Source organism: Mobula hypostoma, chromosome 14 (assembly GCF_963921235.1).
Source record: "Mobula hypostoma chromosome 14, sMobHyp1.1, whole genome shotgun sequence".
Taxonomy (NCBI): Eukaryota; Metazoa; Chordata; class Chondrichthyes; order Myliobatiformes; family Myliobatidae; genus Mobula; species Mobula hypostoma.
The window spans coordinates 77,443,375-77,587,553 of record NC_086110.1 but is presented as its reverse complement, the minus strand read 5'-3'; the positions used below and the strand labels follow the sequence as shown (position 1 = coordinate 77,587,553).

The window sequence follows — 144,179 nt, the reverse complement described above, 5'->3', positions numbered from 1 at the left end:
GTGGGGGATTTACATTCACACAACATAGTAATGGTCCCATTCGATGTGGGTGATTTATAGTCACACAACACAGTAATGGGCCCGTTCGATGTGGGGGATTTACAGTTACACAACACAGCAATGGACCCATTCTATGTGGGGGATTTACAGTTACAAAACACAGTAATGGGCCCATTCGATGTGAGGGATTTACAGATATACAACACAGCAATGGACCCATTCGATGTGGGGGATTTACAGTTACACAACACAGCAATGGACCCATTCGTTGTGGGGGATTTACAGTTACACAATTCAGTAATGGGCCCATTTGAAGTGAGGGATTTACAGTTACACAAAACAGATATGCACCCATTCGATGTGGGGGATTTAAAGTTACACAACATAATAATGGGCCCATTCGATGTGGGGCATTTACAGTTACACAACACAGAAATGGTCCCATTCAATGTGGGGGATTTACAGTTACAAAGCACAGCAATGAGCCCATTTGATGTGGGGGATTTACAGTTACACAACACAGCAATGGACCTATTCGATGTGGGGGATTTACAGTTACACAACACAGCAATGGGCCCATTCAATGTGGGGCATTTACAGTTACACAACACAGCAATGCACCCATTCGATGTGGGGGATTTACAGTTACACAACACAGCAATGGTCCCATTCGATGTGGGGGATTTACAGTCACACAACACAGAAATGGGCCCGTTCGATGTGGGTGATTTACAGTCACACAACACCGTAATGGACCCATTCGATGTGGGGTTTTACAGTCACACAAAACAGCAATGAGCGCATTCGACGTGGGGGATTTACAGTTACACAACACAGCAATGGACCTATTCGATGTGGGGGATTTACAGTTACACAACACAGCAATGGGCCCATTCGATGTGGGGGACTTATAGTTACACAACACAGTAATGGACCTATTCGATGTGGGTAATTTACAGTCACACAACACAGAAATGGGCCCATTCGATGTCGGGGACCTACAGTCACACAACACAGCAATGGGCCCGTTTGATGTGGGGGATTTACAGTCACAGAACACAGTAATGGACCCACTCGATGTGGGGTTTTACAGTCACACAACACAGCAATGGACCCATTCGATGTGGGGGATTTAAAGTTACACAACATAATAATGGGCCCATTCGATGTGGGGCATTTACAGTTACACAACACAGAAATGGTCCCATTCAATGTGAGGGATTTACAGTTACAAAACACAGCAATGAGCCCATTCGATGTGGGGGATTTACAGTTACATAACACAGCAATGGGCCCATTCGAAGTGGGGGATTTACAGTTACACAACACAGCAATGGGCCCATTCGATGTGGGGGATTTACAGTCACACAACACAGAAATGGGCCCGTTCGATGTGGGTGATTTACAGTCACACAACACAGTAATGGACCCATTCGATGTGGGGTTTTACAGTCACACAACACAGCAATGAGCCCATTCGACGTGGGGGATTTACAGTTACACAACACAGCAATGGACCTATTCGATGTGGGGGATTTACAGTTACACAACACAGCAATGGGCCCATTCGATGTGGGGGACTTATAGTTACACAACACAGTAATGGACCTATTCGATGTGGGTAATTTACAGTCACACAACACAGAAATGGGCCCATTCGATGTGGGGGATTTACAGTTATACAACACAGCAATGGACCTATTCGATGTGGGGGATTTACAGTTACACAACACAGCAATGGACCTATTCGATGTCGGGGATTTACAGTTACACAACACAGCAATGAGCCCATTCGATGTGGGGGATTTACAGTCACACAACACAGTAATGGGCCCATTCGATGTGGCGGATTTACAGTCACACAACACATCAAGGGGCGCATTCGATGTCGCGGATTTACAGTCCCACAACAGAGCAATGGGCCCATTTGATGTGGGGGATTTACAGTCACACAACACAGCAATTGGCCAGTTCGATGTCGGGGACTTACAGTCACACAACACAGTAATGGGCCCGTTCGATGTGGGGGATTTACAGTCACACAACACAGAAATGGGCACATTCGTGTGTGGGATTTATACTCACACAACACAGCAATGGACCCATTCGATTGGGGGGATTTACAGTCACACAATACAGCAATGGACCCATTCAATTGGGGGGATTTACAGTCACACAATACAGCAATGGGCCCAGTTGATGTGGGGGATTTACAGTTTCACACCACAGCAATGGACCCATTCGATGTGGGGGATTTACATTCACAAAACACGGTAAAGACTTATTCAATGTGGGGGATTTACAGTTACACAACACAGTAATGGGCCCATTGGATGTGGGAGATTTACAGTCACACAACATGGTAAAGACCGATTCAATCTGGGGGATTTACAGTTACAGAACACAGAATTGGGCCCATTCGATGTGGGGGATTTACAGTCACACAATACAGAAATGCACCCATTCGATGTGGGAGATTTACAGTTACACCATACAGCAATGGACCCATTCGATGTGGGGGATTTACAGTCACTCAACACAGTAATGGACCCATTCGATGTGGGGTTTTACAGTTACACAACACAGAAATGCACCCATTCGATGTGGGGGATTTACAGTTACACCATACAGCAATGGGCACATTCAATGTGGGGGATTTACAGTTACACAACACAGCAATGGACCCATTTGATGTGGGGGATTTACAGTTACACCATACAGCAATGGACCCATTCGATGTGGGGGATTTACAGTCACTCAACACAGTAATGGACCCATTCGATGTGGGGTTTAACAGTTACACAACACAGAAATGCACCCATTTGATGTGTGGGATTTACAGTTACACCATACAGCAATGGGCACATTCAATGTGGGGGATTTACAGTTGCAGAACACAGCAAGGGGCACATTCAATGTGGGGGATTTACAGTTACACAACACAGTAATGGGCCCATTCGATGTGAGGGATTTACAGTTACACAACACAGAAATGCACCCATTCGATGTGGGGGATTTACAGTTGCACCATACAGCAATGGACGCATTCGATGTGGGGGATTTACAGTTACACAACTCCTCTCTCATGCCTCTGTGATTCCCTTTACTCCACTGTAATACTGATACATCTGACTTTAGCTTCTTCTTCTCAAATTTCAGGGTGGGTTCGATCATATTGTGATCACTTGTCCCAAGGGTTCTTAAGCTCTCTAATCAATTCTGGTTCATTACTCAACGCCCAATCCAGAATAGCTAATCATCTAGTGGGCTCCAGCACGAGCAGCTCTGAAAAACCATCTCGGAGGTACTCTAGAAATTCTCCCTCCCAGAACCCAGCACCAAAGTGATATTCCCCATCTACCTGCACAGTGAAACCCCCCATGACTTTGTAACATTGCCCTTTTGGCATGGAATTTCTATCGCCCATTGTCATGTATAGGCCACAAGGTTACTAGTTTGGGGGACTGTATACAACTCCCATCAGGGTCTTTTTACCCTTGCAGTTACTTGGTCCTATCCACAATCATTCAACACCTTCCAACCCTATGTCACCCCTTTCTAATGATTTAATTTCATTTTTTTACCAACAGAGCAACTCCGTCCCCTCTGCCTTTCTATATATCTTTTTGATACAATATGCACCCTTGGACATTAAGCTCCCAGCTGTAATCTTCTTTCAGCCATGGTTCATGATGCCAACAATATCATACCTGCCAATCTGCAACTGTGCTACAAGTTCATCTACCTTATTCCGTATACTGTGCTCATTCAAACATAACACTTTCAGTCCCGTATTCGCCCTTGTCAATATTGTCCACCTTTTACATTGCAACTCACCCTGTTGTCTGCAAGTTTTCCTTATCATCAGCCTCACTACACATTGCCTCCGTTTGTCAACCAGCTACCTCATCTTCAGTAGTATTACCCACCTTTCCTACGATACTTTTTGCATTGAAGTATAGGCAGGTTAGGCCTCTGCTCGCACTATGCTCAACCTTTTGATTCCTAATTTTGTCTGAGGTCTTACCAACATTTGCCTCCACAATCTCTCTACTAACTGTTCCAGCACTCTGCTTTCCACTCCCCTGCAACTCTAGTTTAAACTCCACTGTGCAGCATTAACAAACCTTCCCACTAGGATATCAGTCCCCTCCAGTTCAGGTACAAACCATTGCTTCTGTACAGGTCCCTCCTTCCCTGGAAGAGAGTCCAATGATCCCAGAAATCTTATGCTCACTCTCCTACACCTGCTCCTTATCCATGTATTAAACTGTATAATCTTCCTAGTTCTGGCCTCACTAGTATGTGGTATGGGTAGCAATCCTGAGATTATGACCTTGCAGGTCCTGCTCTTTAATTTAGCATCTAACTCCCCGAATACCCCGTGCAGAACCTCGTCACTCATCCTACCAATGTCATTAGAATCTACATGGACCACAACTTCTGGCTGTTGACCCTCCCACTTAGCGCTGAGAACTTGATCTGAGATATCCTGGACCCTAGCTCCTGCGAGGCAACATACCATCCGGGAATGTCTTTCTCATTCACTACACCTCCTGTCTGTTCCCGTAACTAACACTAGTGTGCCTCTTCTCCCTGTTCCCTTCTTTTGCTCATTTGCAGTCAATCGAAGGACATGGCAATGCACACTGGATGAATTCCTACATCGATAGTTATGAGGAAATAATTCACAGTTTTATAGTACTGTAGTAGTCCTCTAATTTGTTCTGTATTTCATTTAAATATGTGATTTGTTACTCAGTTAAATAGTGGTTTGTCTTTTTTATACCTTTGTAACCATTTACATGCAATTTCAGCAAACTGGGGAAGCCTCTTAATATGGCCAAAATGTACCGGTCCTGAAGTTCCAATGAACTGGAATCAGCTGTATTTAGTTTAATTGCTGTCTGCTGCTGCACTTTCTAATATCCCTCTCCTTCCTGCCTCGTATCTCTCTGCTCCTATTTCTCCTACTCTCTGTATCCCATTTCTCTCTTTATCGCCCATCCTCTCTCTTTCTCTCTCTTTACACTCTTACTCTCTCCTTGCTTTCTATCTGTTACCTGTTTTTCCTCTGGGTTCCTATCTCTTTCTTTCTCTTCCTCCTAGTTCTCAATGCAATGTTTTTTCCTCTCTCGCTCACAGACGTTCCTTTAATAACTGAATGCACTCAGTAAATAGAAACACCTTTATTCATTTCCTTCCAGTGATCGGCATCCATTTGACAATCAGCAAAGACAAAAAAAAATCACTGAGGTGAAGATGCTGTAAGTACAAACATTAAAATGAACGTAAGATAAATCCACAGAGAAGTCCAGGTATAAAAGAAGTGATTAGTAGGGGATCTTGCATGGTGAACTGGAAGCAACCAGATGTAGTTACCCAGCAACAGACTGATGCTCTGATGCTTACAGTGATAACCGCTTAATCAGCTCCGCTCTTCGGTTGGCTTGTGGATATAATTTTCTTTATAACTTGATCCTGTTTGATATCTTACTCTGACCGTGGAAACTGCAAAGATATAATTCCTGTCCAGTAATCTCGAATTAGAATGTGCAACACAGAACAAGGCCATTCATACCCTTAGGTCTGAGCTGACTTTTTAAAAAAAGGACTTCCCATTAGTACTATCCTCCTCTTATCCAATATCCCTGCAAAATGCCCATCTAAAATGCTGACCTCACTCCAAACTGAAGCTTCACGTTGATTGTACATTCACTGTGTTTGCAGGCAGGGTGTTCCAAATCACTGAATTCACACGATCAGAATCAGGTTCATTATCACCGGCACATGTTGTGACATTTGCTGATTTGCAGCAGCAGTACAATGCCATACAGAATAATAAAAACTATCAATTACAATATATTAAATAAGTAGTGCAAAAGAGAGGGAGAAAATACTGAGGTAGTGTTTATGGATTCATTGTCCATTCAGAAATCTGATGGCAGAGGGGAAGAAGCTGTTCCTGAAATGTTAAGTATGTGTCTTTAGGCTCCCGTACCTCCTTGATGGTAGCAATGAGAAGATGGCATGTCCTGGGCGATGGGGGTTCTTAATGATGGATGCCATCTTCTTGAGGGTGTCATTGATGCTGAGGAGGTTAGTGCCTACAATGGAGTTAGCTGAGTTTACAACTTCCTGCAGCTTTTTCTGATCCTGTGCTGTGGCCTCTCCACACCAGACGGCGGTACAACCAGTTAGAATGCTCTCCACTGTAAATCTGTAGAAATTTGTGAGTATCTTCGGAGACATACCAAACCTCTTCAAACTCCTAATGAAATATAGCCACTGATGTGCCTTGTAATCGCATCAATATATTGGGCCAGGATAGATCTTCAGAGATGTTGACACCAGGAACTTGAAGCTGCTCACCCCTTCCACTACTGATCTCTCGATGAGGACTGGTGTGTGGTCCTTTGACTTCCCCTTCCTGAAGTCCACAATCAATTCCTGACAGCTGATTGACTTCCTACCGATGCTGAGTGCAAGGTTGCCATTGTGGCCCATTCAGCCAGTCTATCTCACTTCTATACTCCTCCTCGTCACCATCTGAAATTCTGGTAAAATCACTTGATCATCAGCCCATTCAGCCAGTCTATCTCACTTCTATACTCCTCCTCGTCACCGTTTGAAATTCTGGTAAAATCACTTGATCATCAGCAAATTTATAGGTAGGATTTGTTATCTCAGCACCCCCCTCAACCTCACCCCCCACCCTAGTTTCTTTTGCCATTATGATCATTCCATGTTGTTGGTCACTGATCCTCCTGGAAAATAGGAAAACTCTCCCTATATATATATATCTCAATTACATTTCTTAAAACCAATAGCATTGCTGTTTGTCATTCACGTAGCCTCCTGGGTTGGTACACTGCTATAATAATTGAGGGGCTTCCTTACCCAACCTGGTTCCTCTGTAATAGAGGTATGCAAACCACGGTGCCACAGTAATTATGAGTTAAACAACGGAAGGAGATTCCAAAGACAACTCCATCCTGATGCTGGCGGCTTCTTGGATATGAGTCAGGCCATGTTCAGCCAGAACTTCCAAGTGATTGAGTAATTTCAGCTTCCTCCTGGGATCCTCACTGCCACAGAAGCTGTTTCTCAGCCAATTCAATTCACCTGGTGTGAGTTAGAGAAACAGCTGAAGATACTGGATTGAGTAAAGTTTGGGACCAAACTCCATCCTATCTGAAGATCTGCTCTGCATTCTGAGCTCTACCTCTAGCCAAGCTATAATTACATCACAGATATCTCCCCAACAATGTGGAAATGGCCTATTCAAAGTTAATTTCTGCTCATAACTCTCCAATAATCTATTCTCAACTATCAGCAAAGGATGGAAAACATTAACAGTGCTATTGAGCAGCGACCAGCAATAACCTGCTCCACATATGCACCAAAAACACTGAATTCCAGACGTGAAGAGAAAGTGACTGCCCATGACATAAGCATTTAAGAGGCTTTAAGAAAAGCACATGAAAAAGCAGGGAATGGAAAGACATAGATAGTTTGGATTAGCAGCATGGTTGTCATAGACATTATGGGCTGAAGGGCCTGTTTTACTGTCCTAGTTTACTTGGATTCACCCCCCCCCCCCCTTAATATGACACACCAAATCATCACTGGTGCAGCCAATTGGTTTTAGAGGTCATATAATTAGTGAAACGGAGATCTGTTTTTGAAGACCTGTGTCCAGTCAAGGTGTTTCAATTGATTGTAGTGAACAAACATCTGTATCTGGAAGGCCCAACTGCTGATGAATCAGAATAATGGCAACAGCTACACCATGAAGTCAAAAGAACACTCCAAGCAACTCCGTGAAAGTGTTATCAAAAAGCACAAATGAGGAGATGGATACAAGAAAATTCCCAAGTCACTGAATATCCCTTGGAGTACAGTTAGGTCAATCATCAAGAAATGGAAAGAATATGGCTCAGCTGTAATTCTGCCTAGAGCAGGCCGTCTTCGAAAACTAAGTGACTGTGCAAGAAGGGGGCCTATGACAACTCTAGAGGAGTTACAAGCTTCAGTGGCTGAGATGGGAGAGATGGTGCATACAACAACTGTTGCCCGGGTGCTTCACCACTCACAGCTTTATGGGAGAGTCGCAAAGAGAAAGCCACTGTTGAAAAAAATTGAAATGAATTCTCAGCTAGAGTCTGCCAGAAGGCATTGGGAGACTCTGAAGTCAGCTGGAAGAAGGTTCTATGGCCTGATGAAACAAAATTGAGCTTTTTGGCCATCAGACAAAACACTATATTTGGAGTAAGCCAAACACCACACACCATCCCTACCATGAAGCATGGTGGTGGCTGCATCATGCTGTGAGGATGCTTCACTGCAGGAGACCCTGGAAGGCTTGTGAAGGTAGAGGGTAAAATGAATGCAGCAAAATACAGGGAAATCCCGGAAGAAAACCTGATGCAGTCTGCAAGAGAACTGTGACTTGGGAGAAGATTTGTTTTCCAGCAAGAGATGACCTCAAGCATAAAGCCAAAGCTACACAGGAATGGCTTAAAAACAACAAACTTAATGTCCTGGAGTGGTCAAGTCAAAGTCCAGACCTCAATCCAATTGTGAATTTGTTGATGGACTTGTAAAGGGCTGTTCACTCATGATCCCTGTACAATCTGACAGAGCTTGAGCAGTCTTGTAAAGAAGAATGGGGAAAGATTTCAGAGTCCAGATGTGCAAAGCTGATCGAGACCTATCCACACAGACTCAAGGCTGTAATTGCTACCAAAGGTACATCTGCTAAATACTGACCTGAAGGAGGTAAATACTTATGCAATCAATTCTTTTATGTTTTGTATTTGTAATTAATTTAGATTACTGAGTAAAGATTTGTTTTCACTTTAAACACAAAAATGTCTTTTTCTGTTGATCTGTGTCAAAAAAAGCCAAATTAAAGCTACTGTGATTCAATGTTCCAAAACCTCCAAGGGGAGTGAATACTTTTTATAGGCTCTGTACATGGAATACAGAACTTGCAGCACAGTTGCAGATCGGCAGGTATGCTATTGTAGGCATCACTGAATCATGGCTGAAAGATTATAGCTGGAAGCTCAATGTCCAATGTACACATTGTATCAAAAGGACAGGCAGGAAGGCAGAGGGGTCGGTGTGGTTCTGTTGGTAAAAAATGAAACCAAATCATGAGTAACAGATGACATAGGAAGGTGGATAGAGCTAAGAAACTGCAAGGGCAAAAAGACCCTGATGGGAGTTATATACAGACTCCCAAACTGTGGTGAAGATGTGGCCTACAAATTACAATAAGAGATAGAAAATGCATGCTAAAAAATCAATGTTGCAATAGTCATGGGGGATTTCAATACGCAGGCAAATTGGGAAAATCAGGTTGGTGCTGGATTACAGGAGGGGGAATTTCTAGAGTGCCTATGAAATGGCTTTTCAGAGCAGCTCATGGTTGAGCGCGCTAGAAGGTCAGCTATTCTGGATTGGGTGTTGTGCAATGAACCAGAATCGATTAGAGAGCTAAGATAAAAGAACTTTAAGGGACAAGTGATCACAATATGATCGAATCCACCCTGAAATTTGAGAAGGAGAAGCTAAAGTTAGATGTTTCAGTATTACAGTGGAGTAAAGGGAATTACAGAGTCATGAGAGAGGAGATGGCTGGAGCTGGTTGGAGAAGAGCACTAGCAGGGTTGACAGCAGAGAGCAAAGTCTGAAATTTCTGGAAGCAAATCAGAAGGCACAGAATATATACATCCCCAAGTGGAAGAAGTATTCTAAAGGAGCGAAGACACAAGCAAGGCTAACAAAAGTCAAAGCCAACATAAAAACCAAAGAGATGACATATAATAGAGCAAAAAATAGTGGGCAGTTAGAAGATAGGGAAGAATCAGAATCCTTTACTATCGCCAAGTTGTTGTTCGTCCATCGTACGTCGATGAGGACCTTGACACCATAATGATGGTGTCGAGACTAGCACATGATTTGGAATTAAGGGAGGGAGAGTTGCGCAGTGTCAGCCTCACTCTCTCTTCCCAATTCCCATCTGGATCCAGTGGCAAGACAGAGTCTAGTCGGCTGGAGATGGGACTAGGCGCAGTGGATGACCAGGTCATCTTCTGTGTCTTGTCCTGCTCTACACGTTCCACGACGCTTGCAGAGACCGCCTTCTTGACCGTTGGACCTTCCATTGGTCTCATCCGCTCAATCCGCCTTAGTCTGTCTTCACATGCTGGGATAAACAACTCCCTATCTCACCAAGGGTTTGAGACCCGTCGGCTATCCTCACCTGGTTTAGCCAGCTTGTCGAAGCCGTTGCCTGGGGTGTGGCTGCTGTCGCATGCAAACAGCTACGGGGAGCCATAGGTGAGAGCTGAGTGCCAGGTGGGGACCAAAGGTGGACTAACCACCCTGAAAAGGACGCGACATTTTCCCCCACCAGAGGTGCTACCCCTCCCTGACACCCCATATACCCCAAGTATGTGGACACATACAGGGAATTTGATGTCGGTTTCCCTGAGCTCTTGCTGTACAGAATCAAAAAGCAAACAAAACAATAGTGCAAATAATCGTGAACTATATACAACAAGGTATACCTGTGTATGTACAGGTGGACTTGGTTTATAATAGACGAAAATTGAAGTGTTCATAAGACTGATGGCATACAAAGCAACAGAGGGCAACTAAAAGAGACATTAAGATGGTAAGGATGGAATATGAAAGTAAGCTAGCCAATAATATTAAAGAGGATACCAAAAGTTTCTTCTGAAACATAAAGTGTAAGAGAAAGGCGAGAGTGGATATCGGACTGCTGGAAAACAATGCAAGAGAGATAGTAATGGAGGACAACAAAATGGCAGATGAACTGAATAAGTATTTTGCATCAGTCATGGAAGACACTAGCAGTATGGTGGAAGTTCCAGGTGTCGGGGTCATGAAGTGTGTGAAGTTACCATAACTAAAGATAATGTTATTGGGAAACTGAAAGGCCTGAAGGTAGATAAGTCACCTGGACCAGATCATGTACACCCCAGGGTTCTGAAAGAGGTGGCTGAAGAGATCATGGAGGCATTAGTAATGATCTTTCAAGAATCACAAGATTTGAATGGTTCACAAAAACTGGAAAATTGTAAATGTCACTCCACTCCAGCTAGAGAGGCAGGAGTAAGGAAACTATAGGCCAGTTAGTCTGACCTCAGTGGTTGGGAAGATTTTGAAGTCGATTATTAAGGATGTGGTTTCAGGGTACTTGGAGGCACATGATAAAATAGGCCGTATTCAGCATGGCTTCCTCAAGCGAAAAATCTTGCCTGCCAAATCTGTTGAAATTAGAAAACCTACAGCACAATACAGGCCCTTCGGCCCACAATGCCGTGCCAAACATGTACTTATTTTAGAAATTACCTAGGGTTACCCATAGCCCTCTATTTTTCTAAACTCCATGTACCTATCCAGAAGTTTCTCAAAAGACCCTATCATATCTGCCTCCACCACCGTCATTGGCACTTACCACTCTTTGTGTAAAAATCTTACCCCTGACATCTCCTATGTATCTACTTCTAACCACCTTAAAACTGTCTCCTCTCATGTTAGCCATTTCAGCCCTGGGAAGAAGCCTCTGACTATCCACACCTCTCATCATTTTATACACCTCTATCAGGTCACCTCTCATCCTCCGTCACTCAACCAATTCTCATAGGGCATGATCCCTAATCCAGGCAACATCTGCACACTTTCTATTGTTTCCACATCCTTCCTGTAGTGAGGTGACCTGAACTGAGCAAGTACTCCAAGTGGGGTCTGACCAGGGTCCTGTGAAGCTGTAACATTACCTCTCGGCTCTTAATCTCAATCCCATGATTAATGAAGGCCAATACACCGTAGGCCTTCTTAACCACAGAGTCAACCTGCGCAGCTGCTTTGAGCATCCTATGGACTCAGACCCCAAGATCCCTTTGATCCTCCACACTGCCAAGAGTCTTACCATTAATACTATATTCTGCCATCATATTTGAACTACCAAAATTAACCACCTCACACTTATCTGGGTTGAACTCCATCTGCCACTTCTCAGCCCAGTTTTGTATCCTTTCAATGTCCCGTTGTAACCTCTGACAGCCCTCCACACTATCCACAACACCCCAAACCTTTGTGTCATCAGCAAATTTACTAACCCATCCCTCCACTTCCTCATCCAGGTCATTTATAAGAAGAGAAGGAGTCGCAGAACAGATCCCTGAGGCACACCACTGGACACCGACCTCCATGAAGAATATGACCCATCGACAAATTCTTTGAAGAAATAACGAAAGATACAAAGGAGAATCGGTTGATGTTGTGTACTTCGATTTTCAGAAGGCCTTTGCAAAGTGCCACACACGAGGCTGCTTAACAAGCTACAAGTCCATGGCATTACAGGAAAGATCCTAACATGGATAAAGCAGTGGCTGGTTGGCAGGAGGCAAAGAATGGGAGTAAACGGAGCCTTTTCTGATAGGCTGCCAGTGACTAGTGGTGTTCCACATGGGTCTGTGTTGGGACCGATTCTTTTTATGTTATATGCCAATGATTTGGATGATGGAATTGACGGTTTCATTGAAAAGTTTGCAGATGGTGTGAAGATAGCTGGGGCAGCAGATAGTTTTGAGGAAGTAGAGAGGCTACAGAAGGACTTGGACCAATTAGGAGAATGAGCAAATAAATGGCAGATGGAATACAGTCTGGGGAAGTGTATGGTTCATGCACTTTGGTAGAGGAAATGAAAGGGTTGACTACTTGGGAACCTTGTGCAGGATTCCCTAAAGGTTAATTTGCAGGTTCAGTCTGTGGTGAGGAAGGGAAATGCAATGTTGGTATTCATTTCAAGAGGTCCAGAATAGAAAAGTAAGGATTTAATGCTGACACTTCATAAAGCACTGGTGAGGCCTCACTGGGAGTACTGTGAGCAGTTTTGGGCCCCTTATCTTAGAAAGGATGTGCTGAAACTGGAGAGGGTTCAAAGGTGGTTCACGAACACGATTTCAGGATTGAATGGCTTGTCATATGAAGAATGTTCAATTGGGCCTGTATTCATTGGAATTCAGAAGAATGAGGGGCGACCTCATTGAAACCTATTGAATGGTGAAAGGCCTTGATAGTGGATGTCTCCCTAGGAGGGAGAGTCTAGACCAGAGAATACAGCCTCAGAATAGAGGGGTGTCCTTTTAGAAAGGAGATGAGGAGGAATTTCTTTAACTAGAGAATGGTGAATCCGTGAAAATCTTTGCTGTAGGCAGCTATGGAGACCGTCTTTATGTATATTTAAGGCAGAGGTCGATAGATTCCTGAATAGTCAGGGTATGAAGGCATATAAGGAGATTGGGGCTGAGGGGAAAATTGGATCAGCCATGATGAAATGGTGGAGCAGACTCAATGGGCCAAATGGCCTAATTCTGCTCCTGTATCTTATGTTCTTATGGCATGTTGAAAGGCCTAGATAGAGTGGATGTGGAGAGGATGCTTCCTATAGTAAGAGTCTAGGTCCAGAAGACACAATCTCAGAATAGAGGGACATCCATTTAGAATGGAGATGTGAAGGAATTTCTTTAGCAAGAGGGACTTTGAACTTTGAAATTTGGTGAATGTATGGAATTTGTTGCCATAGGTAGCTGTGGAGACCAGGTCATCGGGTGTATTTAAAACCGAGAGTGATAGATCCTTAATAAGTCAACAAACAAAACAATATTCCTCTGTACCATGGTGCACCCACTTAACATGCATATAAAAACAAAATGGTACTATAAATAATTAAAAAAAATATATAACCCAAGATGCATAAAGTGAGCAGCTCAGGTAAACAGCAAACAGCTCACTGTCCTAGTGTCGAGACCTCTGTGGTGGCAGGATATTCATTAGGCTCACAGGCTGAGGGAAGAAGCTGTTATCCAGTCTGGCAGTCCTAGCCCTGATGTTTCTGAACCTCCTTCCTGACGGTATTGGGTCAAAGAGATTGTGGGATGGGTGATACAAAAAACAAGGCAGGAGCATGATGGAATATTCTTCACTTGTTTAGATCAGCTCAATGTCATTCAGAATAAAGTAGTCCATTTGTTCCCTTTACTCTGTCACAGAAGGCACAGTGAGTACTGTTGTGGTAGTTAGTAGTGTAGTCCTCTGCCACTCAGTCAGACACTCCCACACGGGAGGAGTTCACACATTGTACAAGCTGTTGAATATCCTGTCTGATGCCATTCTGGTGTGTGCTCTGCACTCTCCCTCAATATCGAACGCAACATGGTGTCAGAGTGGATGATTGTCGATGAATCCAGACTACTAACCGAAAGAGATCCCCAACAAGAAAGAATTTACAGTAAGACAGTTCTTGTTCCTATATATCTATGAAAAATATCAAGAGTCTTATCAACTTACACTGCCTATGCTATTTGCAAACCGTATGTGCATGAGCTGAGAATTGGCGAGGGTTGCTAGGCAACACCTTAAAGCTGCACCCAAGAGTGGATACATTTAATAATCTGCAGGCCACTAGCCCAGGGAAATGCACAGAGACAGACACAGCAGAGAAGTCGGTCAAACTCTCAGGGAAAGAGAAAAAAAATCATGTTTGTAATCCAAATAAATAAAATACTAAAAAAACAAATAGGAAATGGTGCAAATACCTACAGTACCTACATATACTTAGACCATAAGACATAGGAGCAGAATTAGGCCATTTGGCCCATTAAGTCTGCTCCACCATTCAATCATGGCTGATCCTTTTTTTTCTGCTCCTCAACCTCATTCTCCCCGTAATCTTTGATGCCGTGTCCAATCAATCTCTGCCTTAAGTACACACATCGACCTGGCCTCCACAGCTGCATGTGGCAACAAATTCCACAAATTCACCACTCTTGGGCTAAAGAAATTTCTCCACATCTCTGTTTTGAATGGACGCCCCTCTATCCTGAAGCTGTCCTAGACTCCCCCACCATGGGAAACATCCTTTCCACATCTACTCTGTCTAGGCCTTTCAACACTCAAAAGGTTTCAATGAGATCCCCCCTCATTCTTCTAAGTTCCAGTGAATACAGACCCAGAGCCATCAAACGTTCCTCGTATGACAACCCTCTTATTCCTGGAATCATCCTTGTGAGCCTCCTTTGAACCCTCTCCAATGCCAGCACATCACTTCTAAGATGAGGAGCCCAAAACTATGCGCAATACTCAAGAGGAGGCCTCACCAGTGCCTTATAAAGCCTCAGCATCACATCCTTGCTCTTGAATTCTAGACCTCTTGAAAAGAATGCTAACATTTCATTTGCCTTCCTCACCACCAACTCAACCTGCAAGTTAACCTTTAGGGTGTTCTGCACAAGGACATTTATCTCTACTACCAAAGTGCACGATCATGCATTTTCCAACACTGTATTTCATTTGCCACTTTCTTGCCCATTCTCCTAATCTGTCTAAGTCCTACTGCATCCTATCTGTTTCTTCTATACTACCTGCCCCTCCACCAATATTTGTATCATCTGCAAACTTGGCAACAAAGCCATCTATTCCATCTTCTAAATCATTTATATACAGCATAAAAAGAGGTGGTCCCAACAGCAACCCCTGAGGAACAATACTAGTCACTGGCAGCCAACCACAAAAAGATGTTTTTATTCCCACTTGCTGCCTTCCTCCAATCAGCCAATGCTCTAACCACCTTCGTAACTTTTCGGTAATACCATGGGCTCTAAATTTGGTAACCCGCCTCATGTGTGGCCTTCTGAAAGTCCAAATATACAACATCCACTGCATCCCATTTATCTATCCTACTTGTAATCTCCTCAAATAATTCCAACAGTTTCATCAGGCAAGACTTTCCCTTAAGGAAACCATGCTGACTTTGTCCTATCTTGTCCTGTGTCACCAAGTACTCTATCACCTTGTCCTTAACAATGGACTCCAACATCTTCCCAACCATTGAGGTCAGGCTAATTGGTCTATAATTCCCTTTCTGCTACCTTCCTCCTTTCATAAAGAGTGGAGTGACATTTGCAATTTGCCAGAGTCCAATGATTCTTGAAAGATCATTGCTAAGCCACCACAATCTCTACCCTACCTCTTTCAGAACCCTAGGGTGCAGTTCCAGGTGACTTACGTACTTTTAGGTTTCAGCTTTTTGAACACCTTCTACCTTTTAATAGTAACTGCACCCACTTCTCCTCCTTCACACACTTTAACATCTGGCACACCGTTAGTGTCTTCCACAGTGAAGACTGATGCAAAATACTCATTTAGTTCATCTGCCATCTCTTGTCCCCTGTTATTGTTTCTCCTGCCTCATTTTCTAGTGGTCCTATATCCACTTTCATCTCTCTTTTATTTTTACATACTTGGAAAAGCTTTTACTATCCACTTTGATATTATTTGCTAGCTTGCTTTCATATTTCACCTTTTCTCTTTTAATGATTCTTTTAGTTGCTCTTTGTAAGTTCTTAAAAACTTCCCAATCCTCTATCCTCCCATTAATTTTCGCTTTGTTGTATGCCCTCTCTTTTGTTTTTATATTAGCTTTGACTTCCCTTGTCAGCCACAGTTGTACTATTTTGCCATTTGAGTATTTCTTCATTTTTGGAATACACATGTCCTGCACCTTCCTCATTTCCCCCAGAAATCATCCCTGTCATCCCTGCTGGCAGCTCCTTCCAATTTACTTTGGTTAACTCCTCTCTCATACCACTGTAATTTCCCTTAGTCCACTGAAATACTGCTAAATCAGACTTTACTTTCTCCCTATCAAATTTCAATTTGAACTCAATCATATTGTGATCACTGGTTCCTAAGGGTTCTTTTACCTTAAGCTCCCTAATTGCCTCTGGTTCACTTCATAACACCCAATCTAGTATAGCTGATCCCCCAGTAGGCTCAATGACAACCTGCTCTAAAAAGCTATCTCACAGGCATTCTACAAGCTTACTCTCTTGAGATCCATTACCAATCTGATTTTCTCTATAGACCTGCATGTTAAAATCTCCCATGACTATCATAACATTGCCCTTCTGACACACCTTTTCTATTTCCTGTTGTAATCTGTGGTCCACCTCCCAGCTGTTGTTGGAGGCCTGTATATAACTGCCATCAGGGTCCTTTTACCCTTGTAGTTTCTTAACTCAACCTACAAGGATTCAACATCTTCCGATCCTATGTCACATCTTTCTACTGATTTGATGCCATTCTTTACCAGTAAAGCCATGCCTCCTCCTCTGCCTACCTTCCTATCCCTCCGATACAATGTGTAACCTTGGACATTCAGCTCCCAACTACAACCATCCTTCAGCCATGATTCAGTGATGGCCACAACATCATGCCTGGCAATCTGTAACTTACCTAATAAAGCCCTCCAAGACAATTGATTTCTCTAAACCAGGGGACTTTGAGAGATAGCTCAGACTCTTTGAGAGATTGAGGGGTGCGAGTAATCTCACTCAGACTTCAGAAGGGCATCATGTAAGCCCACTGATACACTGCATGGTGACGAAGCCGATGACACCATAGGTGAATTAGAACTGACAGATGCTCAGAGAAAGGACAAAACAATGCAAGACAAATTCAAAGAATGTTTCACAGGAAAGTGAAATGTGACATGAGACGGCAAAATTCAACTCCAGAAAACAGGAATGTTTGCAACTTCCATCCATAAAAATGAGAAACAGTTAAAGCGGGCTGTCTATGTTGCTAAGAATCTCTTCTCACCACTACCATGCCATCGAGAAGTTGAACTTCATACAAGGCTGGATTTCCTAAGCAATGTGCAATGGCAGAAGAACCCAGAGTTGTTCACAGGCTGGGCGTGATCGAAAGAAGATTAAACTGAGGCCAGGAGTTAGGCTGAGCTCTCTGACTACAGAGAGGCATATACCACTCCCACTGATGAACAAAGCTGAACCTGAGAGAATGGAGGCACTTTACATCATTACTAGAGTGAATGGGCCTACTGACTGGTATGTGGGCATTGGTCCTGTTCCCAAGCCAGCTGGCACACTGAGGATCTGTGTTGATCTAACAAAATTGAATAATGCAGTGAGGTGGGAGAAGTTTATTCTGTCTTCTGTTGAGCATACATTGAGTATTCCGGATGGAGCAAAGTTCTCCACCAAACTCAGGGTTCTGGCAGATCCATTTAGTTCCTGAGTCACGGAAGCTCACAACCTTTATCACACCATATGGGTGCTAGGTCTTCAAGAGACTCCCTTTTGACATCTCATCAGCCCCTGAACTCTTTCAAATGAGGCTGAACCAAATTTTGGAGGGACCGGAAGGATAGTCTGCCACATGGAAAACATACTCATCTTCAGAGGCTCAAGTGAGGAATATGAAGCTGCCTTGGAGAAACTGAAACAGACTGGAATTGCCCTGAACAAAAAAAAAAGTATATTTGCAAAGTTACACAGAACATAGAAATCTACACGACATTACAGGCCTTTCAGCCCACAATGTTGTGCCAACCATGTAACCTACTCTAGAAACTGCCTAGAATTTCCTTAGCACATAGCCCTCTATTTTTCTAAGCTTCATGTACCTATCTAAGAGCCTCTTAAAAGACTCTATTGTATCCACCTCTTCCACCATTGCTGGCAGTGCATTCCACAACTCCCTGTGTGAAAAACTTACCTCAGACATCCCTCCATACCTACTTCCAAGCTGGAGGTGAAATTCTTAGGTTACCAACTATCGTCAGAGGGAGTGCAACCAGTCAGACAAACTGGCAGGAGTTTGTAACATGGAACAACCTATGAATGTATTAGAGATTTGTAGTTTCCTTGGCATGGTAACCCAGCTAGGAAAGTTCATTCAAGATTTGGCAGAGAAAAAAAAAGCCACATCGTGACCTCGTCTCTCAGGGAGAGTTCTGGACCTGGGACACACCACAGGAGAAGTCATTCTCATCACTTAAAGCAGAGCTTATCTCTCTGCCAACATTGGCATTCTTTGATCCAAACAAACCAACCAAGGTCTCAGCTGACACCTCTTCCTTTGGCCTAGGGGGAGTGTTCATGCAAAACTGCAGTAGTGTATGGAAACCAGTGGCATATGCATCAAGAGCACTGACTCCTACTGAATAATGTTATGCCCAAATTGTAAAGGGGATGCTGGCTGTCGTGTGGGCTTGTGAATGAAATATAGAACCATAGAAAACCTACAGCACAATACAGGCCATGTCCCTACCTTAGAAATTACTAGGCTTACCCATAGCCCTCTATTTTTCTAAGCTCCATGTACCTATCCAAAAGTCTCTTAAAAGACCCCATCGTATCCGCCTCCACCACCGTTGCCGGCAGCCCATTCTACGCACTCACCACTCTTTGCATAAAAAACTTACCCCTGACATCTCCTCTGCACCTGCTTCCAAGCACCTTAAACCTGTGCCCTATCGTGCTAGCCATTTCAGCCCTGGGAAAAGCCTCTGACTGTCCACACGATCAATGCCTCTCATCATCTTATACTGCTTCTTGAGAGGCACTGAGTTCCTACCTGAAACAGACCACGAGCCACTTGACAGCCTCCTCAGCTTGAAAAACATGGATGACTTACCTCATCTGCGGAGTGAGGCTTATGCGATACTGTTATGATATGGAACATGTCCCTGGCAAATCTTTCGCAATACCAGACACTCTGTCAAGGATGCCATGCAAAGGTGAGTGGATGGCAGCTGACTTCACCCACATGGAAGATACCAACATCTACTTAGCTCAGGTACATGAAAGCTTTCCTGCATCACAGAGTAAACTGTGTGCATGTGTCCAGGATGAAATTCATGCTGAGTTGAAAAAGGACCAAATCTGCGGCAAGGTTTAGCAATACCGTATGCACGGAAGACCAGCTATTCCAAAAGGAACTCACAGACTCAGACCTTACCGTCTTGAAAGAGACACACTCACTGTTCTTGATGGTTTGCTGCTAAAGGGCTCCAGGCTTATTATTCCTGCTTCTAAGCACACTAAAATCATCAGCAAATCCACCAAGGACATCAAGGCATCGAAAAATGTCACCTAACAGCAAGGCAATCCATGTGGTGGCCTGGTCTGAGCACACAGCTCGGAGATTATGTGGATCAATGTGAAACATGCAGAAAACTGCACAAAAATCACACTGAACCTCTCTGTCCCGCAGAATTCCCGAACTTTCCAAGGCAAAGTACAGGCACAGACATTTCTGAGCTGAAAAGAGACAAGTATCTTCTCACTGTGGATTACTACTTATGGAATGCTGAGGTGCCCAGGCTGTCCTCCATCCTCAGCAGCTGAAAGCTGGATTCACTGGCCATGGAACACCAGAGACATTTGTGTCAGACAACAGTCCATAATTCAGCTGCTTGGAATTCAAAGCCTTTGCTAGGAACTATGAGGTCAAACACCATGGTGCCCACGGGCAGACTGAGAAGCAGGACGAGCAGTGCAAACTGTTAAGAGTCTCCTACTGAAGGCAAAGGACCCGTACAAAGCACTGCTGGCCTATTGCTCCACACCTCTTGTGACTGGCTACGGTCTAGCAGAGCTGTCAATGGGGATACGTCTTCCTTCCCTTCTCCAACCCCACTTACAGGACGAAGTGAGAAATTTTGAGACAATGCAATGTGAGAAAATGAAGAGCACGCTGGATCTCAGGCACAGAGCAAAATCTTTGTCACTGCTCAGAAGTGGTGAAGCTGTTTGGGTTCCAGGCCAATCCACCAAAAGGCAAAGGCAACATGTACCGTGATTGTGATCAGGACATCACGGGGTGAAATCAGGTGGAACAGGCGTGCACTTGTGTGCCTTCAAAGTCCACAAAAGGTAGAAGAAGAAATACAGTGGCCTGATCCTTACAACGAGGACCACTTACTTGAGGTGGACGCACCTGTTCAAGCATCTCCATCCACTCCAACACTTCCAGGAGCCTCCATATCTCACCACAGAGATATACTCCATAACCGAATAGATCTGGGCAAGTGACTAAAGAGGCAGAATAATCCTCTCACTTTGCTGGAGTGTTCAGGTAGTCTACCCTCCTTTTAAAAAGAGTTCTAAAGTTGAAAACATTTCACAAAATGAGACTGTTCTTAAATAAAAGAATTGGTGGAAAAAAGAGTAAAATCAAAGAGAGAAGACTGTTAAAAACAAAAAGAAAGACAGTTATAATGTTGGCAATTATTTTTATGTTTATGTAAGGAGCATAACTTACGTGCTATGGGTAAAGTGAACCAAATCACTCAATTTCAGTGATTAGAATTTTAATGCAGTTCTATAGACAAGTAGTTTATACCTAGTTTTTCTTTTTTTTTGAGAAGGGGAAATGTTGTGGCAGTTAATAATGTCATTTCTCTGCCTCTCAGTTAGCCACTCCCAAATGGGAGGAGTTCACATGTTGTACAAGCAGTGTTGTCAATAAAGTTGGATGGAATATGCTGCCTGCTGCCACACTGGTGTATGCTCTGCACTCTCCCTCAATATCGAACACAACAGGCACCATCTGCAAAAGGCAGTTGTTTTGCAGATGCATAGCATATCTGTCTAATGTATATCTATATCATACGCACACAAATGAAGCCCCCCTGGTTAGCCTCAGGCTCGTTCAACTCGCTTTGGTCTAGGGAAAGCAGCCTTTGGCCCTGCCAAACTGGGTAATTAAGTTTGTGTGGATGTTGTGTGATGTACCTCACCCCGCCAAATAACAGACAATACATCATATACGATTAAATGATTACAATGTATAGATATTACTGGAGCTATGTAATTAATAGAGATAAAATATAAAAGGAAAGTAAAAGGCGCCAATCTTATCAAAGGTTCAATCTCTTCATGCACAAAAAGTTGGGGCTCCAGTAACGATCCTCTTTTCACCATTCGATCCCCTCTGACCACCTCGACCCGCCGCCTGGGACTAACCACAGTGGTCGACCAGACGCTCCACACGAGTCTGTCTTCGTCTCCTCTCCTCTCCTGGACCTTGGACTCCAGCTCAGGGTCCGACCCATCGGCCAACTCACAGCATCGCGTCCACTCTCCCTCTCCCCATTGTGCCTTCTCCTCAAAAACCCGTGCATCACAATAGCTTACGGACACACAAGAAAGAATAACACCTATCCCAATTGGTTAACAAATGGATACAATCCTCCTTATCAGTAATATAACCAAAACAAGCTGCTAGAAAGAGAACCACTGTCTCAGCAGTTAACATCACAGAGAAGCCATTTTAATTATAACATAACAAAGAAGCCATTTTAATTAGCCTATACAGTAAAATAAAAGAAGAAACCACTTACACATATATGCACATACAGTTCAAAGTTCAAAGTAAGCTTATTGTCAAAGTACATCATACACAGCCTTGAGATTTTTTCTTGTGGACATACTCATTAAATCCAAGAAACATAATAGAATCAATGTGCATAGAACAACAAACTGAGCAAATGCAAAAAAAATATTATTCTGAATATTATTAAAACAATTTTAACCTGTTTCACTCACTGCAGTTTCAAGCATTCAGGTTTGCAGATGCCAGAAATGGCCAGGAATGAAAATGAAATGATTTCACTACTTCAACAAGTTAGGAACGACATGAATTTGAAGGAAGTGATAAATCATCTTGAATGTTGCAATGACAATGAAGATTTGGAGGATGCAATCACTGATAGCATTGTAAGAATACAGTCCACTATGTGCACGAGGTGTCTGCACTGATTTTGTTCATCATGAACTCTGGATGAATTCCTCTATTGATAACTATTAGGAACTAATACATGGTTTTACAGTACTGTAGTATAAATATGACATAGATAGAGACATGCATATATCTTGATTTAGAAATATACAGCTGTTTGTACATCGTTGTTGGATTTTAATGCTGGCCCTCCCTGCCCAACAGCATCATCAGGCGCACCTTCACGAGATGGACTGAAGCCGGCTCCAAAACACCTCCGCAAGGGCAACTAGGAACAAGTGATAAATACCTGCTTTGTCAGTGACGCCCACATCCTGAGAAATTAATCAACAGAAAAACTGCTCACTTATTGCCCCGCCTGTCCTCATTGAGACTAGCCTATGTCGGCTCATCCAGTGACAGGGAAAACAAACTTCACAATGACAGACTTTCAAAATAAAATTAAAAAGGAAGGAAAAAGAAACACTTCAGACAGAACACACAAAGAAGCAAATTAAACTGAAGCGGAGCAACAAATCAACCAGTTCACAATTCTATTTAATGACATTTATAGATTAATGTGATTTATATTTAAATATAATTATACAGAAATTTCTAAACCTCAAATAATTATGTATAATTACAATGACATGTAATAATTACATATAATTGTCATCAGACCCACCCCAATTAATGCAGGAAAGTCAGGAATGATGTATTAATTGTGGGACACAGCCATCACACCCTAGCCGTCTAGGCCAGATTGTCACATATACTCAGTGGAGTTCAGAAGAATGAGTGTGTGTGTGGGGGTGGGGGTGGAATCTCATTAAAACCTGTCATATATTGTAAGGCCAAGATAGAGTGGATGTGGAGAGAATGTTTCTGATAGTGGGTAAGTCCAGGACCAGAGGGCACAGCCTCAGAATAGAGGGATGTCCATTCAGAACAGAGATGAAGAGGAATTTCTTTAGCCAGGGGGTGGTGAATCTTTGGAATTCATTGCCACAGATGGCTGTGGAGGTCAAGTCATTGGGTGTATTTTAAGTGAAGATTGATAGGTTCTTCATTAGTCAGGGTGTCAAAGTTTACAGAAAAAAGGCAGGAGAGTAGGTTTGCGAGGGATAGTAAATCAGCCATGATGGAATGGTGGAGAAGACTCAATGGGCTGAATGGTCTAACTCTGCTCCTGTGTCTTATGGTCTTATAAAGCCCTAGTGCAGGTGCTTTTGACCTCTGTCTGAAGCTGGTGAGCAATTTCCAGCTGACCAATGAACAACTGAACTCTGATTCACCTCACACAGTGTTTACTGAACAAGTAGACTTTGTGTCGTTAAATACAGAGTAAAAGATAATCTGATCACATCAGAGCCTAATGTTGACTTTCAGTGGGCGGAACCCTTCACGTTCATAAACTGTGCCCTTAGCTTGGAAAATTATTATTGCAACTGCATCATTTAAAGTTGAAACCAGGAAACTACAAACCTGGGTGTCAACATCTCTGAAGATCTATCCTGGGCCCAACACGATATAATTCTACAGAAGGCAAGACAGCAGCAATATTTCATTAGGAGCTTGAGGAGATTTTGTATGCCATCAAAGTCTCTCACAAATTCCTAGAGATGTACTGTGGAGAGTATTCTAACTGGTTGTATAACCATCTAGTATGGAGGCACAGGATCAGAAAAAGCTGCAGAAAGGTATAAACGCAGCCAGCTCCATCATGGGCACTAGCCTCCCCAGCATCAAAGACATCTGCAAAAGGCGATACCTCAAAAAGGCAGCATCCATCAGCACCCCTATCACCTCTCTTCTCATCAAGGAGGAGGTACAGGAGTCTGAAGACACATACTCAACCTTTTTAGGAACAGCTCCTTATCCTCCACCATCAGATTTCTGAATGAACAATGAATCCATGAACTCGCTCTCTTTTTTGAACTTAATTATTTTAAAGTATATATTTCTTATTGTAATTTATAGCTTTTATTATAGTGTATTACAATGTACTGCTGCTGCAAAACAACAATTTTCACGGAATATGCCAGTGCTAACCTCACTTCTCGTCGGAGGGACATGGTGGCACAGCAGGTAGTGCAGCTGCAGGGACCCAGCTACGGCTTCTGACCTCAGGTGCTGGCCGTATGAGTCTCCACATTCTCTCTGTGTGGGTTTCCCCAGGGTGATCCAGTTTTCTCCCTCCGTCCAAAGCAGTGCTGGAAGATTATCTGCCACTGTAAGTTAACCCTTAACTTAATAAATGCAGTACTGTGTAAAACTCTTATAAATCCTGTAAAGTGAAAATGCTTTCAAAAATAATGAAATTAAAAGTTTCTAAATGTCAAAAAAAAATTATGAAGAGCAGTAAGCAGTAAAAACGTAAATCAAACCAATATTTGGTGTCGCCACCCTTTGTCTTTTAAACTGCATCTGTTGTGCAGTTCTAGAAGAAAATTAGCTGGTAGGTTGTCCCAAGCATCTTGGAGAACTTGCCACAATTCTTCTGCAGACTTTGGCTGTCTGGCCTGCTTCTATTTCTCCAGGTATCCCCACAGCCCCAATAATGCTGAGATTAGGGGCTCTGTGGAGGCCGTACCATCCCAAACCATATTAAACATCTTGGGTGCCTAAGACTTTTGCACAGTACTGCGCAAGACTCATCTTCACAAGGCGATGCCTCAAAAAGGTGGCATCCGTTATCCATCATCCAGAACGTGCCCACCTCTCATTGCTACCATCGAAGAGGAGGTACAGGAGATGCAAGACACACTCAGGAACAACTTCCTCCCCAACGCCATCAGATTTCTGAATAGACAATGAACCCACGTACACTACCTCACTATTTTTTTCTTTTCTGCTTTCTTCCTGCACTATTTATTTACTTTATTTCTAAATAAACTATATATTTGCTGAATGTCCAAGGCTACACATTGTATCGGAGGGATAGGAAGGTAGGCAGAGGGATTGGTGAGGCTCTGCAGGTAGAGAACGGCATAAAATCATTAGAAAGATGTGACATAAGATCGGAGGATGTTGAATGCTTGTGAATTGAGTGAAGAAACTGCAAAGGTGAAAGCACCCTGATGGCAGTTATATTCAGGCCTCCAAACAGTCGCTGGGATGTGGACTACAGAAATTGAAAAGGCAAGTCAAAAGGGCAATGTTATGATCGTCATGGGAGATTTTAACATGCAGGTAGATTAGGAAAATCAGGTTCGTAAAGGATCCCAAAAGAGTGAATTCTTTGAATGCCTATGAGATGGCTTTACAGAGCAGTTTGTCTTTGAGCCCACCGAGGGATCAGCTATACAGATACAGGACTGGGTGTTATGGAACCAACCAGACGTGATAAGGGAGATTAAGGAAGAGGAACTCTGAGGAGGCAGTGATCACAAAATGATTAAGTTCAACCTGAAATTTGATAGGCAGAAAGTAAAGTCTGACATAGCAGTATTTCAGTGGTATCAGAGAGGAGTTAGCCAATATGAATTGGAATGAGATGCTGGCAGGGAAGACAGCAGAACAGCAATAGCATAAGTTTCTGGGGAAAATGAGGAAGGTGCAGGATAGATGTATTCCAAAATCAAAGAAATACTCAAATGGTAAATAGTACAACTGTGGCTGACAAGGGAAGTCAAAGCTATTATAAAAGCAAAGGAAAGAGCATACAACAAAGCAAAAATTAGTGGGAAGATAGAGGATTGGGAAGTTTTTGAAAACCTACAAAGAGCAACTAAAAGAATCATTAAAAGGGAAAAGATAAAATATGAAAGTAAGGTGGATAGAAAAGGCTTTTCCAAGTATATAAAAAATAAAATCGAGAGAGAGTAGATACAGGTCTGCTAGAAAATTAGGCCGGAGAAATAATGGGGGTCAAGGAGATTACAGGTGAACTAAATGAGTATTTTGCATCAGGCTTCACTATGGAAGACACTAGCACTGTGTCAGATGTCAAAGGGTGTGAGGAAAGACAAGTGAGTGCAGTTACTATTACAAGGAAGAACGTGCTCAAAAAGTTGAAAGACCTGAAGGTCCATATGTCACCCGGACCATGATGAACTGCACCCTAGGGTTCTGAAAGAGGTGGGGCTAGAGATTGTGGGCTTAGCAATGATCTTTCAAGAATCATTGGACTCTGGCATGGTTCCAGAGGACTGGAAAGTGGTAAATGTCACTCAACTTTTTAAGAAAGCAGGAAGGCAGCAGAAAGGAAATTATAGACCAGTCAGTCTGACCTCAGTGGTTGGGAAGATGTTGGAATCAATTGTTAAGGATGAGGTTAGGAAGTACTTGGTGACACAGGACAAGATAGGACAAAGTCACCATGGTTTCCTTAAAGGAAAATCTTGTCTGGAAACTCGTTGGAATTCTTTGAGGAGATTACAAGTAGGATAGATAAAGGGGGAGGTAGTAGATGTTGTAGATTTGGACTTTCAGAAGCTCTTTGACAGGGTGCTACAATGAGGCAGCTTACCCGTTTAGAGCCCATGGTATTACAGGAGAGTTACTAACAGGGTTAGAACATTGGCTGATTGGTAAGAGGCAGTGAGTGGGAATAAAAGGATCCTTTTCTGGCTGGCTGCCAGTGACTAGTGGGGTTTTACAGGGGTCGGTGTTGGGACCGCTTCTTTTTATGCTGTACATCAATGATTTAGATGATGGAATAGATGGCTTTGTTGCCAAGTTTGCATAAGATACAAAGATTGGTGGAGAAGCAGGCAGTGTTGAGGAAGCAGGAAGACTGCCATCCGGGAAAATTGTACCATAAACACAGTGCATACCAAAAATCCAAAAATATGCAACCCATTTGGAAGTTTTCAGTTTCATTGTTTTACAACATCAAATCACAGTGGATTTAATTTGGCTTTTTTTTAGTACCGATCAACAGAAGTGGACTCTTTCGTGTCAAAGTGAAAACAGATCTCTACAAAGTGATCTAAATTAATTACAAATATAAAACACAAGATAATTGATTGCATAAATATTCATGACCACTAAAATCTGACCACTAGTCAGATTAGTAGATGCACTTTTTGTAGCAATTACAGCCAATGTCTGTGTGGGTAGATTTCTATAAGCTTTGCACATCTTTTGCAACTTTTCCCTGTTCTTCTTTACAAAACTGCTGAAGCGCTGTCAGATTGCATGGGGATTGTGAGTGAACAGCCCTTTTCACATCCAGCCACAAATTCTCAATTGGATTGAGGTCTGGGCTCTGACTTGGCCATCCAGGACATTAACTTTGTTGTTTTAAGCCATTCCTGTGTAGCTTTGGCTTTATGCTTGGGATCATTGTCTTGTGAGAAAACAAATCTTCTCCCATATTACAGTTCTCTTGCAGACTGCATCAGGTTTTCCTCTGAGGATTTCCCTGTATTTTGCTGCATTCATTTTACCCTCTACCTTCACAAGCCTTCCAGGGCCTGCTGCAGTGAAGCATCCCCACAGCATGATGCAGCCACCACCATGCTTCACGGTAGGGATGGTGTGTTTTTCATGATGTGCCCTGTTTGGCTTGTGCCAAACAGAGCATTTAATCTGATGGCCAAAAAGCTCAGTTTTGGTTTCATCAGACCTTCTTCGAGCTGACTTCAGAGTCTTCCACATGCTTTCTGGCAAACTCTAGCTGAGATTTCATGTGAATTTTTTTAAATAGTGGCTTTCTCTTTGCCACTCTCCCATAAAGCTGAGACTGGTGAATCACCCAGGCAACAGTTGCTGTATGTGCAGTCTTTCCCATCTCAGCTATTGAAGCTTGTAACTACTCCAGAGTTGTCATGGGTGGCATCCCTTAGTTTTTGAGGACGGCCTGCTCCAGGCAGATTTATGGCTGAGCCATATTCCTTCCATTTCTTGTTGATTGACTTAACTGTACTCCAAGGGATAGTCAGTGACTTGGAAATTTTCTTGTATCCATCTCCTAACTTGTGCTTTTCAATAACTTATTTTGCCGAGTTGCTTGGAGTGTTGTTATGTCTTCATGGTGTAGTTTTTGCCAGGATACTGACTCACCAGCAGTTGAACCTTACAGATACAAGTGTATACAAGTGAAACACCTTGACTGCAGACAGTGATCTCCATTTAACTAATTATGTAACTTCTAAAACCAATTGGCTGCACTAGTGATGATTTGGTGTGTCATATTAAAGATATTAAAGTTGGTGAGTACTTATGCAATCAAATATTTTGTGTCTTATATATGCATTTAATTTAGATCACTTTGTAGAGATCTGTTTTCACTGTGACACAAAAGAGTTTTTTTCTGATGATCAATGTCAAAAAAAGCCAAATTAAATATACTCTGATTCAATGCTCTAAAACAATAAAACACAAAAACTTTCGGCGGGCGGGGGGAGTGAATACTTTTTATAGGCACCATAAACCTGCCTTCTCGCCATATCCTTTGATGCCGTGACCGATCAGGAAATGATCAACTTTCACCTTAAATTTATGCATGGGCTTGACCTCCACCACAGTCTGTGGCAAAACATAGAAACATAGAAAACCTGCAGCACAATACAGGCCCTTAGGCTCACAAAGCTGTGCTGAACATGTCCTTACCTTAGAATTACCTAGGCTTACCCATAGCCCTCTATTTTTCTAAGCTCCATGTAGCCATCCAGGAGTCTCTTAAAAGACCCTATTGTTTCCGCCTCCACTGCCACCATTGGCAGCCCATTCCACGCACTCACCACTCTCTGTGTAAAAAAACTTACCCCTGACATCTTCTCTGTACCTCCTTCCAAGTACCTTAAAACTATGCCCTCTCGTGCTAGCCATTTCAGCTCTGGGAAAAGGCCTCTGACTAGCCACACGATCAATGCCTCTCATTATCTTGTACACCTCTATCAGGTCACCTCTCATCCTCCATCACTCCAAGGAGAAAAGGCCGAGTTCACTCAACCTATTCTCATAAGGCATGCTCCCCAATCCAGGCACCATCCTTGTAAATCTCCTCTGCACCCTTTCTATGGTTTCCACGTCCTTCCTGTAGTGAGGCCACCAGAACTGAGCACAGTACTCCAAATGGGGTCTGACCAGGGTCCTATATAGCTACAACATTACCTCTTGGCTCTAAAATTCAATCCCACAGTTGATGAAGGCCAACACACCATACGCCTTCTTAACCATGGAGTCAACTTGCGCAGCAGCTTTGAGTGTCCTATGGACTCGGACCCCAAGATCCCTCTGATCCTCCACACTGCCAGGAGTCTTAACATTTATGATATCTTCTGCCATCATATTTGACCTACCATAATGAACCACCTCACACTTATCTGGGTTGAACTCCATCTGCCACTTCTCAGCCCAGTTTTGCATCCTATCAATGACCTGCTATAACCTCTAACAGCCCTTCACACCATCCACAACACCCCCAAACTTTGTGTCATCAGCAAATTTACTAACCCATCCCTCCATTTTCTCATCCAGGTCATTTATAAAAATCACGAAGAGAAGGGGTCCCAGAACAGATCCCTGAGGCACACCACTTGTCACTGGCCTCCATGCAGAATATGACCTGTCTACAACCACTCTTTGCCTTCTGTGGGCAAGCCAGTTCTGGATCCACAAAGCAATGTTCCCTTGGATCCCATGCCTCCTTACTTTCTCAATAAGCCTTGCATGAGTATCTTATCAAATGCCTTGCTAAAATCCATATACACTACATCTATGGCTCTACCTTCATCAATGTGTTTAGTCACATCCTCAAAAAATTCAATCAGGCTCGTAAGGCACGACCTGCCTTTGACAAAGTCATGCTGATTATTCCTAATCATACTATGCCTCTCCAACGTTCATAAATCCTCTCTCTCAGGATCTTCTCCATCAACTTACCAACAACTGAAGTAAGACTCACTCGTCTATAATTCCTGGGCGATCTCTACTCCCTTTCTTGAATAATCAAGTGATTCTTGACCAATGCATCCGTTATCTCTTCAGCAACCTCTCTCAGGACTCTGGAATGCAGTCTGTCTGGCCCAGGAGACTTATCCACCTTAAGGCCTTTGAGTTTACCTAGCAATTTTCCCTTTTTAATAACAATGATACTCCCTCCTGCTCTCTGACACTCACGGATCTCTGGCACACTGTTAGTGTCTTCCATAGTGAAGGCAAATGCAAAGTACCCATTAAGCTCATCTGGCATTTCTTTACCCCCATTACTACCTCATCAGCATCATTTTCCAGTGGTCCAACATCAACTCTCACCTCCCTGTTACTCTTTATATTGCTGAAAAAAACTTTTGGTATCCTGCTTTATATTGTTGGCTAGTCTGCCCTCATATTTCATCTTTTCCCTTCTTATAGTTTTTTTTAGTTGCCTTTTATTGGATTTTAAAGCTTCCTAACCATCCAACTTCCCACTCATTTTTAATACCTTACATGCCCTTTCCTTGGCTTTTATGCAGTCCTTAATTCCTTTGTCAGCCGCGGTTGCCTACCCCTGCTATTTGAGAACAACTTCTTCAGTAGGACATATCTCTCCTGTGCCTATGCTTAAAAATTTTAGCCAACTCTGCTCTGTCATCATTCCCACCAGTATCCTCCTCCAATCCACCTGTGCAAGCTCCTCTCTCATGCCTCTGTAATTCCCTTTATTCCACCATGATACTGATACATGTGACTTATGCTTGTCCCTCTTAAATTGCAGTATGAATTCAATCAGATTGTGATCACTATCTCTTAAGGGTTCCTTTACACTCAGCTCCCTGATAGGATCTGGGTTATTACACAATATGTATAGCAATGTACTGCTGTTGCATATTTCACAACATAAGCCAGTGATATTAAACCTGATTCTGACTTTGTTCGTGATTCTGCTGGAGGTACTCTGCAGGTCAGGCAGCATCTATGGAGGGGAGGTTTCAGACCGAGGCCTAACTCTGACCCTAATCCTGATGAAGGATCTTGGCCTGAAAGATCTACATTTTATGCTCCTCCATAAATGCTGCCTGAGCTGCTGATTATCTCCTGCATTTTCTGTGCATTGCTGAAGATATCCAGCATCTGCTGTCTATCCTTTAGTGTCGTTAAGTCACAAAGGAAGCAAAGGAGAGCCGATAGGTACGTGAGAGACTAAGTTGCAGGGATAAAGGGAAATAAGAGGCCAGCATGAATCAAATGGGCTGAATAGCCTCCTGAATCAGAATAATTAAGAGATGATGGATGATCCAGTTTTGCATCTAGTAACAGAACATTTGGTTATTATCTCATCATTTTGTTGAAAATAAACCAGCTGTTGTTTCAACATTTCACTTTACAAAACTCATCCTTGGCTCATGGAAAGCCTGAGGAGTCTGAAAGTTTTATTTCTATCAGCCTGATCATCATCCAAACAATCTAACATCTGCAGCTGTCTTTGTTCCAATAAACCATAACTGACTTCTTTTTACAGCTACCATTGGGGAGAAGGTACAGAAGCCCAAAGTCCCACTCCACCATGTGTAACAGTGCAGCTGTTACACTTTATTCTGCATTCTGTTATTGAAAGTTCAAAGTTAATTCATTACCAAAGTATATATACTGTACTTTACCATATACTACCTGGAGATTCATTTTCTTGTAGGCATTTACAGGGAAATATGATAGAATGTATTTAAAAAACTATACATAAAGACTGACAAGCAACCAATGTGCAAAATAAGGCAAATTGTGCAAATAAATAAATAATACTGAGAACATGAGTCTACGAGTCCTTGAAAGTGAGTCTGTAGGTTGTAGAATCAGTTCAGAGTTGTGGTGAGTGAGGTTATCCATGCTGATGGTTGTAGTAATAACTGCTCCTGAACCTGGTGGGCTAAGGCTTCTGTACCTCATGCCCAATGGCAGTTGTGGGAATTATTATTGTTTTACCTTGGTCTACCTCAGTACACTATGATTTGATCTGTATGAACAGTATGAAGGACAGATTTTTCACTGCATCACACTCAGTACGTGTCACAATAACAATAAATAAATTCCACCAGGTTCAGGAACAGCAACTTCCCTTCAATCTTGGTTCTTGAACCATCTGGCAAACCCCTAATGACTACAGTTTAGCAACACCTTGCACTAAAATGGGCTCGGTTTTTCTTTGTTCTGATTGTTTTTGTGGGAACACTGCTTATATGATGTAATGTGTCTGAGATGCTGCTGCAAGTAAACTTTTCTTTGCACTTGTGGGGTGGCAAAGTAATGCAGCAGCTAGTGTAATGCCTTTCTGCATCATGTGTTCAGTTCTGCACTGTCTTTGAGGATTTTTTTTATGTTTTCCTTGTGACTGTGTGGTTTTTCTGTGTCTTCCAGTTTCCTTCCACATTCCAAAGATGTCTGGGTTAGTGTTAGCAAGTTATGAACACACTATGTTGGCACTGGAAGCATGGTGACACTTGTGGGCTGCCCCAGCACATCCTCGGACTACGCCGGTCAAAGGTACAAACAACGCATTTCACTGTATGTTTCGATGTATATCTGACAATAAAGCTAATCTTTCATCTTCAATGCACTTGCAAAAATGACATAAATTGGGCTTGGACTTTGCCAGGCTCAGGGTGGAGCTTGTGTCTCACACACACAGACCGACCAATCCCAAAGCAACTTCTCTATTTGAATGATGTAGCCAAGCAATCAAATCAACTCAAAATTTGTACAGTATCGCATTTTTAAATTCAGTTGCTTTTATCACCAACTTCCTCGGTAAGATGCATGGTTAATAATCAGCCATTTGAGACTCAACAATATGTCCTTCACTCTGACACAGGTAAACTAATTGTGAACACATTTTATTACCTTTCCTTTGGGCTGAGTATGCTTTCAAAGGTCAGGTAAAGCTACAGCTGGCTGGCAGACAAAATTCACAAACACACCCCTACCTTTCACACTTCTTGCCAGAAACTAAGAGGGCATACTGTATGTGAGAGTTCAGCCACGAGTAATCGTTATCGGTGCAGCCCCATGGTTCAAAGTTACTGAAGAGACCTGCGAAGAAAATGAAAGCGTCTGTTCTCATGAAACCGCAATTGTTAAAAGAAATCTAAGTCTGATTTCTGCTTTTTTACTTCCAAATGAGTTGTATTCGTAGTTCCAGTCACACTTCGGTTCAGTTTGGATACACTGTGGACGTGTGTACCATTTCTCACGAGTACAGCTTTCCACCGTTTCAGACAAAGCACCATACTTGGCTCAGCCAGCTCCATCACGGACATTAGCCTCCCCAGCATTAATGGCAGCTTCAAAAGGCGGCATCCATCATGAATGACCCTCACATGCCCTCTTCAAAGTTCGAAGGAAATTTATTATCGAAGACCATATGTGTTGCCATGTACAGACCTGACATTCATCTCCTTGGAGGCATTCACAGTAAACACCCAATAGGACGCACAAATAATCAATGTGTAATGTGCAAATGTAGTGGATACGCCCCAGTCCATCACGGATAAAGCCCTCCCCACCATTGAGCACATCTTCATGGAGCACTGTCACAGGAAAGCAGCGCCTATCATCATAGTCATAGTCATACTTTATTGATCCCGGGGGAAATTGGTTTTGTTACAGTTGCTCCATAAATAATAAATAGTAATAGAACCATAAGTAGTTAAATAGTAATATGTAAATTATGCCAGTAAATTATGAAATAAGTCCAGGACCAGCCTATTGGCTCAGGGTGTCTGACCCTCCAAGGGAGGAGTTGTAAAGTTTGATGGCCACCGGCAGGAATGACTTCCTATGACACTCTGTGCTGCATCTCGGTGGAATGAATTTCTGGCTGAATGTACTCCTGTGCCCACCCAGTACATTATGTAGTGGATGGGAGACATTGACCAAGATGACATGCAACTTAGACAGCATCCTCTTTTCAGACACCACTGTCAGAGAGTCCAGTTCCATCCCCACAACATCACTGGCCTTACGGATGAGTTTGTTGATTCTGCTGGCGTCTGCTACCTTCAGCCTGCTGCCCCAGCACACAACAGCAAACATGATAGCACTGGCCACCACGGACTCATAGAACATCCTCAGCATCGTCCGGCAGATGTTAACGGACCTCAGTCTCCTCAGGAAACAGACGGCTCTGACCCTTCTTGTAGACAGCCTCAGTGTTCTTTGACCAGTCCAGTTTATTCTCAATTCGTATCCCCAGGTATTCGTAATCCTCCACCATGTCCACACTGACCCCCTGGATGGAAACAGGGGTCACCGGTACCTTAGCTCTCCTCAGGTCTACCACCAGCTCCTTCGTCTTTTTCACATTAAGCTGCAGATAATTCTGCTCACACCATGTGACAAAGTTTCCTACCGTAGCCCTGTACTCAGTCTCATCTCCCTTGCTGATGCATCCATTTATGGCAGAGTCATCCGAAAACTTCTGAAGATGACAAGACTCCGTGCAGTAGTTGAAGTCCGAGGTGTAAATGGTGAAGAGAAAGGGAGACAAGACAGTCCCCTGTGGAGCCCCAGTGCTGCTGATCACTTTGTCGGACACAGTGTTGCAAGCACGCGTGCTGTGGTCTGCCAGTCAGGTAGTCAAGAATCCATGATACCAGGGAAGCATCCACCTGCATCGCTGTCAGCTTCTCCCCCAGCAGAGCAGGGCAGATGGTGTTGAACGCACTGGAGAAGTCAAAAAACATGACCCTCACAGTGCTCGCTGGCTTGTCCAGGTGGGCGTAGATCAGGGACCCCCTCAACCAAGGCCACACTTCTCTTCTCAGTGCTGCTTTAGGAAGGGGGTACAGGAGCCTCAGGACCCATACCACCAGCTTCAGGAACAGTTACTACCTCTCAGCCATTAGGCTGTTGAACTGGAGGGATAACTTCACATGCCCCGTCCCTGAACCATCCCCACAACCTATGGACTCACTTTAAGAACTCTTCATCTCACGTTCACAGTATTTATTTCTTATTTATTTACTTGTTTGTATTTGCACTGATGTTGTCTTTTGCACATGGGTAACTTTGCCATCCTGTTGGGTGCTGTTTTTCATTGATTCTATTGTTTCTTGGATCTACTGTAAATGCCCACAAGAAAACGAATCTTGGGGTTGTATAGGGTAGCATATACTGTATGTACTTTGGTAATAAATTTACTTTGAACTTGGAAAGGCAACAATCCGTGCAAAGTCAAAAAGAAGTAATAATAATAAATAAGCAAGGAATATTGAGAAGATGAGATGAAGAGTCCTTGAAAGTGAGTCCATAGTTCGTGGGAACAGTTCAGTGATGGAGTGAGTGAGGTTGAGTGATATTTGAGGGACAATAATGTCTAATTACTACCATCAAGGAGGAGGAACAGGAGCCTGAAGTTGTTGTTTTAGGAATAACTTCTTCCCATGTACCAGATTTCTGAAAGATCCATGAACACTACCTCATTCTCACGTCCCCTTTTGCACTATTTTTTGTAACTGGAAGTAATTTGTATGTCTGACGCTGCATTGCTGCCCGGTACAGTGTGAGTCATCCACAGATCTGGTAGTAGTTTGTATGTCTGACGCCGCATTGCTGCCCGGTACAGTGTGAGCCATCCACAGATCTGGTAGTAGTTTGTATGTCTGACGCCGCATTGCTGCCCGGTACAGTGTGAGCCATCCACAGATCTGGTAGTAGTTTGTATGTCTGACGCCGCATTGCTGCCCGGTACAGTGTGAGCCATCCACAGATCTGGTAGTAGTTTGTATGTCTGACGCCGCATTGCTGCCCGGTACAGTGTGAGCCATCCACAGATCTGGTAGTAATTTGTATGTCTGACGCCGCATTGCTGCCCGGTACAGTGTGAGCCATCCACAGATCTGGTAGTAATTTGTATGTCTGACGCCGCATTGCTGCCCGGTACAGTGTGAGCCATCCACAGATCTGGTAGTAGTTTGTATGTCTGACGCCGCATTGCTGCCCGGTACAGTGTGAGCCATCCACAGATCTGGTAGTAGTTTGTATGTCTGACGCCGCATTGCTGCCCGGTACAGTGTGAGCCATCCACAGATCTGGTAGTAGTTTGTATGTCTGACGCCGCATTGCTGCCCGGTACAGTGTGAGCCATCCACAGATCTGGTAGTAATTTGTATGTCTGACGCTGCATTGCTGCCCGGTACAGTGTGAGCCATCCACAGATCTGGTAGTAATTTGTATGTCTGACGCTGCATTACTGCCCGGTGTTGTAGCGAGGCTGAAGTCACCGGAGAGACAGCGTCACTGGTAGATACAAAGCAGCTTCTTTACTCGACACAACAAGGTACAGCAGGCATCATATGGACGGAAACAACAGGAATTCTGCAGATGCTGGAAATTCAAGCAACACACATCAAACTTGCTGGTGAACGCAGCAGGCCAGGCAGCGTCTGTAGGAAGAGGTGCACCTCTTCCTACAGATGCTGCCTGATCATATGGATGGAGATGCTTTCGGTAGAAAGGTCTGCTAGCCTAATGTGGGCTCGATATTTATATGCTAAACACAAAAGACAATCACTACTTACAAAGATATAGACAATGCTTCCTTTTGAAGCCATGTACAAAACATCATACCTTCTGACTTCATCCTTTCCTCCTGACGCCAACATGTCTCGGCTGGTACTCACAGCCTTTAGGAATGCAAGTCAAAGCCACAATACATTTATTTGGTATTTTACATGCTAACATAGAGGACAATTAATTCTTATTAAGTATGGATAAGGCTGTCTTCGAAACTACCTGTAAACTTCACATTTCCATCCGCAGCGTCTGGCTAGTATTCCGATATTCACAGCTTTTAGGAAATGCATTGTTGTGAACTCAATCCACAGTACTTTGTCAAACAGAAGGCTGGTGGCAAGCCATTTAAGTGTAAATGAATCATCTACCCAAAAACTCACTCTAACACCCGGTACAGTGTGAACCATCTACAAATCTGGTAGTGGTTTGTATGTCTGACGCACCATTGCTGTCCAGTACAGTGTGAGCCATCCACAGATCTGACTTGTCTGTTGAAAGTGTGTAATGCTCCATGTCCGCCTCTAACACAGTTACCTCCAAAGTTATTTAGGAGTTTGTGGCTTCTCTGCCACAGAGTGGATACTTACATGCAATTGTTGCTGTTGTTCTCCGTGCCCTGTGGCACATCAGGTGACAACCTTGCCTTTTCTTTACACTTGACTGTTTACTACGAGGCTGAGTTGCCATCTCGATGCACAACCCAGCACGGATGGAAAGCGTGCAAAGAGCTGACCGGCTTCGAACCCAGGACCACTTGTCTCAGGTTCTAGTGCAGAAGTCACTACCTCACCGGCCAGCAATGCTGTGCTACATACAGTACATAAACAGGCCATTTGATCCAATCAGTCCAGGAAGGCACTTTAACTAACTTTTTATAATGCTGCTTACATTGTAAATGCATGCTGGTATTTCATACATATTTAATTCTATTTTTGCCTTTAATCTCTAAGTTTATTTTTATGTAATTCTTTATTCCTATAATAGTTGAATGTAGTTTTTTGTTGCTTTTCATTCCCCGACCAACACACCACAGCATATTCCTAATACATTAAGATGTGTATGGCAAATAAAGTTGATCCTTGATCCCTGAGAGGATGTCTGCTTCATAGGGGCTGCTTGCTGTCTTCTTCTGTTCGCAAAGACTTTCAGCCCTTTCCCCTCCCCTTCAGTCCTCTGTGATTTTAACTAACTTCCTCCAGAACCTATTCTTGTTTCGGACCTCAAGCCATCTCTGTGGGAGCTTGCCCATTGCTCTTCAGATATATTCAAGTTTGCTTCATGTCATTTCCAGTACACCAGTGTAAAGGAGAATGAAATAACTGTTACTCTGGGTCTGATGCAGCATTAAAAAAACAGAATAGGAGAAAAGCACAATAATAATAAAAACACAAAAATATAAATACATAAATACAGAGATTGATTGTATGTCAAAAAGGTGACACTAGGCCCAGGAGTGTCTGTACATAAGGTGACTGACAGGAAATGATAAAGTAGTGGTGTTTGTGGGGATGGAGGGGTGGGTTAGTAGGTGGAGGTGTTGATCAGTCTTACTGTTTGGGGAAAGTAACTGTTTTGAGTCTGGTGGTCCTAGGATGGATGCAATGTAGCATTGCATGGGAGTGATGGGAGTGGAACAAAAAGAACAAAAAGGGTGACTTCTTCTTGGATTTCTTCAAAGTTTAAAGTTCAAAATAAATTTCTTAACACAGTACATACAGTTCTGTTCAGAAGTCTCAGGCATATATATGTAGCTAGAGTGCCTAAGCCTTCTGCACAGTACTGTAGTAATTTTAAGTATTGCACACTGTGCTGCAGCAAAAAAAGTACAAGTTTCATGACAGATGTGAGTGATGATTTGCTGATCCAGTTAACCACGTTATCATCCAGATCATTGATATAGATATAACGGCCCCAGCACCGATCCCTGCGGCACTCCACTAGTCACAGGCCTCCAGTCAGAGAGGCAACCCTCTACTACCACTCTCTGGCTTCTCCCACAAAGCCAATGTCTAATCCAATCTACTATCTCATCCTGAACGCCAAGTGACTGAACTTTCCTGACCAGCCTCCAACGCGGGACCTTGTCAAATACTTCACTAAAGTCCATGTAGACAACATCCACTGCTTTGCCTTCATCAACATTCCTGGTAACTTCCTCAAAAAATTCTATGAGATTAGTTAGACTTGACCTACCACACACAAAGCCAGGCTGACTATCCTGAATCAGTCCATGTCTTTTCAAATACTGTACTTACATATCCGGTCCCTTAGAATACCTTCCAATAACTTTCCCACAACTGATGTCAGACTCACAGGCCTATGATTTCCTGGTTTATGTTTAGAGACTTTTTTAAACAGCAGAACAACATTGTCTCTATCCTCCAGTGCCTCTGGTACCTCTCCTGTCACTAAGGATGTTTTAAATATCTCTCCGAGCGCCCTGGGAATTTCTCCACTTGCCTCCTGTAGAGGGAACACCCTGTCAGGTCCGAGGGATTTATCCACCCTGATTTGCCTCAGGATAGCAAAAACCTTCTTCTCTGTAAAAAGGAACTCAACAGGCCAGGCAGCATCTATGGAAAAGAGTACAGTTGACATCTCGGTCCGAAACATTGATTGTACTCTTTTCCATAGATGCTGCCTGGCCTGCTGAGTTCCTCCAGCATTTTATGCGTGTTGCTCGGATTTCGAACAAACATTTGCAGATTTTTTCTGATTTGTGATTGGACCTCCTTCTCTGTTATCTGTATAGGATCCATGAAGTTGATGTCATTTTGCCTCATTTCTATAGACTCTATGTCTGTCTCCTGAGTAAATACAGATGCAAAGAATTCATTTACGATCTCCCACATTTGTTTTGGCTCCACAATTTTGTCCCTTGCAATTCTTTTACCCTTAACATATCTGTAGAATCCCTTGAGATTCTCTTTGCTTTATCTGCTAGAACAACTTCATACTTTCTTTTTGCCTTCCTGATTTATTTCTTAAGTGTTCTCTTGCATTTCTTGTATCCTATAAGCACCTCATTTGTTCCTATTTACCTATACCTGCTATACACCTCCTATTTTCTCTTAACCAGGGCATCAATATCTCTTGAAAACCAAGATTCCCTACACCTTTGATGTACTTACAGTATGTATGGTACAATTTGCGTGGATGGCACACAATTTTCTTACATCTCAGTGGTGGCTTGTCTGTCATGTCCAATAATGACAGAAAACCTGTGTGGGAAAGTTTTTAAAATGGAAAAGCCAGGATACTGCGGCAGTTCCACTCTCTGGACTGCAGGCGTCTTGGTACAGTGGTAACAAGTGTCACAAATGGGCTCTTCCTTGGTTGCAGTGAATGACCATGACGTCTTCCGTACCTGCCTTGTCATGACCTTTGCTCTCTACGGACAGTTACAGAGCTCCTTCCTGGCTCACTGTAGATCTCATCTGCCCAGTCTGCCGGAGCTGACTTTTTGCATGCTAGGACAGAATGTCCCTGTATCTCAGTACATGAGACTATAATCAAGTAAACAATATGATTTATCAACTTTAAAGCTTTTTCTAATACTTATAAAAATCTCCGAACAGTCCCCCGTTCTTATTAGAGTATTAGTTCTCTGATATTTCTAGCAGTTTTCTGTGAATTCTTCTGTTAATGCAAGATACAACATATTTCTTTAATTCCTCTGCTGATTTCTTATTCCCCGCTATGAATTGTCTGTATCTGTAAGGAGCCCAACAAGCAATCTGCTGGTTCACAAGAATGATTCTGGGAATCAAAAGTTTAACATATGAAGTAGATATAAGGGGCATGTCAGAGCTAAGTTTTTCACACAGAGAGTGGTGGTGTGTGGAATGCACTGCCAGCGAAGGTAATAGAGGCGGAATCAATAGGGTCTTTTAAGAGACTCTTAAGATAGATACATGGAACTTAGAAAAACGGAGGGCTATGCAGTAGGGAAATTTTAGACAGCTTCTAGAGCAGGTTACATGGTTGGCACAACAGTGTGGGCCGAAAGGCCTGTACTGTGCTGTAGATTTTCTACGTTCTATGTTTCTGTGAGGTGCATTTGATGACTCTGGGCCTGTAGTCACTGGAGTTTAGAAGGATGAGTGGGGAATCTTATTGAAACCTATTGAATATCGAAAGGCTTCTATGGAGTGGATGTTCCCTAAAGTTGGGGAATCTAGGATGAGAGCGTGCCGTCTCAGCCGAGAATGAGAATGAGCCGAACAATTAGAATCAGGTTTATTATCACCAGCATGTGACGTGAAAATTGTTAACTCAGTAGCAGCAGTTCAATGCAATACATAATATAGAAGAAAATAAAATAAAATAATAATAATAATGAATAAATAAGTAAATCAATTACGATATATATATATATATATATTGAATAGATTAAAAATTGTGCAAAAAACAGAGAAACTATATATTAAAAAAGTGAGGTAGTGTCCAAAGGTTCATTCAATGTCTATTTATGAATCGGATGGCAGAGGGGAAGAAGCTGTTCCTGAATCGCTGAGTGTGTGCCTTCAGGCTTCTGTATCTCCTACCTGATGGTAACAGTGAGAAAAGGGCATGCCCTGGGTGCTGGAGGTCCTTAATAATGGACGCTGCCTTTCTGAGACACCGCTCCTTGAAGATGTCCTGGGTACTTTGTAGCTAGTACCCAAGGTGGAGCTGACTAGATTTATGACCCTCTGCAGCATCTTTTGGTCCTGTGCAGTAGCCCCTCCCACCCCATACCAGACAGTGATGCAGCCTGTCAGAGTGCTCTCCACAGTACATCTATATAAGTTTTTGAGTGTATTTGTTGACATACCAAATCTCTTCAAACTCCTAATGAAGTATAGCCGCTGTCTTGCCTTCTTTATAACTACATCAATATGTTGGGACCAAGTTAGATCCTCAGAGATCTTGACAGCCAGGAGCATGAAACTGCTCACTCTCTCCACTTCTGATCCCTCTATGAGGATTGGTATGTGTTCCTTCATCTTACCCTTCCAGAAGTCCACAATCAGCTCTTTCGTCTTACTGACATTGGGTGCCAGGTTGTTGCTGTGGCACCACTCCACTAGTTGGCATATCTCTCTCCTGTATGCCCTCTTGCCACCATCTGAGATTCTACCAACAATGGTTGTACTGTCAGCAAATTTGTAGATGGTATTTTAGCTCTGCCTAGCCCCACAGTCATGGGTATATAGAGGGTAGAGCAGTGGGTTAAGCACACACCCCTGAGGTGTGCCAGTGTTGATCATCAGCGAGGAGGAGATGTTATCACCAATCCCCAGAGATTCTGGTCTTCTGGTTAGGAAGTCGAGGATCCATTTGCAGAGGGAGGTACAGAGGCCCAGGTTTTGTAGCTTATCGATCAGGATTGTGGGAAGGATGGTATTAAATGCTGAGCTATAGTCAATGAACAGCATCCTGACATAGGTGTTTGTGTTGTCCAGGTGGTCTAAAGCCATGTGAAGAGCCACTGAGATTGCATCTGCCGTTGACCTGGTGTGGCAATAGGCAAATTGCAATGGGTCCAGGTCCTTGCTGAGGCAGGAGTTCAGTCTAGTCATGACCAACCTCTCAAAGCATTTCATCACTGTAGATATGTGTGCTACCGGGCGATAATCATTAAGGCAGCTCAGAGTATTCTTCTCAGGCACTGGTATAATTGTTGCCTTTTTGAAGCAAGTGGGAACTTCCACCCACAGCAGTGAGAGGTTGAAAATGTCCTTGAATACTCTTGCTAGTTGGTTGGCACAGGTCTTCAGAGCCTTATCAGGTACTCCATCGGGACCTTCTACCTCTTTAAAGGCAGCCTAACATCGGCCTCTGAGACGGAGATCACAGGGTCATCAGGTGCAGCAAGGATCTTCACAGCTGTAGCTGTATTCTCCCTTTCAAAGCTGGTATAGAAGGCGTTGAGTTCATCTGGTAGTGAAGCATTGCTGACATTCATGCTATTGGGTTTTGCTTTGTAGGAATCCCTGCCAGAGTTGCCGTGTATCTGATGTCGCCTCCAACCTTGTTTGAAATTGTCTCTTCACCCTTGAAAAAGCCCTCTGCAAATTATACCTGGTTTTCTGGTACAGGCCTGGGTCGCCAGACTTGAATGCCACAGATCTTGTCTTCAGCACACAACGTACTTCCTAGTCCATCCACAGCTTTTGATTTGGGAATGTACAGCAAGTCTTTGTAGGCACATACTCGTCCACACAGGTTTTAATGAAGTCAGTAACAACTACAGCATACTCATCCAGATTCGAATTTGGATCCCTGAATACTGTCCAGTCCACCAATTCAAAGCAGTCCCGTAGGCGCTCCTGTGCTTCCCTTGTCCAAACCTTCTTAGTCTTCACTACTGGTGCTGCAGTCTTCAGTCTCTGCCTATACTCAGGGAGTAGAAGTACAGCCAGGTGATTAGACTTCCCGAAGTGAGGGCGTGGAATAGCTCGGTAGGCATTCTTAATGGTGGTGGTCCAGCGTGTTGTTTCTTCTAGTATTGCAAGTGATCTGTTAATGATAATTGCTTGAATAGAGGGACGTCCAGTTATAACAGATACGAGGAGAATTTCTTCAGCCAGAGTGAATCTGTGGAACTCATTGCCACAGATGGCTGTGGAGGCCATTTGTGATATCGCTGGGTATATTTAAAGTAGAGGTTGATAGGTTTTTGATTGGTAATGGTGTCAAAGATTGTGGGGAGAAGGCAAGAGATTTGTGGAACGGAGTCAGTGGGCTGAATGGCCTAATTCTGCTCCTATGCCTTAAGGTCACCAATGATGTGTGAGAGGAGAGGAATTGTCAATGTTTCAGGTCAAAGCCTGTACTGAGACCCTGTAAGGAGCCCTCATTTCTCCCCCGGCCACTCTCCTTTAAGGTTTCTTTCCATTTACTCTTATGTTCTGTCTTGCCTTTTTCCTCAACCTCTTAGTTCACCTTTGTCGAGTTTGTAGTTGTCAGCTCTTACCTACTGTCTCCAACCTGAAACGTTAAATATGTGACATTTTCCGTATTCATTTCAATCGTCAGGCCTCCTGCTACTTGGCACATTTGCAAAGTCCCTATTTTAGATGGAATCAAAGCTGTCCGATATTTCCCGCTTCATGTTGTTCGTGGGATCTTGCCGTGCGATGAGGATTGCTGGGAAGTGGACCTGGTTTGAGTCACCAAGGCAAGTCTCTTCGCGGGAAGGTACTTACCTCCTGATTAACTGCAGCATCCACCAATCCAGAGTTTCTCTCTGAGCAAAGCCAAATGCTGATTGGATATCTACAGTGTCAATTAGAAATAAGTCCGGCCTGTCGGGAGACATGTCGTCAATTGGTGAATAACCTTCCCTAATTACGTTAGTGATTCGTCTATTTACTCGTCAATCATTGGGAATGGGTGGGCGATTCTGCAATCGCGAAAATTCATTAGCTAACCTGGTTGGCAATCATGTTGAAGATTACGTCATACAACAAATAGCTAGATGTGATTGGTCACTTTTGCTAGAGAGGCGGTGCTTGTGGTCTTTCAATCCGTCGAGGTAAGGGCTGAGGTTTAAAAAACAAAAATAAAACCCGAGGGAAGCCGAGGCCTAGTGGCAGGTAGGTGGGAGACAGCCTGGTAGGGGCCTGGGGGAGAAGGGAGCGATTTGGGCGAGAGAGTGACGCTGGGCTTGATGTGTTGGAGAGAGCGCGGTGACTGGGCCCGGCGTAGGCCTATTCTCAGTGGCCCGTTTTAACGAGAGCCGCTGCGAAAGTGGTTTCAAATCCGGGAGAAGGATTATGTGCCTGGAGTTAAGGGAAGAAAGGCAACACACACATAACGCTGGAGACTCAGTTTCTGTGGAAATGAATAAACAGTCTCGGGCCGAGATTCCGGCATCTACAGGTTTTCCCGTGCTGTTTGGGACAGGCAGCCGTGGACTGACGCCAGACGCCAGCGGCCCGCTCACCTGTCCGGAGAGTGGAGTCTAACGCTGGATCGGGGGGTGTGGGCTGTAGGGAGAGGGGTTTAGGTGCTGGCGGGACTACTCTGCACACCCACAGTTTCACCTCCCCTGCGTAGTCCGACCCCTTCTCCCACCCCACCTGTCCACCCGCTTCTCTATCCACCTACCCACCCAGGAGTTACCTTTGTCTGGATACCCCGAAGTTAGCCGCCGGATTGTTAGTACCTCTGAACAAATAACAATGCGGTCACATTGTGATATAAACACAGAAACCGATCCTTCAGCCCTCCACGTTCACAACGCCCGTGTACTTACCTGCACCTATTCTCATTTTCCACTATTTTCTTCTACATCAGTGTATCTTAATGTCTCTTAAATCCAATGATAGTACTGTATCTGATTCTACTATTTCCTCTGACAGCAATTCCAGACTCCAACCGCTATGGGAAAAACATATTTAAATCCCTTCCCTCTCAACAGAAAACTGCCCTCTTTGACACCTCCATTGTGGGCAAAAGATTTACCATCCATCCCAATAGAGTTTTATGCTCCATCAGAGGTAAAGCCCTCCCCAGCACTGAGCACGCTTAAGCAGATCCTATCTTACCTTTGTTGCCCACCCAAAATGCCATGTCTCATATTTCTCAGGATTAAGTTCCATTTGGGCAAGGGTCTGGCCAATAGGGTACAATGTTGGTAAATGCAAGGTCATCCACTTTGGAAGAAACATAGAAACAGAGAAAACATACAGCACAATACAGGCCATTCGGCCCACAAAGCTGTGCTGAACATGTTCCTACCTTAGAACTAGCTAGGCTTTACCCGTAGCCCTCTATTTTTCTAAGCTCCGTGTAGCCATCCAGGAGTCTCTTAAAAGACCCTATCGTTTCCACCTCCACTGCCGCCTCTGGCAGCCCATTCCACGCACTCACCACTCTCTGCGTAAAAAAACTTACCGCTGACATCTCCTCTGTACCTACTTCCAAGCATCTTAAAACTATGCCCTCTCGTGCTAGCCATTTCAGCCCTGGGAAAAAGCCTCTGACTAGCCACATGATCAATGCCTCTCATTATCTTGTACACCTCTATCAGGTCACCTCTCATCCTCTGTTGCTCCAAGGAGAAACGGCCGGGTTCACTCAACCTAAAAAATGAAAGAGATTATTATTTAAATGATAAAAAATTGCAGCATGCTGCTGTACAGAGGGACTTGGGAGTGCTTGTGCGTGAATCACAAAAGGTTGGTTTACAGGTGCAGCAGACTATCAAGAAGGCAAATGGGATGTGGGCCTTTGTTGCTAGAGCGATTGGATTTAAGAGCAAGGAGGTTATGCTGTAATTGTACAGGGTACTGTTGACCGCATCCGGAGTAGTGCATGCAGTTCTGATCTCCTTACTTGAAGGATATACTATAACCATATAACAATTACAGCACGGAAACAGGCCATCTTGACCCTTCTAGTCCATGCTGAACTCTTTACTCTCACCTAGTCCCACCAACCAGCACTCAGCCCATAACCCTCCATTCCTTTCCTGTCCATTTGCTGTCCAATTTAACTTCAAACGACAACATCGAACCTGCCTCAACCACTTCTGCTGGAAGCTCGTTCCACACAGCTACCACTCTCTGAGTAAAGAAGTTCCCCCTCATGTTACCCCTAAACTTTTGCCCTTTAACTCTCAACTTATGTCCTCTTGTTTGAATCTCCCCCACTCCCAATGGAAAAAGCCTATCCATGTCAACTCTATCTATCCCCCTCATAATTTTAAATACCTCTATCAAATACCCCCTCAACCTTCTACGTTCCAAAGAATAAAGACCCAACTTGTTCAGCCTTTCTCTGTAACTCAGGTGATGAAACCCAGGTAACATTCTAGTAAATCTTCTCTGTACTCTGTTTTGTTGACATCTTTCCTATAACTTGGTGACCAAAACTGTACACAATACTCCAAATTTGGCCTCACCAATGCCTTATATAATTTCAAAATTACATCCCAACTCCTATACTCAATGCTCTGATTAATAAAGGCCAGCATACCAAAAGCTTTCTTCACCACCCTATCCACATGAGATTCCACCTTCAGGGAACTATGCACCATTATTCCTAGATCCCTCTGTTCTACTGCATTCTTCAATGCCCTACCATTTACCATGTATGTCCTATTTTGATTAGTCCTACCAAAATGTAGCACCCCACATTTATCAGCATTAAACTCCATCTGCCATCATTCAGCCCACTCTTCTAACTGGCCTAAATCTCTCTGCAAGCTTTGAAAACCTATTTCATTATCCACAACTCCACCTATCTTAGTATCATCTGCATACTTATTAATCCAATTTACCACTCCGTCATCCAGATCATTAGTATACATGACAAACAACATTGGACCCAGTACAGATCCCTGAGGCACACCACTAGTCGCCGGCCTCCAATCTGACAAACAGTTATCCACCACTACTCTCTGGCATCTCCCATCCAGCCACTGCTGAATCCATTTTACAACTTCAACATTAATACCTAACTATTGAACCTTCCTAACTAACCTTCCGTGTGGAACCTTGTCAAAGGCCTTACTGAAGTCCATATAGACAACATCCACCGCTTTACCCTTGTCAACTTTCCTAGTAACCTCTTCAAAAAATTCAATGAGATTTGTCAAACATGATCTTCCACGCACAAATCCATGTTGACTGTTCCTAATCAGACACTGTCTATCCAGATAATTATATATACCATCTCTAAGAATACTTTCCATCAATTTACCCACCATTGATGTCAAACTCACAGGCCGATAGTCGCTAGGTTTACTCTTGGAACCCTTTTTAAACAATGGAACAACATGAGCAATACGCCAGCCCTCCGGCACCATCCCCGTTTCTAATGACATTTGAAATATTTCTGTCATTTCCACACTAACTTCCCTCAAGGTCTTAGGAAATATCCTGTCAGGACCAGGAGACTTATCCACTTTTATATTCCTTAAAAGCTCCAGTACTTCCTCTTCTTTAATCATCATAGTTTCCATAACTTCCCTACCTGTTTCCCTTATCTTACACAATTCAATATCCTTCTCCTTAGTGAATACCAAAGAAAAGAAATTGTTCAGAATCTCCCCCATCTCTTTTGGCTCCACACATAGCTGTCCACTCTGATTCTCTAAGGGACCAATTTTATCTCTCACTATCTTTTTGTTATTAATATAACTGTAGAAACCCTTGGGATTTATTTTCACCTTTCTTGCCAAAGCAACCTCATATCTTCTTTTAGCTTTTCTAATTTCTTCCTTAATATTCTTTTTACATTCTTTATATTCCTCAAACACCTCATTTACTTCATGCTGCCTATATTTATTGCAGATATCTCTCTTTTTCCGAACCAAGTTTCCAATATCCCTTGAAAACCATGGCTCTCTCAGACTTTTAACCTTTCTTTTCACCCAACAGGAACGTAAAAATTCTGTACCCTCAAAATTTCACCTTTAAATGACCTCCATTTCTGTATTACATTCTTTCCCATAAAACAAATTGTCCCAATCCACTCCTTCTCAATCCTTTCGCATCTCCTCAAAGTTAGCCTTTCTCCAATCAAAAATCTCAGCCCTGGGTCCAGTCCTATCCTCCATAATTATATTGAAACTAATGGCATTGTGATCACTGGACCCGAAGTGCTCCCCAACACAAACCTCCGTCACCTGACCTATCTCATTTCCTTACAGGAGATCCAACACTGCCCCTTCTCTCGTTGGTACCTCTATGTATTGCTGCAAAAACTTATCCTGCACACATTTTACAAACTCCAAACCATCCAGCCCTTTTACAGTATGGACTTCCCAGTCTATGCGTGGAAAATTATCTCCCACAATCACAACCTTGTGCTTACTACAAATATCTGCTCTCTCTTTACAAATTTGCTCCTCCAATTCTTGCTCCCCATCTGGAGGTCTATAATACACCTCCATAAGTGTTACTGCACCTTTCCCATTCCTCAGTTCCACCCAAATAGCCTCCCTAGACAAGCCCTCTAACCTATCCTGCCAGAGCACCGCTGTAGTATTTTCTCTGACAAGCAATGCAACACCTCTCCCTCTTGTCCCTCCAATTCTATCACACCTGAAGCAATTAAATCCAGGAATATTTAGTTGCCAATCACACCCCTCCTGCAACCATGTTTCACTAATAGCTACCACATCATATTTCCAGGTATCAATCCATGCTTTAAGCTCATCCACCTTTCTTATAATGCTCCTAGCATTAAAATAAATGCATTTAAGAAATTTTCCACCTCTTACTCTACGTTTATCACTAACGGTGCAAACAACTTTACTATTTTCTTTTTCTTCCTTCTCCCCTACATCTGTTCCTACACTCTGGTTCCCCTCCCCCCTTGTATCTAGTTTAAATTCATTGGAGCCTCTCTGTGTACTGTATACTGTACTGCCTTTGGAGATGGTGCAGAGGAGGTTCACCAGGTTAATTCTAGAGTTTAGGGGGTTAGATTATGAGGAGAGATTGAGTTGCCAGGGACTGTACTTGCTGGAGTTCAGAAGAATGAGAGGAGATCTTATAAAAACATTTAAAATTATGAAAGGGATAGATAAGATAGAGGCAGGAAAGTTGTTTCCACTGGTAGGTGAGACTAGAATTAGAGGACATAGCTTCAAGATTCTGGAAGTAGATTTTAGAATAGAGATGAGGAGGAACTGCTTTTCCTAGAGAGTGGTGAATCTGTGGAATTCTTTGCCCAATGAAGCAGAGGAGGCTACCTCAGTAAATATATTTAAGACAAGATTTTTGCATAGTAGGGGAATTAAGGGTTATGGGGGGAAAGGCAGATAGATGGAGATGAATCCATGGCCAAATCAGCCATGATCTTATTGAATAGTGGAGCAGGCTCAACAGGCCAGATGTCCTCCTGCTTCTATTTCTTGTGTCATTGTTCTGCCCAGCTTTTCAGCTGATCTATATCATATTGTTGCCTTAAACAACCTTCCTCACACCTACACCACCTGATGTGAATTTACTTACCATGCTTTATGCATTTGTATCAAGTTATTAATCTTATTACTGATATCAATTATTATCAGCACCAATCTTGCTGTACACGATTGGTCACAGAATTAAAATCTAAAAAGCAACACTCTCCACCATCCTCTTCCTGCTATTACTAAGTTAGGTTTGGAACATTTTACAGGCCGTTCGGCTCACAATGTTGTGCAAATCTCTTAATCTACTCCAAGGTCAATTTAATCCTTCCTTCCTGCATAGCCCCTCCCCCCCACCCCCATTTTACTTTCCTCCATGTACTTTTCTAAGAGTTAAATGTCCCTAATCTCAACTACTGACTCTGGAAGCATGTCTCAGCAGCCAGCATTCTGTGTTTTTTAAAAAACAAATGATCTCTGGCAACCCCGTGTAATTTCCTCCAATCACCTTAAAATTAGAGCCTCTCACATCAGCCATTTCTGCCCTGGTAATAAAGGTGCTGGTTCTATATGAATGCTTCTTATCATCTTGTATACCTCTGTCAAGTCAGTTCTCATCATCCTTTGCTCACAAGCTTGCTCAACCTTTCCTTCTAAGATGTGCTTTAGATCAATGGCTTTGGGCTCTAACCTTCTGGATCAGTCCACCATGTGTGACCTAATCAAAGACCTTACTAAAATCCATGCAGACCTCATGTAATACACTCCCCCTTGTTAATATGTTTAATTACCTCCTTAAAAAGTTCTATCAAATTTATTGGGAAGGATTTCTGTGAAAAACATCCTGTTCTCTATCCCTGATCAAGCTCTACTTTTACGAGTGAAGATAAATCATTTCCCCTGTTGTTTCCCTGCCACTAATGTTAGACTCGCTGGTCTATAGTTTATGCCTGCTGCCCTTACTGAATAAAGGATCAACATTCACTGTCCTCCGGTCATCCAGTACTTTATTGTAGCAGTTGTCATGCCCCCCCATAGCATGTTAACATGCATCTCATTTAGCTCTAGGGAATACATCTAGTTATTGAACACCTCCTCTTTCCTGATGCTATCATGCTCTAGCTAGAACATCATGTCCCTTGCTCTAAATTCTTCCCATATCTCGTCCTCTGCAGTGAATATAGGTGAGAAGTATTCATTCAGGATATTATCCACGTCCTCTGGCCCCATGCACTGATTCCCCCTTGGAGTTGCTAAGCCTGCTACTGTTTTCCTGGTTACTCTCTTCCTCTTCATATAGGATATCTTGGGATTCACCTGCATTTCATCTACCAATGATATTTTATGTCCTGATTTGCTTTACAAGTGCGTTTCTTCATTCCCTATTTTTCTCACAGGATTCTACTATTATCGGTGATCAAAACCTGTCAAATGCTTCGTCTTTTTTTCTTCATCACTTGACGTCCATTGTGCCTTCTCAGAATCAGAATGCTCAGACATATAATCACAGGCATATATTGTAAAATTTGTTGTTTTGCAGCAGCAGTACTTGCAATACACAGTAATAAAAGCTATAAATTACAATTAGTCCGTGAGCCACTAGTGTTGGTTGGTACCATCCGAGGGGAATAATGGTCATAGTGATTTTTGGCAAGGTATACATCTCTAGAGTTAGAAAATACGTGATAGCATTGCACCAGTGGTAGCTTTATTACTTCAAATAAGTAATCACTTTTTGTATGTTTTCCATATATTCCATATATACATCAGTACAGCAGAAAATGTTACCCCACCCCCAAAAGGTAAAAAACCTCATTTGGAGAGATTTCTGGAGTTTTATCAATGTCATGATATTTTTCATATTGTTGTATCAAATCAAAACAATCTTAAGCTTTTGTCATAGCATATAAAATTACAGTACAATAATTCAAATGTGGGGTTCCACATGGCCATAACTTAGGCCCCATTTGGTTGTCAAATGAATATATTGAATCAAAGACTGCTTTCCATACTTTCAAAACCTATTAATAATCATAATAATTTTCCAAGTCTTCCACGTCTTCCACATCTTCATCTGAACTTTCCATGCTCTCTGAGGTGGATGCCTGGTTCTCAGTCTGCCAGTCTCCACATGTCAGTACACCTGAGGCCATTTGCAATACACATACATCTTGGGAGTGAACATTTTTTTGGACATTTACAGCCAGGAGATCTAGGGCGGTATCGGGTGCTGGCTGACCTTCCATCCAGTGCACACCAACTGTTCAGCTTCCTCTTCTCTCTCCATCTTCCATCCTCTGCCAACGGGGCTTGGCACTTGTGGGTCCTTCTCCAAATAACATCTCCATATACCAGCCTGGTAGTTGGCTCACTGTGCATGTTCTGTTAAGCAGTCCTTCCATGGTGGGAGTTGATGACTTTTGATTTCACACTTTTTGGCACAGAAAAGGTGATACCTGAGCTCATTGACCTTGGTGACTGATGCTTTTGGGGCATACAGGAGACACGTAAACACCACCAGTTTGTCCATCAGTTCTGGGGAGAGGTCCCATTCCTGACCCAACTCTTAAGAATGTGTCCTGAGTTTCCCTGTTGCTGGTGAGAAGTTTTAGGGCACTTGTCTTCCTTTGGCTGCAAAATCGCTTACCGTGTCACATCCTGTATATGCATGCAACCTAATGAGAGCAGTGGCAGCAATCTTCCTGATGTCTACAAGCCTTGTACGGGTTCTGGTGCCACACTTCTGGAACAATGGGGCCTCAAACTTGTCACAAAATGCTAAAGACATGATAAAGACATCTGTATCTTCTGAGCAGATCACTACAGATTGGTATCCCTCTCTTGTGGCATGGGCAGCATGGAGAAGTAGGTGGCCATCTGCTTCTTCTTGTTGACACTGAAGAGCTGACACCTCCTCACTGTCTTGAGATGTGATTCTGTAACATTTGTCATTCGCAGTTGCGTACAGAATCTTCTCCTGTAGCCTTGCTCTGTACTCCGCCTTCCTCCATTCATGGACTATGAAGCTAATGAGACTATTTTTGTTACTGACTTTGGTCAGGAAGCTCTTCCACTGCCTCACCATCTGTGTGCCTGTGATACCTTGCAACTCATGACCAGTGTCTTCACCCAGTAGAGATCTTTCACTGTTCTTGATAGAGTTCTCCTTGTAAGTGTCGAACACAACATCTCTTCTGCTACTCTGACTGCCTTCCCTCAGAGCCATACCCAGAATATTTGTGGCAACATCTCTGAAAGTAACTTGATCACCTTTCACTCTTTGGACCAAGTTCATTCCATCAACCACTGTAGCAGAGTTTCCTGGGAGTTGCTCTTCTACTGCTACACTTTTCTGCAAGGTTGTGGTTAAAGTAGCTTTATTTGTCTTTCTCAGCAATCCTTCTGGTGTGGACAGAGCCCAGGGCAATGGTCCAAGGGGATGAGAAAGGATATCCTCCATACGTAGACTGTGCCCTTGTGCCATCACTGTGATGCGTCCAAACAAAGACCTGTCTGCTTTCAAGATGATTGCCCTTCCACTTGATATCACTTCTCTCTTCTTACACATATCACTGAATGTTTTCAGCTTGTTGGTTTTCATTGGGTCATGGAATTTCTTTGCTGGTGGGTCTTCCTCTAGTCTCTCATCCTTGAAGGTTGCATAGCATTGCTCACCAATCTCATATGCCTTCATCAGGTCGGAGGCAATGTCCTTGGGGGCTGCCTTTGCTGTAGAGATGCTAATGAGATCCCGCTTCTCTGCAAATGGGTTGACCCATTCATGCATGAGGCTAACCACTGCTGAAACCGCTTCCTCATCTTTCTAGGTTCTTGGCCGCTGTAGCTCCGCATGACAAAGCTCTGACTTGTTGCCTTGCACCAGCTCCCTTAACTGTCCCAGGAATGCACTGCGGTGCTCAGCTGTTATGCAGTAATGCTTGATAGCTCTAGCGTTCAGGCTGAACCACGATGTGCCTCCAGGAGTCTGTGCGTCTTTGTGCACTGTGGCTTCAATAGCCTGGTCCAGAGGGATCTGCCCAAAGGAGTTGTTACTTGACAGCTGCACTGAGAATTGGCCTCATACACAGAAGGATTCTCCTCTGGGAGGTTCATCATCTGAGCAAAGTAAGGGGACAAGTACCTGCCATAATTCATCTTACAGGCAAAGCAGCATGGAGGTGCAACTCCCAGTCCCCCTCACAGAAAGCTACCACCACTGCAATGCTATCACGTATTTTCTAGCACTAGGGGTGTATACCTTGCCAAAAATCACTTGTAAGAATTATTCCCCCAGATGGTACCAGTGGCCCAAATGTGGAGTCCTGGCTCATTATATATATTAAAGAAATAAGTAGTGCAAAAAGTACCGGGTTCTTTGTCCATTTAGAAATCTGATCGAACAGAAGCAGCTGTTTCTGAAATGTTAAGAGTGTGTCTTCCAGCTCCTGTACCTCCTGCTGATGGTAGCAGTCAGCAGAGGGCAGGTCCTGGGTGATGGGGGTCCTAAATGGTGGATGCTGCCTTTTTGAGGTTTCATCTTTTGAAGGGGTCCTAGATACTGGGAGACTAGATCCTATTGTGGAGCTGGCTGAGTCTACAACTTTCTGCAACTTTTTCCAATTCTGTGCAGTGACCCTTCCATACCAGACAGTTAGAATGCTCTCTGTGGTATGTATGTCTGAAGAAATTTTGTGTGAACCTTGGGTGACATGCCAAATCTAGAACTCCTGATGAAATAGCCACTGTCGTGCCTTTTATTGCAATTGCAGCAATAAGTCTGGTCCAGGATAGGTCTTCAGTGATGTTGACACACAGGAACTTGAGACTGCTAACCCTCGATGAGGATTGGTTTATGTTCTCTTGACTCCTCATTCCTAAAGTTCACAATTGGTCTTGTTGAGATTGAGTGGAAAGTCATTGCTGAAACACCACATAAGTAGATGATCTATCTCACTCCTGTACGCAGCTCTTCCTGCTGGTGTTTGTTTATTCATATTCCAGAGTGTGAGTATTTCTGACAAAGACACCATTTCTTGCCCTCAGAGCTGGATGAGCTGCCATTGTAAACTGTGGCCATTCATGTAGTTAAGGTATTGCCACGGTGCTGTTGGGAAGGCAGAAATGATGATGGCTTCTTACCTGTGAGAAGTATGCTGGCTGCCTGTGTGTGCCATTCCCTTTGTTTCTGTCATTGGTGACTCTGCCTTTACCCGCCAAGACCCCAAGTTGGAGAATTCTATGCCTCTCAACCCTGTCCGTGGAAAAACTTGTTAAAGTGTATCTGATCAAGCTTCTAATTCCTCTTAATTCCTCCATTGACATCTGCTCAGAATTTTGATCATTCAGCCATCTTGTGACATTTTCCATGTTAAATGGAGTAGAGAAATGCATTTGTTTAATATGACAGTTTAGCATGGTTCAGGAGGCCAGGACTTGCTGTTGGAAGTCCAAGATATAAACACCATACACTACAGTGTATTGTTAATATTAATATTATTAGTAACTTAAATTACGATTTAAAAAAAAACGGCCAGTGGTGTAGTGGCATCAGCACTGGATTTCACGACGAATGGGCCAGAGTTTGAATCTGGCTGCCTCCTTGCACCCTTTTCATCCATGCTAGGTTGAGCGTTGTGCTAGCAACTTGGCCTCATTTAAAAAAAACAGTCAAATGCTATGGAAATGGCAAAAAATGCCGCCTGATGAGCCACAAGGTGCGAAAAGGAACAACACAAATTATAAGTTGTATTATTCCCCACCTGTGGCTCTTTATATGTCTCTTTACGTCTTGCTTATAAAATTAGTTTGAGATAAGATGTAGAATTCAGAATAAAAAATATACTTTTGCATTAGTGTTGTGCTCTAGAGTTTTAAAAGTTAGATTCTCATCATTGTGTCAAACATCACTCAGACAGCAAGTGAGTGAGTGATTGACAGTAGAGGTAATACACAATATGAGCAGAGGGATAGAATTTCAATGATTCTGTTAATGAGGGCAAATAGGATTAGTGCAGAGGAGCATCATAGTTAGCATGGACATGGGGGCCGAGAGGGTCCATTTCTCTACTGTGTGACCTTGTGATTCTAGGTGGTAGTCAGTACATGGCGTATCCTCCAACCATAATATCAGCTGTAGGCGTAGGCTGTGTAGACCTTCATGGGGGATCTGTAATTCAGACAGATCACAGCAGGTTTGCACCCTCATCCTCTGATGTAGCATCCACAGCCCTGGTGGGAAGAGAATTCCAAAGATTTTGAGTGCCCAGAATCAGAATTGGGTGTATTATCACTGACATGTCATGAAATTTGTTGTTTTGTGGCAGCAATACAGTGTAAAACATCAAAAATGACTATAAGTTACAATTGAAAAAATACAGTGCACAAGAGGTCGTGTACATGGGTTCATGGACTGTTAAAAAATCTGACATTGAGTATGGATTTTTAGGGTTCAGAACCACCTTCCTGGTGGTAGTAATGAGAAGGGGTCATGTCTTGGATCGAGAGGGTCCTTAATGTTGGATGAGGCATTGCCTTTTGAAGATGCCCTTGATGGTGCCTGTGATGGAGCTGGCTGGGTCTACAGCTTCTCGTGATCCTGTGCATTGGAGCCTCCGCACCAGCCAGGGATGTGACCATTACACATCTACAGAAGTTGCTAGAGTCTCAAACTGCTAATGAAATAGAGCTGTTGGTGTGCTTTCTTTCTGATTGCATGAATTGTGTAGAGCCCAGGATAAATCCTCTTGATGTTGACACCCAGCAATTTAAAGCTGTTTGTCCTGTCCAGTGCTGAGGACGATTTCTCCTTCCTGAATTTCACAAATTCCTTGGTCTTGCTGACGTCGTTGTTGCAGCAACACTCGATCAGCTGATCATCTCGCTTCTGTATGGCTCCTCATTGCCATCTGAGAGTCTGCCAACAACAGTGGTGTCATCGGCAAATTTATAGATGGCGTTTGAGTTGTGCCTGGCCGAACAGTCATGAGACAGGAGAACAGTGGGTGCACCTGTGTTGAATGTTAGCAAGGAGATGTTGTTAATGATATGCGCTGATTGTGGCCTCCCAGTGAAGAAGTCAAGGATCTAGTTGTAGAGCCCAGGTCTTGAAGCTTGTTGATTAGTACTGAGGGCATGATGGTGTTGACATAGATACCAAGTTCTCCGGGAAGTAGAACAGTATAGCACATTACAAGCGCTTCTGCCAATGATGTTGTGCCAACCTCTTAATTACTCCTAAGATTAATATAACTCTTCCCTCCTACATAGCTCTCCATTTTTCTTTCGTCTAAGTGCCTATCTAAGAGTCTCTTAATTTCCCCTAATGTATGTGCCACCTATGGCAGTGCATTCCACGTGCCCAACACTCTGTTTAAAAAAAACTGCCTCTGACATTGGTTGCCACTGTAGTGTAGTAGTTAGCACAATGCTATTACAGCATGGGGTGTGGAAGTTCGGAGTTCTGGTGTCCTCTGTAAGGAGTTCGTATATCCTCCCCCTAGAAGCGTAGGTTTCCTCCAGGTGCTCTGGTTTCCTCCCAGTCCAAGGACATACTGGTTAGTAGATTAATTGGTCATTGTAAATCGTCCCTTGATTAGGCTAAGATTAAATTGGGGGTTGCTGGGTGGTGAGGCTTGTCGGGTCAGATGGGCCTATTTCACACTGTATCTCTAAAATAAAAAAGACTTCTCCTCCCCACCCACTATACTTTCCTCCAATCACCTTAATGTTATGCCCCATCAAATCAGCCACTTCCGCCCTGGGAAGGTCTCTGGATGTCCAAGTCACCTCTCATTCTCCTTTGCTTGAAAGAGAAAAGCCCTAGCTCTCTCAACCTATCTTTATAAGACACACTCTCTAATCTAGGCAGCATCTTGATTAATCTCTACACCCTCTCTAAAGCCTCCTATAATGAGGTGACCAGAATGATGCAATGTGAACATTTCTCTACTTAATCTTTGTGCTGCTCTCTCCATATAAAGAATCAGCCCCCTCACAACCTTTTATGAATCATTCTACTGCCTTGAGGGTAGTCTTTTTTTAATCCCAGCAATCATGTCCAAGCAAGGAAGTACATTCCTAGATAAAGAGCCTTGGATAAACAGAACTTGCATTGTATTTGAATAGAGCCATGGACCCAACTATACCATGAGCTTTCAGAATTACTCGATGCTCCTGTATGGTTTCTCTGTGCATCTTGAGCAAAAGTGCCACAATTCCTGTGCTCAAACATTTACTTGTTTTCAGCATTTAGTGCTAACCTTGTTTGAAGTGTTCTTGCTCTTGAGCCAATTCTGGTTTCCAGTTCTGCTCTAGAGACTTGAATAACTTAAAATTAAATAATAAAAACTGCTGGAAACGTTCAGTAGGCCAGGCCGCTGTAGAAAGAGAAAGAAAAAGTAATATTTTCTACAGTCACCCAGTGCAGAGACTTTCTTTTCAGCCCAGCCTGCTGTTTCCAATCAATAAGTATTATCTGCAAAAATACCTTTTGATCAATACTTAGTCCATAGCCTGTTATACCCTGGCCTGTCTTAAATGTGAGTGTACTGTCCCTCCACATTCTCTCAGCCAGTGCATTCCAAGTTCCACCAGTTCTGGGGAAAATATTCTTTTTCCGATTCCTTCTAAACGCCTTGATCCTTAGCTTAAACCTATCTCCCTTATTTTAGACACTGCAGGTGTTGCACTTTGGTAGGACAAACCAGGGTAAGACTTGAGTAGACTTGCAGCATGATCTGAACCAGTGGGGACATGGGATGAAAAATGGCTGATAGAATTTAATGTGGGCAAGTGTGAGGTGTTGCATTTTGGTGGGACATACCAGCACAAGGCACGGAGTGAATAGTCAGGCACTGAGGCACTGAGGCGTGCAGTAGAACAAAGGATTCTGGGAACACATCCCAAATTCTTTGAAACTGGCATCACAGGTAGATAGGGTTGTAAAGTGAGCTTTTAGCATATTGGCCTTCATAAGTCAGGAAATTAAATTTGTGTGTTATGTTCAAGTTGTATAAAATGGTGAGGCCAAATTTCAAATCAATTAAATTTTAATTGTCATTTAACCATACATGAATACAGCTAAACGAAACAGTGTTACTACGGGGTCAAGAGGCAAATACACATTACCAGCCATCACACACAGTAAGCACGCACAAGATCATAATCACGTGGTAAGAGTCCCAAGGCTGATTTCTCCCCCCCCCCGTGATGCTGTGGCACGATGCCCAATCCTCGCACGTACAAGTCAACAAACCTGTATAGAATATTAGTAAAAATACAGTGACACAGAATGTACATGTATACAAGTTTACACCCCCTCCTCCAGCCCACCAGTATCATCTGTCAATTGGCCCCTGATGCCTGCTAGGTGAACCTGTGGCTTTGAGTCGCAGTCCCTACCCCTGCCTGACTCCCACTGGGTGAACCTGTGGCTTTGAGTCGCAGTTCCCACCCGTGCCCGACACCCACTGGGTGAACCTGTGGCTTTGAGTCGCAGTCCCTACCCGTGCCTGACTCCCACTGGGTGAACCTGTGGCTTTGAGTCGCAGTCCCTACCCGTGCCTGACTCCCACTGGGTGAACCTGTGGCTTTGAGTGGCAGACCTCCCCCGTGCCTGACTCCCACTGGGTGAACCTGTGGCTTTGAGTCGCAGTTCCCACCCGTGCCTGACTCCCACTGGGTGAACCTGTGGCTTTGAGTCGCAGTCCCTACCCGTGCCTGACTCCCACTGGGTGAACCTGTGGCTTTGAGTGGCAGACCTCTCCCGTGCCTGACTCCCACTGGGTGAACCTGTGGCTTTGAGTGGCAGACCTCCCCCGTGCCTGACTCCCACTGGGTGAACCTGTGGCTTTGAGTCGCAGTCCCTACCCCTGCCTGACTCCCACTGGGTGAACCTGTGGCTTTGAGTCGCAGTTCCCACCCGTGCCCGACTCTCACTGGATGAACCTGTGGCTTTGAGTCGCAGTTCCCACCCGTGCCCGACACCCACTGGGTGAACCTGTGGCTTTGAGTCGCAGACCTCATCCATGCTCGACTCCCAGTGGGTGAACCTGTGGCTCTGAGGCCCAGTCCTCGCATATACATTCACATATAGAATATTAATAAAAGTACAATCACATCAATATATATGTTTATAGTCCAATCCCCTCAATCATTTGAAATATTCAATCACCACAATTGGGCTATGCTGCTCCTGGTAAATTTGGAGTATTGTGTGCAGTTCTGGTCACTGACCTACTGGAAAGATATTAATAAGATCGAAAGAGTTCAGTGAAAATTTACAAGGATTTTGTCGAGTTTAAGGACCTGAGTTACAGAGAACAGTTGAATAAGCTAGGAGGTTATTCCCTGGAACATAGGAGAATGGGGGATCGTCCTGTAGTGGTATACAAAATAATGATGGGGGTATAGATAAAGTAAATGCAAGCAGCTTTCCCCCTCAGATTGTGTAAGACTAGAACTAGAGGCCATAAGTTAAGGGTGAAAGGTGAAATATTCATGGGAAATCTGAGGGAGAACCTCTTCATTTGGAGGTTGGTACAAGTGTTGAACAAGTTACTACCAGGTGGGGTAGATGCTGCTAGGTTAGACCTGTATGTGGTAGACCTACTGGGTGGAGCAATAGTGACCAGGTCTCTGGAACTGAGCCTGGTGCTGTGGCACAAGAGTAGAGAGGTGAAGAGGACTGCATTGTTGGTTGGAGATTCCTTCATCAGAGGAACAGAGGTGAGGTTTTATGCACACAATAGAGACATTTGGATAGTATGTTGGCTCCCTGGTGCGAGGATCAGGGTTGTCTCAGATCAGGTTCCTAGCATTCTCAAGGGTGAGGGTGAGCAGCCATAGGTCTTGGTACAAATTGGCACCAATGACATAGGTAGACAAGGTCAGGAAGTCTTAAAGAGAGATTTTAGAGAGCTAGTTAGAAAGCTGAGAAACAGGACCTTCATGGTAGTAATCTCTGTGTGTGCCATGTGTCAGTTAGGATGATGTGCGAGGTGAACTGGCACAGGGCAGGGATTCAGATTTGTGGATCACTGGGATCTCTTCTGGGGAAGGTATGAACTGTACAAAAGGACCAGGTTACATCTGAGGGGGACCAATATCCTTGTGGGAATGTTGCCTAGAGTTGTTTGGCTGAGTTTAAACAGATTTGGCAGAGGGATAGGAACTGGAGTGATAGTGCTGAAGATGAGGTAGTTGGTTTTCAAACAGAGGCAATGTGCAGTGAGACTCCTACCAAGGAGAGGCTAATGATAGGACAAAATTGCAGACAACGGGATGAGTGGCAACATATAAGGTGGACAAAATTGTAAAGGGTGAATGCAGGACTGAAGGTGTTATGTTTGAATGTGCAGAGTATATGGAATAAGAAAGATGAACTTGCAGCGTTGATGCAGATTAGCAAGTATGATGTAGGCATCACTGAATCATGGCTGAAAGAAGGCTATAGCTGGGAGCTTAATGTCCAAGGATACACGATTCGAAAAGACAGGCAGAGTGGCGGGGTGGCTCTGTTGGTAAAAAATGAAATTAAATCATTAGGAAGAGCTGACGTTGGGTCGGGATGTATTGAATCATTGTAGGTGGAGCTAAGGAACTGCAAGGGGAAAAAGACTCTGTTGGGAGTTGTATACAGATCCCCAGATGGTGGTAGAGGATGTGGAGATCATATGCATACCAAAAAGGCAATGTTACAATACTCATGAAGGATTTCAGTATGGGGGTAGATGAGGAAAATCTATCTTGGTGCTGGATTCCAAGAGGGAGACTTTGTAGAATGCCTGCAAGATTGCTTTTTAGAGTAGCTCGTGGTTGAGCTCATCAGGGGATCAGATATTCTGGATTGGGTGTTGTGCAATGAACTGGAGTCAGTGATCATAATATGATAGAATTCACCCTGAAGTTTGCGAAGATGTAGCTGAAGTGAGATGCATCAGTATTACAGTGGAATAAAGGGAATTGCAGAGGCATGAGAGAGGAATTGGCCAGAATTCATTGGAAGAGAATACGAACAGGGATGATGGCAGAGCAGCAATAGTTGGAATTTCTGGGCACATTTCAGCAGGCACAGGAGATATATATATATATATATATATATATCCCAAAGAGGAAGAAGTATTCTAAAGGCAAGATGACACAACCATGGCTAACAAGGGAAGTCAAAGCCAAATAAAAGGCATATAATAGAGCAGAAATAGTGGGAAATTAGAGGATTCGGAAGCTTGTAGATACCAACAGAAGGCAACTAAAAAAGTCATTAAGATGGTAAAGGTGATAAACAAAAGTAAGCTAGCTGGTAGTATTAAAGAGGATACCAAAAGTTTCTTCAGATACATAAATAAGACCATAAGACATAGGTGCAGAATTAGGCCATTTATTGAGTCTGTTCTTCCATTCCATCGTGGCTGATCCTGGATCCCACTCAACCCCATACACCTGCCTTTTCGCCAATCCTTTGATGCCCTGACCGATCAGGAAATTATCATCTTCCGTCTTAAATATACCCATGGTCTGTGGCAGAACATTTCACAGATTCACTACTCTAGCTAAAAAAACCTTTTTCCTTACCTCTGTTCTCAAGGGTCTCCCCTCAATTTTGAGGCTGTGCCCTTCAGTTCTGGATACTCCAACTGTAAGAAGCATCCTCTTCACATCCACCCGATCTAGTTCTTTCAACATTTGGTAGGTTTCAATAAGATCCCCCTCACATTCTTCTAAACTCCAGTGAATATGTCCAAAGCTGCCAGATGTTCCTCATATGTTAAAGCCTTCATTCCCAGAATCATCCTTGTGAACCTCCTCTGGACTCTCTCCAATTCCTTTCTGAGACAAGGGGCCCAGAATCCAAGTACGGTCTGACTAGTGTCTTATAAAGGCTCAGCATTATCTCATTGCTTTTATATGCTATTTCCCTTGAAATAAATGCCAACATTGCATTTGCCTCCTTTACCACAGACTCAACCTGTAAATTAACCTTCTGAGAGTCTTACACAAGGACTCCTAAGTCCCTCTGCACCTCTGATGTTTGAATCTTCTCCCCATTTAGATAATAAGTTTCTTTTACCAAATACATTATCGTACACTTTCCAGCACTATATTCCATCGGCCATTTTTTTGCCCATTCTTCCAATTTGTCCAAGTTCTGTTGCAATCGCATTACTTCCTCAGCACTACCTACCCCTCCGCCTATCTTCATATAATCTGCAAATTTTGCCACATACCCATCAATTCTACTATCCAAATCATTGACAAACAATGTGAAAAGCAGCAGTCCCAATACTGACCCATGATGAACACTAGAGAGGTAATAATGGAGTTCAATGAAATGGCAGTCGAACTGAATAAGTATTTTGATTCAGTCTTCACTATGGAAGACACGGGCAGTATGGTGGAAGTTCTAGGTGTCTGAATTAACTCCGATATAGCTTTCAAAGTCACCGGTGATTCAGTCGGAGGAAAATCCATGCCTTTCGGTTTAACCGGAGGTTTGCCATCCTTGCCGTTTTTCCCGTTCTTAGACATAGCAGATCTAAGAAGCATCCAGTTATTGGAGAGTTCAATTTAATTCAAAGTATTGTAAGAGTTGATACCTTAATGGTTGATTAAAGTATAGCTGATCATAGAAAAAAAACTCAGAGGTAATGGAGCGAGTCAAGAACGCGACTTCACTCCATGAGCGCTACCGGAAGTCCCCCGGAAGTTCTAGGTCTCAAGAAATGTGAGAAGTTATCACAACTGGTGAGAAAGTTCTTGGGAAACTGAAAAGTGTGAAGGTAGATAAGTCACCCTGACCATTTGGTATACACCCAGAGTTGTGAAGGTGGTGGCTGAAGAGATTGTGGAGGTATTATTAATGATCTTTCTGGAAAACTGGAAAATTGCAAATGTCAGTCCACTCTTCAAGAAGCAAGGAAACTCTCGGCCATTTAGTCTGACCTCGGTGCTTGAGAAGATGTTGGAGTTGATTATTAAGGGTGAGGTGTCAGGGTAATTGGAGGCACATGACAAAATAGGCTGCAGTCAGAATGGTTTCCTCAAGGGAAAATCTTGCCTGACAAATCTGTTGGAATTCTTCGAAGAAATAGCAAGCAGGATAGATAAAATAGAATTAGTTGATGTGATGTACTTCGATTTTTCAGAAGGCCCTTGACAAGGTACCACACAAGCTACAAGCCCATAGTAATATAGGAAATATTCTAGCATGGATAAAGCAATGGTTGATTAGCAGGAGGTAAAGACTGGGAATGAAGGGAGCTTTTTGGGGTTGGTTGCCGGTGACTAGTAGTGTTCCATAGGGGTCTGTGTTGGGACAGATTCTTTTTACATTGTATGTCAGTAATTTGGATGATGAAATTAATGACTTTGTTCCAAAGTTTGCAGATAATATGAAGATAGGTTGAGGGGCAGGTAATTTTGAGGAAGTAGAGAGGCTACAGAAGGACTTAGATGGACTATGAGAATGAGCAAAGTAATGACAGATGGAATACAGTGTCAGGAAGTGTATGGTCTTGCACTTTGGTAGAAGAAATGAAAAGGTTGACTATTTTCTAAAAGGACAGAAAATACAAAAAACTGAGATGCAAGTGGACTTGGGAGTCTTTGCGCATGATTCCCTAAAGGATAATTTGCAGGTTGAATCTGTGGTGAGGAAGGTAAATGCAATGTTAGCTTTTATTTCAAGAGGACAATAATATAAAAGCAAGGATGTAATATTGAAACTTTTTAAAGCAGTGGTGAGGCCTCACTTGTAGTATTGGGAGGAGCTTTGGGCCCCTTTTCTTAGAAAGGATGTACTGAAGCTGGAGAGGGTGCAAAGGAGGTTCACAAAAATGATTCCAGCATTGAATAGCTTGTCATAGGAAGAGCATTTGATGGCTCTGGGCCTGTATTCACTGGAATTCAGGAGAATGAGGGGTGACCTCATTGAAACTTATTGAGTGGTGAAAGGCTTTGATAGTGGATGTGGCAAGGATGTTTCCAGTGATGGGAGAGTCTTAAGAGTAGAGTTCACAGCTTCAGAGTAGAGGAGCGTCCTTTTGGAACAGAGATGACGAGGAATTTCTTTAGCCAGAGATTGGTGATTGTTTAGAATTCTTTGCCACAGGCAGCCATGGTGGCCACGTCTTTATGTATATTTAAGGCAGAAATTGATTAGATTCTTGATTGGTCAGGCATGAAGGGATACAAGGAGAAGGCAGGAGATTGGGCTGAGGAAAATTGGATCAGCCATGATGAAATGGTGGAGCAGACCTGATGGGCCAAATGGCCTAATTCTGCTCCTATATCTTGTGGTCTTATGCCAGATTTCTTCAGCCTCTTAAAGAAGTTGAAATGCTAGTGAGGGTTATTTTGACCATGGCATCAATGTAGTTGGATCAGAACAGGCTATTGGTAATGTTCACTCCTGGGAACTTGAAGCCCTCCAACATCTTGATCTCTGCACTGGTGATGTAAACAGGAGCATGTGCATCACCTCTTGCTATCTTCCTGAGGTCAATGACCATTTCTTTTGTTTAGCTGACATTAAGGGAAAGGTTATTGGACATAGAAGAGTGCCGCACAGGAGCAGCCCATTGAGTCCACAGTGTTGTGCTGAAAAAGCAAATCAACACTCCTCTGTTTTTGTAGATGGTTGCGAAGAAAAGGCATTTCATCATGTGTATTGTATACATTTCTCTGACATTAAATTGCATCTTTGAACCTTTGAACCAATAGTCAACTATTAATCCCTCCTACTTACACCATGTCCATATCCCTCTGGCGTCTCTTAAAAGCCTCTAATGTATTTGCCTCCACCACCATACCAGACATTGTAGTCCAGGCATCCACAAAAAAAAAACTTGCCCCTCACATCCCCCTTGAACCTACCTCTTTTCACCTTCAATGCATACCTTCTGGTATTAGACATTTCAACCCTGGGAAACAGATATTCTCTGACCACTCTATCTGCGCCTCTCATATAATCTTGTAAACTTCTATCAGATTGCCCCTCAGCCTCCAACACTCCAGAGAAAACAACCCAAGTTTATCCAGCTTCTTTTGACAGCACATGCCCTCTAAACCAGGCAGTATCCTGGTAAACCTCTTCTGCACCCTCTCCAAAGCCTCAACATCCTCCTTATAGTGTGGCAACCAGAATTGTATGCAGTTCATCAGATGTGACCTTACCAGTGTTTTATAAAGTTGCATCATAACCTCCTGACTTTTGAACTCAATGGCTTTACCAAAAAAAGCAAGCCTTCCATAAGCCTTCTTAACCACCTTATTGACCTGTGTAGCCACTTTCAAGAAAGTATGAACTTGGATCCCAAGATCTCCCTTCCCAGTACTCTCTGTACTGTCTCCTTGCATTTGCCATATTGTTCTTGTCATGACATAATTTCAATAGGTTTGCTATCTCCTATCTGTACTCTGACTTATCATCCCTCTACACTGGTATCACCAGCAAGCCTGCTGATGGAGTTAGAGTAGAATCTGGCTACACAGTTGTGGGTGTACGGGAAGTAAGGAAGGGACTGAGGACACAACCTTGTTGGGCACCGGTATTTTGTGGCAGAGGGGTTGCTGCCTATCCTTGCTGATTGCAGTCTGTTGGTCAGGAAGTCGAGGATCCAGTTACCGAGGGAGGTGTTGAATCTCAGGTCTACGAGTTTGGAGATGAGTTTGCTTGGAATTATAGTATTGAAGGCAGAGCTGTAATCAATAAACAATAGTCTAACATGGGTGTCTTTACTGTCCAGATACCCTAGAGATGAGTGTAGAACCAAGGAGATGGCATCTGTTATAGGACTGTTTCCGCAATAGGTGAATTGCAGTGGGTTGATACTGTCTGGGAGGCTGGACTTAATGCATGCTGTGACCAACCTCTTAAAGCACTTCATGACGATGGATATCAGAGCCACCAAGCAGTGGTCATTTAGGCACAGTACCTTGTTTTTCTTATGTACAGGGATGATAGTGATCTCCTTAAAGCAGGTGGGAACCTCAGATTGAAGCAAGGAGAGCTTAAGAATGTTTACAATGTCTAAAAGAAATATCTAAATGACCCTTCTTTTGGAATGAAGGCTGGGAACTGAGAAATTCTGGAGTGGGATCTTGCAGCACTTTTTTAAAACTTGTCTGGAGGTTAGATTGCAAGGGTGTGTGGGTGCTACATAGTTCTGTTTGGATTTATCTGGGAACTGAGTGCTTTCACTATCCTTGATGCATGCCGATGAAAGCATTTGCTGAAGATTGCATCATTCCTGGGTACTGGATGAGGAAGTGATTGGTGTTCTGGTAGTGGCTTTTGCACAGCTATATCTTCTGTCGAAACTAGGCTTCATTTGTCAGTCCACCAGCAGGTAGGTCATATTTTTGTAATCCCCATTTTTGATTAGTTCCCATGATGATGACACAGGTAGAGCCGGCAGCACTCCTCTTGAGGTGTGGAATTGTTTGTGTTATGCTGGAGAATGATGTGGGTTCAGACCCCACCTCAGAAATTATGCTCATAATTCTTGAGAACAGCCTGGAGGAAGTGCTGTTTTTGTCAGTGATGTTTTAAAGGTGAGGCTGTGAATTCCATAGCCAGAAAGGTAATCAGACTGGTCAGTCTCCTGAACAACTGTGTTTATGTTCTGAAAGGAAGCACTGTTACTGAATAAAGTGTGTCAGGGTTTGTTATTTGTATGTTTGACATTTAAAGAACATAAAAGCAGCATAATTGATTTGTAGTTTGCTTGAAATATTTGGAGCTCGGGTCTATTAGTGTTGAATCTGGAGTAACTCAGTGTGTTAAGCTCTGTCTGTGCAGGTAAAGGGATGATCAGTAGTGGGGGCTGAGACTTTTAAGACTGAGCATATAAAGAGAAAATTGCTGGTATTGAGAGAAGGATATTGAAGGCACTCAGTTCTCAGATTAATCCAAACAGAACTACATAGCACCCACACACACTTGCAATCTAACCTCTGGACAAGTTTTTTAAAAAAGAGTGCTGCAAGATCCCACTCCAGAATTTCTCAGTTCCCAGCCTGCATTCCAAAAGAAGGGTCTTTTAGGTATTGAGAGACAGTGGTTGGTAGGTGAGATGGGTAATGGGCAGAATGGATCCAGGTTGGGGGGGGGGGAGGTTGGTGGAATTTTGAGACAGGCTGATTGGTGATAGTTGAAAATAAATTTGAGGCTCCTGTATCTCCTTCCTGATGGCATTAGTGAGAGCATGGCCTGGACGGTGAGCGTTCTTGATGGTGGATGCCCTTTCTTGCGATAGCGCTCCATGTATATGTGCTGATATACAAGGAGAGCTTTCCCATGACGGACTAAGCTTGTGCGTGCGTGCGTGCGTGTGTGTGTGTGTGTGTGTGTGTGTATATACGCCCCTAACTCCTGGTGGAGTCGTCGGGGCGCCATCATGACAAGCTTTGCATCGATCTTTTTTGGTATGCTCATCGTACGGCGAGTCTTGGGCATCTGAAACCTGGCGGAGGCCCATCCCTCTCCAGCTTTGTTTGTTTGTTTTTTTATGAGGTCAAGTTGTTAGCTCGACACTCAACCCAGGCACGGATGGAGAGCGTGCAAGGGATCCGGCTGGATTCGAACTCGGGACCTCTCACCCCTATGCTACCAGCCAGCACTATTTGTAGGCTTTTCCGTTTAAAGGCATTGGTGTTTCCATACCAGGCCATGATTCAGTCAGTCAGTATGCTCTCCAGTACACACCTGTAGAAGTTTGTCACAGTTCTAGATGACATGCCAAATCTTCTCAAACTTCCAAGGTGGAAATAGATGCAGGGAAAGATATTGAGCAGATGGAGCTAGTTTGGAGGGGAATGGGAGATAGCATGTAGAAGTTGATATGGAACCAGATGATGGATGAAAGATGGGCAGATATAATCAGATGGGGGAAGAGAGGGAAAAGGCAGTTAAGGGGGAAGAAATCCATATAGATGGACCTGTTGGTGAATGGCAGGTGGGAGGGTAACAAATCTAGGTAATGGTATGGGTGGGGAGGAATGGGGAAAGGGAGCAAGAATCTGGGATTGAGAAAGGGACACTGAAATATGGATTACCTGGTGGTATAAGGTGTTTTTCTAGTTGTTTTTGACTTCACCCCGAGAGTGGAGCAGACTGAGGACAGGCAGGTTGGTATGGGAGTGGAAAAGGAAATTGAAGTGACATGCAGCCGGAAGCTCAAGATGTTCATTGTTGACAGAGTGCAGGTTGCCTGTGAAGTTGTTATCCAGGCTCTCCATAGTCTTGCCAAAGGATGCCCAACAGAGGGTAGGTTGGAGGAGGTACATGTGAATCTCTACTTGTAGTTGCAAGAAAAAGTTTTTGAACCATTTGCAATTACCTGGCTTTCTGCATTAAATACTTTAAAATGTGGTCTGATCTTCATCTAGGTCACAATAATAGACAAATACAATCTGCATAAATTATAACACAAAATGTACTTTTCATAAGACCATAAGGTATAGGAGCACAATTAGGCCAATCAGCCCATCGCATGTGCCCCGCCATTTCATCATGGCTGATCCATTTCTCCTCTTAGCCCCAATCTCCTGCTTTTTCCCTGTATCCCTTCATGCTGACCAATCAAGGATTTACCAACCTCTTGCTTAAATATACATAAAGTCTTGACCTTCACAGCTTCCTGTGGCAAGAAATTCCCCAGATTCACCACTCTGTAGCTAAAGAAATTCCTCATCATCTCCGTTCTAAAAGGATGCCCCTCTATTCTTCAGCGGTTTGAACGGGGCACGACTGCGCAAGTGCGTGGAGGTTGGCCAGTGAGAACAGTGGGAAGAGTTTAAAAAGAAGCTTTACAGAGTGGGCATCAGAGGCGCGGGCGTCGGAGTAGAGGGAGACAGAGCTGGAAGGCTTTGGCTCAATGGGGCTTCGGTGATAAAGGGTCGAAGCGAGGTAGGTTATCTGTGTAGAATACAGACAGAAAGTATGTGTGTGAGGCCGGTGTTCTGTGCTCGGTGTCAGATGTGGAAGGTCCTGGAGACTCCTAGCCTCCCGGACGGCCACATCTGCACCAGGTGCATTGAGCTGCAGCTCCTTAGGGACCGCGTTAGGGAACTGGAGATGCAGCTTGGCGACCTTCATCTGGTCAGGGAGGTGAGGAGGTGAAGGAGAGGAGCTATAGGCAGGTAGTCACTCCTGGGGAGATAGATAAGTGGGTAACAGGAGAGAGAAGGGCAAGAGGCAGAATCTAGAGAGCACCCCTGTGGCTGTCCCCCTTAACAATAAGTACTCCAGTTTGAGTACTGCTGGGGGAGATGGCCTACCTGGGGGAAGCAACAGTGGTCGCGCCTCTGACACAGAGTCTGGCCCTGTGGCTCAGAAGGGGAGGGAAAGGAAGAGGATGGCAGCAGTGATAGGGGACTCTATAGTTAGGGGGTCAGACAGGCGATTCTGTGGACGCAGGAAAGAAATGCGATGGTAGTTTGCCTCCCAGGTGCCAGGGTCGGGGATGTTTCTGATTGCGTCCACGATATTTTGAAGTGGGAAGGAGAACAGCCTGAAATCGTGGTTCATATTGGTAGCAATGATATAGGTAGGAAAAGGGAGGAGGTCCTGAAAACAGACGCCAGGGAGTTAGGAAGGAAGTTGAGAAGCAGGACCTCAAAGGTAGTAATCTCGGGATTACTGCCTGTGCACGTGTCTCTGTCTCTGTCCATCCCATAGGATGATGATCTTTCCTTTCAGTCAGTTAGTGGGGTGGTACCCCACTCCTCAGAAAGGAACAGCGTGTGCGTGAATAGACTTTCGGTGAATGGGGGTTGCACAGTTCCAGACCCACCCTCTCGACATCCCTTCCCGGATTCAGTGGCATGGTGGGGTCCAAGACGGCTGGGGGAAGTTCTGTTGCAGTGAATGGACAGACCAAGCTTCGATGCAAGGGATGCCCTTTCTGCGCTTCATGGCACGTGTTTGCTAGATGGCCGTTGACCCTACGAGAGGGTTCATCCGCCCTTTGACAGGTCTTGTTTTTCATCCTGCAGGGTGTCTAGCCACCCTCCTCACCAGGTGGTGGAGCCAGTTTAGTCGCCGACCACCTGACCATGTGACAGGTAGTACTAGGTTACATGGCACCAGTAGCACTCAGACGAGTGATCTGACCAGACACGTAACAGTGAGTATAGGAATAGAATGAGGTGGAGGATAAATGCATGGCTGAGGGATTGGAGCAGGGGGCAGGGAGTCAGATTTCTGGATCATTGGGACCTCTTCAGGGGCAGGTGTGACCTGTACAAAAAGGGTGGGTTGCACTTGAATCCCAGGGGGACCAATATTCCAAGTGAGGCCTCACCAGTGCTTTATGAAGTCTCAAAATTCCATCCTTGTTTTTCTATTCCAGTCCTATTGAAATGAATGCTAACATTGCCTTTGCCTTCCTCATCACAGACTGAACCTGCAAATTAACCTTTAGGGAATCCTGCACAAGGACTCCCTAGTCCCTTTGCACTTTAGATTTTTGTATTTTCTGTCCATTTAGAAAATAGTCAATCCTTTTATTTCTTCTACCAAAGTACATGATTATACACTTCCCAACTCTATATTCCATCTGCCACTTCTTTGCCCATTCTCCTATTCTAAGTCCGTCTGCAGCCTCTCTGCTTCCTTAACACTACCTGCACCTCCACCTATTCATATCATCTGCAGACTTTGCAACAAAGCCATTAATTCCATTATCCAAATCATTGACAGATAACATAAAAACAATCGGTCCCAACACAGACCCCTTTGGAACACCACTCGTCACTGGAAGCCAACCAAAAAAGGCTCCCTTTATTCAAACTCTTTGCCTCCTGGCAAGTTGCCACTGCTTTATCCACGCTAGAATCTTTCCTGTAATACCACGGGCTTGTAGCTTGTTAAGCAGCCTCATGTGTGGCACCTTGTCAAAGGCCTTCTGAAAATACAAGTACACAACATCAACCAATTCTCCTTTATCTATCCTGTTTGTTATTCTTCAAAAAATTCCAACTGATTTGTCAGGCAAGATTTTCACTTGAGGAAACCATGCTGGCTACAGCCTATTTTATCATTGCTTCCAAGTACCTGGAGACCTCATGCTTAATAATCAACTTCAACATCTTCCCAACTACTGAGGTCATACTAACTGGTCTTTTATTTCCTTTCATCTGCCTCTCTCCCTCTTGAAGAGTTGAGTGACATTTGCAATTTTCCAGTCTCCCAGAATCATTCCAAAATCTAGTGATTCTTGAAAGATCATTACTAATGCCTCCACAAGTTCTTCAGCCACCTCTTTCAGGACTCTAGGGTCTGCACCATCTGGTCAGGGTGATTTGACTACTACAGACTTTACAATTTCCCAAGAATCTTCTCTTAAGTTATGGTAACTTCACACCCCTGATGCCTGGAACTTCCACCATACTGCTAGTGTCTTCCACAGTGAAAACTGATGCAAAGTACTTATTCAGTTTATCTTCTTTAATATTATTGACTAGCTTACTTTGATATACCATCTTTACCTTAATGGCATTTTTAGTTGCCTTCTATTGGTATGTAAAAGCTTCCCAATCCTCTAACTTTCCACTAATTTTTGCCCTATTATATGCCTTCTCTTTGGCTTGATGTTGGCTTTGACTTCCCTTGTTGGCTGTGAACATAAGAACAAAAATTGGAGCAGGAGTAGGCCATCTGACCTGTCAAGCATGCGGCACCATTTGGTAAGATCATGGCTGATCCGTCCATGGACTCATCTCCACCTACCTGCCTTTTCCCCACAGCCTTTAGTTCCTCTATCATTCCCATGGTTGTGTTATCTTGCTTTAAGAATACTTCTTCCTCTTTGGGAGGACTATATCCTGTGCCTTTCAAGTTGCTTCCAGAAATTCCAGCCGTTGCTGCTCTGCCTTCATCCCTGCTAGTATTCTTTTCCAATCAATTCTGGCCAACTCCTCTCTCATGCCTCTAATAGTCTAATTCCTTTTACTGTACTGTAATAATGATACTTCTGACTTTAGCTTCTTCTCAAATTTCAGCGTGAAGTCGATCATATCATATAATGATCACTGACTCCTAAGGGTTCCTTTATCTTAAGTGCTCTAATCAATTCTGGTTTATTGCACAACACTCAATCCAGAAAAGCTGAAGCCCTAGTGGGTCAACCACGAGCTGTCTAAGAAGCCAACTCTTAGGCATTCTAAAAGTTCACCCTCTTGTTATCCCACACCAACCTGATTTTCCCAATCTCAATGCATGTTGAAATCCCCATGACTATTGTAACATTGCCCTTTTGGCATCCATTTTCTATCTCCTGTTGTAAATTGTAGACCACATCCTTGCTACTGTACGGGGGTCTGTATACAACCCCCATCTGGGTCTTTTTACCATTATAGTTCCTTCGCTCTATCCACAATGATTCAACTCCTTCCGACCTGATGTTAGCTCTTTCTAATGGTTTAATTTCATTTTTCACCGACGGAGCCATGCCATCCCTTCTGCCTTCCTGCCTATCTTTTTGATGCAATGTTTATTTTTGGACATTATACTCCCAGCTATAATCTTCTTTCAGCCATGATTCAGTGATGCCTCAACATCATGCTTGCCAGCACTGCTGTACCACAAGTTCATTGACCTTATTCTGTATACTTCATGTATTCAAATGTAACAACTTTAGTCCTGTATTCACCCTTCTCAATTTTGGCCACATTTTACATTGCAACTCATCCTGTTGACTGCAATGTTGCCCTATCATCAGCCTTTCCTTGCCAGGAGTCTTACTTCACATTGCCTCTCTTTGTAAACCAACTACCTCATCTTCAGCACCACCGTTCCAGTTGCCATCCCCCTGCCATATTAGATTAAACCCACCCACCCAACTCTAGCCATCCTGCCTGCAAGGATATTGGACCCCCTCGGTTCAGGTGTAACCTGTCCCTTTTGCATAGGTCATACCTTCCCAAGAAGTGATCCCAATAATCCATAAATCTGAACCCCTGCCCTCTGCACCAGTTCCTCAGCCATGCATTCACCTGTCAAATCATCCCATTCTTGCCCTCACTGGGGCACAGGCAACAATTAAGAGATTACTATCTGGAGGTCCTGTTCCTCAGCTTTCTACCTAGCTCCCTAAAAGCTCTCTTCAGGACCTCCTACCCTTTTCAACCTATGTCATTGGTGCAATATGTCCCTTCTTCTCTCTCTTTCCCTTCCGCACCATGGACCATGCTCAGTGTCTGTAGCCCAGTCGCCGTCGCATTCTCCCGGGAGATCATCCTCCACAAAAGTATCCAAAGCGGTATACTTGTTTTTGAGGGGAATGGCCACAGGGGTGCTCTGTTCTCACTGCCTATTTCCATTTCTCCTCACAGTCACCCTGCTACTCGCCTCCCGCAACTTCAAGGTGACTACTTCCCTGTAGCTTTGATCAATAATCTCCTCACTCTCCCATACAAGCTGAAGATCATCCAGTTGCTGCTCCAGATCCCTAACACGGTCTTCAAGGAGCTGCAGCTGGATGCACTTCACGCAGATGTAGTTCCGCGGAAGACGCTGGGTTTCCCAGTTCTCTAATATCTGGCACGAAGAACACACTACAGCCATTTAAATGACACAGTAACATAGGAAAAAAGATAAAAAGGAAACCTTAACAGATACTTTACACAGAGCTGAAGCCTCTTTGAGCCAAAGCCTGTTGCTCCTACTCTCACTACTGGCCTACTCCCGACAATGGCTGCTCCACTTATCCCTTCTGTGCTTTTATTTAGTTCGTAGAGCTATGTTGACACCACTGATAGGCCCTGTACAATGGACAAATGCCCATGGATCTCTCTTTTTAAATAATCACTGCCGACCTGCGAGAAATGCCTCTTCAAAGAGCTCTGTTATCACTGCTTATTAGTTTAGGCAGATAGTGTTTGTCAATTATTTTGACTCCGATGAAGATCAGATCACATTTTATGAGTAATTAATATAGAGAACCAGGTAGTTGTAAAGGGTTACCAAACTTTTTCTTACAACTGTACCTGGAAGGGCTATTTAATCTCTGGGTGGTGCATCTCCTGTAGTTGCACGCAATGTGCCAGGAGACAGGGAGAGAGTGGAGCACCCCAGGGAGTCATAGAGAGTGCTGTCCTTGCAGAAATTGGGGAAGAAGGGAGAGGAAAAGATCTGGCATGGTGGGGTCTCATTGCTGCTGGTGAAAGTGGCGCAGGGTGACACATATACTGCATGCCTAGCTAGTAGGGTGAGAGGTGAGGATCAGGGGAATTCCGTCTCCATTCTGTCTAGGTGAGGGCTGGGGTTAGAGTAGATAGGCAGCAAATGGAGGAAATGTGTCTGAGGGCTCTAACTATGACAGAGGGGAAGCCACATTTCTGAAGGAGAACCGTTTGGAAGCCTTGGAACAGAAAGCACTCATGTTAAGAGCAGATGTGTCTGAGAAGAGAGATTGCGAGAAGGGGATGAGGTCTTTAGAGAAGACAATGTAGAACGAGGTGTAGTTATTGGGAGTTGTTGGGTTTGTAGCAGATGTTAGTGGCTAATTTGCCTCCTGAGTTGAAACCGGTCCAGAAAAGGAAGAGAAATGTCAGAAATGATCCATGAGCCCAAGGTGGCAGTTTGTTGTAAAGGTGATAAAATTGATGAGTACTGTTCGGATTGATTTAAAATTGCACTACATTGAAATGCATTGGATTTAGTTTGTAACACACAAAATGCTGGAGGTACTCAGTAGTCCAGGCAGCATCTATGGAAAAGAATTTCGGGCCAAGACCCTTCAGCAGGACTAGAGAAAAAAAGATGAGGAGTAAAGATAAAAAGTGGGAGGAGGGGAGGGAAAAACACAAGATGATGGGTAAAACCAGGTGGGGAAGTGTGAAGTAAAGAGCTAAGAAGTTGTTTGGTGAAAGAGATGGACATAATCGGAATGGGAAATGGAAATGTGGGTCTCCCAGTGAGCCTCTTCCTTCGGTTAGTCCTGATGAAGGGTCTCGGCCTGAAACGTTGACTGTACCTCTTCCTAGAGATGCTGTTGGCCTGCTGCGTTCACCAGCAACTTTGATGTGTGTTGCTCCACCCATTTTAACTTCACTTCCCAATCCCATTCCGATATGTCTATCCACTAATAGTAGGAACATTCATTTATTGCAGGAGCTCCCAACCTGGGGTCCATGGACCCCTTGTTTAATGGTATTGGTCTATGCTATAAAATAGGTAGCGAACCCCTGGTGTTATTTTTCCCTGTTATTTGAACAGGACAGAATCAGAAGGATGCCCTGGAAATATTGCTTATTTATTTAAGGAGTGTGGTAGCAATGTGATGTTTCTAGTCTGGTAATCCAGAGGCCTAGGTAAGTTTGATTTCAAGTTTTTTGTTATCTGACTGTAGATATATGCAACCAAACTGACCAAGGTACACCCACAACACGTATATTACACAGCACATAAACCAAATATTACCACAAATATGTTAATAAAATATAATTCAAAATGCATATCAAGTGAACAGCACAGGTAAGCAGGACAGTAAACAGCTTACTCTCCTAGTATTCATAAGTCTCAGAGTCTGAGGGAAGAAGCTGTTACTCAGTCTGGCAGTCCTGGTCCTAATGCTCCTGTATCTCCTTCCTGACAGTAGTGGGTCAGAGAAATTGTTGAGGATCCCTACTACCACATATCCCGGAGACTCAGGCCCTTCATCTACAACGCTCCAGGTAAGTGTCACAAATAGGGGCAGGAGACCCTGTACCACACAATGATGCAGCCAGATAGAACATTCAGTGGTGCTCCTGTAGGAAACTGTTAGAATGGGGATGAGGACTTTACACACCTCAATCTCCTCAGTGTAGCTGCTTCTTTGCCTTCATGACTAATGAGGAGTGTTGTGGGTCTTGGGTTAGATCATCCGTTATGTGCACACCAGGGAATTTTGTGCTTTTTCACTCTTTGCAAGGCAGAGCGATGTGCAATGTTGAGTGGTTGGCCTGCATTTTTCTGAAGTCCACAATCAATTATTTGCCTTGTCCATGTTGAGACTCAGGTTGTTGTTTTCACATCACTTCATAAGCTTCTGTACCTCCTCTCTGATACTGACTCATCCTTGCTGCTAATGAGGCCAACCACCGTTGTATCATCAGTGAACTGGATGATGTGGTATGAGCTGGATCAGGCAGTGCAGTCATGAATCTGCAGTGTGCTGAGCACACAACCCTGGGGGCACCTGTGTTCAGCGCTGCGGAGCTTGAGATGTTGTTGCAACCTCGGACTGACTGGGGGCTTTCAGTCAAAAAGTCCAAGATCCAGTTACAGAGAGGGTTGTTGAGTCTGAACAGGGACAATGACGTATAGATAGTTAAAATGCCATCAAAGCAGTTGTGAATTTAAATTTGGATTAAGTAATTTTAGAATAACATCAATGGGGTTAGTTGTTGTTATTAGTAACCATGGAACCAGTATTTATGGTGAAAACAATCTGTGAGTCATACAGATGTACAGAATAAAAACAGGCCCTTTGGCTATTCAGTGTCCATGCTAGCCATTGCTTATCCACATCAAAATAAACTGCTGTTTTCCAGCTCTCTGGAGTCTTCTATGCCTTATTGGTAGGCTATATATTTGTTGTTAGATACTTAAAGAATGGGTTTGAGATTCCAACCACCTTGATTGGAAGATCCTTTCAGAATTCTGATTTTAGACACCTCTGTTACAGGGTATAATTTCTTTCTAGCAACCTCATCTTTGGCCCTTGTAATCATCTCAGGAAGGTTTCCCTCTAAGGAAAACAAATTCCATCTATCCAGTCTGGTGTTATGTGTGTTCTTTATATAAAAAAAGACATCTGCAACTTTGGTCAAGCTTTGGTTAACTAGCTTCTGAAATAATTACTTCATGCTGGAGCGGTGATGAGTAGTAAATACAAAACTTGCTTGCAACTCTGAAATAAATTGAGCAAATTATTTTAAAAGTTTGCAGTTACTTGGACAAAACCACAATGTCCTTATGGATTACCAAAAATGTGACAATAAAAGACAGTTTTGCAAAACAGGTCATGGAGTAAAGGGTTGAAGAACAGTGTGGATAAAATATTAACTCAATACAAAGCAAAGGTCACGGCAAGTATATGTCCTTCAAATTGGGATCACTGCTTTAAAAAAAAATACATTAATGAATTGGAGATGAGTGTGCAGGATAAAATTTCAAAGTGACATCAATTTTTGAGGTGTGGTAACAGGGAAAAGGATAGCGATAATAGGAGCGTATAGACAGGCAGATTTGGCAGACCAGTGACAGATGGAACTTCAATCTCCTTGTGTGAAGTGATGCATTTTGGCACAAGCAATGAGGTGAAGCTAGATAACACAGTTCTAAAGGGTGTGCAGGAACAGAAGGATCTGGATGTTTAAATGTGCATAAATCTGCAAAAGTGGCAGGACGTGTTGATAGAGTGGTTAGTAAAGCATATGGGATCCTTGGATCTGTGTAGGAACAGAAAGATAGGATGATTTTGTTGAACTTTTATAAATGATAGGCCAGAACTGGAGATTATTGTCCAATTCTGGAGACCACATACTTGAAAAAGTTCGTGAAGGTCCTAGAAAAAATGTAGAAGACATTCATTTAATTAGCTCCAGGAGTGTGATGTATCGGTAATAATTTTATGCTGAAGGAGTTGGAATTGTTTTCCTTAGGAGGAAGGAGAGTCTTCCTAGAACTAATTAAATGAAAGTCTTCTACATTGTTCCTAGGACCTTCACAAATAATGATGGATTCATTAGGGAAAGGAGAGGAATATTAAAGGATGATTTGAAAACCAAGGGACACTGATTAAAGTGCAGGACAAACCATGTGGGGGTGGTAGAAGAAGGGATAATCAGGAGTTTCAGAAGGAAGTTGGATAAGCATTTGAGAGAAATAATTTACAGGGCAATGCAGCCTTCTGTGCTAAACCGGTTCTATGTCTTGTGTGTAAATCAGATTTGCTAATTCAGAATTCAGCTATCTGAGCTGGGTGTTCCCTGGTGCTCTGCTACCTTGCGCTAATATACATTGGCACTGTTAATTGCTACTTCCCTTTTCAAACTTGTATCTTTCATGAATTATGCACATTTCGTATTGGAAATGTATCCGGATACAATTCAACTTGCTGCTTTCAAACTAGTTTCGAATTTTATTGTAGAACTGGCTTGATATTAGCATATTTATTTTCATGGTATTGAATTATGCTGATAGATTCCAATTACAAACAAAACAACCAGCTATCAACTGCTATGCTTCAGCACAGCCTGCACCTGTGTATGCCTGCATCTGATGCCCAAGTCCAAGAGGTGGTGAATGTCAGATGCTGGCACATGTCTGCTCCATTACTGGAACAGCAATGTACATCTTCCTCTCTCCTGCCCTTACAGCATTCTGAAGAGGCCATTTCCTCTGGTCTAACTATGCATCTTCTCACAGCACCTCTCTTTATAATTGCAGGAGGTGTAATAAATGCCATTTTACCGTCCCCCTTCCCACCCTACAGGTACTGAAGCAGTCCTTCCAGGTGAAGTAGCAGTTCATTGGTGCTTCACTGGAGTGAAGGGACTCAGGATAGGACAGATGGTAAAAAAGCATGCAGTCAGACTGTCAGGAAGGGCAGGCAGATGATAGGACAAAATGCAGCCAGCAGGATGAGTATCAGTTCATTAGGGATGCAGAATCAAAAAGGATAGCAAATATAGTACTCAAAGTGTTATATCTCAGTGTAGTGAGTATACAAAATAAGGGGGATGACCTTGTTCAGTATCACACATTGTCAGGTATGGTGTTGTGGCCATCACTGAATCATGGCTGAAGGATGGTTGTAGTTGAGAGCTGAATGTCCAAGGTTACATGTTGTATCGGAGGGATAGGAAGGTAGGCAGAGTGGGTGGTGAGGCTCTGCTGGAAAAGAATGACATCAAATCAGTAGAAAGATGTGACATAGGATGGGAAGATGTTGAATCCTTGTGGGTTGAGCTAGGAAATTGCAAGAGTAAAAGGATCCTGATGGCAGTTATATACAGGTCTCCCAACAGTAGCTGGGCTGTGGACCACAGATTACAACAGGAAATAGAAAAAGTGTGTCAAAAGGACAATGTTAATCATGGAAGATTTCAACATGCAGGTTGATTGTGAAAATCAGGTTGGTAATGGATCTCAAGAGAGTGAGTTTGTTGAATGCCTGAGTAGATTGCCATTGAGTCTACTAAGGGATCAGCTGTACTGGAATGGGTGTTATGCAATGAACCAGAGACGATTAGGGAGCTGACGATAAAAGAATCCTTAGGAGGCAGTGATCACAATATGATTGAGTTCAACTTGAAATTTGATAGGGAGAAAGTAAAGTCTGACATAGCCATAATTCAGTGGAGTAAAAAAAAATTACAGTGGTGTGAGAGAGGAGTTGACCTATGTAAATTGGATGGAGATACTGGCAGGGATGACAGCAGAGCTGCAATGGCGTGAGTTTCTGGGAAGAAAGAGGAAAGTGCAGGATAGGTATATTCCAAAAACAAAGAAATACTCAAATGGCAAAATAGTAAACCATGGCTAACAAGCGAAGTCAAAGCTAATGTAAAAGCAAAAGACAGGGCATACAACCAAGCAAAAATTAGTGGGAGGATAGAGCAGGAGTCCCCAACCTTTTTTGCACCGCGGACCAGTTTAATATTGACAATATTCTTGCGGACCGGGGGGGGGGGGGGCGGTGTTCAAGTAGGGTTAAACTCACCTCAGCATGTCTTTCACAGTTAGGGTTGCCAACTTTCTCACTCCCAAATAAGGGACAAAAGTAGCAGTCAAATCCCGGGACACTTTACCCAAGGAAAGACTACCATGACCTTGAAACCTTGCGTGGGCACCTGTGTGCGCATGCACGTACGTGCCGATTTTTCTCCCACAAATTGGCTTTGCCTTCATCTTCCCGACTAGGCTGTACATACATTATTTCTACTTTATATAGGCTGTGTATTTATCGTATCATTCCTGCTTTTACTATATATTGGTGTTATTTTTGGTTTTATGTATTATTTGGTATGATTTGGTAGGTTATTTTTTGGGTCTGGGTACACTCAAAAATTTTTCCCATATAAATTAATGGTAATTGCTTCTTTGCTTTACGCCATTTCGGCACGAAAGGATTCATAGGAACGCTCTACCTTAGCGGGGGAAATATGGGACAAACCAATTTAGCCGAATATAGGGGATGTCCCGACAAATACAAGACAGTTGGCAACCCTATGTTCAAGTTCAACAGTGCGTGACAGGGAATGAGGAAAGGTGCAGCTGACTCATATCGTTTCCTCACGGTAGCACATGCTTTGTGGCCTGATGGTTGGGGACCGCTGGGATAGAGGATTGGAAAGCTTTAAAAAAACTTACGGAGAGCAACTGAAACAATCATTAGGAGAGAAAGATGAAATATGAAAGCAAGCTAGCAGACAATATCAAAGTGGATAGTAAAAGCATTTTCAAGTATGTAAAAAAAAAGATGAGCGTGAATAGAGGACCACTAGAAAATGCGACTGGAGAAATAATAATGTGGGACAAGGAGTTGGCAGATGAACTATATGAGTATTTTGCATCAGTCTTCACTGTGGAAGACACTAGCAGTGTTCCAGATGTTGAAGAATGTGAGGGAAGAGAAATGAGTGCAGTTACTATTACAAGGGAGAAGGTGCTGAAAAAGCTGAAAGACTTAAGTGTACATAAGTCTCCTGGACCAGATGAACTGCACCCGAGGGTTCTGAAAGAGGTAGCAGTAGAGATTGTGGAGGCATTAGTAACAATCTTTCAAAACTCATTGGACTCTGGCTTGGTGCCAGAGGACTGGAAAATTCTAAATGTCACTGCACTCTTTAAGAAAGGATGAAGGCAGCAGAAGGGAAATTGTAGACCAGTTAGCCTGACCTCAGTGGTTGGGAAGATGTTGGCGTCAATTGTTACGGTGAGGGTATGCAGTACTTGGCGACACAGGAGATGATAGGACAAAGTCACCATGGTTTCCTTCATGGAAAATCTTGCTTGACGGACCTGCTGGAAATCTTTGAGGAGATTACAAGTAGGATAGATACATGGGGATGCAGTGGATGTTGTATATTTGGATTTTCAGTCAGCTTTTGACAAGTTGCCACACATGAGGCTGCTTACCAAGTTAAGAGCCCTTACTGGCATGTTTAGAGCATTGGCTGATTGGTAGGAGACAGCGAGTAGGAATAAAAGGATCCTTTACTGGTTGGCCGCCAGTGAGTAATAGTGTTCCACAGGGTTTGGTGTTGGGATCACTTCTTTTTATGTTGTATATCAATGATTCAGATGATGGAATAGATAGCTTTGTTGTCAAGTCTGCAGATGATTTGAAGATTGGTGGAGGAGCTGGTAAATGTTGAGTAAACAGGCTGCAGAAGGACTTGGACAGATTAGCAGAATGGGCAAGAAAGTGGCAAATGAAATAGTGTTGGAAAATGTCTGGTCATGCAGTTTGGTAGTAGAAACAAATGTGCTGACTATTTTCTAAATGGGGAGAAAATCCAAAAATCTGAGATGCAAAGGGACTTGGGAATCCTCGTGCAGAACACCCTAGAGGTTAACTTGCAGGTAGAGTCAATGGTGAGGAAGGCAAATGCAATGTTAATATTGATTTCAAAAGTGTAGAATACAAGAGCAAGGATGTGATGCTGAGGCTTTCACCTTGAGTATTGGGCTCCCCATCTAAGAAAAGATGCCCTGGCATTAGAGAAGGTTCAGAGGACATTCACAAGGATGATTTTGGGAATGAAAGGGTTATCATACGAGGAACTTTTGATGGCTCTGGGCTTATACTTGATGGAATTTAGAACAATGTGGGGGGCAGGATCTCATTGAAACCTTTTGAATGTTGAAAGGCCTAGACAGAGTAGAGGTGGCAAGGATGTTTCCCATAGTTGAGGAGTATAGGACAAGAGGGCTCAACCTCAGGACAGGGATGAAAATTTAAAACAGATGCAGAGAAGTTTCTTTAGTAGAGAATAGTGAATTTGTGGAGACCAGGTGTATATTTAAGGCAGAGATTCAAAGTTTCTTGATTGGATACAGTATCAGGGGTTATGGGGAGAAGGCTGAGGAGTGGAAAAAGGATCAGCCATGATTGAATGGTGGAGCAGATTCGATGGGCCAATGGCCTAGTTCTGCTCCTGTGTCTTACGGTCTTATTTGTAATGTAGTGCATGACGGTTGGTGTTGATGGTGTGGGCTCCTGTACCTTGGATAAACCAAACAGACTATTAATTAGACAGCTTTGCAGAACACCTCCATTCTACCTGCAAAGGTGACTCCCAAGTTTCTAATTATCTATCACTTTCATTCATCATCCAACTTTCACTGTGATCTCCTTGTCCTGTCAAAGCCCAGTGTGTTTAAGGAACAGCATCTTTTTGGTGCATTGCAGCTCTTAAAACTCAGTACTAAATTCAAAATGTCCAATAACTGTCCTTTCCAGTTTGTGTAAGAACTGTCCACTTCTGATGTAAATCTAGGTTAACCCACATTTTCTCTCTCTAAACATGTTATTGATTGGATGAGTACTTCCAACATCCTTTAGATTTCCATCAGCACTGTGTTCAGCATTTTGTTCTCACAGTTGTCTTCATGACAAATTTGCCATGATGAACAATTCTTTGTAAATCTTTGTCAGGAAACACTAATGGCATTTGTGTCTTCTGTATTCTCTTGGTCTCCATCCTACCTCAGATATTCCGTTTGTTCTTTCCACCCTCGCCTCTTTCTGTAACCTAAAGCAAAGTTACTTCTTTTATTGTTTTATCCCCCCCCCCCCATTTCAGGTGATAGATCAGGGACTTGAAATATTAAATCTGTTTCCTTTCTCACTGTATAAACAATGTGGTTTGTCGTGTTCATGCTGAGACTGCAGAATGGTGAATTGTTTATTGTGCAAGATACTGTCATGAGTGATTTTTTTTGGTCATTCCCATGAGTACTGTGATATTCATTCTGCTTCTTAGTTCCCGAGGAATCTCAATAACTTCCGTGATATAATTCCTCTTCAAGTCAAATTCTGAAACTCTTGAGCATTGTTGAGGCCAGATGACTCGTGTAAGATCAAAACTTTTAATCTTCATTTTGGCAGAACATTTCTGAGGCCATGTGTAGTTATTCATTTTGAATGTTACTGGGGCATGTACAGTAAATTTAAGTGAAGAGCTTTTCACTCTACAATGTATTATGTGAGACAAACTGGAGGGAAAGAAGAGTTTTGAAAGGTCTTGAAAGTTTCTGAAGACTTATATCATCTGGTAAGTTTCTTTGCCTTTTTACCAGGGTAATTGCAGCAGTGGTGGATTTCTTCTGAAGGCACTTGTCTGATTTTTTCATTTGGCTTGCCCCAAACCAGTGACCCGAGTCTAATACCAGTTGCCTTCAGTGCAAAAGAAGTACAGTAGTATTAAATTTAGAAATTGTTGTAATCTGGAATGAACTGACTGAGAAGATGGGGTGGAGAGTGGGGGGGGGGAGGAACCAGATCAGATTTCACAGGAACTTTCAAAGCACATTTGGATAATTACTTGAAGAGATGTTTCTTTTCTACTTATTTTCAGAATGTGACTATCATAGCACAAGTTCATAAACAGAAGGAACTAGGCGATTCAAGCTAGCCTGATGCTCTCCCAGTCTGCAAGTTCAGAGTTCACACCAGTGCCTCGCACTAATACCCAATGCTCTTTGACCAGTATTTATTGCCTTTGTGCTGTGGGTTACCAAGCCATTTTAATGAGAGATACGGCACAGAACAGGCCCTACTGCACTGCCCAGCAACCCGCCAATTTAACCCTTGCATAATCACAGGAAAATTAACCTACTAACAGGTATATCTTCGGACTGTGGAAGGAAACTGGAGCACCTGGAGGAAGCCCACACGGTTCACAGGGAGAACATACAGACTCCTTACAGACAGTGGCAGGAACTGAACACAAGTCACCAGTGCAGTAAAGCAATGCTCTAATTTCTACACTACTGTGTTGCCCTATTTCAGAGGGTAGTTAGGAATTGAATGTATTTTTGTAGGTCTGGAGACACAATGGGCCAGTCTAGGTAATAAAAACAGATTTCCTACCCTGTGGAAAATTAATATATTTTTATAATAACAATCATGAAGTTTCACTGTCACTGCTATTAAAATCTACTTAAGATTCAGTTTATTAAATGAACCGGAAATTAAAAATCCCAGCCTGCTCGGTGGGATTTGTTCTCAATGTCCGGTGGAAGGAGGCTAATTAAATAGGATTGGGGTGTGCTGGAACAGGTTAGACCAAATGTTTTCCTTCTGTGCTATACTGTATCCAGTATGTGGGTAATTTAACTTCCTTATGACATTAAAGAATGGTTGATGCGCATTGATCCGTCAGGGACTGATGATATCCACATCTCTTGTGTTCAAGGTCTATGAACCAGAGTTAGAGCTCCCTAAACAAACTTCAAATTTGGCTGGTGCTTCGACATCTAGCCCACACTAGGAAGACCTCCCAAGTATGTCCTAATCACAGATGTCAGTGCAAGTTGAGCTTGGCCATTCTCACCCATTCATCAGTGACGTACTGAAAGGAGTTCTCAGTAATGAAATAGGACATGAACACCTTGCTACTTATCTGCTAGAACTAGCATGCATCTAGATGATGTCATGCCCACTTTAAGGCACCATGGTAGCGTAGTGGTTAGTGCATCACTATTGCAGCTCAGGGCATCGAAGTTCAGAGTTCAGTTCTGTTGGGATCTGTAAGCAAATCTGTACATTCCTCCCCATGTACTTGTGGGTTTCCGCCGGGAGCTCAGGTTTCATTTCCACAGTTCAACTATGTACTGGTTAGCAGGTTAATTTGTCATTGTAAATTGTTTCATGATTAGGCTTGGCTTAAATTGGTGGTTGCTGGGTGACACAGCTCAGTGGGTCAGAGGGCCTATTCCACATTGTATCTCTAAATAAATAAATAACTTTGACTAAGTATGGGATCAGGAGCCCAAAGTGAAGCAGGTCTCTAGGGGTTAAATGGAAATTGTGAAGCAAATTAGGATAATTAAATCGTTGGTTATTCTTTGTATCCTTGAAATATAGGTACAGGCACATCTGTGGTTTGCTGGATAATATCCAGATTTAGACTGAAGATTTAGCAAAAGAGGAAAAACACATGGATGTATGTGTTGTCCCTTCCAAGTTTTACCCATTCATAATTCCTTGAAACTGATAGCATTGCTTTATAGCATTACAGACATTTTTGTGAGGGTGCTCCTACAATGCGCTTGAGTAGGGTGTTCTAGGATTTAATGAACGATGAAGTATTTCCAAGTATTGGACTGGGAGTGCAGCCAACAGGGAATGGTATTCCTACACTTTTCCTGCCCTTGACTTCCTTTGTCAATCCCAAAAAAAATGTAGGCATTGTAAATAGAACATAAAATAGGACCCCCACAGAAACAGCCCCTTTGGCCCATCTAGTCTGTGCTGAACCTTTATCCTGCTTAGTCCCATCGACCTGCTCCTGGACCATAGCCCTCTATAACCCTCCCATCTATATACTTATCCAAACTTCTTTTAAATGTTGCAATGAACCCACAGCTAGCCCTTTTGCTAGCAGCCGATTCAATACTCATGTCGAAGCTTGGACTACAGAAGGAAAGGAGACAGGCTAACCCCTATTGACATCAATGGATCTGTGGTTGAGAGGGTGAACAGCTTTAAGTTCCTTGGCATAGACATCACCGAGGATCTCACATGGTCTGTACATACCAGCTGTCTGGTGATTAAAAAGCACAACAGCCCCTCTTTCACCTCAGTTTGGTATGGGGCCCCCAAATCCTAAGGACTTTCTACAGGGGCACAATTGAGAGCATCCTGACTGGCTGCATCACTGCCTGGTATGGGAACTGTACCTCCTTTAATCGCAGGACTCTGCAGAGAGTGGTGTGGACAGCCCAGCGCATCTGTAGTTGTGAACTTCCCACTATTCAGGACATTTACAAAGACAGGCGTGTAAAAAGGATCACTGGGGACCCGAGTTACCCCAACCACAAACTGTTCCCAGCTACTACAATCTGGGAAAATGGTATCACAGCATAAAAGCCAGGACCAAAAGGCTCCTGGACAGCTTCTTCCACCAGGCCATCTGACTGATCAATTCATACTGACACAACTGTATTTCTATGTTATATTGACTATCCTGTTGTACATAATATTTATTAGAAATTACTATAAATTGCACATTTAGACAGATGTAACATAAAGATATTTTACTCCTCTGTATATGAAGGATGTAAGTAATAAAGTCAATTCAATTCAATTCAAGTCTGAGTGAAGATGCACCCCTTAAACGTTTCACATTTCACCCTTAACCCTAGCTCACCCAACCGCAGTTGAAAAAAACCTGTTTGCATTTACCCTATCTCCACCCCTCATAATTTTGTATACCTCTATCAAATAGCCCCTTATTCTCCAATGCTCCAGGAAATAAGGTCCTATCCTTTTCAACCTTTCCCTATAACTCAGGTCCTCCAGTCCCATCAATATACTTGTAAATTTTACCTGCACACTGATAATCTTATTGATAGGTGACCAGAACTACACACACTACTCCAAATTTGGCCTCACCAGCATCTTGCATAACTCCAACATAACGTCCCAACTCCTGTACTCATACTTTGATTGATGAAGGCACATTATGGGGACATGGATTGTATCCCTGAGCTGTCATTACTTCACTTCTGAATGAGTCCCTCTTGTTGTAAGATGTATCTGTAAGTAGCTGCTCCCAGTCTGCATTTGCCAAGTCCTGTCTGAAATTGGTCTCCCCCAGTTCAGGATCTTAATTTCTAGACCACCCTTTGCCCTTTCTATAAGTACTTTTTGTTTGAAATTTACAGAATTAAGATCACATTAAACCTTCAACCATTTTCCTGGTTCTATTCACTAAAATTAGGTCCACTTTTGCCCTTCCTTCGTGCCGCCATCTGCACTTACCTTATTTAAGCTCATCACCCCTACTGGGGCATAAGCCACTGATAGCAGCTGGCCATAGTCCTCTATCCTGGGCCAGTCTTTCAAGTTGTACCCAGGTGCAGCCCATCTTTGAGGATCCTTCATCTCCCAGGGAGCTTCTGTTGGCATTTCTGTTGTACTGTTTTTTTAAAAGATGGGTTTGCTATGTCCATGCCCACCGTTCCTCCTTTTGCAGCTGGGCTTGGGACTGTCCATGGCAGAGTTAATCATCCACACACACAATGGCTTAAAAAGCTCCTCCTGATCTGAAATGAAAACAATGAATGCTGGATTAACTCAGCATATGTGGAAAGAAAAACAGAGTGAATGTTTCAGGTTCAAGACCCTTTATCAGAACTGAGAAAATTCCCTTTCAATGGATACTGCGTGACCTGCTGAATTTTTCCAGTAGTTTATGTTTCTATCAGGTAAACTTCAATAAAGCTCGCCACTAATGAACTTGTATAAGAAGGGTACAAATAAAGTAATTGAACATAGAGCAATACAGAAGAGTACATTCTCTTTGGCCCTCAATTTTGTGTCGACCTTTTAGTCTACTCTTAAGATCAATCTAATCTTTCCCTCCCACATAGCCCTCCATTTTTCTTTCATCATGTGCCTCTATAAGAGTCTCTTAAATGTCCTTAATGTATTTGTTTCTATTCCCACCACTGGCAGTGCATTCTCTCCTCTGCATCCCCTCTAAAGCTTCCACATCCTTCCTATAATGAGGAACCCAGAACTGAACACAATATTCCGAGTGTGGTCTGACCAGAGTTGTATAGAGCTGCAGCATAACCTTGCAGCTCTTGAACTCAGTTCCCTGAACTAATAAAGGCCAACAACATATGTCTTCTTAACCACCCGATCAACTTGTGGCAGCTTTAAAGGATCTATAGACTTGAATGCTAAGATCCCTCTGTTTCTCCACACTTTTAAGAAACCTGCCATTAACCCTGTATTATGCCTTCAAGTTTGACCTTTCAAAGTGAGTCACCTCACACTTTTCTAGATTGAACTCCATCTGCCACTTAGCCCAGCTCTGCATCCTGTCAACGTCACATTGTGTTTCTACCACAACACCACCAACCAAGAACATAAAATGCAGTAAACACTACGCATATTAGGTAGGGTCTATGCTAATGAAGCGCCTTCAGCCTGAAATGTTAACCCTGTTCCTTGCCTCAGATGCTGCCTGACCTGCTGAGTGTTTCCAGTATTTCCTGTTCGTGTTTTAGATTTCCATATCTGCAGTTCTTCAATTTTTATTTCCTGCAGTGATTCCTAGAAAAGGGATGACTAACTGCTAATAACTGTGAATCGTGAGTAGTCTTTGATTTCCCTTGATGTTCATTGGTGTCTATTTTGCTGTACTTGGTAGTCTCATCACTGGAATTCAGGCATTGGTTCTATGCTTAGACCAAGTCTTTGAGTTCTGGGGCAAATTGATGCTAGTGAAGGCCAAACTTAATGCTAGTTAAGCAGGTTACCAATGAATTAGTATTGTATGAAAGTTTAATTGAGAACACCTTGTGTCAACCTCCTCACAATTGAAACTTGCATATGCTTTTCTGGTTTGGATTTGTTCTTTTTCTTTGGAAAGGGTGTATGTGGGTGTATGTGGGATAATATTCGCTTTATTTGTAATATGTACAGTGAAATGTGTTGTTTGTGTCAATGGTCAACACAGTCCGAGGATTAGGTGAGGGCAGCCCACAGTGTTGACATGCTTCCGGCACCAAAGTAGCAGGCCCACAACTTACTAACCCTAACCAGTACGTGTTTGGAATGTGGGAGGAACCTGGAGCATCCAGAGGAAACCCACGCGGTCACAGTAGATAGTAAAAACTCTCATGGACAGCGACGGGAATTGAGCTGCTGCACTATAGTGCCACGTATACATTATCACTTAGATGCCAGAGTTGTAGTGTATGGGACAGCAAACCTTCAGTACAACAGCCAGGATTTTGTCTGGTTCTGTATAACACTTGCTGTATCCAACCCATTCAGCTGTCTTTTGATAACATGAATGAATTACATTAGCTGAAGACTGATGATAAAGATCTCAGCAGGGAACCAAGGCAAATCATCCACTTCTGGCTGAATATGGCTATAAATGCTTCAGCCTTCAGCACTCTCCTCTGCCTCTTGTTATCACTGAGTGTGGATGCCCTTGGAATTGCCTCTAGCCATTAGCCACTGAATTGTCCACTGCCTAAAAGGTCGCTCCTCAATTTTAAGGCTGTGCCCTCAAGTTCTGGATACCCCCGCCATAGGAAATATCCACTCCACTAGACCCTGTCTAGTCCTTTCAACATTCAGTAGGTTTCAATGAGATCTCCCCGCATTCTTCTAAATTCCATTGAGTACAGGCCCAAAGCTGCCAAATGCTTATAGGTTAACCCCTTCATTCCTGGAATCATTTTCATGTACCTCCTCTGGACTCTCTCCAATGACAACACATACTTTCTGAGATATGGGGCCCAAAACTGTTGACAATACTCCCAAGTGCAGCCTGACTAGTGTCTTATAAAGCCTCAGCATTATCTCTTCGTTTTTATATTTTATTCGCCTTGAAATAAATGGCAACATTGCAATTGCCTTCTTAATTTTCTGGGAGTCTTGCACGAGGTCTCCTAAGTCCCTTTGCACCTCTAATGTTTAAATTTTCTCATCATTTAGATAATAGTCTGCACTATTATTCCTTTTGCCAGAATGCATTGTCATACATTTCCCAACACTGTGTTCCATCTGCCATTTTTTTGCTCATTCTTCCAATTTGTCTAAGTCCAGCTGCAATCGCATTGCTTCCTCGGCATTACCTATCACTCCATCTAACTTTATATCATTCGCAAACTTTGCCACAAAGCCATCAATTTCATTATCTAAATCATTGACAAACAATGTGAAAAGTAACAATCTCAATACTGACCCCTGAGGAATACCATCAGTCACTGGCAGCCAATCAGAGGAGGCCCCATTTATTCCCACTGGTTGCCTCCTTGCCTGTCAGCTATTCCTCTATCCATGCCAGTATCTTTCCTGTAATACCACAGGATTTTATCTTGTCAAGCAGCCTCGTGTGTGGTGCTTTATCAAATGCCTTCTGAAAATCCAAGTAAATGACATCCATTGCCTCTCGTTTGACAACCCTGCTTGTTATTTCCTCAAAGAATTCTAACAGATTTGTCAGGCAAGATTTCCCTTTACAGAAGCCATGCTGACTTTGACTTATTTTATCATTAGTATCCAAGTACCTCGAAGCCACATCCTTAATAATAGACTCCAACACTTTCCCAACCGCTGAGGTTAGGCTAACTGGCCTATAACTTCCTCTCTTTTGTCTTCTTCCCTTCAAGAGTGGAGTGACATTTGCGATCTTCCAGTCCTCTGGTACCATGCCAGAATCAAGTGATTCTTGAAAGATCATCCGATCCAATGCATCCGTTATCTCTTGAGCAACTTCTCTCAGGACTCTGGGATGTAGTCCATCTGGTCAAAAGGACTTATCCACCTTAAGACCTTTGAGTTTGCCTAGCACTTTTTCTTTTGTAATAACAATGGCACTCACTCCTGCTTCCTGACACTCGCGGACCTCTAGCATACAGCTAGAGTCTTCCACAGTAAAGACTGAAGCAGAGTACTTATTAAGTTCATCTGCCATTTCTTTGTTCCCCATTACTACCTCACCGGCATCATTTTCCAGTGGTCCAATATCAACTCTCACCTGCCTTTCAGGTTGGAGAAACAACACCTTATATTCCGTCTGGGTAACCTCCAACCTGATGGCAAGAACATTGACTTCGCTAACTTCCGTTAATGCCCAACATCCCCCTTGTACCCCATCCATTATTTATTACATTTTTTTCTCTCTCTCCTTTTTCTCCCTCTGTCCCCCTCACTATACTCCTTGCCCATCCTCTGGGCTTCCCCCTCCCCCTTTCTTTCTCCCTAGGCCTCCCGTCCCATGATCCTCTCATATCCCTTTTGCCAATCAACTTTCCAGCTCTTAGCTCCATCCCTCCCCCTCCTGTCTTCTCCTATGATTTCGGATCTCCCCCTCCCCTTCTCACTTTCAAATCTCTTACTAGCTCTTCTTTCAGTTAGTCCTGACGAAGGGTCTCGGCCCGAAACATTAACTGTACCTCTTCCTATAGATGCTGCCTGGCCTGCTGGGTTCACCAGCAATTTTTATGTGTGTTGCTTGAAATTCCAGCATCTGCAGATTTCCTTGTGTCTCACATGCCTTTTATTCATTATATAACAAAAAAACTTCTGGTATCCTGCTTTATATTATTGGCTAGTTTACCCTCATATTTCATCTTTCCCTGAAAGCTTTTTTTTTAGTTGCCTTTTGTTGGATTTTAAAAGCTTCCCAGTCATCCAACTTCCCACTCACTTTTGTTACCTTATATGCCCTTTCCTTTGCTTTATGCAGTCTCAACTTCCCTGTCAGCCAAGATTTTACCTCTGTTCCGCCATCATCCCTGCCAGTATCCCCCTCCAATGCACCTGGGAAAGCTCCTCTCTCATGCCTCTGTAATCTCCTTTATTCCATTGTGATACTGATACATGTGACTTGTGCTTCTCCCTCTCAAACTGCAGTATGATCACTGTCTCCTAAGTGTTCCTTTACATTAAGCTCCCTAATAAGATCTGGATTATTACACATTGCCCAGTCTAAGATGGCCTTTCCCCTAGTAGACTTGAACACAAGCTACCTTAAAAAGCCATCTTGTAGGCATTCAACAAAGTGATCTGACACCAACCTGATTTTCCCCAAACCCCTTGCACATTGAAGTCACCCACTACAATTAAGGTATTACCCTTATGACACGCCCTTTCCAGCTCCCTTTGCAATCTCAGCCTCACATTCTGGCTACTATTTGGAGGCTTATATATGATTCCCATAATGGGTTTTTTACCCTTGCACTTTCTTAATCCACCCACAGAGATTCAACATTCTCTGACCCTATGTTATCACTTTCTAAAGATTTAATTCCATCTCTTAACAACATAGCCACACCACTGATTATGTCTTCCTGCCTGTCCTATCCACTCATGGGAAAGGCTTTGTGAGTTAACTCTGAGGGGAAAAGTCCTGAGCTGGTCCCTAAAGCTGTCCTGTGTTGAGTTCAACACTGACTGGCAACTCCTGTGACACCGCTGGTGCCAATCTGTGTCAGTCTCAGCTGTTCCTTTAGATTCATCAGCTGAGTGGAAAGAGGAAGCCTGCTGCACGGGCAACAGCTTGCTCCCCATATTGTACTGCCTTGTGTTTCAAGTAACAGCACTGCACTAACAATGCAGACAGCTAGGAGGCAACGTCCATGGTCGACCCTGACTAATAGAGGGCCTCCCTCCCATCGAATGGGACATTTTGTAAATGTAGCAAAACATTCAAATATTTATCTGTAAAGTCATAAAGTCATAATCTGAACTGCCCCCAACACACCCTTGGGATGTATTGGTTGTTACTGCGAGCGATACATTTCACTGTAAGTTTTGATGTTCACATGACAAATAATAATCTTGAATCTAATGTGTTCGGTAGAGATACTTGTACATTTAAGTTGTTTGCTGAACTGGTGAGAATTACTGCTGTATTTAAATTTTTAAAGAAAATCTAAACATAGCATCCAATTTCTAGTAACCAAATTGTTATCTAGAGTCCATAATTCAAACTGACATCAGATAATTTGAAAAATGTAAGTGGTCAGTGTGGCATTTGGAAAGCTTTGCAGACTTTGCTGTTGGAAGTAGGCACTGATTTGATTATGACATTTGACATGTCTGATCCTGTCCGTATCTTGCTGTTTTCCATCTGTTCATTTGATATCGTAGCTTTGCTGATTGGTGGTGCTATAACATAGCATGAGGATAAAGAGCTTGACCTTTACAAGTGACATCTTCCCATAGCTTCCCACTGTTCAGAGTCGCCATGTTCCATATAACACTAAAAACCTGCGTGGAGCCATTCATAGGGAAATGTCCCAAAGTACATTTACAGAAATCTGATGTCAGTAAGATCATATGTACTTTTGAGATAATGGAGCAAAATTGGGTCATTCGACCCATCAAGTCTGCTCTGCCATTCTGTCAGTTGTGGCTAATTTATTAGCCCCTTTCACTGTCTCTGGAAATATGGCTTGTTAGCTCCTCACTAACAGCCACTGAATTCTGCGGTGACAACCCACCTTTCTCTGGCTTCGTACGTCTAAGGTATATACGACTTTGGTCCCGCCAAATCCATGAGATTGGGATGTCTTGACCATCCAAACCACGGTTTGTGTGAATGCTGTGTAATTTACTGCCCTGTAATAGCCAGTCAGCATGAAATAACAGATCACGCTCTACATACATAGAAACATATAAAACCTACAGCACAATACAGGCCCTTCGGCCCACAAAGCTGTGCCGAACATGTCCCTACCTTAGAACCACCCTAGGCTTTACCCATAGCCCTCTATTTTTCTAAACTCCATGTAGCCATCCAGAGTCTCTTAAGAGACCCTATTGTTTCCGCCTCCACTGCTGCCGCCGGCAGCCCATTCCACGCACTCACCACTCTCTGCGTAAAAAAACTTATCCCTGACATCTCCTTTGTACCTACTTCTAAGCACCTTAAAACTATGCCCTCTCGTGCTAGCCAATTCAGCCCTGGGAAAAAGCCTCTGACTATCCATATGATCAATGCTCACTTCCTCATCCAGGTCATTAATAAAAATCACAAAGAATAGGGGTCCCAGAACAGATCCCTGAGGCACGCCACTTTATACAATTATCAAAAAGTATATTTGTGAACGTTAACTTATCCAAAGAGTTAGTAAAGAAAAGAAACAAAAGGGCCCATTATATTTAAACAGTCAAATATGCACAGGTTGGAGCTCAAATCTTCCAAAAATCATATTCACCAATCCTCAGCAGACCTCTGCACCTGGGCTCCATCGAATTGCGTTTCCCCACCAGATCGAATCCTACAAACAGTTCTCTCTAGCGCCTTCTCTCTTCATCTCTCGCTGGTGTCAGTCACAAAACCGCTTCCTCAGCCTTCTCTAGAACCTTCTTCCCGTTCCATTCTCCTGATTGGATGGCCCACCTTCCTAAGCGTCCCTTATTTCCAACAGTAACCCAAACACTGCTTCTACAGAAAGACCATTACATGAAATACCCTACAACATTAGAAGTAAAACCTTTACCGGGGTGTTACGCTTGACCGTCTCCCCCACCCCCACCAAAATAGTCATGTCCTCATGACTTGAAATCATACATCAACTCTTCATTAATAACACAGTCTTCAAAGGAATTTCATGATGTCAGAATCTCTGAGCCATTTGTAAAATGGTAGTGACACATATCACTGGTGAAATAGGCACAATACTCTGTTCCCTCGGTGTGATATGGTTCCTGACTCTTTTATCGCATCATCTGCTTCTCAGTTTCGGACACTTCCTAGCATCTTTCCTCTCTACATGGAGAGGCCTCTCCCTGTCTATTACTCATGTCTTCCGGCAAATCAGGTAACCCTGTCACTTGGCTCAGATCAGCTTCCCGGTTACTTTAGAGCCCAGTCCCCTTTTCATTGTTCAGCCACAAAACTGCCTCTCCACCCCCCAGTTTCATCACATCATAGAAAACCTACAGCACCATTCAGGCTCCTCGGCTCACAATGCTGTGCCAAGCATGTACTTACTTAGAAATTACCTAGGGTTACCATGTCAGGCGTAGGTACCCAGTGGGCAGACAACTTATGCTTCACTGGTAGCCCCAGGTTCTTTACGCGAACTGTCTCCAGGCATCAGTTGGGAACTAACCTCTGTTAATTCATAAGCCTTTTGCAATTCCCTCCTCATGTCAGGCACATACTTCAGAGGCAAATCTTCCCCACCAGTCCCAAAACAGTGGTCTACAGGCAATCTCACTTGGCGCCCAAACATTAAGTAATATGGCAAGTAGGCGAGTATCCAGTAGCTTCATTCTGTGTACAGTTGTAGCAGTGGACTTAATGCCCAATATGTTAATTCTATTTTTTGTTCTTGCTGAGCTCCAGGGTTCCGAGCATGTCTAGCAATGTCTGGTTGAACCTCTCTGGCTGGGGATCACCCTGAAGGTCACAAGGCGTAATCCTTGACTCCAAGCATGCTCAGTAACTCATGTATGAGCCTACTCTCAAAATCCCTTCCCTGATCGCTATGTATCTGTCTGGGAAGATCATAATGAATGAAATACTTCTCCTATAACACTTTGGCCATGGTGGCTGCCCCCTGATCCTTTGTAGGGAAGGCTTGCGCATATCTGGTGTAGCCATCAGTAATAACCAAGACATTTGCCCTGTTGCTGGAATTGGGCTTCATGGAGAGGAAATCCATGCATACCAGATCAAGTGGCCCCGCACTCTGCAAATGGGATAAAGGAAAGGCCCTCGTAGGCAGTATCTACCTCTGAATGCATGACTTGCTGTACTCTTTGACCTCAGGCTTCATTTGGAACCGATCTCTGACCAATCTATAGGTCGTGTTAACCCCTAAATGAAGGGACTTCAACACAATCCTGCGATACTTCTCAGGCAGAACCAACTGGAAGTGCTGAGGCCTGTCTGGAGGAGACGTGACCCAGTATATAATCTGGTTCCTCAACTCCAGTTTGTTCGATTCTCTCAGCAGTAGTGATATGGCAGGGTGTTTCATCTTTTCAGCTTTGGCTATATCTCCTTCTGCAACAGCTGACCAAATGGTTCCTGTACAAGGGTCATTTCACTGAGTGGCAGCCACTTCCCCTGGACTCAACTGGGGCAATTGCTTTGTATTCACTGCAGTGAGGTTGCAGTAAACTTGTGGAATGGTGTAATCAGAAGCTCCCAAATGATCCACCACTCGATTCTGCCCTTGCCTTGCCTCCCCGTGATGGAAACCTGGCACATTGCTTTAAGTCCGGGTGCAGGAATGCTCTCCTACGCTCTGTCCAGTTCCAGCTCTTCATGCGCACATCGGGACAAATCATCTGTTCCGGCTCCTTTGCTGGTCCTTCAGGCTGAAATCATAAGCAAACAATGCCGCCTACCAACAATGGCCTGTGGCATCCAATATCCTCCGCTGACATCTATACAAGGGTCATTTCCAAGCAAGTTCCAGCAACAGGGCAAATGTCTTGGTTATTACTGATGGCTACACCAGATATGCGCAAGCCTTCCCTACAAAGGATCGGGGGCAGCCACCGTGGCCAAAGTGTTACAGGAGAAGTATTTCATTCATTATGATCTTCCCAGACAGATGCATAGCGATCAGGGAAGGGATTTTGAGAGTAGGCTCAAAATCTGTAAGCAATACATACGGAAATCGGGGTCTGCAAAAACCAACACAGGCACTTTCGTCAGCAGCTCCTTCGGCAACTGAAAGGCATCTTTACATTTTGCAACCCATCTTACTGCAAAAGGCTCTGAAGGGCTAAGATAATCTTTACCATCCTCTCTTTTCGTCCTCCTTCCTTTTGTCCTCAAGGGAGGGTAACTGCACAGAAGCTGATTTAAAGGGTGACTCACTTTAGAGCAGGGGTCCCCAACCTTTTTTGCACAGCGGACTGGTTTAATATTGACAATATTCTTGCGGACCGACCGACCCCAGGGGTGGGGGGTGGCGGCACTAGGGTTGCCAACTTTCTCACTCCCAAATAAGGGACAAGAGTAGCAGTCAAATACGGGACACTTGTGTTTACCCCGAGAAAGACTGCCATGACCATGAAGCCTTATGCGGGCACCCGTGTGTGCATGTGTGACTTGTGCATACATGACGTGCGCATGCATGTACGTGCCGATTTTTTTTCTACAAATCGTTTTTGACGATTCTGTTCAGTGAAACTACAGAACATACATTATTTCTACTTTATATAGTCTGTGTATTTATCATATCATTCCTGCTTTTACTATATGTTAGTGTTATTTTAGGTTTTATGTGTTATTTGGTATGGTAGGTTATTTTTTGGGTCTGAGAATGCTCAAAAATTTTTCCCATATAAATTAATGGTAATTGCTTCTTCGCTTTATGCCATTTCGGCACCAAAGGTTTCATAGGAACGCTCTACCTTAGCGGGGGAAATACGGGACAGGGGCGGTCCTGTATGGGACAAACCAATTTAGCCCAATATACAGGATATCCCGGCTATACAGGGCAGTTGGCAACCCTGGGGGGTGGGTGTTAATCACGACCGGAATAGAGGTGATAAGTCAACTATAAGTCACTTATAAGTGGCTAATGCACTCAATTTTGTTTCTAAAAGGGTTTATCTAACGAATTTAATATTAAACACACAGCGCATATTTTCCTTGCATGAATATAGTGGTAAGTCAATTATATATTTGTAAGTCACTTATAAGTCAATAGCATCATAACATTTTAAGTAACGTTTGGATATTAAACACACCGCATATTTTCCTCGTATGAACATATAAATTCATTGCAACACACCAATATCGCTGAATCAGTGGGAGCCCTGGGCTTGTTTCCCTGCAACAAGATGGTCCCATCGAGGGGTGATGGGAGACAGTGATACTCGAAGGGGGTTCCTTATGTCCAGTCTATTCTGCAATTTAGTTTTCATTGCATTCATTGCAGAAAACCCCGCTTCGCAGAGATATGTTGGAAAGGGAAGCAACGTTTTCAGTGGCTATCTCAGGATATTTAGCCTTGACTTTGATCCAGAATGCCGGCAGGAATGTTATGTCAAACATACTTTTCAGCCCACCGTCATTTGCAAGCTTGAGGAGTTGATCTTCTTCCCGCACTGACATGGATAACGCGTGCATAATGACCTTGTATGCGTTCAAGTTCAACAGTGGGCGTGACAGGGAATGAGGAAAGGTGCAGCTGACTCATATCGCCAATCATATCGTTTCCTCGCGGCCCGGTAGCACATGCTTTGCGGCCTGGTGGTTGGGGACAACTGCTTTAGAGTAGTCCTGCACGAACCTCCAATAGTACCCATAGAATCCAAGGAACGAATGCAGGGCGCTCACAGTCTGGGGCCTTAGCCATGTGGTCACTGCCTCTATCTTAGACGGATCGATAGCTACTCCATCCCATGAGACTATGTGCCCAACATAATTGACAGACTCCTTGTAGAACTGGCACTTGTCCAGGGAAACTGTTAAGCCTTGAGCTTTTAGGTGGCCCAGCACCTTTAGTAGTCTCACTTCATGTTCCTCCAAGTTGGACCCGAACACTGAGATCATCTAGGTACACCAACACCTCAAGCAAGTTCATATCCCCAACAGTCTTCTCCATAACATGCTGAGAAGTCGTTGGGGCTCCCAATTTTCCCTGGGGCATCTTTTCAAACTGGAAGAATCCCAGTAGACATATAAATGCCATCTTCTCTTTGACAGCCTCACTCATAGGTATCTGATAATACCCACTCCTTAGGTCCAGTCCACCAAACCACTTCACTCCACTCAGGCAGGCCAGTGCGTCCTCGATCCTCGGGATAATATACTGGTCGGGGACTGTGCGTCAGTTCAGAGTCCGAAAGTTAACACAGATTTGTACCTTACCCTTCTTCTTCCTCACCACCTCTATGGGGGATGCATAGGGACTCCTGGACTCAAGTGATGTTTCCAGCTTCCGCAGGTGCTGCTGAATGTTCTCCACCTCAGCGGGTGCCAGTGGCTGAGACCTTTCTCTGAAAGGGGTGTCCTCTGTCATTTGGATGGTGTGACGAGTACTCTTGGAACAACCCACATTAACTCAGCAGTAGAAAAGACAGCTTTGAACTTCAACATCTTCTCTGTCAATCTCCTCTTCCACCCTCCAGGAACCGGAGAGTTACCAAAGTTAAATGATTGGCTGTCAACATTTCCTTTCCAGGAGAGGGTTTCTCTGCTGTTTGTCTCACCAGAAAACCAGACATTACAGTCACTGGAAAAAGCTGTGCCATCGGCATTTTGCGTCTGAGAGTGACCTCCCTCTCCGAGGTGTTCCTGACAATCAGTGTCATCCTGTTTACCTGTACAACTGATGTCCTCTGCAGGTCGGGCCTCACCAGTACCCCAGCAGATAAGTGTGACTGTTGTTCGTGGTGTTCCGGAGCATCACCAGGAGGGCCTCGGCATCAGGCATTCTGGGAAATTAGGGGTTTTCCATCACTCTTGCTACTTCCCCAGGCTGCAACATGATGGGTTTGGACTGGGTGTACCGCACAGTTCCACATTTGTGCTCATCATCCAGCCTAGGACAGGTGCATACTTCCTCAAAACCAGCTCTGAACATGGTGAATGGACAAGGTTTTCAGAACGCTCTCTCTCCAACTTTCTCCTTGCAAGCACCCACTAGATCGTCACACTAGGAGTATTTGTTCCCACAAGAATTGAAGCTTCACCCTTGACCGGATCCAGACAAACCAAGGACCTCAGCTACTCCCACATCTACTTCCAAAAGCTCCAGCTTCAAAGTCAAGTAACCATCAGAGAGGTGGTCATCAGCTCTAGGGTTATGAGGACACCACTGAGTGGTATCAATGGTAAATGCGTCCAATACCGATTGTAGAAGGATCTGTACAGCAGAGTAACCTGAGAACCTGTGTCAAGTATGGCTCTAGCATAAATACCCTTGATCCATAAGGATATACTGGAGCCTGGCCCCACTAAGCCTTCAGGAATAGGGTTTTTCACTTTAATGTTTTCCTTGACACATTGATTGGAACGTGATCCCTCTGAGATACCATGCCGTTCCATCACTGGGTCTCTGCGGAGTTTCCCGACTTCCCCGTCTGTTTAAGTGACTGTAGGCTCACTTTCCAGAGGTTTCCCCGTCCTTCACACAGTTCCCCCTCCTCACCACAAACAATACCAGCGGTTCCCATTTTCAAGGGAGCCCGTTCAATAGCAGAACTCTGCTTAGTACACCTCATCAATGGGTCCGACTCCCTGTCATCTTTGTCATGCTTGGAGGCAGCACCACTGATTACAACCGAAATAGCTCAGCTCTAAAATCTGCCATGAACTCCTGTATCACCCCCGCTTGTGGGACATCAGGGGTCACTTCAGCAACAGAGGCTACTACCGAGGACTCGGCCCTGACGGAGGCCTCCTGTTCTTCCAATACATTTTCTCCTCTCTTACTTCTCTGATCAGATCAACAAACGAGGGATGAGGGCGTATCTTACAAGACATTTGGAGGCTGAAGGCGATCATGTCCTGTGACTGTGTACCCTTTGTCACTTGGTCCATCCTTAATTGATTCACCTCAGCCATTTGGATGGCCCCTGTACATCACAAACAATGCAGCTGTCTCTCTAGCCAAAAAATGTAGGTGGAAGGTTTCTCCCCCTTCTCCTGAAACATACACCACTGGGCTTCCTGTCATGCCAAAAACATTTTCTAGTGCTTGCACGTAGCCTGCAGAGCTAACTAAGGAATTCTCTACCTTTAAGGACCTCACTACTTCAGCAGCCGGACCTTCTAGACTCTCTACCAGTTGCTGTCTTTTCGATTATCAGAGCACTGCCACTCATCCAGCATCTGAGAGGTCTGCTCTGCCCAAGTTTCATATTCCTCCTCCTCTCCCTCGGGTTGGATGTCACTCCGAGAACATCCTCAGCCTACAGTAACTTTGGCTCTCTGCCAGTGCACTTTGCCATTTATCCGCAAAGGCCGATAGCAACCCAGAATTTTCATCCCTCACTAGAGGGCTAATTAGATCTTCCACATCACTCCACTCCTATCCCCTCGCTCCGCTCCTGTCCCCTCACAATGAGATATAGGAGCAGAATTACACCATTTAACCCATCAAGTCTGCTCTGCCATTCAGTCATGGCTGATTTATTAGCCCTCTCACTGTAACCTTTGACATCCTTACTAATTAACCCTATTCTCCTTCTGAATCCTATTCTCTCTCTGAACTCTGTACTCCAGCCTTCTCCCCATAACCTCTTATATACCTACTGCTTGTGTGTTTAAGGAAGTGATCTGAGAAATGGGTGTGTGATGTTGGGAATGAGCAGGTTTTATTCAACTGTGAGTAACATTTATTGGCACTCTAAGCCTCTGCAGTCCTGTGGGAAAAGGCTTGTAGGGAATTTCATAATTTAGATCTGGTGATGATGAATGACAAGCCATTTCCAAGTTAAAGAACTTCTTTAGCCAAAGGGTGGTGATCAATGAATCTGGGATTCACTGCCACAGACATCTGTGGAGACCAAGTCATTGGGTATATTTGAAGTAGAGGTTGACAAGTTGATGATGAGTAAGGGTATCAAAAGTTACAGGAGAATGGGGTAAGAGAGATAATAAATTAGCCTTAATGCAATGGCAGAGCAGACTCCATGGGCCAAACTTTGCTCCTAAGTCTTATGGTCTAAGTTGAGAGGTACGTGACTTGGAGGAAAATCAGCAGTTCTCCATTACCCTGCTGCCTTTGAACCTTTTGGGAGGTAAAGGTAAGGTCAGGGAGTTGGTTCTGAGTGACTGCAATGCAAATTGTACGTGGTACACGTTATGGCCATGGTATGCTGATGGGAGTGGGAGGAGGGGGTGCGAAGGGGACGAATAAATGTTTAGGGTGGTGGATCGGCACTGTGTTCCCCTGGATACTGTTGTGCTTCTTGGGCAAGTGGAGAGTATTCCATCATGCTTCTGATTTGTAGGTGGTGGGATAGCTCTGGGAATTCAGGATGTCAATCAACAATTGACCTCTTATAGCCACAGTATTTAAGAAACAAGTCACACGCTTGTGAGATTTAATATGCAAGAATGTTGTTGTGTTGTCAGATCCACGATTCCTCAGGGTCATGGCGTGTATTTTGATTAAGTATAAGATTAGGATGTCTGGGAAATACATGTTACAGATCTCCTCTAACACGTTCCCAATTTCTGTGCAGTCATTGGGTATGCAGGTCTGGACATGGAACAACATTTCAGTTGTGTGGCTCCTTTCCATCAGGAGTATCCTGCCAGAATGCCTCAGAACACAGTAGCCAAGCTCAGGCAAATCATCTTTCTAACACAGATTTTGAGTTCATTTTTTGCCAATTTTGTAACTATTTTCCCCACCTCACTTTCCAAAGAGACAGATTCCTTGTGATATTGAACAGTATGAGTGTGCTCTACATGTGTTAACGGTGCTGAGAGATGCATATGTGCTCAGCTAGTGACGCTGTCATGCAGTTAACAGTCAGAATTTTGTACTTTTAAAGTCTTGCATTCTGTGAGATCTCTTCAGGTGGAGTCAGAAGAGGTGGAATTGGGGAATATCTCTAGCAACCACTACTTACACTTAAACTACTTCTGAGGCCTCCATTGGTCAGTCAATCATAGATGTTGCATCCTAGCTGTCTACGTATACACAGGGCAGTATGATATGGAGAGCAAGCTGTTGACCATACAGCAGGTTTCCCCTCTCCATGCAGCTGATGAATCAAAAGAACATAGAACATACAATAGTACAACACAGTACAGGCCCTTCGGCCCACATTGTTGTGCCGACCCTCAAACCCTGCCTCTCATATAACCCCCCACCTTAAATTCCTCCATATACCTGTCCAGTAGTCTCTTAAACTTCACCAGTGTACCTGCCTCCACCACTGACTCAGGCAGTGTATTCCACGCACCAACCACTCTCTGAGTGAAAAAACCTTCCTCTAAAATCCCCCTTGAACTTCCCACCCCTTACCTTAAAGCCATGTCCCCTTTTATTGAGCAGTGGTGCCCTGGGGAAGAGGCACTGGCTATCCACTCTATCTATTCCTTTTAATATCTTTTGTACCTCGATGCTGTCTCCTGTCATCCTCCTTCTCTCCAAAGAGTAAAGCCCTAGCTCCTTTAATCTCTGATCATAATCCATACTGTCTAAACCAGGCAGCATCCTGGTAAATCTCCTCTGTACCCTTTCCAATGCTTCCACATCCTTCCTATAGTGAGGTGACCAGAACTGGACACAGTATTCCAAGTGTGGCCTAACCAGAGTTTTATAGAGCTGCATCATTACCTTGCAACTCTTAAACTCTATCCCTCGACTTATGAAAGCTAATACCCGATAAGCTTTCTTAACTACCCTATCTACCTGTGAGGCAACTTTCAGGGATCTGTGGACATGTACCCCCAGATCCCTCTGCTCCTCCACACTGCCAAGTATCCTGCCATTTACTTTGTACTCTGCCTTGGAGTTTGTCCTTCCAAAGCGTACCACCTCACACTTCTCCGGGTTGAACTCCATCTGCCACTTCTGCAACCTATCAATGTCTCTCTGCAATCTTCGACAATGCTCTACACTATCTACAACACCACCAACCTTTGTGTCGTCTGCAAACTTGCCAACCCACCCTTCTACCCCGACATCCAGGTGGTTAATAAAAATCACGAAAAGTAGAGGTCCCAGAACAGATCCTTGTGGGACACCACTAGTCACAACCCTCCAATCCAAATGTACTCCTTCCACCACGACCCTCTGCCTTCTGCAGGTAAGCCAGCTTTGAATCCACCTGGCCAAACTTCCCTGGATCCCATGCCTTCTGACTTTCTGAATAAGCCTACCGTGTGGAACCTTGTCAAATGCCTTACTAAAATCCATGTGGATCACATCCACTGCACTACCCTCATCTGTATGCCTGGTCACCTCCTCAAAGAACTCTGTCAGGCTTGTTAGACACGATCTGCCCTTCACAAAGCCATGCTGACTGTCCCTGATCAGACCATGATTCTCTAAATGCCCATAGATCCTATCTCTAAGAATCCTTTCCAACAACTTTCCTACCACAGGCATAAGGCTATGACAGACACTGATATAGTTTGGCACCTGCAACATTGCAGGACTTAACCTTGGACTGCCTATGGGATTCTTGCTCCAGATATTTTCTCAAGGTTTACTCCCAGAGCTTTTGCTGCATTATGCTGTGGGGATGTTTCACTGCAGCGTGCCCTGGAAGGCTTGTGAAGATGGAGGGTAAAATGAATGCAACAGAATTTAGGGAAGTCCTGGAGGAAAAACTGATGCAAGAGAACTGCATCTTGGGAGAAGATTTGTTTTCCAGCAAGACAATGACCCTAAGCATAAAGCCAAAGCTACACAGAAATGGCTTAAAAACAACGAAGTTAATGTCACTGAGTGGCCAAGTCAGAGTCTCGACCTCAATCCAATAGAGAATTTGTGGCTGGACTTGAAAAGGGCTGTTCGCTCATGATCCCCATGCAATCTGATAGAGTTTGAGCAGTTTTGTAAAGAAGAATGGGGAAAATTTTCAGTGTTCAGATATGCAAAGCTGATAGAGACCTATCCACACAGACTCAAGGATGTAATTGCTGCCAAAGGTGCATCTACTAAATACTGATTTGAAGGGCTGAATAATTATGCAATGAATTATTGTCTTTTATATTTGTAATTAATTTTGATCATTTTGTAGAGATCTGGTTGCATTTTTGACATGAAAGTCTTTTTCAATTGAACAGTGTCAAAAAAACCAAATTAAATCCACTGATTCAATATTGTAAAACAATAAAAGTTGAGAACTTCCAGTGGGGGTGAATATTTTTTATAGGCACTGTATCCATGCTGGCTCAGGACGCTGATGGTTATAGAATAATAACATCCTGAACTTGGTGGTGTGAGACCCAAGGTTCCTGTACCTCCTGCTCAATGGTAGTAGCGAGACCAGTGAGGAAATGAGGCCTAAAGAAGGGGAGACCCTGGCAGGACCAAGCTGAGTCTTTGATTTCAACTTTAATAAAGTTATATAGAATAGAAAAATATGGTGGCAGCAGAGTTACAGAGCAAAAATTATAAATAATCTGCAAAATAAAAGACTTGCTGCACTACAAATGGTGTCTCCTAATTACAGATGCCACAGTGAAAAGGCACCCAGAAGATAACCTGGAGTAATACAGACTTGGGATATTAGATTCAGTTCTGGTGCCTCATCGTAGAAAGGATGTGGAAGCTTTAGAGAGAGTGCAGAAGGGATTTACCAGGATGCTGCATGGATTAAAGAGCATGTTTTATGAAGAGAGGTTAAGTAAGCTGGGACTTTTCTCTTTAGAGCAAAGGAGGATGAGAGGTGTACAAGATAAGACAGGGTATTCAGCCAGCACCTTTTAGTCAAGATGCAAATAGCTACTACAAGATGGCATATTTTTAGGAAGATTAGAGGAGAGGATAGGGGAGATGTCAGTGGTAATTTTATTTACACACAAAATGGTAGGTATATGGAATGCCCAGCCAGGAGTGGTATTGGAGGCAGATACATTAAAGGCATTTAAGAGACTCTGGGATAGATGATCAAACTTTTATCCTTCTTGGGGGGAGGTGTTACATGTTACCGTTGCTTTGATTAAACATAAGCGTCATTTAAGTGCGTGGGGGATGACGTCATATAACAAACAGGGGAAGAGTTCTTCAATTCCAATCGGGAGTTTTCTGGAAATTACGGTAGCTACGACTGTGAGCTGCCAGCGGGAGAGTGAGCTGGATGGAGTTAGTTAAAGAGTCCACTACAGCAGTGGGCGATCCTAATATTTCTCCATGTCAAGTCAAGTCACTTTTTATTGTAATTTCAACCATAACTGCTGGTACAGAACATAGTAAAAATGAGACAATGTTTTCCAGGACCATGGCGCTACATGAAACAATACAAGAACTACACTGAACTACACAAAAACTACACTAGACTACAGTCCTATTCAGGACTGCATAAAGTGCACAAAACAGTGCAGGCATTACAATAAATAATAAACAAGACAATAGGCACAGTAGAGGGCATTAGGTTGATGTCAGTCCAGGCTCTGGGTATTGAGGAGTCTGATGGCTTGGTGGAAGAAACTGTTACATAGTCTGGTCGTGAGAGCCCGAATGCTTCGGTGCCTTTTTCCAGCTGGCAGGAGGGAGAAGAGTTTATATGAGGGGTGCGTGGGGTCTTTCATAATGCTGTTTGCTTTACGGATGAAGCGTGTGGTGTAAATGCCTGTAATGGCGGGAAGAGAATTCCCGATGATCTTCTCAGCTGACCTCACTATCCGCTGCAGGGTCTTGCGATCTGAGATGGTGCAATTTCCGAACCAGGCAGTGATGCAGCTGCTCAGGATGCTCTCAATACAACCTCTGTAGAATGTGGTGAGGATGGGAGGGTGGGTGGGAGATGGACTTTTCACAGCCTTCGCAGAAAGTTGAGACGCTGCTGGGCTTTCTTTGCTATGGAGCTGGTGCTGAGGGACCAGGTGAGATTCTCCGCCAGGTGAACACCAAGAAATTTGGTGCTCTTAACGCTCTCTACAGAGGAGTCATCGATGTTCAGCGGAGAGTGGTTGCTCTGTGTCCTCCTGAAGTCAACAACTATCTCTTTAACGGCACACAGTAAATATTGGATACTTGACTGTCACTTTGTATGATCCATACATGGATTTCTGGAGTATTCTGTGGCGACCACTTTTTGTTAATCTGATAATGGATTCGGGTGTGTTACATGGCGACCACTCGTGTTAAGGAGTATTCCGTGACTGTCACCTTCGGATATCCTTACGTGGATTTTGGAACTCAGACTTTACTTTGTTACTGCCGCATGGACTCCAGTTTTTAAGTGACGTCTACTCGACGTCTGGAACCTTCTGTGACTGTTGCCTTGCTTTCCCTGTGTGGTCCCCATGTGAACGTGATGATCACTTGTCCCCTGGAATTTTCCTGTGATCAACCTCTTTGTCAACTTAACGTGGATTTTAGAACCCTTTCTTGCAGACATCTGTACCTGCTCCCGTAGTTTCGGGAAACTTCTGGTTTGCTATCCTAAGACGTGGGAAGAACTGTTTCTAAACCTCCACAACTTGTGAGCTAAGTGGCAGTAAACTGTTTCTGTCTTCTTTGTTTAGGGAAGTAATCTGTTTAATCTGTTCAAATGTCTATATTTTTGGGGTGGTATTGAAAATATATTCGTTTAATATTAAAAGCTGAGTCTGTGATCTATTGCTGCTGGTTCGTAGCATCATGGATGAAAGGAAAATGGAAGGTTATTTGGGAGGGAAGTGTTACACTTATCTTGAAGTAGGGTTAAATGTTGGCACATCATGGGCCGAAGGCCCTGTACCATGCTGTAATGTTCAGTGTTTCAAGCAAAGGTGGTTGAGTCCGCAAGAAACGCAGACGAGTAACTAGTTGGGTGAAGGCATTCAATATTGTGGTGTCCTTCACCACCTCAGTGCTGTGGCTGGTGGTCACCGTGGTAATGTTTGTGGAATATAGAAAAGAATGAGTGCCAGATCACAATCAGAAATGAAGTATTGTGGGTGAGGGAGAATGGTCCCATGGAGGGGTGAGGGACCGTGAAGTCTGGCTTCTGTTGGTGGTGGGGAGTGCTCATCAGAAAGCAGGTAAGCAGAGCTGTCCCCCAGAAAGAGGAGTATAATAGGGCAGAGATGAACGCCCAGAAACTGACATGGAGAGGCAGGCAAGATGGCAAATACACCAATATCCTGCTTGTAAAAGCAATGTTGGGAGGGGGAATTAGACCTAGACCCTCGTGAAGTTTGAGGTGATGGAATACCAGACTACATGAGTGAAGGGACATGGGGATATAGAAAGAGTGGAGAGTGTAGAGCCACCAAAGGCTGTTTTCTCTGGCAGGCAGAGGAAAGTTTTGAGAGGAGAATGAGGAATGAAAATGAATCGCAAAGGCAGCGTTCCAGTTTGTTTGGCTGTTTCTGATAATTCCCTACCAACTGGATTAAGTTCCAAGGCTTTTTCGTGCCCAGACCTGACTATCGAAACAATGATCTTGCTTGGTCTGTGGTTTGCATGGCAGTGTTTCAATTTGTGGCAGTTAATCATTCTGAATATTGAGAAACAGTGTGAGAAGAGCAAGGTTTCTGGGGTGGTGTCGGGCCCTATAGTCAGCACAGTTTAGGGTTCTGATCTAATGTCTTCTCTCCTACTATCAAACCAGTATAAGGTGCAGTAATTGCCCAGCTCTGATCCAAATGCTCAAGGTAAATTTATTATCAAAGTACACATATATGTCACCATGTGCAACACTGAGATTCATTTTCTTCTGTGCATTTATAATAAGTAGAAAGAAACAAAATAGAATCAATGAAAAACCGCACACAACAGAGCAAACAACCAATGTGCAAAAGACAACAAACTGCAAGTACAAAAAGAATAAATAAATAACTAAGTACCAAGAACACAGCTAGTAGAGTCCTTAAAAGTGAGTTCATAGGTTGTGGGAATAGTTTAGTGTGGGGTTGAGGGAAGTTATCCCCTGTGGGTCAAGGTTGAGAGGTAATAACTGTTCCTGAACCTGGTGGTATGGAACTTCAGGCTCCTATGCCTCCTTCCTGATGGCAGCATTGAGAAGAGAACCTGGCCTGGATGGTGGGTGCTGTTTTCCAGTGACAGCGATCCTTGTAGATGTTCTCAGTGATGGGGAGGTCTTTAACTGATGGCAGACTGCTTCACATTACATTGCTCTGCCAGTGCTTGTCGTTGGTACGTGTTGACTGTTATACACTGAGTTCATTACAAATGCTACAGGCCTTACAAATGGAGTCTATCGTTAAGGAAAGCTTCAATTTTGTACCGTTCATTGACCAGTGATAAGCACATAAATAGACCTCAGGAACTCTCAGTTGCAGTTTAGAAGCAGAATGGTACCATACATGCCACTCCTATTCAAGATGGCGCCACACACAGTGGTGGTGTTGCGAGCTCTGTTCCAAATCTACAGTATACAAATTTCTACAATTTTCTTAGCATTTTCTGTTCAAGTAGCTGATAGTCACACTGACACGATAGACTGACCGTTCTGAACATCGGAAAAACAGCATTTACCCACTATGTGCCGCCTTTCCAACACTGGGAACCCCTGCTTGCGCGATCCATGGGAGACTCATCTCTTACACCGCCACTACCTCGGAAGAAGCGCCGGAGGCGAGGGAGAAGGGCTGGCGTCCTGGTGAGGCTGAGGCAGCGTGCAAATTGACCGCCGCTCCCAAGTCTACTCCTGGTTAACGTTCAGTCCCTGGAAAACAAGCTTTGTGAACTGAGAGCCAGAATCTCCTGTTAGCGGGAAACCAAGAAATGTAACTTTTTGCGCTTGGTGGAGACCTGGCTGATGGAGGAGATACTGGACCACGTTATTGAGCTCTCTGGATTCTCCCTGTTCCGGGCGGACAGGTTGAAAAACGTCTCTGGGAAGAGTAAAGGAGTAGGGGTATGCTTCATGGTCAACAGTGCTTGGTGTGACCCCCAGAACGTACATGTTCTCAAGTCCTTTTGTTCCCCAGACCTGGGATACCTGGTGCTGCTGTGCAGACCCTACTTGGCTACCTAGGGAGTTCACGGCTGTTATCATCACAGTATCACCGCAGGCTGATACTGGCCTGGGTCTCAAGGAACTGTATGAGACCATCAACACACTGGAGACTGCGCACCCAGAGGCTGCCTTCATCATCGCCGGTAACTTTGAGTGTTGCTGACGAAAGTCACTCCGAAGTTTTGTCAGCACATCCAGGTGAGCACTTGTGGAGATAAGACACTTGACCACTGTTACACTCCCTTCCGCCACGCTTACAAAGCTCTGCTTTGCCCAGCTTTTGGAAAATCAGACCACTCTCCGATCCTGCTTTTGCTGTCGTTCAGGCAGAAGCTGAAACGAGGCGGCCATAGTTAAAACTGTCCACTGTTGGTCCGACCAATCGGCCTCCATGCTGCAGGACTGCTTCATCGACTGGAATATCTTCCATGATGAGGATGTCTTCGAGTTCATGGATGGAGTCACATGCTTCATCCGGAAGTGCATCGACGATATTGTCCCCTGGAAGTTGGTCAGGGTCTTCCCGAACCAGAAACCCTGGATCACTAGTTCTGTGCGAGTAGCACTTACCACACGACACAGAGCTTACATTGCCGGCAATCACCAGGAGCTCACGAAAAGTAGTTACGATCTGTGCAAACCTATCAAGGCTGCAAAACAACAATACAGGGACAGATTGAGTCAAGATTCACAATGAATAGTACACATGACGTAGCGAGGGTTGCATACCATTGCAGACTTCAAAGCCAAACGTTGTGGTGCCACCAACATCGCAGCACCTCTCCTAGATGAGCTCAATCGCTTTTACACTCAGTTTGATGTCGCTAACTCTGAGCCTCCGAGGAAAGCCACTGCTACAATCTGCAACCTGGTCATCTCTGAGGCTGAGGTATGCAGATGTTTCCAATGAGTGGACAGTCGCAAGGCTGCGGGACCGGACGCCATCCCAGGGTGAGTACTCAGGGTGTGTGCAGCACAACTAGACATTTTTAATCTCTCCCTCTCCCAGTGTAGAGTACCCTCCTGCTTCAAACTATCCACCATTGTCCTCGTACCAAAAAAGACCAAGGTAACGTGCCTGAACAACTTGCGTCCTGTTGCAGTCACCTCAATAATAAGCAAATGCTTTGACAGGCTGGTCAAGGGTTATATCTGCAGCTGGCTGCCACCCAAACTGGACCCCCTACAATTCGCCTACTGACACAACCAATCGACAAATGACGCAATAGCCACTGCTGTACATACTGACCTTACAAATCTGGAGGAGAAGGATGCTTACGTGATAATGCTGTTCTTGGACTACAGTTCAGCATTCAACACCATAATTCCATCCAGGCTTGACAGGAAGCTCAGAGACCTTGGTCTTGACCCCTGCCTTGTGCAGCTGGATCCTGGACTTCCTGTCAGGTTGCCAACAGGCGGTAAGAGTAGGCTCCCTCACCTCCACCTCTCTGACTCTCAACACAGAAGCCCCTCAGGGATGTATATTAAGTCCTTTCCTTTACTCCCTGTATACGCATGACTGTCACCACCCACTGCTCTAATCTGCTAATTAAATTTGCCAATGATGCTACATTGATTGACCTAATCTCAAACAATAACGAGGTGGCCTACAGGAAAGAGGTCATCTCTCTGACACAGTGGGGTCAAGAAAACAACCACTCCCTCAAAATCGCCAAAACGAAGGAGCTGGTTGTGGACTACAGGAGGAATGGAGACAGGCTAGCCCTTTACTGACATCAGTGGTCTGGAGTTGAGAGGTTACATAGCTTTAAGTTCCTTGGCTTCCACATCGCCGAGGACCTCTTGTGGTCTGTACACACCAGCTGTGTAGTGAAAAAGCACAACAGCACCTCTTTCATTTCAGACGGTTGAGGAAGTTTGGTATGGGCCCCCAAATTCTAATAACTTCCTACGGGGGCACAGTCGAGATCATCCTAACTGGCTGCATCACTGCCTGGTATGAGAACTGTACTTCCCTCAATCGCAGGACTCTGCAGAGAGTGGTGCGGACAGCCCAGCGCATCTGTAGTTGTGAATTTCCCATGATTTAGGACATTTACAGAGACAGGTGTGTAAAAAGGGCCCAAGGATCATTGGGGACCCAAGTCACCCCAACCACAATCTATTCTAGCTGCTAACACCTGGAAAACGGTACCGCAGCATAAAAGCCAAGACAAACAAGCTCTGGGACAGCTTCTTCCACTAGTCCATCAGACCGATTAACTCACGCTCTGTTACATTGACTGTTCTATTTATTATAAATTACTATGATTGCACATTTAGATGGAGATGTAACATGAAGATTTTTACTCATGTATTTGAAGGATATAAGGAATAAAGTCAATTCAATTTCTGTGTTGTGATCACAGAGAGAACATGGAAAACTCATTCAGATCTTTGGTGCTCTCTGAGTGTGTTTTCAATGTTCTTTCTGTGATCACGTGGGTTTCCTGCAGGCACTGCAGTTTGCTCGTCTCAAACATAAGATAAAACCGTAAGACATAGGAGTGGAATTAGGCCATTGGCCCAGAGAGTCTGCTCTGCCACTCCATCATGGCTGATTTATTATCCCTGTCATTCCCACTCTCCTGCTTTCTCCTCTAATCTTAGACCCTCTGACTAACCAAGAACTAACTTATCAACCTCTGCTTTAAATATAAATGACTTAGCTTCCACAGCTGTCTATGGCAATGAATTCCATAGATACACCACCCTCCTCATCTCTTTCTTTTAAGAACATTGGATAAGGTGCTTGTTTCTGTGAAATCATCTAAAGATCACTCAGTGAATTCATTCCGGTCTCTCACAGATCACCAATTAATTGTTCTACAAGTCACAGTTAGACTTGGAACCTAGGCCTTTGTTTGCTAGAATTACACCACCCATGTATGTCACAATAACGTGGCAGCTACTGTGAAGCTATTACAGCTCAGGCATCAGAGTTCAGAGTGCAAGTTTCTATAAGAAACTTGTAAATTTTCCTGTGAGCTTGTGGGTTTCCTCCGGGTTCTCCGGTTTCCTCCCACAGTTCAAGGACGTACTGGTTAGTAGGTTAATTGGTCATTGATAATTGTCCTGTGAGTAGGGGTTCTGGTTAAATAGGTGGGTTGCCAAGTGGCGCAGGTCATTGGGCCAGAATGGCCTGTTTTGCACTGTATCTCTGAATAAATAAAGTGTGTCGTTTTCCTTTTTTGTGTGTCATGCATTTCTAACCAGACAAGTCTGTTCAAAATGTAATAATTATTGCTTCATTAAATGCTAACAACCTTGTCACACCCAAGTCCTTAGCACCCCAATTCTGTCAGTGCTATTTTGCCCTCATGCCTTTCCTCCAGGGGCCGTGAGTTCCTGACACAAAGGGCCAATTTGTAGTGCAGCTGTTTCTGGGGACTGGTGAAATGAGCTGAGCTTCACTGCTTTGTTGGGAGTTGGTCAGGTGGGAGTTGGTTCCTGTCTCCTCACCCATTAATCAGCCTTGGTCTATAAGCAGTCTCAGTATAGACAGCAATGTGGGGGTGCAATTTCTATCACCGTCCTCTGTGTTTTCTCCTGCTCCTCCCAGCTATGTTGTCCTCAGCTTAGCCTTTAAAATCACAACAATTTGGCTAGAGAAGGTAAAGATAGTACTAGGTGAAAGGAGAAAACTTCCATTATTGGCAAACAGCAGTAAGTCTGAGGATTGGGAAAGTTTCACGGTTTAGTAGAGGACCAATGCTGATAAAGAAATGGAAAGAGTATGAGGAATCAAACAAAGCATAAGCAACTGAACTCTTCTAAAGATATAAAATGCAAAAAAAAAAGCAAAAGTTAAAATGGGTCCCTGCAAAGAAAATGTTTTTTAATTCCTTTCTTATTTTTTGATTCAGCAGCAGCCACTGCTACTTTCTCATTTCCTGTCAGAGTCCCTTTATGTACCGACACTCCTGTGCCTAGCGTCATTTTATTGACATACAATCAATCTACGTATATAAACTACCTTAAGTATTTATATTTATTTCGTTATTAATATTTTTTTTCAGCTCAAGCTAGTAAAACCCGTGGTACAGACGTAGCCAAGCGCACTCATTTCTTAATTGCTAGGAACCTTTGGACTATTCTAATGGTGTTTAGTATTGCGGCTTTCTGAAGATTCACATAGATATTACTGTGTAGCCCTAATTGTTTCATGCTATTGTGTTGTGACTTTGGAATGGTATCAGTTGTAAATATTACCTTTGGGACAATGTATACCCTGTTCATGTTCCAAAGACTTAAATTTCCTCTTTTAAGTCGGCATGCTTTTGGTGTTTTCACTTAGTGATTTCTGTAGGTTACGTGTGTTTGTATCTATATCTATTAAGTAAGTCTTTCTTGCTTGCTGATCCTGTATTATTATATCTGGATGGTTATTATAGATTGTCCTATCTGTAATAACCGATCGGTTATAATTCGTGGTATTCTGACTCTGAAACTGGATCAGGCATATATTTACAGTAAAGTCTGGTTTCTTTTATGAGTGTATTTTGAAACAAGATTTTGGTGAATGATGTTCGCCAATTAATTATGCCTGTGTAAGTAATCAGATTGCGTTAAACTGCTACAGGATCCTGTGATGTGTTGGATTATAACTAGTTTTTCTTGGCATTTTCTATGTCTATCATCTTGTGTTTGTTGGTCTTTTATTATGTATTTTATGATAATTTTGGGTTAACTACCTAGTCCTGTATTACTTATAATCCCAAAGGATTTCCAATAGGTTCGTCAGGCAAGATTTTTCCTTAAGGAAACTATACTGACTTTGTCCTATCTTGTCCTTTGTCACCAAGTGCTCCAGAACCTCATCCTTAACAATTGACTCCAACAGGCCTGATTTTCCCTAAAGGAAACCATGGGGGTAACTCTGCCTATCTTGTCTTGTGTAACCAAGTACTCCATAAATACATCCTTAACAATTGACTCCAACATCTTACCAACCACTGAGGTCAGGCTAACTGGTCCATAATTTCCTTTCTGCTGCCTTCCTCCTTTCTTAAAGAGTGGAGTGACATTTGCAATTTTCCAGTCCTCTGGCACGGTGCCAGAGACCAATGATTTTTGAAGGGTCATTACTAATACCTTCACAATCCCTACTGCTACCTATTTCAGAACCCTAGAGTGTAGTTCACTAGTCCAGGTGACTTATGTATCCTTAGGTCTTTCAGCTTTTTGAGCACCTTCTCTTTTGTAATAGTAACCACATTCACTTCTCTTTCCTCAACATCTGGTACACAGCTAGTGTCTTCCACAATGAAGACTGATGCAAAATACTCATTTAGTTCATCTACCATCTCCTTGTCACCCAGCCTAAGAGAGGATTCCCCTTGCACAAGGAACTTGGCCCTTTTTATACCCTTCAAGACTTCTTCCTCTCTCACTTTTCAGACAGACATGTTTCTCGCCATATCTACTCTCAAGTCTGCAGTTTTGAGAACAAAATTCTAAAACATTTATGTGGACTGGTTCACTTATACTTTCAAACATTCCCACATCCCAGACTAACTCCAGTATATCCTAGAAATTTCAATTTTGAGTTACACATTTTACCATATACCCAGTGGAATTAAATTTACCTCTTACAGTCCCTCACAAAATTATATTGGGGGAATAGAATATAGTGGAGAAATTATTCGTTCTCTGTCAGTTGAAGGCACACAATACTTCTCCAAGAGATAGTGGGGAAACAAGATGTCCAGTGTGACTGAGGAGCTGAAGTAGAATTAGTAAAACTAAAAATGGTGAAATTAATGGGACTAAAAACTAACAAATCTCTTGGATGTAATGACCTGCACACTAAGGTTTAGAAAAAGATGGCTCTGGAAATGGGTAATTTGATTCTGAACTTCCAGAATTTACAGAACTTTTGAGTGGAATGGTCGTGCTATGGTCAGCTTAATGCTATTACAGTGCCAATAACCTGGGTTCAATTCTGCTGCTGTCCGTAAGGAGTGTGTACATTTTCTCCGTGACTGTGTGAGGTTCCTCTGAGTGGTCTGAATTCCTCTCACGTTTCAAAGATGCACTTGTTCATTGTTAATTGGTCACATGGGCAGCGTGTTGGGCTGGAAGAGCTTATTACCATTCTGTACCTTCAATAATCAAAAAAATAATTTTGGAACAGTTTCCACAGACTGGAAAGTAGCTGATGTAACCCCGCTAATTTAAGAAAGAAGAGAATAAACTGAAATATAGCATTAGGGAAGAACAATTCTTGAATCTATTATGAAGGAAGTGGTAACTGTGAGTTTGAAAATAGAAATAGATTTGAGAAGAACCAAGTTGAAATTATGAAAGGAAGTTCAAGTTGGGCAAATGTTAGCCCTTTGAAGGTTGTGGTTAACTGAATAACTAAGGGGGAACCAATAGGTGTACATGGACTTTCAGAAGGGCTATAATGAGGTGCTGCATAAAATTGCACTGAACTAGTGAGTATAGGAGAGAGTAATCAGAATCATGTTTAATATCACTGGTATATGTCATGAAGTTTGTTGTTATGCAGCAATAGATTAAAAAAACTAAATTACAGTAAGAAATGTGTGTGTATAGAACATAGAACATAGAATAGTACAGCACAGTACAGGCCCTTCGGCCCACAATGTTGTGCCGACCCTCAAACCTTGCCTCCTATATAACCCTCCACTTCAATTCCTCCATATACCTGTCTAGTAGTCTGTTAAACTTCACGAGTGTATCTGCCTCCACCAGTGACTTAGGCAATGCATTCCATGCACCAACCACTCTCTGAGTAAAAAACCTTCCTCTAATATCCCCTTTGAACTTCCCACCCCTTACCTTAAAACCATGTCCTCTTGTATTGAGCAGTGGTGCCCTGGGGAAGAGGCGCTGGCTATCCACTCTATCTATTCCTCTTAATATTTTGTACTCCTCTATCATGTCTCCTCTCATCCTCCTCCTCTCCAAAGAGTAAAGCCCTAGCTCCCTTAATCTCTGATCATAATCCATACTCTCTAAACCAGGCTGCATCCTGGTAAATCTCCTCTGTACCCTTTCCAATGCTTCCACATCCTTCCTATAGTGAGGCGACCAGAACTGGACACAGTACTCCAAGTGTGGCCTAACCAGAGTTTTATAGAGCTGCATCATTACATTGCGGCTCTTAAACTCTATCCCTCGATTTATGAGAGCTAACACCCCATAAGCTTTCTTAACTACCCTATCCACCTGTGAGGCAACTTTCAGGGACCTGTGGACATGTACCCCCAGAATCCCTCTGCTCCTCTACACTACCAAGTATCCTGCCATTTACTTTGTACTCTGCCTTGGAGTTTATCCTTCCAAAGTGTACCACCTCACACTTCTCCGGGTTGAACTCCATCTGCCACTTCTCAGCCCACTTCTGCATCCTAGCAATGTCTCTCTACAATCTTCAACAATCCTCTACACTATCTACAACACCACCAACCTTTGTGTCGTGCCCCCTCCCCCACTGCTTTACCAGACAGTGATACAGCCAGTTAGAATACTCTCCATGCTACGTCTACAGAAATTTGGCAGATATTCCAGACTTTCTCGGTGCCTAGATTGAGACTGGCTAATGGAGAGTTAGCATAAACTGGTCTTGTCTTTCAAGCTGTAACTAATGGCATACTACAGTGTTTATTTTGACATGTAAGTTGTGTAGAATTCATGTTAGTTTATATATTGTGCTTGTACATATTGTGCTCAGTTCTGGTTCCATCATTATAGGAAGAATGTGGTGATTTAACTGAATGCTGCCTTGATTAGAGATTCTATCTTTTGAAGATCCATCGAGTGAGCTAAGGCTTTTTCTTTTTAGCGAAGAAGGAGGAGGAGGAGGAGAGGTGACTCAATAGACATGTATAAGTATGCCAGAAGTGCATACGGCTGGGCGATCTGGAAGACCGTGTAAGGAATCTGGAGCAGCAGCTGGATGACCTTCGACTCATAAGGGAGAATGAGGCAGTCATAGATGAGAGCTACAGGGAGGTAGTCACACCTAGGCTGCCGGAAGCAGGTCGTTGGGTGACAGTCAGAGGGGGGAAAGCGAAGGTGAGCAGACAGGTAGTGCAGAGCACCCCTGTACCCATTCCCCTGAATAATAAGTTTACCGTCCTGGATACTGTTGGCGGGGACGTCCGACCAGGGGTGAGCCATGGTGGCAGGGCCTCCGGCACTGAGTCTGACCCTGTGGTGCAGAAGGGTGGGATGGAGAAGAGGAGAGCTGTCGTCATTGGAGACTCTATAGTCAGGGGAGCAGACAGGAGATTTTGTGGACGTGAAAAGGACACCCGCATGGTCTGTTGCCTCCCGGGTGCCAGGGTCCGGATGTCTCTGACCGGGTGCACGACATCCTGGTACGAGAGGGAAAGCAACCAGAAGTCATGATACATGTTGGGACCAACGACTTAGGCAGGAAGAGGGATGAGGTCCTGAAGTGTGAGTTTCGGGAACTAGGCAGAAGGCTGAAGAACAGGACCGCAAGGGTGACATTCTCAGGATTGCTGCCAGTGCCTCGTGACAGTGATGGTAAGAATTGGAGGAGATGGCAGTTGAATGCATGGCTGAGGAGTTGGTGCAGGGTGCAGGGAGCAGGGTTTTAGATTTTTAGATCATTGGGATCTCTTCTGGGGAAGGTAGGACCTGTACAGATTGGATGGGTTGCACCTGAACTTGAGGGGGAGCAATATCCTTGCAGGTAGGTTTGCTAGCATGGTTCGGGAGGGTTTAAACTAATTTGCGAGGGGGATGGGACCCAGAGCGATAGAGCAGTGAAAGAAGTGCATGGAGTAAAGCCAGATCTAACATACAGAGAGGCTTTGAGGGAAGAGAAGCAGAATAAACGGTGTAGAGACAGTAAGGTAGAAGGGCTGAAATGTGTGTACCTCAATGCAAGAAGCATCAGGAACAAAGGTGATGAACTGAGAGCTTGGATACATACATGGAATTATGATGTAGTGGCCATTACAGAGACCTGGCTGGCACCAGGGCAGGAATGGATTCTCAATATTCCTGGATTTCAGTGCTTTAAAAGGGATAGAGAGGGCGGAAAAAGGGGAGGAGGGGTGGCATTACTGGTCAGGGATACTATTACAGCTACAGAAAGGGTGGGTAATGTAGCAGGATCCTCTTTTGAGTCAATATGGGTGGAAGTCAGGAACAGGAAGGGGGCAGTTACTCTACTGGGGGTATTCTATAGGCCCCCTGGTAGCAGCAGAGATACAGAGGAGCAGATTGGGAGGCAGATTTTGGAAAGGTGCAAAAATAACAGGGTTGTTATCATGGGTGACTTTAACTTCCCTAATATTGATTGGCACCTGATTAGTTCCAAGGGTTTAGATGGGGCAGAATTTGTTAAGTGTGTCCAGGACGGATTCCTGTCACAGTATGTGGACAGGCCGACCGGGGGAATGCCATACTAGATCTAGTACTAGGTAATGAACCGGGTCAGGTCACAGATCTCTCAGTGGGTGAGCATCTGGGGGACAGTGACCACCACTCCCTGGCCTTTATAATTATCATGGAAAAGGATAGAATCAAAGAGAACAGGAAAATTTTTAATTGGGGAAAGGCAAATTATGAGGCTATAAGGCTAGAACTTGCGGGTGTGAATTGGGATGATGTTTTTGTAGGGAAATGTTCTATGGACATGTGGTCGATGTTTAGAGCTCTCTTGCAGGATGTTAGGGATAAATTTGTCCCGGTGAGGAAGATAAAGAATGGTAGGGTGAAGGAACCATGGGTGACAAGTGAGGTGGAAAATCTAGTCAGGAGGAAGAAGGCAGCATACATGAGGTTTAGGAAGCAAGGATCAGCTGGGTCTATTGAGGAATATAGGGAAGCAAGAAAGGAGCTTAAGAAGGGGCTGAGAAGAGCAAGAAGGGGGCATGAGAAGGCCTTGGCGAGTAGGGTAAAGGAAAACCCCAAGGCATTCTTCAATTATGTGAAGAAAAAAAGGATGACAGGAGTGAAGGTAGGACAGATTAGAGATAAAGGTGGGAAGATGTGCCTGGAGGCTGTGGAAGTGAGCAAGTTCCTCAATGAATACTTCTCTTCGGTATTCACCAATGAGAGGGAGCTTGATGATGGTGAGGACAATATGAGTGAGGTTGATGTTCTGGAGCATGTTGATATTAAGGGAGAGGTGGTGTTGGAGTTGTTAAAATACATTAGGACAGTTAAGTCCCCGGGGCCTGACGGAATATTCCCCAGGCTGCTCCACGAGGCGAGAGAAGAGATTGCTGAGCCTCTGGCTAGGATCTTTATGTCCTCGTTGTCCACGGGAATGGTACTGGAGGATAGGAGGGAGGCGAATGTTGTTCCCTTGTTCAAAAAATGTAGTAGGGATAGTCCGGGTAATTATAGACCAGTGAGCCTTACATCCGTGGTGGGAAAGCAGTTGGAAAAGATTCTTAGAGGTAGGATCTATAGGCATTTAGAGAATCATGGTCTGATCAGGGACAGTCAGCATGGCTTTGTGAAGGGCAGATCGTGTCTAACATGTCTGATAGAGTTCTTTGAGGAGGTGACCAGGCATATAGATGAGGGTAGTGCAGTGGATGTGATCTATATGGATTTTAGTAAGGCATTTGACAAGGTTCCACACGGTAGGCTTATTCAGAAAGTTAGAAGGCATGGGATCCAGGGAAGTTTGGCCAGGTGGATTCAGAATTGGCTTGCCTGCAGAAGGCAGAGGGTGGTGGTGGAGGGAGTACATTCAGATTGGAGGATTGTGACTAGTGGTGTCCCACGAGGATCTGTTCTGGGACCTCTACTTTTCGTGATTTTTATTAACGACCTGGATGTGGGGGTAGAAGGGTGGGTTGGCAAGTTTGCAGACGACACAAAGGTTGGTGGTGTTGTAGATAGTGTAGAGGATTGTCAAAGATTGCAGAGAGACATTGATAGGATGCAGAAGTGGGCTGAGAAGTGGCAGATGGAGTTCAACCCGGAGAAGTGTGAGGTGGTACACTTTGGAAGGACAAACTCCAAGGCAGAGTACAAAGTAAATGGCAGGATACTTGGTAGTGTGGAGGAGCAGAGGGATCTCGGGGTACACGTCCACAGATCCCTGAAAATGCCTCACAGGTGGATAGAGTAGTTAAGAAAGCTTATGGGGTGTTAGCTTTCATAAGTCGAGGGATAGAGTTTAAGAGTCGCGATGTAATGATGCAGCTCTATAAAACTCTGGTTAGGCCACACTTGGAGTATTGTGTCCAGTTCTGGTCACCTCACTATAGGAAGGATGTGGAAGCATTGGTAAGGGTACAGAGGAGATTTACCAGGATGCTGCCTGGTTTAGAAAGTATGCATTATGATCAGAGATTAAGAGAGCGAGGGCTTTACTCTTTGGAGAGGAGGAGGATGAGAGGAGACATGATAGAGGTGTTCAAGATAATAAGAGGAATAGATAGAGTGGATATCCAGCGCCTCTTCCCCAGGGCACCATTGCTCAATACAAGAGGACATGGCTTTAAGGTAAGGGGTCGGAAGTTCAAGGGGGATATTAGAGGAAGGTTCTTTACTCAGAGAGTGGTTGGTGCGTGGAATGAGCTGCCTGAGTCAGTGGTGGAGGCAGATACACTAGTGAAGTTTAAGAGACTACTAGACAGGTATATGATGGAATTTAAGGTGGGGGCTTGTATGGGAGGCAGGGTTTGAGGGTCGGCACAACATTGTGGGCCGAAGGGCCTGTACTGTGCTGTACTATTGTATGTTCTATGTTCTATAGATGTACCATGGAGAGCATTCTGACAGGCTGCATCACTGTCTGGTATCAGGGGCGGGGGGGGGGACTACTGCACAGGACCAAAAGATGCTGCAGAGGGTCGTAAATTTAGTCAGCTCCAAGGTACCCAGGACATCTTCAATGAGCGGTATCTCAGAAAGGCAGCATCCATCATTAAGACCCTCCAGCACCCAAGGCATGCCCTTTTCTCACTGTTACCATCAGGTAGGAGGTACAGAGGCTGAAGGCACACACTCAGCGATTCAGGAACAGCTTCTTCCCCTCTGCCAACCGATTCATAAATGGACATTGAAACCTTGGACACTACCTCATTTTTTAAAAAATATATAGTATTTCTGTTCTTTGCACAATTTTAATCTATTCAATATACATATACTGTATAGAGTATACAGAATAAGATTTACTTATTATTTTATTATTTTTTTCTTCTATATTATGTATTACATTGAGCTGCTGCTAGTAAGTTACGAAATTTCATGTCCCATGCTGGTGATAATAAACCCGATTCTGATTCAGATTTGAAAGGTTTCAGTGAGATTCCCCTCAGCCATCTAGATTCCAGCAAGTACAGACCCATCCTTCTATGATGACCCTTTCATTCCCGGAATCATCTTTGTGAACCTCCTTTGAACCCTCTGCAATGTCAGCACATCTTTTCTTAGATGAGGAGCCCAAAACTGTTCACAATGCTGAAGGTGAGGCCTCACCAGTGCTTTATAAAGCCTCAGCATCACATCCTTGCTCTTGCATTCCAGACCTCTTGAAATGAATGCTGACATTGTATTTGCCTTCCTCACCATCGACTCAACCTTCAAGTTAACCTTTTGGGTGTTTGTGCAAGAATTCCCAAATCCTTTTGCATCTCAGATTTTTTGGATTTTTTTCCCCATTTGGAAAATAGACTGCATATTTATTTCTTCTTCCAAAGTGCATGACCATGCATTTTCCCACATTCTATTTCATTTGCCACTTTCTTACCCATTCTCCTGATCTATCTAAGTCCTTCTGCATCCTACCTGTTTCTTCACAACTACCTGCCCCTCCGCCAACCTTTGTATCATCTGCAAACTTGGCAACAAAGCCATCTATTCCATCATCTAAATCATTTATATACAGCATAAAAAGAAGTGGTCCCAACACCGACCCCTGTGGAACACCGCTAGTCACCGGCAGCCAACCAGAAAAGGATCCATTTATTGCCACTTGCTGCCTCTTACTAATCAGCCAACTTTCTGACCATGCCAGTAACCTTCCTGTAATACCAAGACCTCATAACTTGGTAGGCAGCCTCACGTGTGGCACCTTGTCAAAGGGTTTCTGAAAATCCAAATGTACAACATCTACTGCATCCCCTTTATCTATCCTACTTGTAATCTCCTCAAAGAATCCCAATAGGTTCGTCAGGCAAGATTTTCCTTTAAGGAAACCATGCTGACTTTGTCCTATCTTGTCCCATGTCACCAAGTATTCTATTACCTCATCCTTAATAATTGACTCCAACATCTTCCCAACCACTGAGGTCAGGCTAGCTGGTCTATAATTTCCCCTCTGCTGCTTTCTCCTTACTTAAAGAGAGGAGTAACATTTGTAATTTTCCGGTCCTCTGGCACCATGCCAGAGTCCAATGATTTTTGCAAGTTCATCGCTAATCCCTCCACAATCTCTACCGCTACTTTTCAGAACCCGAGGGTGTAGTTTTTCTGGCTTGAGTGACTCATGTACCCTTAGGTCTTTCAGCTTTTTGACCTTGTAATAATTTCTGCACTCACTTCTCTTCCCTCACACCCTTCAACATCTGGCATACTGCTAGTGTCTTCCACAGTGAAAATACTCATTTAATTCATCTGCCATCTCCTTGTTATTTCTCTGGCCTCATTTTCTAGCACCTCAGTTCTCTTTATTTTTTACCTGCATGAAAAATCTTTTACTATCTACTTTGATATTGTTTGTTAACTTGCTTTCATATTTTATCTTTTTCTAATGACTCTTTAAGTTAACCTCTGTAGGTTTTTAAAAGCTTCCCAATCCTCTGTTTTCCTACTATTTTTTGCTTTGTTGTATGCTGTATCTTTTGCTTTTACATTAGCTTTGCCAGCTATGGTTGTACCATTTTGCCATTTGAGTATTTTTTGTATTTGGAATTGTGAGGGGATCCAGGAGTGCCCCTATTAACTGTTTGGAAAGGAGAGAGAGACAGTTATTTACCACTGATACGTTGCTTTTGAAAAGAGAGAGAGAGAGCAAGATTAACGGTTGGACTGTCACTTTAAGGCATTGGAAGTAACTTTGGATTTTTACTGAGTTTGGAGTTGGAGACAGCACCCAGCAGCTTGTAAGTTGCTATGGTGACTGAAGGCGGTGTTATTTAATGGACACTCGATGTTATGATTTTCAGCAGGTTGTTGATGTTACTTCCAAGGACTTGTTGCCCGCTTGTGCATTTCTTCACAGACAAAGGAGGGAGGGACTCTTTGAGTGACAGGTGATGCTCAGCACAGAGAAATGAATGGGAGGTCAGATGATACAGACCTCCGACACATGATCTGGACACTGAATGAGCATTGTTATGCCCACAGAGAAAGTGGGTTTTGGAGGATCGACCAGGCGGATCGATCCAAATTGCTATTCCACCATTGAAGAAGGGGTTGACTGGTGGGGAGTTGTCTATGTGTCCACCCTCGCCGGGGTGATAGCTCCGGTAATAAGATAATAAGAGGAATAGATAGAGTGGATAGCCAGCGCCTCTTCCCCAGGGCACCACTGCTCAATACTAGAGGACATGGCTTTAAGGTAAGGGGTGGGAAGTTCAAGGGGGATATTAGAGGAAGGTTTTTTACTCAGTGAGTGGTTTGTGCGTGGAATGCACTGCCTGAGTCAGTGGTGGAGGCAGATACACTAGTGAAGTTTAAGAGACTACTAGACAGGTATATGGGGGAATCTAAGGTGGGGGCTTATATGGGAGGCAGGGTTTGAGGGTCGGCACAACATTGTGGGCCAAAGGGCCTGTACTGTGCTGTACTATTCTATGTTCTATGTTAAGATAATGAGGCATAGAGTGGACAGCTCGAGACTATCCCAGGGTGGAAGTAGCTAATATGAGAGGGCATAATTTTAAGGTGATTGGAGGAAAGTATAGGGGAAATATCAGAGGTAGGTATTTTACACAGTGTTGGATGTGTGCAATGCACTGCCAGAGGCAGTGCTAGAGACAGAAACATTAGGGACATTTAAGACTGGATAGGAACGTGGATGATAGGAAAATGGAAGGCTATGTAGGAGGGAAGAGTTTAGGTTGATTTTCAAGTGAGTTGAAAGGTCAGCACAACATCATGGCCTGTACTGTTCTATATTCTTTGTACTGTGCTGCAGCCACAAAAAGATCACTGTCACTACTGTCATACTCCAGGGATGTATGCCTATGGGAGTAAACTTGACTCTCATAGTGCCAGACTCCAGCTGTCTTGTCTGTATTAAAGATTTGAATATATCACTCTTGATCCTCCCATACCAGAGATACAAAAGCGGGAAGTGCTTTGAGAAGGATATGCTGTGTCTCCCGGGCATTGTAGACAGACATGACAGATGGAGAAGTGGGGTGGGAACCAGAAGCCAGAACAGTTAGTGGAGAGGTTTTGGAGGCAGATGTTGGTAAGACTTCAGACAAAGTTAGGAATTGAAAGGTTGAACAAGGTGTGACAAAATCGAAAAGGGTGAATAGTATACGGAATAATGTAGATGAACTTGTAGCACAGTTGCAAATTGGCAGGTATGATGTTGTAGGCATCACTGAGTCATGGCTGAAAGAAGGCCATAGTTGGGAGCTTAGCATTAAAGGATATACTTTGTATCGAAAGGACATGCAGGAAGGCATAGGGGTGATGTGTCTCTGTTGGTAAGAGATGGAATTACTTCTGTACAAAGAGGTTACAGAGTCATAGAATATTGAATCTTTGTGGGTGGAGTTTAGAAATTAAGGGTAAAAAATCCATTATGGGAATCATATATAGGCTTTCAAATAGCAGCCAAGGTGTGGGGTTAAGATTGCAAAGGCATCTGGGAAAGGCATGTAATGAGGATAATGGGGCACTTCATTATGCAAGGGGATTGGGAAAATCAGGTTGGTGTTGGATCACAAGACAGGGAATTTGTTGAATGCCAATGAGATGGCTGTTTAGAGCAGCTTGTGCTTGAGCCTATTTGGCGAACGGCGATCTTAGATTGGGTGTTGTGTAATAACCCAGTTTTGATCCTGTGCAGTGCCACTACCCCCACATCTTTACCAGGACTAGACAGGGTGGATGTGGCGAGGATATTTTCTTTGGTGGGGGTATCCAGAACTAGAGGGCACAGCCTCAAAATTGAGGGGCGACCCTTTAGAACAAAATGGAATTATTTTAGTCACAGGCTGCAGTGGAGACCAAGTCCATGGGTATATTTAATGCGGAAGTTGATTGTTTCCTGATCGATCAGGGCATCAAAGTTTATGGCGAGAGGGCAGGTGTATAGGGTTGAGTGGGATCTGGGATCAGCCATGATTGAATGGCGGAGCAGACTTGATGGGCTGAAAGGATCAGAATTAGGCCAGTGTCTTATGGCCCTAGGATACACATTGGGTGGGCAGGAAGGCAGAGGGGTTGACATTGCTCTGTTGCTAAAAAAATTAGAATCATTAGAAAGAGGTTACTTAGGGTTGGAAGGTGTTGAATCATTTTGGGCAGGGTAAAGGAACGGCAACTCCTAATGGGAATTGTACACGGACCCCAACCATTAGTAAGGATGTGACCTACAAATTACAATGGGAGATAGAAAATGCATGCCAAAATAACAATGTTACAATAATCACGAGAGTCTTCAATATGCACATAGATTGGGAAAATCAGTTTGGTGCTGGATTACAGGATGGGAAACTTCTAGAGTGCCTACAAGATTGCTTTTTAGAGCAGCTTGTGGTTGAGCTCACTAGAAGATGACACAACCATGGCTAACAAGAGAAGTCAAAGCCAGCATGAAAGCTAAAGAAGGGCATATAATGGAGCAAAAATTAGTGGGAAGTTAAGGATTGTGAGGCTTTTAAAAACTGACAGAAGGCAACTAGAAAAGTCAGTAAGAAGGTAAAGAGGGAATACAAAAATAAGCTAGTCAATAATATTAAAGAGGATACCAAAAGTTTCTTCAGATGCATAGTGTAAAAGAGAGGCAAGAGTGGATATTGGACTGCTGGAAAACAGTGCTGGAGAGGTAGTAACACACATTAAAGTTGCTGGTGAACGCAGCAGGCCAGGCAGCATCTATAGGAAGAGGCGCAGTCGATGTTTCAGGCCGAGACCCTTCGTCAGGACTAACTGAAGGAAGTTAGTCCTGACGAAGGGTCTCGGCCTGAAACGTCGACTGCGCCTCTTCCTATAGATGCTGCCTGGCCTGCTGCGTTCACCAGCAACTTTGATGTGTGTTGCTTGAATTTCCAGCATCTGCAGAATTCCTGTTGTCTGGAGAGGTAGTAATGGGGAACAATGAAATAGCGGATAAACTAGATAAGTATTTTGCATCTGTCCACTGTGGAATACACTAGCAGTATGGTGGAAGTTCTACGTGTCGGGGGCATGAAGTGTGTGAAGTTACCATGACTAGGGAAAAGGTTCTTGTGAAACTGAAAGATAGATAAGTCATCTGGACCAGATAGTGTACACCCCAGTGTTCTGAAATAGGTGGTTGAAGAGATCGTGGAGCCATTAGTAATGATCTTTCAAGAAGCACTGGATTCTGGAATGGTTCTGGAAGACTGGGAATTTGCAACTGTCACTCCACTGTTCAAGAAGGGCGAGAGGTAGATGAAAAGGAACTATAGGCCAAGTTAGTCTGACCTCAGTGGTTGAGAAGATGTTGGTTTCGACTATTAAGGATGAGGTCTCAGGGTACTTGTAGGCACATGAAAAAATAGGCCATAGTTACCGTGGTTTCCTCAAGTGACAACTTGCCTGACAAATCTTTTGGAATTCTTTGAAGGAATAACAAGCAGGAGAGACAATGGAAAATCAGTTGATGTTGTGTACTTGGATTTACAAGTACTTACAATTACATATACTGTAATTGATTTGTTTATTTATTTCAGTTTTTTTCTTCTATATTATGTATTGCATTGAACTGCTGTTAACAAATTTCACAATACATGCTGGTGATAATAAACTTGATTCTGATTTTGATTTTCAGAAGAAGTGCCATACAATAGGCTGTTTAACAATTTATGAGATCATGATATTGCAGGGAAGATTTTAGTATGGATAAAGCAGAGGCTGATGAGCAGGAGGCAGAGTGGGATTAAAGGGAGCATTTTCTGGCTGTCTGCTGGTGACTAGTGGTGTTCCACAGGGGTCTGTGTTGGGACCAACTCTTTTTATGTTATTTTTCAATGATTTGGATGATGGAATTGATAGCCTTTTTTGTAAAGTTTGCAGATGATATGAAGATAGGTGGAGGGGCAGGTAGTTTTGAGGAAGTAAGAGGCCACAGAAGGATTTAGACAGATTAGGAGAATAGGCAAAGACATGGCAGATGGAATACGGTGTCAGGAAGTGTATGGTCAACCACTTTGCTAGCAGAAATGAAAGCGTTGACTATTTTCTAAATGGAGAGAAAATACAAAAAATCTGAGACGCAAAAAAACTTGGGAGTCCTTTTGCAGGATTCCTGAAAGGTTAATTTGCAGGCTGAGTCTGCGCTGTGGAAGGCAAATGCAATGTTAACATTAATTTCAAGAGAACAAGAATATAAAAGCAAGAAGGTAATTTTGAGACTTTGTGAAATACTGGGAAGGTCTGACTTGAAGTATTGTGAGCTGTTTTGGGCCCCTCATCTTCGAAAGGAGGGTGGAAACTGGAGAAGGTTTCAAAGGAGGTTCACGAAAATGATTGCAGGATTGAATGGCTTGTTACATGAAGAGCACCTGATGGCTCTGGGCCTGTATTCACTGGAATTCAGAAGAATGAGGAGTGGCCTCATTGAAACCTCTCGAATGGTGAAAGGCCCTGATGGAGTGGGTACGGAGAGGATGTTTTCTACAGTGGGAAAGTCTTAAGACCAGAGGACACGGATGAGGAGGAATTTCGTTAGCCAAAGAGTGGTGAATTTGTGGAATTCTTTGCCACAGGCAGCTGTGGAGGCCAAGTCTTTATGTATATTTAAGGCAGAGGTTGATAGATTCTTGATTGGTTAGGGCACGAAGAGAAATGGGAAGAAGACAGGATATTAGGGCTGATGAAATCAGTCATGATGAAATGATGGAGCAGACTTGATGGGCCGAATAGGCCTATATCTATGGTTTTATGGTCTCAAGAAATTTCTTTCCCAGAAGGCAAAACCCACAAAATGCTGGAGGAGCTGAGCAGATAAAGCAGCGTCCGTGTAAACGAATAAACAGCCGATGTTTCGGGTCGAGAAACGCCAATTGGTTATTCACTTCCATAGATACTGCCTCCGGCACCTTGTGTGTTTTGCCTTGGATTTCCAGCATCTGCAGATTTTCTTGTATTTGTCACTTTTCTGGAATGATGGTGAATCTTTGGACTTCTCTACGTATGGGCCTATGTTCAGGGTTGATTGTGTTTAGATATTAATGCCATTGTAAAATGAAGTTAGCACAGCTGAGATAGAATGTTGAGAATGGTTCTTATACTATCTGCCAAACCTGTCAAAGTTCAAAGTCAGTTTATTGTCAAAGTATGTATATGTCACCATGTACTACCTTCAGATTCTTTTTCTTGCAGGACTTTGCATTCAAATAAAGAAATACAATGGGATTTATGAAAACTGTATATAACAAAGACTGACAAAATAGTGCAAAAGAGAACAAATCATGTAAAATAATATGTTAAAAATGAAAATAATACATGAGTTTAGAATCTTGAAAGTGAGTCTGTAGGTTGTGGAATCTGTTCAGTGTTGAGGTGAGTGAAGTTAGTCACAGTGGTCCAAGAGTCTGATGGTTGAGGGGTAATAACTGTTCCTGAACCTGGTGCTGTGGGATGTAAGGCTACTGGACCTCCTTCCCGATGGTCATAGTGAGAAGGAACATGGCCTAGTGGGGATTTTTGATCATGGATTCTGCTTTCTTGTGGCAGTGTGCCTTGTAGATGTACTCAATGGTGGAAAGTGCTTTGCCTGTGATGGACTGGGCTGCATCTACTACTTTCAGTAGACATTTCTGTTTCTGGCCATGGGTATTTCCATACCAGGCCATGGTGCAACCAGTCAGGGTACTCTCCACTGTGCATCTAGTGAAGTTTATCTGAGTTTCAGATCTTTGTCAGCCATGGTGATTTATTCTTGTGTCTTTTCAGATCGTGAGGGTCTTCAGGTTCCTGTTGCAGTGTCGCTCTTGGGGCACGATACTCCCTGTATTGGAAGGATCACGCTTTATTAACCAGAGAAGAGGAGCCAGTCCATCAAGGGGGTCACTGAGACAAATGAGCGCGCAGCCTGTTATTTCAACCTACCCCCAAGAGAGCACCGGTCAGAATGGAGTGAGCGGTGCCTCGCTCCAGAACACCAGCACTGGCAGTGGGAGCATCAATGCCCGCCAAGTGCCACAACTCAGCCCACTCAACCCCACAGGGGGTGGCAAGGCCATGGCGCCGAGCAAACAGAGCAAGAAGAGTGCAGTGCACAACAAGGAGAGCGAGGAGTACCGGCAGCGGCGCGAGCGCAACAACCTGGCCGTCAGGAAGAGCAGGTTAAAGAGCAAACAGAAGGCACGCGACACGCAGCAGAGAGTTGACGAGCTGAAGGAGGAGAATGAGAGGCTCGAAGCAAAGATCAAACTGCTCACCAAGGAACTGAGTGTCTTAAAGGATTTGTTCCTGGAGTACGCACATAGTTTTTCTGATAATGGGCACCCCTCATTTACTGAAGGCACTGGATCTGAGCAGGAGACTGGCAATGGGGAGCAGTAGGCTGGGGGCAGACACCCAAAGAAATCTTACAGAGAGGGGCCTTTACCTCAGACTCTCTAATTTAAGGTTTCATTGCACAATGATGCTTCTGTTGCCGAAATTCCTGTCGCTTCGTGCTTGTGGTTGGAAGGAACTCGAGGCCTTGATGCAACAGAAGAATTGACTGTGTCCAAATCACGAGCACACTCAAAACTGACAGATAGCACTAGCACCAATTCCCGTCAAGCTGCCAAATGTCCTTCCCTCATCCTCTCGATTTTCTCCTCATTCTTTCATTACACTGAAGGGACGGTATCAGGGCTGTCCATTCCCAAGTGTGTCCATATCCCATTTCATCTCGTTCATTTTACTGGGTGAAAACTTGTGAGCTGCAGTGATCCACAGCAGAGAGATCTCACACTGGGTTGCTAACGTTGGCAGAACAGAAGGGGGCGGAGAGGCTCATACTGGGTACTGAGCCCCATTTCACTGTTTGCTCGCGTTGGCAGAACAGACCAGGGTAGAGAGATCTCACACTGGGTACTAACCCCCTCTTCACCGTCTCCTTATGGTAGCTTAGTCGTTAGTGCAACACTGTGACAGCTCAGGGTGTTCAGAGTTAAATCCTTGTGTCCTCTGTTGGGAGTTTTTGCATCTGCTCCATGACATGCATGGGTTTCCTCCCACAGTCCAAAGATGTACTGGTTAGTAGGTTAATTGGGCAATGTAAGTTGTCCCATGATTAGGCTAGGGTTAAGTCAGAGATTGCTGGCACTGCAGATGAAAGGGTTGGTAGGGTGTGTTCCACGCTGTAGCCCTAAATAAATAAATAGACCAGGATAGACAGGTTCCACACTGGGTACTGAGCCCCATTCCTCAAGGTTTGATCGCACTGGTGGTACAAACCAGAACTGGCAGACCTGCAATTGCTGCATCACGAGGCTCTCCATCTGCACTGTTGGCCAGTTCAAGCACTTCTCAGCACTTGGCTTGTCCAGATAGTGAAGCTGTCTGGACTTGCTGGGTTGTTGATGGAGGCAACTGGGCTAGTTGAATGAGATGGTGGGAAGTTACTGGGGGATCGGTGGTGATATCACTTCTAGATTTGTATGCCTGGAGATGTTTGGGGCCTGATGTAAGGTTCTGCCCAGACGTAATGTTGCTTCAGCTTCCATTATATCTGTGTTACTCATTGAAACCCCTACATGTGCCTCCTTTATTACCACATCCCAGCAGTTTCCTTTCTAACAAGTTGCTGCTTATCCTGACAGATTTCCTGATCCTGGAAATTATACCCTCAGAAGCAGCAGACACTGCATTAAAATCCCTTCGCTCGATCTGTTTTGGTCGTTGTGTTCTTTTAAAGTTTGTGTTAGAACCCAAATAATTCCTTTGTGTAAGCGAATCAGAAAAATCAAATTTTAATGTGTGCTTTCAAATAACAGAATGAACTGGCAAGGATACCATATGCTGGACAATTTAAACCTATTCTATCCATGCTGATTAAGGTGAGTGATGCAATCTTCAGTTGTAAGAATGGAGATTAAAATACTAATGTTCACAAGGGTATTTCTATCTGTGACATTGTTTGCATTGGGCAGTAAGTCTGGGCCAGCGAGCTAGGCACCTCCACTGGTGATTACAGTTTAGTCTCTACATTTACATGGTCCTGCCTTATAGTAACTATTGACCATATCACATTCACCAGGATGTTGCCTGCATTTCTGAGACCTCAGTTACAGGAAGAGATTGGATTGGCTGGGCTCGTTTTTACTGGAATAAAGGCTGAGAGGTGACCTGATAAAGCTACACTTAATTTCATTTATTTAGAGGTACAGCACAGTAACAGGCTGTGTCAACCCAATGAGCCTGCATTGCCCAGTTACACCCCTGTGACCAGTTAACCTACTGGCCTGTACATCTTTAGAATGCGGGATGAAACCAGAACACTCGGAGGAAGCTCACACAGTCACAGGGGAAATGTACAAACTACTTACAGACAGCAGTGGAATTAACCCAGGTCACTGGGGCTGTAAAGCATTACGCTAACCACTGTTTTACCATGCCACCCTGCAGAGTCTAACATAAAATTGTAAGAGGCATAAATAGGTTAGATAGAATGTTTTCATCTCATGGTGGTGGTTGCCATGATATCTGATGATGGTCTGTGTGGGAGAGTTCTTAAAGTGGAAAAGCCATTGCACTGGGCCTGTTCCACTCTTCAGCTTGGAAGTCCAGTTGCAGTGGTACGGGTAGTCATCACAACTGGGGTCTTCCTTGACTGCAGGAGATGACAGTGACTTCTGTGCTTCATCATGCCCGTCGCTCTTCACAGAACATTGCAGATCTGCCTTCCTGGCCATTAGATCTCACCTGCCCAGTTTGCCAGAGCTGACATAGACACGGCCCTATCTCACCGGGGTACAAGTCCTGCCGGTTACCCTCAACTGGTTTAGTCTGCCTGTCTTTGGAATGTGGGATGAAGCGGTGTATTGGGGTGTGACCGCTGTTGCATGCAAAGAACCATAGTCGAGAGCTGAGTGTAACCTCAAGGAAGGGATATCCGAACAAGAGGACAGAGATTTAAGGTGAGAAAAATAGAGTGGCTGATATCCAGAACTCGCTGTTAGAAGACAAAGTGGAATAAGGTACAAAGTGACATTCAAACAGGCAAGGCATAGAAGGATGTGGTCTTCATGGGAGTAAATGGGAAAAGGCCAATGAAACAATTAATCACCCTCGAATCTATGTGGATATCTAGCTATATCTTGGTCGAGGTAGTTGCAATTATGGCCACCAAAATTGGAGTCTGCACTGTGCAGAGAAGGTCTCTCAGCATTTTCATCTGGGGGAAGTTATAGAGATGGCAAGGAGCACCACTATGGAGGGGTCTGGTGAGAATATTAAAACTGTGAAGCAAAAGCTAGTGTTGACTGAGTAAGGCTGAGGGGTAGGAGCTGGGTGGGCAGTTCCAGTGGGCTCAGACTGACCAATAGCCTGGATGTTCTGTGACTCCACAAACTCAATCAGTGTCCAGCACCAGTGGTCAATAATACAACAGCTAATTCTCCTTTCACGGCCACCCTCACTGGTGGATGGCAGATCAGTAGGGTTTCTCCTGGCAACTTCAAAAACCAGAGGTTAGTTTCCAGGGAACAGGAAACAGATCTCTCCCACCACAAACTGCTGAACAGGGCCATGGGATCCTCCGAATGTCCAGTCAGTGCAACAACACCCCACAATGTCTAGGGAATGCAAGAAGTGTGAGTCATAAAACAATCAAGGATCGTCTTGACACATTCTGATTGTCAAAATCTTATGTAATAAAAGTTCCTCAGCTGGTTTTACAGTTTTTAGAGAACAGAAGTTTACAGATTGTGAAAGAAGTGTTTGAATTTCTGATGTTTTTATCAAAGGCATATCTTGGGAGTCCGAGAAGACCCAATCTGTGGATAATTACTCTGTTCCCCAGAGTGTTGCAGTGCTGGCTTGGACGTGATCGAGTCCAAGAAACAAACTGCGTGGAGCCAGAGGGATGGTCAATGCTTGAGGTCCAAGCCCTGCATCTTTTTATTTGTAATTTATTTTCTATTGAAGTTCATCATCAAACATTTCCATAAGACGTATTTCAGATATTGTACATATATATCATATAATCATATTTGCCTCAAATCTCCACATCATATTTATCTGAGGTATACACCTATAGAAAACAGAGGAAAGAAAGAACAAGCAAAAGGAGAAAACTATGTACAAGTAGAGAGTGATCTTTTTTACAACATTTTCATTGATTTGTGAGAATAAAATCAGGCCTATGAGGTGTTATGTAGTTAAACCATTTTTCCCAGTATGAATCAAATTGTTCCAACTTATGATTAACAGATGCTGTTATCTTCTCCATTTTGTAAATGTCCATCATAATTTCCATCCGTGTGTTTAAAGTTGGGCTCTCCTGTGATAACCATTTCCTGGTAAGAGTCTTTTTACCAGCCACCAGCAGTATATTCATTAAATATTTATCTCTTTTCAACCATCCTTGAGGTACATACCCAAAATATATGGTCTTGGTTTCTAAAGGTATTTCACATTTAAAAATGTCTTGTAGGGCTTTGTGTATCCCACTCCAATAGTCTTTGATAATGGGGCAATCCCAGAAAATATGATAATGGTTTGCATTTTGATTTCCACAATTTCTCCAGCAAACAGGGAGGTTATTATCATAATGGGATTTCTGAGAGGGTGTAATAATATATCTTATCAAGTTTTTCCACCTGAACTCCCTCCATTTCTGTGAACTGGTATACTTCCATTGATACCTCCATATTACTGTCCATTCTTCCTCAGATATAATTATCCCTTCTTCCTTTTCTCATTTTGTTTTAACGTGTGAAGTTGAATGAGTTTTAAGATTTGACAAACCCTTATACACGCTTGAAATGATTCTACTACCGTTATCTGAATCATATGCTTTTCTAAATAGCTCTATCAAACACGTGCTTGCCTTGGTTACATTTTTAACCCTCCTGTTAACATACTGTTGCATCTGTAGATACCGATAAAAATCTTGTTTTTCTAATAAGTGTTTCTCTTTGAGCATTTCAAAACTGAACAGTGTTCCTTCTTTCATTATATTGCAAAGAACTGTTATTCCTTTAGCTGTCCAGTCCTTAAATCTAGCATCCAGTTTATTCGGCGTAAAATCCGAGTCATATGCACACCATTTAACAATTGCAATATCTCCCTCTAGCTTATATTCTTTTATAATAGTTTTCCATATTTTAAGAGTCAATTTCACCCATGGATTATCAATAGTATTTATGTACCTTTGTAGGTTGTTATCAGCCAAAATTGCCTGTATGGGGATGGGAGGTATCCCCTCCTCAATGTTTTTCCATTGAGCATCATATGATGGGTTGCACCAACATATCACAGCTCTCAACTGTGCTGCAAAATAATAATCTCTAAGAAAAGGTAGGCCCCATCCCTGCTTTTCCTTGGCTAATTGCTAAGTTTTGAGACGAACTCTAGGCCTTACCTTGCCATATATATCTTGATAACATTTTATTCCATTCATTGAATTGATTCTGATTAATCTATATTGGTAGGGTCTAAAAGAGATATAATAGTCTGGGCATTATATTCATTTTAATAGATTCAATCCTTGGACTGAGACTAAAAAAAGGAATTAGGTTCCATCTTGCTATATCTTCCTTAATTTTTTTATATATAGGCTGATAATTGCATTCTGATAATTTTGCCAAATTTTTTGGCTTGATGCCCAGATATTTGAAAGACTCTGTTTGCCATGCCCAGGGATATGTACTTTCAATTTCTCTTGGTGGGCTATAGTTATGTGAAAGTAATTGGGTTTTATCTATATTGATCTTGTATCCTGATAATTGATCATATTGTTCAAAGGATTGCATCAATTTAGGTAAAGAGTATATTGGTTGCCCTAGATAGATCAAAATGTCATATCTGCGTAACAGGCCAATTTATGCTCTGTCCCTTTAATAGTAATTCCCCTGATATCTTCATTTTGTCTGATGTATTGAGTAATGGTTCCAGATATAATGTGAAGAGTAGTGGTGACCATGCACAACCCTGTCTTGTGCCCCTTTCTAGGGTAAAACTATTTGATAAATATCCATTGATTTTAATCCTAGTAGTAGGGTTGTCGTATAGTGCCTGTATAGTTTTAATAATTGTTTCATGGAAACCAAATCTATGTAAAACTCCGCAAAAAGAATTCCAATTAACCGAATCAAATGCCTTTTCAGCGTCCACACTTATCACTATTGCTTCTATTTTATTTTTTTGTATATGATCCATAATGTGAAGCGTCCTTTGTATATTGTCTTGTGTTTGGCGTTGTTGCGTAAAACCTGTCTGATCCTTATGTATCAGTATGGGTAGAAACTCTTCTAATCGTTTGGCCATGATGGAGGTATATAATCTATAATCTACATTAAGAACGGATGTTGGTCTGAATGACCCACATTCCATTTTATCTTTGCCTTCTTTTGGTATAGCTGAGATTATCGCTTCCTTCCAGCTGGGTGGCATTTGTGCCTTTTTTAGAGCCCAGTTCAGTGTGGGGAGTAAGCCAGGAATTAACTCATTTTTAAATTCTTTGTACCACTCTGCCGTATACCCATCTGAACCTGGTGACTTGCTTAATTTAAGCCTGCTAATTGCAGCTTTTAGTTCAACTTCAGTTATGTCAGCAGTCATTGTTCTATTTTGCTCTTTGCCTAAAGTGGGTAACTCAGAGAATTCAGGAAAGTGCCAATTTGGGCTATGCTTCCCCCTGGAACTTTGGAATATAGTTTTGTAAAACACTTCAAAAGCTTCTTGAATTTCACTTAGCTTATTTTTTTTATCATTTTGGTTCTTAGATCCCTAATTCTATGAATTGTATTTTTTGCTATCTTTTTCTTCAGTTTCCACGCCAGTATAAACATAGACTTAGATCCACTTTCATAATGTCTCTGTTTCGGAATCATTAAATTTTTCCTGATTTCTTGCGTAGCCAAACTATTAATTTCATTCCTAGTTTTTAAAATTTCCTCTAATGTATCCTGTGCCAAATTCAATTTGTTTTTTTTTTCTAGTTCCTTCAGCCTATTTTGTAATTCCTCTAATGTTTTATTCCTTATTTTTTTCTTGTATGAAGATATCGCTATAATTTTCCCTCTTAAGACAGCCTTCAGAGTATCACATAGAAACCTCTCCATCATCATTGAATTCTAAGTAAAGACCAATTTCTTTTTTAATTTGTTCCTTAAAGTAGGGATTATTGAGTAGACTTGAATTTAGTTTCCAAATAGTATTCTTTGGTTGTAGGTCAAAATCAATAGATAAATATATAGGTGCATGGTCACTTACATCTATTGTCCCAATTCCACAGGTGTTTATTTCATCTTTGTCTTTTCCAAATGTTATGAAATAGTCTATTCTTGTATATACAGAATGGGGGCAGAATAATGAGTGTAATCCCTTCTGTTGGGGAAAAGGTCCCTCCATATATCAATTAAACCAACATCCTTCAAAAGTGTATTAACTCTCTTATGTAAGGATTTTGTTTCAAAGGTTTTTCTATTGAAAGAGTCTAACTTTGGTTGTAATTGTAAATTTAAGTCTCCCCCACATATCAGGAGACCTTCTGTTTCCGTTACCGTAATATCAGTAATTTTCTGAAAGAAACTAATATCACTTCCTGGGGGAGCGTGTATATTCAATAGAGTAATTGAATTTCCACCTATATTCCCCCTTACCAGAATATATCTGCCCTCCTTATCTCCCATTTCGAATACTTTTTCAAAATTTAGCTTGCTTGAGATAAGAATAGCAACTCCTCTCCTATGTCCTGATTTATATGAGGAGAAAAATGAATTAGTGAAGCCCATTCTCTTTAGTTTTCCATGCTCATTATTGCTTAAGTGAGTTTCCTGTAAATATACTACATGGGCTTATTCTTTTTTAATTTTGGATAGAATTTTACTGTGTTTGATTGGATTTAACAGCCCATTGACATTAAAAGAAATGAATTTTACTTTGTCCTTAGCCATGTGTATTTATCTGTTAATATATCATTGAAATTAGCAGAATAAAGCTTAATCAATCTACTCCCTGAACAAATAAGAACCAAGAAAAGCGAATAATAAAAAGGTTACGAAGGTGTGATTCCAAGGCTGAGGTCTCGAGTAGATGACCTTAAGTTAGGCTGGAGGAATCGTCTAGCCGTGGGGGATCGCCCCTCCTCCCTGTGAGTTGGGGACCCTCATTACAGTACCCATAAAAGTAAGTGAACAAGCCTATGTCCATTACACAGAGAAGATTTCCCTGTGTATTCCTCTCATATAGATATTTTCATTTAGTTGGGGGGAAAGGAGTGAATGAATGAATTTTAAAAAATTGAGTAATATAAGATCCATATTATAATAAGTATTTCTTGAAATAGGTATAGCACTGTCTATTTTTGCTTCCGTTTATCTTATCAACACTTTTAAAGTTAGCCAAACCTTATGGCTCTTCTGGATGGGGTGAGGGCTGTCTTTGGAAAACTCAGTCTCTTCCTGATATTCTCTCGCCCTCCTCCTGTCCCCTGCTTTCTTGGTTCTGTTACTATTTCCCAAGCAGATCGGGATAACTGCTCAGCCAGGCTTTCCCTCAGTTTGATAAGCCCTGCATCTGAGCTGTGCTCTCAGCCACGCAGCCTATCATCGCACTTGGCCTTGCCCTTCTCAAGGAGAAACTTACTACCCTGATCCGGAGCCAGTCTGAACACTGTGGGAATATGGAGCTATGATTGAGGTAACCCCACTATGGGCACCTGGAGCATTGAGAAAGGAGGCTGGTGTAGGATTGAAGATTAGCTTTATTTATCACATGTACATTGAAACATGGTGCCACAGTAGTTGACATAACACTTTACAGTGTCCTTGATTAGCAATTGGGGTTCAATTCCCATTTCTGTCTGTTAGGTGTATTGTCACGTACCCTGTGACGGGAATAAAGAACCAGCAGAGATGGAAAACACTTTGGAGTCCAGTATTGCTATAAACTATTTATTAGTAACTACGCAATACAGTAATATAAATGTAGATAAATCAAACAGGTTAGCAATGGTTTTACATATATAAGTGAGTATATCAGTAAGTGTGGAAATATATGTATGAAAAACCAAGCTTCTTTAAGCCTAGGGTAAAAAGATACAGTCTTACGATGATGAGTAAAGTTCAGTTCAGTTCAATTAGTGGTATTCAGTTGAGTGATGCAGAGAGAGGGAGAGATTTGAGTCTTCGGGTGAGCTGACGTCGTTGATCTCATTGTCCTTTGAAATCCTTTAAAAGTCACCAACTGTGACTTTAACAAAGGGGACAGGTTTTCTGTGGTGGAGCTATCCCCCAGGTGAGGGTGGACACGTGGACAACTCCCCACCAGTCAACCCTTTTCCTCCTTCCACTGCAAGAGCAATGGATCAATCGGCCTGATCCATCCTCCAAAACCCACTTTTCCTGTGGGCACAACAATGCTCATTCAGTGTCCAAAACATGTGTCCGAGGTCTGTAATATCTGACCTCCTATTTATCTCACCGTACTGGATACCAGCTGTCATTCAAATAACTCCTCCTTCCACTCTCTGTAAGAAAATCACAAGCAGGCGAACTGTCCTTGAGAAGTATCAACACGCTGCCAAAAATCATAACATTGAGTGTCCATCAAATAACGCCCTCAGTCAACATAGCAACTTACGAGCTGCTTGGTGCTGTCTCCAACTCAGCAGAAATCCAAAAGTTACTTCCAGTGCCTTAAAGTGACAGTCCAACAGTTAGTCTTTGTCTCTATCTCTCTTTTACAAACAAACTGTTGGTGTTAAATAACTCTTTCTTCTCAAAAGCACAATTAATAGGGGTAAATGAGCACAGTTCATAGGGGTAATTCAGGATCCCGGCACAGTATGTTCTACTCATGACAACATGGGTTTCCTCTGGGTGCTCCAGTTTCCTCCAGGTTAGTAAGTTGTGAGCATAGTATGTCGCCGGGACCGGACGGGATGGACCCCAGGCTACTGTGGGAGGCAAAGGAGGAGATTGCTGAGCTTCTGGCGATGATCTTTGCATCATCAATTGGGATGGGAGAGGTTCTGGAGGATTGGAAGATTGCAGGTGTTCCCTTATTCAAGAAAGGGAGTAGAGATAGCCCAGGAAATTATAGACCAGTGAGTCTTACTTCAGTGGTTGGTAAGTTGATGAAGAAGATCCTGAGAGACAGGATTTATGAATATTTAGAGAGGTATAGTATGATTAGGAATAGTCAGCATGGGTTTGTTAAGGACAGATTGTGCCTTACGAGCCTGATTGAAATTTTTGAGGATGTGACTAAACACGTTGATGAAGGAAGAGCAGTAGATGTAGTGAATATGGATTTCAGCAAGGCATTTGATAAGGTACCCCATGCAAGGCTTATTGAGAAAGTAAGGAGGCATGGAATCCAAGGGGACATTGCTTTGTGGATCCAAAACTGGCTTGCCCACAGAAGGCAAAGAGTGGTTGTAGACGGGTCATATTCTGCATGGAGGTCGGTGACCAGTGGTGTGCCTCTGGGATCCATTCTGGGAGCCTTACTCTTCGTGATTTTTATAAATGACCTGGATGAGGAAGTGGAGGGATGGATTAGTAAGTTTGCTGATGACACAAAGGTTGGGGGTGTTGTTAATAGTGTGGAGGGCTGTCAGAAGTTACAGTGGGACATTGATAGGATGCAAAACTGGCACTGAGGTTGGACCCTCAGAAGGGGAGGAGGGAAGAGAGGACAGCGGTAGTGATAGGGGATTCTATAGTCAAGGGAGCAGATCGGAGATTTTGTGGGGGAGATCGGGAGTCTCGGATGGTATGTTGCCTCCCTGGTGCCTGGGTCCGGGACATCTCAGATTGGGTGCAGGTTATTCTCGAGAGGGAGGGCAAGAAACCAGATGTTGCGGTCCATGTAGGGACCAACGACGTGGGTAGGAAGAGTGAGGGGGTCCTGCGTAGTGAGTTCAGGGAGGTGCGAAGCTGAAGGGCAGGACCTCCAGGGTAACAATCTCAGGATTGCTACCTGTGCAACATGCGAGTGAGGCATGGAATAGAAGGATTATACAGATCAATACGTGGCTGAGAGGATGGTGCAGGAGGGAGGGCTTCAGATTTTTAGATAATTGGGCTTTGTTCCAGGGAAGGTGGGATCTGTTCTGACGGGACCGTTTACACCTGAACTGGAGGGGTACTAACATTCTTGCAGGAAAGTTTGCTAGTGCTGCTTGGGGGGGGGGGGGTTTAAACTAAATTTGCAAGGGGCAGGGATCCAGAATGTGAGAGAGGATAGCGAGATGAAGTATAAAGGACAGGTGGGGACTACACGGTTCCGGAATATTAAGTGTGAAGTAGAGAAAGGTGAGGCGGAACGAGTGATAAGGAGGATACATGTGTGGAGGGATGGTCTGACGGAGCATGGAGTTAAATGTGCAGAAAGAGTAAGTAAATATAAGAAGGACAACAAAATTCAAGGGGCGTATAGCCCAGTGAGAGTTCGGGGAGCTGGGTTATGCACAATAGGCTGTGATTTAAACAGAGAGAGGAGAAATGGATTAAAAATTCTATATCTGAATGCGCGAAGTGTCAGAAATAAGGCGGATGAGCTTGAAGCTCAGGTGCGAATGGGTAACTATGATATTGTTGGGATAACGGAGACATGGCTGCAGGGGGATCAGACCTGGGAATTGAATGTACAGGAGTATACGTGCTATCGAAGGGACAGAAAGGTGGGCAGAGGGGGTGGGGTGGCCCTGTTGGTGAGGAATGAGATTCAGTCCTTTGCAAGGGGGGACATAGAATCAGGAGAAGTAGGGTCAGTGTGGATAGAACTGAGGAACAGTAAGGGCAAAAAGACCCTAATAGGTGTTATCTACAGGCCCCCAAACAATAGCATGGATATTGGGTGCAAGTTGAATAGGGAGTTAACAATGGCATGTGGCAAAGGAAATGTCGCAGTAGTTACGGGGGATTTCAACATGCAGGTGAACTGGGAAAATCAGGTTGGTACTGGACCCCAGGATAGGGAGTTTGTAGAGATGCATTTTTGGAGCAGCTTGTATGAGAGCCGACCAGGGATAAGGCTATTCTGGATTTAGTGTTGTGCAATGAACAGGATTTGATAAGTGATCTTGAAGTAACGGAGCCATTAGGAGGTAGTGATCATAATATGATAAGTTTTTATCTGCAAGTTGAGAGGGATAAGGGCAGATCAGAAGTGTCAGTATTGCAGTTGAACAAAGGAGACTATGGAGCTATGAGGGAGGAGCTGGCCAAAGTTGACTGGTCGGATATCCTAGCAGAAAAGACAGTGGAACAGCAATGGCAGGTATTCTTGGGAATAATGCACAAGGTGCAAAATCAGTTCATCCCCTGGAGAAGGAAGGATTCAAAGGGGGGAAAGTGGCCACAGTGGTTGACAAAGGAAGTCAGAGATAGCATAGCATTAAAAAAGTATAACAGAGCTAAGGTGAGTGGGAAGACGGATGATTGGGAAACTTTTAAGGAGCAACAGAACTTAACTAAAAAGGCAATACGGGGAGAAAAAATGAGGTATGAACGCAAGCTAGCTAGGAATATGAAGGAGGATAGCAAAAGTTTTTTTCGGTATGTGAAGAGAAGGAAGATAGTTAAGAACAATGTTGGGCCCTTGAAGAATGAATTGGGAGAAATTGTTATGGGAAACAGAGAAATGGCAGACGAATTTAATAAGTACTTTGGATCTGTCTTCACTAGGGAAGACACAAGCAATCTCCAGATGTATGGATGGGCCAAGGACATAGGGTAACAGAGGAACGGTAACAGAGGAACTGAAACAGATTGACGTTAGGAAGGAAACGGTGATGAGTAGACTGATGAGACTGAAGGCTAACAAATCCCAGGTCCAGATGGTCTGCATCCTAGGGTACTAAAGGAGGTGGCTCTGGAAATTGAGGATGCATTGGTGATCATTTTCCAATGTTCCTTAGATTCAGGATCAGTTCCTGAGGATTGGCGAATGGCTAATGTTATCCCACTTTTTAAGAAAGGAGGGAGGGAGAAAACAGAGAACTATCACCCTGTTAGCCTAACATCAGTAGTGGGGAAGATGCTAGAGTCCATTATTAATGATGAAATAGCGGCATATCTTGATAGCAGTAATGGGATTGGGCTGAGCCAGCATGGATTTACCAAGGGCAAATCATGACTAATCTACTGGAGTTTTTCGAGGATGTAACCAGGAAGATAGACGCGGGAGATCCAATGGATGTGGTGTACCTTGACTTTCAGAAGGCATTCAATAAGGTACCACATAGGAGATTGGGGCATTGGGGGGGAGAATATTGACATGGATAGAAAACTGGTTGGCAGATAGAAAGCAAAGGGTGGCAGTGAATGGGTGTTTCTTGGAATGGCAAGTGGTGACTAGTGGGGTGCCACAGGGCTCGGTATTGGGACCACAGCCGTTTACGATTTACATCAATGATTTAGAGGAAGGCATTGTGAATAACTTCAAGTTTACTGATGATACTAAGTTGGGTGGCAGTGTGACGTGATGAGGATGTTAGGAGAATTCAAGGTGATTTGGATAGGCTGGGTGAGTGGGCAGAAACTTGGCAGATGGTGTTTAATGTGAATAAGTGTGAGGTTATTCACTTTGGGAGCAAGAACAGGAAGGCAGATTATTATCTGAACGGTGTGGAGTTAGGTAAGGGAGAAATACAAAGAGATCTAGGAGTACTTGTTCATCAGTCTCTG

At 43.5% G+C, this 144,179-nt stretch overlaps 1 protein-coding gene across 4 annotated transcripts; it reads left to right on the top strand.

The window, feature by feature from the left end:
• Nucleotides 1-44,558: 44,558 nt before the first annotated feature.
• On the top strand, nt 44,559-143,898 carry cebpg (CCAAT enhancer binding protein gamma). Of its 4 annotated transcripts, none has more exons than XM_063067270.1 (3): nt 44,564-44,587; nt 76,516-76,594; nt 130,276-143,898. In XM_063067270.1, exon 3 carries the CDS (start codon nt 130,402-130,404, stop codon nt 130,885-130,887), a length of 486 nt encoding a protein of 161 aa, XP_062923340.1. In that variant the 5' UTR covers nt 44,564-44,587; nt 76,516-76,594; nt 130,276-130,401; the 3' UTR covers nt 130,888-143,898. The 4 variants fall into 4 exon arrangements, with proteins under 4 accessions (XP_062923341.1, XP_062923340.1, XP_062923339.1 ...); XM_063067272.1 differs by having other exon boundaries at nt 44,586-44,648; XM_063067271.1 differs by lacking the exon at nt 76,516-76,594 and having other exon boundaries at nt 44,559-44,587.
• Nucleotides 143,899-144,179: the final 281 nt, after the last annotated feature.

Excerpts from the sequence above, each read along its gene's own strand:
- cebpg (XM_063067271.1), top strand. The coding sequence starts at position 130,402 with ATGAGCGCGCAGCCTGTTATTTCAACCTACCCCCAAGAGAGCACCGGT.